The sequence below is a fragment of the Mercurialis annua genome, linkage group LG5 (assembly GCF_937616625.2).
Source record: "Mercurialis annua linkage group LG5, ddMerAnnu1.2, whole genome shotgun sequence".
NCBI classification, from domain to species: domain Eukaryota; kingdom Viridiplantae; phylum Streptophyta; class Magnoliopsida; order Malpighiales; family Euphorbiaceae; genus Mercurialis; species Mercurialis annua.
In genome coordinates this window covers 11653566-11797744 of record NC_065574.1, presented here as the reverse complement: position 1 = coordinate 11797744, position 144179 = coordinate 11653566, and the positions used below count along the sequence as shown (strand labels likewise).

The following is a 144179-nucleotide window of genomic DNA, read 5'->3' as shown; positions in this document are numbered from 1 at the left end:
CGTTTCGTTTTTTTTTTCTCTGAAACTCCGAAACTTTATATTTATAACTCGTTCTCGTAAAAAAGAAGAAGCATTTAGTAAGAATTACTTGAACTTCGACAAACATGAAGTGCAATAACACAATCTCCAGGCTCAGCAACTTTAACAAGAGCCCAGTTCAGAATTTCTCGGCTGTTCCTATCAATTCTTGTATCAACTAACACATTTCTTCTCTCAACTACCATTTTTCGTTTCTTCCGCAATATCAAAGAATCTCTAGAATATTTTGTTCAGTCTTGAACTTGCATAGCCTCTTCAAATGACACAAAACTCAAGAATTTGATTAGAATTTTGGGTACCCACAAGATCTTGATAAAGTATATAAATATTATAATTTTGAAAATGGTGATGCATGAAATGGAAAAAGACAAACAAATAAAAAAATTAATGTACCTAAAACATTTGTATCCATTTGTCATCCAAACACAAAAATAAATTTTAAAAATGAAACTGCCACCAAATATATTTCATCATCCCACCTAATGCAACTATTTTCAAGACTCATGGAACATTATTAAAATGTTTAAAATGTTTAATATTGACAAAAGAGTGCGTTGATGACACTTAAAAAAATTTTAAAAAAAGGTTTAAATTAAAGAAGAAAATGTCGGCAAGGAAATGAAATGATGCATAGAAATGAAATGGTGTATGAAGAAGATGATGTTGATTGGTTAGAGTTGAGGAGGTTGTTAGAAACCCGGCAAATATAGCGGGAAAATCATGATATCCGGTAATTTCAGAGGCTATAAAAGCTGAGTCCAACGTCTATTTCGGTCAACTCACTTGTACTTTACCCTTATTTCAAATCTTTTTTGGTGGTTTTCTATCACACCTAAATTGACTATACACTTTGATCTTAATTTTTTTATTTATTTCATTAAATTTTTTACTAACAATTAATTGACTAAATGAAATCTTACATTACTTTCTGATAGAATCCCAACAAATTTTACAAGGGCAAGAAAATTTATGATCTAAGTGGTATTTATCTGAGCTACTCTGGAACGAGTAACTTATTTATAAAATAAATTTATAACCCAATTTTAATAAGTATTTTTTGATAGGAAAAAATAAATTTGGTTATAATTATTTATCAAAATTAGGTTAGAATTAATATTTCTATAAAATTAGACTATAAATTAAAATTAAAAATATAAAATATAAAATATAAAATAGTTTTAAATGACTAGACTTTTAGACTATCTAGATAATCAAATATTAATACAATACAAATATATCATTAATTTAGTATTTTTAATATTTAGACAAATCAAGTTTTATATAAAATAATGAATTTAAATAGTAATTTGCCCCCTCTTAACTTGTAAACAATGAACAATTAACACATAAATTAATTTTATTGACAAATCAATATATGAACTTGGTGATTATAGGCAATTAGCCTATTTTGGTAAATTAATTTACAAGTTAAGGGTGTAAATTGCCAGTTGAAATAACTATTAACTTATAAATTGAGGGGCAAATTATTAAAATGAAATAAATTATGTATAATCATCAAGTTCATATATTGATTTGCACACAAAGTTAATTTAAATGTTAATTGATCATTGCATACAAGTTGAGAGGACATATTATCATTTAAATATAAAATAAAGAAATCAGGGAGTATTACTAAAGCCCGTTTCTTAGTTGATGGAATTGCAACGGTGGTGAAACGTGTCCCTCAAATATCATCTTAGCATCAAATTATAGAATCTTTAAATTAGATCTGTAATATCATAGAATAGTAAAAGACTAAAGGCCAAATATTATAAAAAGCCAAATCTTTTATAAAAATTTCACAAAAATTTTAAATTTTAAATTTTATCGATTTTAGCTAAAAATATATTATTTGATTTCAATTATGTCCAATTCTTAATTTCATTTTAATTTGTCTATATAGCGCCTACGTATTGAAAGGTCAAAATTTTTGTGAAATCTAATAATTTATTTTTGGCCAAAATCGATAAAATTAAAAGATTAGGAGTTTTGTAAAACTAAATAATCAATTTTTGCTAAAATTAACAAAAGTAAAAGATCAAAAATTTTGTGAATTTTTTTTGAAAAATTCGACTTTTTTTTTTATGATATTCAGCCAAGAACAAATAACGTGAACCGTTAGTATATGCACGTCAGTCATCATTATCATTATCTAATTGATGGTTTCGTGTACATAAATCTTTTTCTGATTTCCCTTCCACTCCCAGGCGGCCACATGGATGGGTAAGGGCGGCTGCCCTCTCTAGCTGTCAACTATCCTCACTATTTTATTTATTTTATTGGCATTTCTTTTCTCGTGAAAATATCAATATTCTAAAATTATTTGTATAATAAATCAATAATATATTAGTTATGTAAATAAATTAATAATAAAAATAATTTAAAAAATTATTGCAAATATTCATTCGTTTATTGTAAATATGATATAGCACAAGCAATGCATAAAATAAATATTCATAATCTAAACACACAGTTGAAATTGTAAATATCTGTTATTTCAAATTTAATAATTAAATAAGACCTTTAAACTAACCTAAACACACACTTGTAGACTCCTAACCTATCTTAAAAATCTTATAACTCTAAGTTAACCTAATTACTATTAAACACACTTAAGCTAATCAATCAAAGGATAACACATAATCAGACACAACCCATAATTTAAAATACAAATCCTAATTTGGACATCTTCATAGCCGAACCAAAACAGCCACAAAAACACATGATTTAACCATTCGATTCCAGGCAATCAAATAAATTTATACGCTTTAATCAGTAAAAAATACGTTGATGTCTATCAATGTTAAATATATGTAAATATATATCAAAAAACGAGACAAGAACTCATAATGCTACTTCTGAAAACCCAAATTTATTTCATATCACTTTTATGCACATATGTCAATTTCCGTTAAATTTTGTTGATTAGGTTGTATGTTTAGCTATAAACTGCACAAAGTTCCATAATCATCGCTCTAGACATGATTTCCATGATTTGATCTTAGAAACATGTTAAGGATTTTTTTACTGTTTTTACATGCATATATAATTATATGCTTTTTCAGAATTTCAAATATGTGTTATTTACTATTTCTGCATTGTTTTTACACGTTTTCTGACCAACCGACGAACTGCCTCAGAACCAGTTTTTGGTGGCGCCTCCACCACCATGCTCTGGCGCCGCCGCCATCGAAAAGTGGCAAATCCGCTATTCAACGTGTTGCAGTGGTTCATTAGCTACAGACTTGCCCAGATCCTTTTGATTCGATACATATCTTGTTTTTGTGTTTCTATGCTCGTTTGAACTCAGATTTGGGTCTCGCTTGAGCCCATGGTTTTTTAATAGTTGTAGGATCATTATTTTGTATTGTAATGGACCTTTCCAAGTCAGAATTGGCCTGCACATCAGATTTGTGGGCTGTCACATCACATGGGTCCTGAAGCCCAAGCCCGTTAGAGACCGGAAATTTCCAGACTGATTCCGGGTTCGTTTGAACTCGAAATTGCCCCGGTTTGAACAAGTGGACTTGTATCGTCTAGACAAAGGACATATCCCGACTGATTCCAAATTCCGACCAAACAGACAGCCAGGCAATATATGATTGTTAGATACTCCTGATTTTTTAAGGTTAAAAGTATCTCTAACCTTACATGTATATAAACTGTAAATGGGTTTGTTTAATTTGTTTATTGATTTCCAAATGCACCATTTAATAGGCTTAATAACTTAACCACAATAATTAGCTTCAAATCCAGTAAATCAGTTAGAAATTTTATGATTGCCATGAAAATATAATTAGTGGTTGTATATGCATTCAAGATGACCAAATTAAAATCAATCTCATATATACATCCGTTTTAGGTTTTGTGCATACAAAATGAAAAAAATCACTTCTGTCTGCTACATGATAGAAACTCCAGGGTTAGATGCTTGTTTATGTTTATTTTCAATATGCTCACATGGTAGTCCAGATCGAGTCATATGCGCGTTTCACATGTTTTCCAACTTTCCATTTAGTAGTTTTTCGAACATGTTTACTTTCTAGCACATTGTGGACTGCATGTATGATTAAAATGAGATATACCGTTAGGGCTGTGCAAAAACCGAACCAAACCGAACCGTTTAACCGAACCGAACCAAAATTTTATATTTGGTTCAGTTATTTGGTAGAAACGGTTTGGTTCGGTTTCAAAGTGTTAAAAATTTCGGTCATCGGTTATCGGTTCGGTTTTGAGTGTTTAAAAACCGAAAAAACCGAAAAACCGAAATTTTAAAACGACATAGTTTTCATATTCAGATATAAAAAGAGGTTTGTAAAATTATAACTCCATCACTCGTATTGCGTCGTTTTATTGGACTATAAAATCATTTCTTATCTAACCCTAAACCTAATTCTTATTCTTACTCTTTGAAACAAAAATTCACCGCCTCTCTTCTTGGCTTCTTCTCATGTCTTCTCCCATTTTCTTTCAAAATTTAACTCCTCACTTCACATATTCTTAATCTTTTATCTATCTATTCAGAAAAAAATGATCTATCTTATTGGTGAAGATAAAATACTAGAAGTCTAGAAGTACAATAAAGGTAATTTATTTATTTATTTTAAATATTTTTGTACAAATGATAATAAATTAGGTTTTCTTAATAAATCATTTACTTTTTGATTTACTCTAACTTGATTTCATATCTTATTTTCTTTTTTGTTACCTGAAAATGGTTTCTTTTGAAAGTAAAATGAAATTATTTACTTTGCAACAAAAGAAATGATTTTAAAATTATCTCATTCTGTTTCCAGTAATCATTTGTAACTCTCTTCTTAAGTTATTATTTTGTTGAATTTTGTTTTTAATTTTTATTATTTTTATAATATTTCTTAAATGGATAATATTATTTTACAGTTATCATTTTTATTAAGTTTATATTTTATAATTTTTAACTAACTTAAATATTTATATGTTTTGTAGATGTCCAACTCTGAGAAAAATAATGCTGGTCAGTTAGAGAAAGATGGTGGTGACAGCTCTGCTTGGCTCTTTCAAACTGCTGCTGGAACTGAAATTGCAAAAACGTTGCAAGGGAAAAAACGGAAGCAAATTGTAAGCAGGATCGGTAGTCTGGGATCACTTTGAGCGTATAACAGACAATGATGGTAAGGTGATTAGCGCTAAGTGTGTACATTGTGCTAAAATTTATCAATCATCGACCAAGTTAAATGGCACATCTACACTTAGAGCTCATATGCTAGCATGCCTTAAGAATCCACAAAGTAGAGATACCAGACAAGCTTTACTTACTTTGTAAACTGCAGTTAATATTCCTGCTATTGGTGAGGGTGAGGGAAAAATAGGAGTTTGGAAATTTTCTCAAGAATTAATCAGGAATGCTTTAGCTTATATGATAATTATTAACGAATTACCAATTAGGTTTGTTGAGGGAATGGGGTTTAAGAAACTGATGGATATTGCTTGCCCTAGGTTTAGAATCCCATCTAGGTGGACTGTTACCAGAAATTGCTTTCAGCTGTACCTTGATGAAAAACTGAAACTTAAATTCTTTTTAAAAAATTATAGTCAAAGGGTAAGCATAACTTCTGATAGTTGGACAAGCATTCAACGCATTAACTATATGTGTGTTACCTGCCATTGGCTAGATGATGAGTGGAAATTGCATAAAAGAATTTTATCATCTATTCCGGTCACTGGACATATGGGTGAGTATATTGCTAAGTCATTAGAGAATTGCTTACTAGAATGGGGTCTTAAAAATATTTTCACTATTACAATGGATAACGCTTCAAGCAATGATGTGTCTGTTTCAACCTTTAAGAAAAAATTAATTTCACGGGGAACATCAGTGTCTAAAGGTTAGTATTTGCATATGAGATGCATAGCTCATATTTTAAACTTGGTTGTTAATGATGGATTGAAAGATATGCATGTGTCTATCAAGAAAGTAAGGGGTTGTGTTAGGTACATTAGGAACAGCCCTGCAAGGCATAAAAAATTTAGGGACCTTGCCACATTTGTTGAAATAGAAACAAAAAAAAAGTCTTTGCCTTGATGTTCCTACCCGATGGAATTCCACATACCTAATGCTTGAAACTGCTTCCTTGTATGAAAAGGCATTTGAAAAATACGAGGAGGAGGAGACATCATTTAGAGCAGATTTGCAAAATAATTTACCCAACTCTCTTGATTGGGAAATGATTAGAAAATTTTCAGAATGTTTATCTCATTTTTATGTGGTGGCTTTGCGCATTTCTGGGTCTTTATATGTGACTTCGAATATGCATCTTCAAGATATTTGTGATCTGCATATGGTGTTAATTGATATGATGGACAGTGAAGATATTGATGTTAAGCACATGGGTCAGAAAATGAAGACTAAATTTGACAAGTATTGGGGTGATCCCGATAAAATGAACAAGCTGATTTTTATTACATATGTATTTGATCCTTCTGCTAAGCTAGATGATATGTTGTACTCATTAACATCCATGTTTGGTGATGAAAAGGGTACAAATCTGTTTTTTAATCTGTTAAGTGTGAGCTTACTTTTCTATTTGATGAGTACAAGTCAATGTATGAAGTTGTTGTTGATGGTAGCAATTTGTGCTCTCAATCGAATTTGAACCTACGTGAGGGAGGCCATTCTACAATAGCCTCTCAAGTTTGCGGTGCTAAAAAACCTGAATCACTTACAAAGGCCAGATTTAAGAAGCAGAAAGGAAAAAGGCACTCTAGTTAACAAGATGAGTGAGCTGAAAATTTATCTTAGTGAATCCCTCATGGAGGATGATGATAATTTTGACGTGTTGAAGTGGTGGAAGCTCAATTTAGAGCGTTTTCCAGTTCTATCCGAAATGGCTCGTGATATTCTTGCTATTCCCATTTCGACCGTTGCTTCCGAATCGGCCTTTAGTATTGGTGGACGGGTACTTGACTGTTTTAGAAGTTCTTTAACTCCTAAATTAGCGGAAGCATTGATATGTGCTCAAGATTGGCTTAGGGCATCAAATCATCCTTTGGTAGTTGAAGAATCAATCGATGAGCTTGAGTTGTTTGAGCAAGGTTGTATATTTTTTTTTCCTGTGCTCCTTTCTATTTCTTTACTGTCATCTATTTTTTTTATTGTTACTTATATTCTGTTTTCTTTTTCAGAGTTACCAAATCATGGGCCTCTTGCTGGCTGAAAATGGAACTTGGACAACATCTTTTGGTGTTGTATTTTGTTTTTTGGGCAAAGAGATGGTGTGTTTTTTTGAGGGAAATTGTGATATGGTCAAATTTTCCAAATTCATGCAGCAAGCATGACACATTTTTGGTTTTGATGGTCTGAATTCATAGAGACTTGGATGGTCTGAATTCATCTTTTGCTGAAACAAATATATTGACCTTAAGGCACGGATATATGCTATCTGATGATAACTCTACTCATTAGTCATATGAACAAGGTATGTGATAAATGATAATTTAATTGAGGTAGGTGGTAATTATTCAAAAGATTTATGCTTTAATAATTGTGTTTATCTATAGAAATAACTCATTTTTTAAACTCAATTGTATCCTTTTATCAGGTTTCTATCTTGATCATTATTTTTGCTTTGGTGCACAAGGATATCATATATGTATTAATCCACTGAAGAGGTGATAATTTATGTTTCATCTTGATTTCTTATTTAGCATATGATTTTATTTGAGTTTCTGTATTCATCTTTTATAGCATTGGCAATGGCATAAATATAGGAGCTTATTATAGATGAGCATAAGAGAGTTTGTTTTAGTCTTAATTCTTTATTTATTCTTGTAATATTGCAGATTAAGAAATCTGGTGCTATAGAAGATAACATTGCAGTGTCCAGTTACAAAATTCAAGCTGCGGATTTGGAGATTGGCCATCCCTTATGCTAGAACATTTTTTTGATGCATATGCATCCACCTCTCTATATGTGATTCATCTTTTATCATTGATAGATGAAGAATGAATTTTTAATTTACAGTATTTGTGGAGTTTTAATTTGCTATTCTATGGATTTCAATTAAACAGGTTTTAAACATCTAATTCAATGATGTATATTCAGTGATAGATGTTTTCTCATTTGTTTATGTATGTTCATTTAAACATGTTTTGAACTTTTGATTTTTTAGGTTCATTTAAATTGCCTCAGGAGCTAATTAAGAGGTTAAAAACCGAATTTAAAAACCGAAACCAAACCGAACCGACTAAAAACTTCGGTGAAAATAAATTTCGGTATTCAATAAAAAAATTACAATTCTGTTTAACCATAGTTTAAATTTCAGTTATTTCAGTTTTGAAATATTACAAACCGAATTGAACCGAACCGACCGATGCACACCCCTATATACCGTATATGCCCAATAAATGAATATAATCAATAAGACAAGTACAAGAGTTTTGTTAGTGTCCATCGAACTCGGTCTTTTGGTCTGTTGCACGATGATCTCACTCATAAGTGTGTGAGATTGTCTAGTCGATATAAAAGGTATTTCCTATTTTAGCTAGGTGGCGACTCCATTTTTTAAAACCTAACTAGATCCGTAGTTAGCCATAAGTCTGGGAGCGGCCCCCAAAACCCGCTCCGCTCATAATGTGTTAAGGAGAGTAAGAGTTTTTGCCAATATAAAGAAGTTGAATTTGCTTTTATTAGTACAATTCATATACAAATTCTCTCAACACAAGCTTATACTTGAAAAAAGCTAAGTATTTTAACTAGAGCTATATGAAAGAGTTGCTAAAGTAAGTTGCTAGTTGTTGAGCGTATTCATTTGAATAATTTCAAATTGGAGTTTTGAGAAAGTTTAAGGTTGCTTGAAGGTGTTCAAGCAACAAGTTCACCAATCAATAAAAATTTGGAAAAGTTTTCAAGCACCCGAGCAAGGAGGTGATCGTAACAAGAGTTGAGCCTTGGGTCTCTCGAAAATAGGAACTTAAGCGGGTCACTTTGGCAAAGGAGTCAATTGATAACATATGTTGAGAATTAACCCAACTCGTAATACTCGGTAAATACGAGATCGAACCCACAAGGAGTGTGTTAGGAGCAATTGATGAGAATGAAATTTGGTTATGATTCAATTCGTCTAGCGAAAACACAAATGGTTGAAGTTTCACGTAAAATAACTTGCAAACAACTATTAATTAAACACGCTACTTAACTAAAACAATTAATCAACAATCAACTAATTAACACGCGATTTAAACAATTAGGGTAAAGCGTTTAGAGGTTGCTAGTCATGCCAAAGTCATATCTAAGTAGTTTGGGTTAAGGTGATGGGAACTTAGGTCGGGTCAAGCTATTCTACGGAACCAATTCCGCTCTCTCGAGCCGGAATTGAAAGAGTCGAAACTTGATTAACAATCCCGAAATCTAATCCACTCTCGTGCTCATAGATTTCAAGAGAGTTAATAAAGCCAACTAGTCAAGCAAACTCCACAACCAAAATAGCCCTAGATCATGCTAATGCATCTAGGTTTAAAGCATGTACTCTGTTGGAAAAAATACGCAAGCGTACGTATGCCAACTTGTAATACAGACTGTGAAGTCCGGATATCGTACCCACAGAGAAAGCTTCTAAAGACAACCAGTTAGGAAACTCAATTTGTATAGCCGAAAAGATATTTTGATTGAGTTATAAGAACTAAATAAAGTAAAATAACAATTATGGATAAAATTAACTAAAGCTATAATGAAAATAAGGTTTTAACAATGATGGGAAGAACAGAGATTATTAACTTTCATTGTGTTGTTTAATCAGATTGGAATATGGATTTGGTTGTTCTACTAAGGTTCAGGCTAATCGTGAGCACCTAAAATTCTCTCTCGAGCAATTGCAGGCAAAAACAGATAACAAACTAGTAACAGGCTAATTACTCACTCTCGCACAATTATTAACCTAAATTACTAATCAATTAATGTTTATGAAGTAAACCCTAAGAACACGTACTCGTCAATTCACTCTCGCGCAATTAACTCCTACGTTCTTAATTATGTTGGTCTATTCCAGTTTTACTCTCTCGAGCTAAAACCAAAACACCGGACAATGAATAAATTGGCCAAATAAATCCAAGCGTTAAGAACAATAATTAAAACATAGTAATAACAACAACCCACAAATCCAATTCGTTTAAACAGACATAAATCCCATTAATAATCCCTAATGAAGGTTTAGCTACACATATTCATAGAGAATTCAACAATAATGTAATAAGAATTCATGGCTGAATAAGAAACAATAATAATTAATCTCTTAATAGTTATCGTACCTTAATCGACAATAATCCCAAAACAATGATGAAGAAAATCCAGAATACAAGCTAAAACGATGAACGGTAATCGAAAGCTAAACTAAACTAATGTAAAACTAATGTCTAATGTGGCGAATTAAGCGAACTAAGCGAACCCTTTGATTTGTTGTTTAGTGCGGTATTTATACGTCTTTCAGCTCAAAGAAGGGTTTTGACTCGTACCCATGTGTATTTTCGAAGTTGCCCTCAAGTTTAAGTGAATTCGGGTGATGTGGCAAGGTCAAAACGACCTTTTTTAACCCAAAAATCGTCGGGTGTGCGTTCGCACACTTGAGTGTGCGTTCGCACACTTTTTTGAGCTTCTAGGGGTGTGCGTTCGCACACTAGAGTGTGCGATCGCACACTCATGTACTTAGCCAAAATTTTGCTTCAAAACTCACTGGAAAGGCTGTTTCGCTCGCACACTGCTTTGCACTTTAGTGTGCGTTCGCACACTTCCACTCTGCTGCACACTGTCAACTTCAAAAGGTCATAACTCGGTGTAGAAATGTCGGAATGAGTCGATTCTTGATTCTATGGAAAGCTTAGGAGGTCTACTTTGTTTCTTATCAAGAACAAAAAGTCAATTGAAGTCTCTAAGTAATCCAAAATCGTCAATCAATGAAGAGGGGTCAATTTCACAAGTAGAAACTTGTGCTCTCGGCGCCTATTTTCATCGGATCTTCGAACAACTTTCCTTTAACCTTCAATTATGATCCAAATGGCTTCCAATTAGCTTGAATATCATGACAAACTCCCAATTATTCCTGAAATGCTCAAACACAAAAATGAGTACAAAGAAGCTCAAAACCAAACGTCAAATGCACATATATGACATATAAAACACATAAAATATAGGAGTATTTCTACTCCTATCAAAATCCTCACACTTACCTTTTGCTTGTCCTCAAGCAAATAAATAACAATTCCCAAATGCCAATCACACACCCATGTCAGAACATAAGAAATTAAAGCACTTTCACCCCCCCTAAGTAATGAATCAATCAAATCATGCTTTAGAGAAGAACAACATAGAGAGAAAAACAACTAATAACAATGGAAAATGCTCACACATGAACCAATAACACCGAGACTACTCAAGTGTTCTCACTCCTACATAACTTATAAATCAATTCAATCTCTAGGGCAGTCTAAACAATCTCAAAACAAAGATGAAAATCATATTCTGAGCGGAAAAACAACATGTGTAGCAACTAAGAAGTATGTCTCTCACAAGGTACTCTCGCACACACAAGTGTTTAAGGGTAAATGTTAAAAACTCTCTTGCCAAGACATGTTATTCTACCATAAGTTTGCCAATAGTCCACAATTCCACTACTAATTACGTTGAATAAAAAGAATCAAAATGGACTTTTCAATTGGTTGTAACGGGGTTTGGGTTAAGGTATGATACGGGTAAGCAAATATGGGTAATATGACTTGACAAACTTAACAAATGTCACAAGGAACAAACATTTAAAGTTTCAAGCTCGAACAAACTTTTAATCTCTTTTTCTTTACTTTTCATGCCTTAAGTTCACAATTATTTTTCTTTTTCTTTTCTCTCTTTTAAGCTCGATTTTTCTACTTTTTATTCGTTTTTTTTCTTCTTCTTTTTCTTACTTTTTTTTTTTTTGAACTTCACAAGGCATACTAATCATATAGCACAAGAGATAATCGTTAAACAACACGAGCTTAGGATGTTTACCATCCTCACACTAGTTCCTTTAATACTTATTCAATTTATCAAGTCAAAGGGTAGAAAGAGGTAAATGAGAATAGGTAAATGTGTAAACGTAGGTGTAACAAAAATAAGGCTAAGGCTCAACTTGGGTTATCTAGGGGAAATCGGGTAGGCTATTTTAAGTGGTCTAAAGAAATGGGTATTCCTATATGCCATTTATCATTTTCAATTTATTTAACTAATCATGCAATTTTACTACGGACACATGGCAAATTCTAGAGAATTAACATGCATTGACTCACACCACAACAAATGAGACATAAAAATAATATGCTCGATATGGCTCAAAACCTCTCACAAATTGGGGTAATACTCTACGATTTGCTATACATCTTGTTCAAAAGCTCAGAAATTCAGTTTTTTTCAACAATGTTCTTGTCAAGTTCATATGCCCTAAAAATGACTTTCAACATAAATTATGCATTTGTGAAGTACAAATTTTCACCTCAGTCCTATTAGATCATGTCGGCTAAAAGACACAGTTATTTGACTATCATTCTAAACATGTTGTTCAATCACAAAAACACAATTTAACTAACTCATTAAATAGGGGGGACATAAACATTAAAATTTCAAAATTCTGACATTGGCAAGAAATACGGCATAGGCATGATATAGAGGACAAACCAAACAAGCAAGGCATGAACATGCTAAGCAAAAGACATATAAAAACATCTATAAAGAGGTTCGCCACAAATCATCCTACATACCGAACATGAACAAAAAAACGAAAACCAAAAACAAAAACTAAACTAAAAACATAAAACATAATGTTTTCCCCACCCTCACACTAGTTCATGCATTGTCCCCAATGCAATGAAATAGAAAAAATAAAGCATAAATGAAACATAAAAGTGTAAAGGGTGAAAGGAAAGATACCCTTGGGATTGCCTCCCAAGCGCGCTTTAGTTAGAGTCCAAAGCTAGACTCTTCGCGTAAGGTTGTTAAAAATACAACCTAACATGAGGAAGCCGTCTTGGTAGCATCTTCTCCCTCTTTTCCTTTGTTGGCTCCTTCAAGTAAAACTCAGGTGATACAGAGTATGCATTGTCTCTATAATAAAGGACAGGAGGAGTGTTAAGGATATTTATATATTTGATATTATTTCCATCATACTTGGAATCAAACCCTTCTAAGAATGGATCCTTGTAATCAAAGGTTTTGTCGATTTCCTCATAGAGTACTGTAATACCAAATTCCTCCCTACTTTCATCATTGAAGCTCATGGAAAAAGTAAGTGGGTCAGGAACTGAAGTTTCAAGATTACTACCCTCACACTGTCCTTTCTCACCCTCTGCAGACACCTTTGTGGAATGGCATTCCACTAATGCCTTGTCGCTTTCCAAATCCAACTCCATGTCCATGGCTTGTTCTTTTGGAGTAGCTTCCATTGTTACTAGTAACCCGTTTTGGTTTTCAACTTGTAAAGCACTAGCAATTTGAGTACATTGTACCTCAATATTGTGAATAGATTCAGACTGAATCTTGGACATCTTTTGGAACTCAGCATCACTCTTTTCCATCATATCAAGGAGCATATCCATCTTGCGAGAAAGTGACTCTTCTAGAGCTCTCTGGTGTTGTTCAGTCTCATATGAATACTCCAGTTCATCGCCAAAGTTGAAATTAGAGTTACATTGGTCTTGATATGTATGGAAGTTCCCCCAATTGTTGTTCCAACAATAATTTTGATGGTTGTCCCACCCCAGATTGTACGTGTTGGAATAGGGATCACTAGATTGACATTGACCACCCACAAAGTTGACATGTTCATTTGAATTTGGATAAAGTATTGGACATTCAGCCTCGGTGTGATAGAAACTCCCACAAACCACGCAATTATGATTCCAATCCATTACGCTTCTTTAAAAAAAGTACACCATGGAAAAGGTACCTGAATATAAATTGACAAATACCCACGGCGTAAAACAAGAAAATAAAAAAAAACTAAATCAAGCCGAGCTATCCCAACTTAGTTGTTAAAGATACGCTTTCCCCGGCAACGGCGCCAAAAACTTGTTGGTAAAAAATACGCAAGCGTACGTATGCCAACTTGTAATACAGACTGTGAAGTCCGGATATCGTACCCACAGAGAAAGCTTCTAAAGACAACCAGTTAGGAAACTCAATTTGTATAGCCGAAAAGATATTTTGATTGAGTTATAAGAACTAAATAAAGTAAAATAACAATTATGGATAAAATTAACTAAAGCTATAATGAAAATAAGGTTTTAACAATGATGGGAAGAACAGAGATTATTAACTTTCATTGTGTTGTTTAATCAGATTGGAATATGGATTTGGTTGTTCTACTAAGGTTCAGGCTAATCGTGAGCACCTAAAATTCTCTCTCGAGCAATTGCAGGCAAAAACAGATAACAAACTAGTAACAGGCTAATTACTCACTCTCGCACAATTATTAACCTAAATTACTAATCAATTAATGTTTATGAAGTAAACCCTAAGAACACGTACTCGTCAATTCACTCTCGCGCAATTAACTCCTACGTTCTTAATTATGTTGGTCTATTCCAGTTTTACTCTCTCGAGCTAAAACCAAAACACCGGACAATGAATAAATTGGCCAAATAAATCCAAGCGTTAAGAACAATAATTAAAACATAGTAATAACAACAACCCACAAATCCAATTCGTTTAAACAGACATAAATCCCATTAATAATCCCTAATGAAGGTTTAGCTACACATATTCATAGAGAATTCAACAATAATGTAATAAGAATTCATGGCTGAATAAGAAACAATAATAATTAATCTCTTAATAGTTATCGTACCTTAATCGACAATAATCCCAAAACAATGATGAAGAAAATCCAGAATACAAGCTAAAACGATGAACGGTAATCGAAAGCTAAACTAAACTAATGTAAAACTAATGTCTAATGTGGCGAATTAAGCGAACTAAGCGAACCCTTTGATTTGTTGTTTAGTGCGGTATTTATACGTCTTTCAGCTCAAAGAAGGGTTTTGACTCGTACCCATGTGTATTTTCGAAGTTGCCCTCAAGTTTAAGTGAATTCGGGTGATGTGGCAAGGTCAAAACGACCTTTTTTAACCCAAAAATCGTCGGGTGTGCGTTCGCACACTTGAGTGTGCGTTCGCACACTTTTTTGAGCTTCTAGGGGTGTGCGTTCGCACACTAGAGTGTGCGATCGCACACTCATGTACTTAGCCAAAATTTTGCTTCAAAACTCACTGGAAAGGCTGTTTCGCTCGCACACTGCTTTGCACTTTAGTGTGCGTTCGCACACTTCCACTCTGCTGCACACTGTCAACTTCAAAAGGTCATAACTCGGTGTAGAAATGTCGGAATGAGTCGATTCTTGATTCTATGGAAAGCTTAGGAGGTCTACTTTGTTTCTTATCAAGAACAAAAAGTCAATTGAAGTCTCTAAGTAATCCAAAATCGTCAATCAATGAAGAGGGGTCAATTTCACAAGTAGAAACTTGTGCTCTCGGCGCCTATTTTCATCGGATCTTCGAACAACTTTCCTTTAACCTTCAATTATGATCCAAATGGCTTCCAATTAGCTTGAATATCATGACAAACTCCCAATTATTCCTGAAATGCTCAAACACAAAAATGAGTACAAAGAAGCTCAAAACCAAACGTCAAATGCACATATATGACATATAAAACACATAAAATATAGGAGTATTTCTACTCCTATCATACTCCCCTAGGTATAGTCTAATTAGTTAACTCTCGTCCTCCTAATTAAACCACATAGCAAAGAATAAGAGGCCAACCCATTCTAAGCATTAAGCTCAAGAAGCACAACAACCAACATCACCCATAAACCCTCACCCTAATCACCTATCTAATCAATCATGGCAATCATAACAACCCCCAAACAAGGGGTTTAGCTACTAATCATCATCATGGCATAACTAATTAAGCAATAGTAAAGATTAGGCATAGAGTAAAGAATAAATACCTTGGAGTAATAAATGAACTTTAAACACATGAACAAGATAATGAAGCTTGAATTAAAAGATCAATACTTGTATTTAATAAGTTTTCCAATATAGCAAAATCTGGAAATAATTGAAGAACACCAAGAAGTATATAGATTCTATCCTAAAATAGAGAGCAAAAGGAATGAATTTGATTGATTCAAAATTGTTGTCTACAAAAGTGAATGATTCTTGACCTAAAAATATAAAGTGTCTTATATAGTCTGGATAAAAAGGGAAATAATAACATCCTAGTACAAGAGTTGTTGGGCTAAAAAGGGAAGTGGGCCACTTAAAGCTCTTTCTTCAAACAAATTTCGTCTTCAGCTTTTTCCCCATGTCTTGGTCGAGAAGCTCATTTAAGTTGAGCTTCTCGATCGAGAAGCTCCTTTGATGACCCTTCGTGCAAAATGGTCCTTCATGTCTTGGTCGAGAAGCACCATGTCTTGGTCGAGACATGTGTTAAATTACACATGTTTCTTTTGCTTCTCAGCTTCTCTTTCGCTCATGAACTTCTCTTCCAAGACATGCTTTAAAAACTTGATTTCTCTTTAACTCTTTGCTTTAGCTTTCGACTTTGATATTTCTTTAATTCTTCACTCTTTTTAGCCCAAATAGTTCCGCAAACACTCCAAATCACCTGAAACGCCAACACACATAATAAGGTATCGAAACACCTAAAAACACATGTCAAAACGTAATAAAGTGATGCAAAAACTATCTAAATACTAGGAGTATTCTACTCCTATCAAACCTCCTCACACTAAACCCTTGCTTGTCCTCAAGCAAGAAATGAATCTTACTACTAACACACAATCAACAACCTTGGCAATTATGAACAAATGTCAACAACGAATTCCCAATCAATGAAGTTACAAATGCAATCGTCTAATATCATCAACCAAAAGCGATGCAAACAAATGATGAATGCAATTATAATGACATATCCCGATGACATTGAGACTACTAATGATATGGCATTATGTCAAACAATCTCGAGCTTACCATCATCTACGGGAAATGCAACACATTGGTTAAACAAAATTAGCAAATCGTGGCACTATGTTCATAAGCATCAAGTAAGGGCATCATTCCTCACAAGGTATCACTCTAACACTCAAGTGTTTCGGGTGCGAAAGTAAAGCTCAATACATATGCAAATTCACCATAGGCTTGCTCTTAGTCCCGGACTCCACTACTTAGTTCGGTAATCAACAACTATCATATGGACTTGTTAAGGGTTGTAACTTGGCTAAGGGTTAGGGGTAGGTAAAAATGGATAAATATGGCTACAACTTGACTTGAAAACTTACTTACAAAACACTACTAACTTTCGATCTAACTCGAAATTTTTCCGCACTTGTGAACTTTTCATTTTTGATTGCCTTTGTTTATTTTCTTTGTTTTCTTTTTCATGCTTTTCTTATTCTCTTTTCTTTTCTTTTCTTTTCTTTTCAAGGCATCTAAGTTTGTTTTCTCTTTTTTTAAGCACTTGTTCACATTTTTCATTCTTTTTCATCAAGCTAGAATCAATTTTTTTCAATTTTTTAAGTTAATCAAGTCAAATTGGGGTGTTTTTAGAGGTAAAATGTTGAAGGGATACAATGTATGAAAGTGTGGTGAAACTAATTAACAATTTGGCTAAGGCTCAAAAGGTGTAATCTAGTGGTAAATGGTAGGCTTTTAAGTGGTTTTAAGAAAATGGGGTAATCCTAATGCCATACTCATCTAGTTATCGACACTCAACCATATAGTCTCGAACGGACACCGAGCAAGTTCTAGGAATTAGGCATGCAAAGGACACTCACAAAAAAAACAAGTAGGCTCAAAATATGCTCAAATAAAAGTGGTGTCATGCCCAAAAACTTAATTCTTATGAAAAAGTGCCAAAGTGTGACAAATAATTCAGTTTTTGAAAGGTTCCTTTTTGCCCCAACAGTGTGCTTCTCGATCGAGAAGCATCACTTAAAAGTGCTTCTCGATCGAGAAGCTATTTTAAAAACGCTTCGTCGAAAAGTGACCTTCATGTCTTGGTCGAGAAGCACCACTTAAAAGTGCTTCTCGATCAAGACATGCCAAAAACTGAATTTCACAACTTAAATTTTCTTTCAACTTTTTGGTACAAATCGTGAATCCGCATTAAGTAACCTCTTGAAAATTCAAAAATCACACAAGCCATTACTCAAATTCACCCTAATCTTATCGAAACATGTCATACAAATTGCATTTCATTAGGCAAGCATCGACATTCGATTGATTAAACTAGAAAATGCAATTGAATAAATTCATTGATCGGGACATAACAATCGTTGACAACTTTCATACGTACACCAAAGTTACTAATCATGCTCTCAACATACTAAGCCAATGATTTAGTGCTAGAGGTGCCACAAAACAACTAATCAAAACTAAACAATCCTAAACACACGACATAAAGTAAAAGACATAAAGCAATAAACAAGATAAAACACGAGATACAATTTCACAACCCTCCTCACACTATTTCTAGCTTAGTCCCTAAAGCATAGAAATAAAATAAAGCACGAAATTGTATGAGAGAGTTAGAAAGTGCAAATCTCGCTAGTCGAACTCCGGGGTAGCGGGGGATTGAGGTGGAGTGTCAATCCACTCAATGATGCCTTGACCATTCACATAATTCCGGAAATCCGCCCTTTGCCGCTCGATTTTATCCTTCAACCGCCCTTGCTTATATTCGATTCCTGCCATTCCCCGCCTTTGGGCCTTCTCCATCCGCTCCAAAATTTCTTTTTGCTCCGCCCAAGCTTGGCGGTTGTAATCCGTCATTTCATTAAATCGATGGTCAAAAGCGGACCATTGGGCCTCGGCCCCCCCATAACTTGCTTCCGCAAAACCTCCTTGTGGCGCCTCTTCTTTTCCTTGAGCGCTAGATTGCTCGACTCCCTTTCCTTTCCTTCGTGGTTGCTCCTTTTGCCTTCTCGGAGCCGGCGGTGGGATTTCCTCGGGCACAAACTCGGCTTCCTCCCCAAATTCCGCTCTACGAGCCGCTTTCGCTCCATGCTCCTTAACCCAAGCCGGACGCTTGTAGTAAGGAAGGACTACACCATTGTGAACATACTTAGCCCGCTCCAAATGCTCCGTGTTAATCATTCTCAGAGCCGTGTAGGTGTAGTCGGAGGTATCGGTTAACCCTTTGCGTTGTGCCAAAAAATACACGAGTGAAGCAAACCCAAGAGGTGTGGTATTGTCCGGGACCGCTTGCAACTTCCGATAAAGCATTTCCGCCGAATCCACTTGATATGCTTCCACCTCGGGGTGCATAATCGCGTTCAACATGAATAACTCACTTTCACCCACCTTGTTGTACTCGGTTCGCCCCCCAAAAGTGTGGCCTAACCACTTGATTACCACCACCAAAGCCGTATCTTTTATGTCGTTTACCTTTGACACCCTTGCCAGGAACACCTCTTTATCGGATAACTCACGCCATGCCGCGTCCCAATCAAACCGTGATGGTGTCGCCTTCAAACCCGAATTCCGCAAGCGGAAATACCTAGTCAAGTCACCCTTAGTGAGACTCCAACTCTCATTTCGCAATCGAAATTTCATGTCTCCCGGGCATTGAGGGAGGGGTTCCAAGGTGGTGAAAAATTCATACACCAATTCTTCAAAGACATCATGAGAGAGTTCCGCCATGAATTGCAACCCCAACACCTCTAAATGACGCTTCACCTCTTCTTCCAATCCTAATTCCCTCATTGAGTTCCAACAAATTCCGAATGGAATTGCCAAACCGCGATCCCTCAAAGCTTCATACTTTTTTCCTTCTTCGGCACTACGGATTTCAAAGGGAGCATTAAATTGGCGAGTTAAAGCCGTGGTGGAATTGGGTCCGGCGGCAGTTGCTTTCCGGTGTGAAGTACGTTGTGGTCGTGGTTCTTGAGCGGAACTTGGGGCTTGGTGAGACCCGCTTGGTTTGGTGGCTTTCTTCATGATTTTTGGTGTGAAAAGTGGTAGGATTTTTGGGTGGATAGGGTGGTGGCCGGATTTCTTGAGAGGGAGGAGAGGCTATGGAGTTAATTTTCTAATTTGAGTAAAAAGTGGGGAAGAAGATAAAGGGTTGGGTGTTCTTAAAAGGCAAGTTTCTTCTTTGAATAATTGGATGGTTGAGATTCCCTTAATTTGGTGATCCATGTGAAATGTGTTTCTTTTGGATGGCTTGTATCCTTGCCACGTCATCAATCCATGTGCCTTTGACCCATTTGAATTTTTGAAATTTGTGAGAAAAAGTTCAGTTTTGGCTCAGCAGTGTGCTTCTCGATTGAGAAGCTCTTTAAGTGGTGCTTCTCGATCGAGAAGCAATGTGTAAATTGCTTCGTCGAAGATTGCCCTTCATGTCTCGATCGAGAAGTTCACTTAAGTTGGGCTTCTCGATCAAGACATGCACAAAACTGACATTTCTCAAAAATTCCAAAAAATGAAATCCTACACAACACAAACAAAGCAAATACCCCGGAGTTATCTCGCACAAAAAGACATAAATACTCAAATAAAAACACTAAAATTAAAATACTAACAAGATAAAAAAAAACAAGAAAGGAAATCGAACCTCTCGGGATTGCCTCCCGAGTGCGCTTGTTTAAAGTCGAAAGCTCGACTATCACATGGCGAACTCAAGTGGGTGGGTCGAGGTAACATTGCTCCCCAATTTGATCCGTCAAAGGCCCCAAGTAAGGTTTGCAACGGTGTCCGTTGACCTTAAACGTTTCACCTCCTTGGTTTTCTAACTCAATGGCTCCGTGACTTGCCACGCTCCGAATTTTGAATGGCCCACTCCATCAGGACTTAAGCTTGCCCGGAAATAGCCTCAACCGTGAATTGTACACTAAAACATAAGCTCCTACCTCAAAGCTTTTGGGGGAAATGTGGGCGTCATGCCAACGCTTGGTCTTCTCCTTATAGAGTTTTGCATTTTCATATGCCGAGAACCGGAATTCTTCCAATTCATTTAATTGCAACAAACGTTTTTCCCCCGCCGCCTTAAGGTCAAAGTTCAACTTTTTAATCGCCCAATAAGCCCGGTGCTCCAATTCCAAAGGCAAATGGCACGCCTTACCATACACAATGCGATAGGGGGTCATCCTTAAAGGCGTTTTGAATGCCGTGCGGTATGCCCATAGTGCATCATCAAGCTTCAAGCTCCAATCCTTACGAGTGCCATTTACCGTCTTCTCGAGTATCCGTTTCAACTCTCGGTTGGAGACCTCAACTTGCCCGCTCGTTTGTGGGTGATAGGGGGTAGCAACCCGATGGTACACATTGTATTTCTTCATCAAAGCATCGAATTGCCGGTTGCAAAAATGTGACCCACCGTCACTAATGATAATCCTTGGGGTGCCAAACCTATTCATCAAACGCTTAAGAAACTTCAAAACCACTTTGGCGTCATTTGTAGGCAAGGCCTCCGCCTCTACCCACTTCGAAACATAACACACGCCGACTAAGATATATAGGTTCCCATGCGACATTGGAAACGGCCCCATGAAGTCAATCCCCCATACATCAAATATCTCTACCTCTTGCACGGAGGTCAATGGCATCTCGTCCCTCTTTGAAATATTGCCAACCCGTTGACACCTATCACAATGGCTCACAAAGTCTTTGGCATCGCGGAATAATGTGGGCCAAAAGAATCCGCTCTCCAAAACCTTAGCGGCGGTTCTTGCCACTCCGTAGTGACCGGCATAATCGGATGTGTGACAAGCCTCCAAAATGGGCATCATCTCCTTCAAAGCGACACATCGCCTCAACATCCCGTCTCCACATTCCTTAAACAAATACGGCTCATCCCAAAGAAACCTCTTGGCATCGGAGAGGAATTTCTTCCTTTGATGGTGTGTCAAATCCGGAGGCATGACTTGGAGGAGAGAAAGTTAGCTATATCGGCATACCACAGTGTTTCTACCTCCCGAATCACCATAAGTGTCTCGTCCGGAAACCACTCATTAATCTCCATGCCAATAGGAATAGGCTCCGGATTTTCAAATCTCGATAGGTGGTCCGCCACCACATTTTCCGTGCCCTTTTTATCCCGAATTTCTATGTCAAACTCTTGCATGAGAAGGATCCATCGGATGAGTCTTGGTTTGGCATCTTGCTTTGTGAATAGGTACTTCAAGGCGGCATGGTCGGTGTAAATAATGCACTTAGAGCCGAGCAAGTATTGCTGAAACTTATCTAGAGCAAAGACTACCGCCAACATCTCCTTCTCGGTAGTGGTATAATTGAGTTGAGCTCCCGCCATGGTTCGGCTAGCATAGTATATCACATGCACCTTCTTGTCCTTTCTTTGACCCAATACGCACCCCAAAGCTTGGTCGCTTGCATCACACATAAGCTCAAAGGGCAAACTCCAATCCGGAGATGAGATAATAGGTGCGGTCACAAGAGCCTATTTCAATTTCTCGAAGGCCTCATGACACTCCTTGGTAAAATCAAAGGGAGCATCCTTTACTAACAAACTCGTTAGGGGCCTTGCAATAGATGAAAAATCCTTAATAAAACGCCGATAAAACCCCGCATGGCCCAAGAATGCCCGGACTCCCTTAACCGTAGCCGGAGCGACTAATTTCTCTATAACCGACGTCTTTGCTCTATCCACTTCGATTCCCGCTTCCGATATCCGATGCCCGAGTACAATGCCCTCATCCACCATAAAATGGCATTTCTCCCAATTGAGTACTAAATTAGTCTCGACACATCGTGCTAACACCCGCCTTAAATTTTCTAAACAACCATCGAACGAATCGCCAAACACGGAGAAATCATCCATGAACACCTCCATTATATCCTCAATCATGTCGTTGAAAATTGAGGTCATACATCTTTGAAATGTGGCGGGTGCGTTGCATAGTCCGAAGGGCATTCGCCGGTATGCAAAGGTACCGTAGGGGCATGTGAAGGTCGTCTTCTCTTGATCTTCCGGGAGGATTAATATTTGATTGTAACCCGAGTACCCATCAAGGAAATAATAAAACTTGTGTCCCGCTACCCTTTCTAACATTTGATCGATAAATGGTAGCGGAAAGTGATCTTTTCGGGTTACCTCGTTGAGCTTCCGATAATCGATGCATACTCGCCAACCGGTTACCGTTCTTGTGGAGATTTGCTCTCCTTTTTCATTCTCCACCATTGTCATACCTCCCTTTTTAGGCACACATTGTATGGGACTAACCCATTCACTATCCGAAATCGGATAAATTATTCCGGCGTCGAGGAGCTTGACGATCTCTTTGTGCACTACCTCCTTCATATTCGGATTCAATCTTCGTTGCCTTTGAGCCGACTTCTTTGACTCGTCTTCGAGATTAATCTTATGCATCACAATTTGAGAACTTATTCCTCGAATGTCGGAGATTTGCCACCCCATGGCTAACACATGTTCTTTTACCACTTGCACAACCCTCCTTTCTTGCTCCTTGGAGAGCTTGTTCGAGATGATTATCGGCAAGGTCTCATTCTCCCCAACAAAAGTATACCGGAGATGAGACGGAAGTGGTTTCATTTCCACATTTGGCGGTAGCTCGGAAGATGGTGGAGTCACACCATTACTCTTGTTCAAATTCTCCGGCTTAGGTTCATCCTCCTCCGTGTATTCATCATCAAGCTCTTTAGAATCGAAAGTGACCTTAGAAACGGTTGAAAAATCAACTTTGGGCTCAACAGAGCATGTCTTGGTCAAGACATGAGCTTCTCGATCAAGACATGGCAAATTTTTGCCTTGTCTTGATCGAGAAGAGGATGTCTTGGTCGAGACATGAAGGTCATTTTTGCACGAAGCAATTTCAAACCTTGCTTCTCGACCAAGACATGCACTGTCTCTTGCTTCTCGACCAAGACATGAGTCTGGGAGCTCAAAATCATCAATTTTTCGCACATTTCCCCTATTCATTGCTTCCACATTTGCTTCAAGTTGATCATTCACAAGATTATCCACGAAATCCACCCTCATACAATCCTCCTCCTCGATGGTATTCCGCATCACTCTCTTCATATCAAACTCCACACTTTCCTCATCAATTCTCAAGGTGAGCTTGCCGGCATGAACATCAATGAGAGCACACCCGGTGTTCATAAAAGGGCGACCAAGAATCATAGGACATTCTTTATCTACCGCATAGTCTAAGATCACAAAATCCACCGGAAAGATGAATTTATCCACTTTAACGAGTACGTCTTCCACTATCCCATATGGCTTTTTGAGAGAGTGATTGACAAGTTGCAATACCATCGAGGTGCGCTTTACCGGTTGATCACCAAACAAAGACCTAAAAAGAAACAATGGCATCAAGTTAATACTTGCCCCAAGATCACACAAGCAATTTATAGCATTCATATTTCCTATAGTGCAAGGTATAGAAAAACTCCCTGGATCCTTAAGCTTTATCGGTAAGTTGCTTTGGATTATGGAACTACAATGCTCCGTGAGCGGTATTGTCCCACCTTGCTCCCAACTACGCTTGTTCATAATTATGTCTTTCAAGAATTTTGCATATTGGGGCATCTCCCGAAGTGCATCCGCCAAGCTTAGATTGATTTGCAATTTCTTGAAAATCTCAAGGAACTTGTGAAATTTTTCGTTCCCTTGAGCTTTCCTTAACCGGCTTGGGAATGGAACCGGTGGTACAAACGGTGGCGGCGGTGGTGCCCTCACATAGGGCTCTTCAACCTCGATAACCACTTCCTCACATTCCGTTGGTAGTTCTTGGCTTGAGCTTGCTACATCCACAATCACTTGAGGCTCATCCTCCTCAACAACATGTTTTTTTCCATTGGCTTTCTCAAGATTTCTCCCGCTTCGTAGCTCTACCGCCTTAACATGCTTTCTAGGGTTGTTCTCCGTAGTAGATGGCAACCCCCCTTGAGGTCTTCCTTGAAGCGAAATGGCCATTTGAGAAATTTGAGTTTCCAAATGATGGATAGTAGAAGCTTGATTCTTCTCCCTTTGCTCCATTTTTTCTAGCTTCTCTAGTACCTTAGAAAGCACATTTCCCTCATCCATATTCTTTTGTGGTTGAAATCCCGGAGGGTGTTGAGGTCTACCACCATAGTTGTTTCCTTGCCCTTGATTATTAGGATAAGGGCCTTGATAAGGACCTTGTTGTTGAGGCCTATTTCCTCCTTGGAAACTAGGACCCGCTTGTTGATTTGCTTGCACATTGCCTTGGCCCTCTTGATTCCTCCATCCGAAGTTAGGATGGTTTCTCCAACCCGGATTATAAGTATTTGAGTAAGGATCATTCCCTTGGCGTTGACCTCCCACGTAATTCACTTGTTCGCTCCACGCTTGACCCGTGGCATAGCACTCACTACTTCCATGATTGAAATCCCCACAATGCTCACAACCTACTTGGACATATGCAACCGGAGCATTCCGTGGACCCACTTGCTTCTTCAAGGCATCAACTTGACTTTGTAAAGAGGCATTCATTGCTTTCATCGCTTCAAACTCCTTGGATTGGTCAAGTGTCATTAATGCCTTTTGAGCCGGTGGTCTTCTCCTTTCCGAGGACCAAGTGCTACTAACCATAGCCAATTTTTCAATCAACTCATTAGCCTCATCAAGCGTCTTTTGCATCAAAGAACCTCCCGCGGCCGAATCAATGGTAGATCTTGTAATCTCACCCAATCCATTATAGAATATTTGAAGCACATGCTCCCTTACAAGTCGATGATGAGGTACGTGCCTTTGGAGATCCTTGAACCTCTCCCAAGTTTCATAGAGAGATTCCCCTTCATATTGGTAATAATCGATGATGTCCTTTGTCAATTTTGCGGTTCTCCCCATCGGAAAGTACTTGTGAAGGAAAGCTTGAGCAAGATCCCGCCAATTGTGGATTGATGCATTAGGTAATGACCGAAGCCACAAGCTTGCCTTATCTCTTAGTGAGAATGGAAACATCCGAAGCTTGATTTGATCGAAGGTGACATTATGGAGCTTGAATGTGTCCAACACTCCCAAGAACTTGGCTATGTGTTCATTCGGATCCTCACTTGCTAACTGATAACGTAGCACATCTAGTAGGGGCGAAGCAACCTCGCCAGGAACGAACATCACTAAGTCAAGCATTTCACCGACCTGGTAACAATGTCCGACCTTCTTGAAATCATAGAACGCATGACTTGGGGGGTCACCGGATCGATGGGAATTCAAACATCATCCGAGACAATCACGCCTGATAAGGTCGGACCAAGAATCCTACCCGAGCTCTGAAGTATGTTCAAACTCAGACCTAAGCCGAGCTCCGAGCTCCTGAGCCCGAAAGACGGGACCATCTGGTCCGAGCTCTGAGCTGCTCTCAGATACAGAAGCCATGATAACTTGACTCCCAAGTTATCCGGGCTCCGAGATCCTGCCCAAGAGCGTTCATTCGTGTACCAGATCCTGGGACCACAGAAGATCTTCTGACAGGTACGTGAGGAATGTTCCCTCTGACACACCTAACAACCCGTGCCTCCCGCAGGGATATTCTACCACGTCAGCATAACTGATTTCTGGGACCACTGGGCTCATAGCCTGCCAGCAAGGCAGGTTTGTCCTTAAACCCTAACTATAAATAGAGGGTTTAAGGACAAACCCTAGGTAATTTTCTTTTTCTCTACTCTAAACACGCTCTTTTCTCTTCTCCTTCTTCCTCTACTTCAAAACCTTACTTGAGCGTCGGAGTGAACGTCCGGTGACCCCCACCGGAGTTCCTTCTGACCTCTGTTTGCTTGTGGTGTGCAGGTCGGTAAAGCTCGGATTTAGTTTGGTGATTCATCACTTGGCGCCGTCTGTGGGAAGTCGTTTTGTATTCCCCTGTTCTACTCTGGTTCTCTGGACGTTGCTGATCAGATCTTGACAAGAAACAATGGCTGATGATCCTGTTTTGGACAGGGTAGATCCTCTGGGAACTACGGTTACCGACACTAACTTGGTTGGTGGAGTTTCTGCTAGTGGTCGGACCTCTGTGATCACTGGCTTAACTCCTCCGGCGAATGCTCAGGTGGGAGGATCCAGGGCCTCCGGCAGTGGAGCTGGATTTGTGCCTTTATATGGATTGGAAAACTATCCTAGGGCGAACCCTTTTGCTTCAGATGCAAGTCACACCCACTTATCAACCCCAGGAACCACCGTGCCTCAGAGTTTCCTCCACAATACCTTGTCTCCCACTCAACTCAGCTTCCCGGTAGACGCCACACTGGTGGCTACGGGAACAGGAACAACTTCTGGGCAGGATATACCTCCGGCGGTCTTACAAGCTCAAGAATATTTAGAATATATGGCTCGCCAACTGCACCAAGCCCAGCAGATGCATTTTGCAGTCATGTCCCAGTATTACCCAAATTACAATCCCTCAGCCACCCCCGTGGCCCCTCCACCCCAAGCTGCTGAGTTTCAGGATGGTCGTCCTCCGAGAGAGGAAGGTCGGAGCGATCACCCACGACCCAGACCTAGGGGTCCCACAGAGTATCAAGCACCAAGAGGCGAAGACCACCGTGACACTAATTTGCCGGGAGACGAAGGTCGGCATGATCGCCCTCTGCCGAGAGACGAAGGTCGGCATGATCGCCCTTTTCCGAGAGACGAAGGTCGGAATGATCCTCCTCCTCCTCGAAGGGAGGGGGTGCAAGACGAGAATCTACCACCGGGGACACAGCGCGGTGACGCTGGTTTGGGGAGGGGAGACCCAGACCCGGAGGCAGATCCTCTGCGGACCGCGAGGGCAGGAGTCCCACCGGTCACGAGAAACGGGGCAGAAAGTGTTCACAGCTCGGGTGCAGCGTCACAGCATCAGAAAACTTTGCATGACGAAGTTACTCGTCTGGTCCAGGCCGAGCTGGATAGGCATAAAGGGCACAAGGCAGAGTCTCGACCTTTTACTACCTGTGGCATTTCTAGCCCTTTGTCAAAGGCCATATGGGATGACCCATTTCCAGATAAGTTTAAATATCCGCCCATTGACAGATATAACGGTAAATCCGACCCGATGACTCATTTAAGTTGCTTTCAGGTTGCCATGGGAGTTCAAAGTGTTTCGGACGCCACGGTGTGCAAAGTGTTCCCTTCAACGTTGAGCGATGCGGCGCAAAAGTGGTACCAGAACCTCAAGGAGGGCTCTATTACTAGTTTCAGGGAGCTCGCTATGGCTTTCAAAACTCATTTTGCCCCGAGCATCGAACGAAAGAAAAGATCCAGTGATTTGAAGAAATGCTTTCAAAAGCAGGGAGAAAGTTTGAAAGCTTACATTGCTCGGTTCAATGCCGAGGCGATCATGATAGAAGATTTGAACGATGATACCGCCATCGATGCTATGAAAGATAACACCAGCATGCAAGTCTTCCGAGACAGCCTGATCACCAACCCGGTTGACACTTATACCGAGTTGATGGACAGGGCCTGGAATTATATCAATCTCGACGAGGAAAGACAGAGGAAGTCTTACGGGACGGCTAGCCCGGTTCCCAGTAAAACGCAGAATACTCAGGGATCTAACCGTAGCCAAGATCGGTACCGGCCTCTGAACGAGACTTCGGCGTACAGGAGTAACAAGCCGTTCAATGCTCAAACCAGTCCGCCAAGTACGGGGCCTGGTACTAAGCCAACTTTCAGTATCGGAGGAGGAACGGAAGGATATGTGGATCGAGCAGGAGTACCGAGACAATACGTACCACTTAACACACCGAGGGAGCAGATTCTATCCTGGATCAAGCACAACAACGAAGAGATTCGTTATCCACCGAGGCTAGTGAAAGATGGAGACCGATCCAAGTTCTGTGATTTTCATGATGGTTATGGCCACGAAACAGAGGAATGTGGATGTTTGCGAAGTGAGATAGACAAGTTAGTCTGCCAGGGGCGATTGCAACATTTCGTTGTGGCCAAGGAGGGCAAAGACCGAGGAAATACGAGAGTCAACTCGGTCAGGTCAGAGCCTGGGGGGAGCAGGGAAGCCCAATCCCCATCAAAAAAGACACAGGTTACGGGGGGTAATTAACACAATCTCGGGAGGAACTTCGGAATCTGAGTACAGTCGAAAACGCAGAAAGAAAAAGCAAAAGATGGTCATGTCGGTATCTACTGGGTCGCCATGGCCTAACATTGTTTTCGGACCAGAGGATGCGAAAGGAGTAGATTTTCCTCATGAAGACGCTTTGATTGTATCAGCCATCATTGGATCGAAATGGGTAAAACGATTGCTGGTGGACGACGGTAGCTCGGTTAACTTGTTGACTCTGTCAGTCTTTTTGACAATGGGAGGATCCAAGACTGACCTCAAACCTGTGAACATTCCCCTTCTGGGGCTGGGGGGAGCCCCGGTCACCCCAGAGGGCATGGTCGAGCTAGACTTGGAGCTCGGCATCGAAACACCTCAGGAGGACGAAACAGAGGGAATCCTGGCGGAACCAACACGGAAGGTACGTTCACTGTTCATGATAGTTGACATGCCTCTTGCGTATAATGGTATTCTTGGTAGACCTATGTTGTATAGCACAGGTGCAGTGACTAGTATTCGTTACTTGATGATGAAAATCCCAGTGGAAAACGAGGTTATAACTATCAGGGGAAACCAAACCCTATCTAGGCAATGTTACATGGCCACTATGGGCAGCACGGTGGAAACGATGAACATCGATACACCGGAGCTGCTCCTCAGAGAGAAGAAAGCTCAGAAACCCAGAGAAAACTTGGAAACAATTGAACTCACAGAGGGATCCGAGATGTGTGTAAAGCTGGGGGTAGATTGGCCAAACGAGCACCGGGAGGCTATCATAGCTCGGATAAAACAGTATGTGGAGGAGTTTACCAACAAGCCAGAGGATATTGAAGGGGTAGACCCTAAGATCATCTCGCACAAGTTAAACGTGGATGCTAAATGCAAGCCTGTCAAGCAAACGAAAAGAACTTTCTCTCTAGAGAAACAGATTGCTATCCGAGATGAAGTGGAGAAGCTCTTGAAAGCCGGGTTCATCAGGAAAGTAGACTACCCTGAATGGCTGGCTAATGTAGTCTTGATCAAGAAGTCCAACGGTAAATGGAGGCTTTGTATAGATTTCACCGATCTAAACAATGCCTGCCCAAAAGACAGTTTCCCTCTGCCGAACATCGATCAACTGGTGGACGCAACGTGTGGGTTTGCGGTTTATGCTTTCTTGGACGCCTCCCAGGGATACCACCAGATCCCAATGAGTAAAGATGACGAAGAAAAAACAGCTTTCACAACGGATCTGGGGACCTATTGCTACAAGAAGATGCCTTTTGGTTTGAAAAATGCTGGGGCAACCTATCAAAGACTCATGAATCACGTTTTTAAAGATCAACTGGGCAAGAATGTCGAGGTTTATGTGGATGACATAGTAGTGAAATCCAAGGGGATCGAGGATCACGCACAGGATTTGGCGGAAACTTTTGAAAAGCTGAAGGGTTTTAACCTCAAGCTGAATCCAGAAAAGTGTGTTTTCGCAGTCCGCTCTGGGAAATTTCTAGGGCACCTCATCTCGGAGAAAGGCATCGAGGCCAACCCGGAGAAAATCGAGGCAGTAATGAACATGAAAGCACCCAGCTCGGTGAAAGAAGTACAAAAGTTGAACGGGAGAGTAACGGCGTTGGGAAGATTCATGAGTTGCTCGGCCAAACGATGTTTGCCATTTTTCAAAATCCTGAAGAATACAAAAAATTTCAAGTGGACAGAGGAGTGTAACACAGCTTTTGAGGAGCTGAAGGTTTACCTAAGCACACCCCCGGTGCTAGGTAGACCTGAGCCCGGGGAAATCTTATATTTGTATCTCTCGGTGAATGACGAGACAGCAGCGACAGTCCTGGTGAAGGAAGATAAGGGTCTGCAAACCCAGTTTACTACCTCAGCAGGGTCTTGAAAGGCCCGGAGGTCAGATACCCGAAAATTGAGAAATTTGCTTTGGCATTGAAAGTGGCGGCAGAAAAGCTAAGGAGATATTTCGAGGCTCACATCATTGTAGTACGTACGAACCAACCTCTGAGAAAGGCGCTGCAGAGGCCAGAGATGTCGGGACGGCTGGTCAGCTGGTCGGTCCAACTGGGAGGATATGACATCCGATATGAGCCCAGACCGGCTCTAAAAGCACAAGTATTGGCAGATTTCATAGCCGAGACCACAGCAAGCGACCAACCTGAGGAACCTGACGAACAACTTCTACGGTGGGTATTAGAAGTCGACGGGGCATCAAATCTGGATGGATCTGGGGCAGGCGTAGTCTTGAAAGGCCCTCACGGAGTCACACTCCGAAGCTCGGTAAAATTTGATTTCCCGGCATCCAACAATGCCGCGGAGTATGAGGCTCTGTTGATCGGATTGAGAATGGTAAACGTGGTCAAGGCCGAGCACGTAACAATAAGGAGTGATTCTCAGTTAGTCGTTTGCCAAATCTTGGGTACTTTTGAAGCTCGGGATTCGGAAATACGTGGACAGAGTCAAGTTCTTCTTGAACAAGATTCAGGAGCTCGGAGGAAAATGGGTGATAGAGCAAGTTCCTCGTTTGGAAAATCAAGAGGCCGATGTACTAGCCAAAGCAGCAACAGTGAACGAAAATATACCGGGGGTCCATTTCTCTGTTCAAAAGCATTCCAGTATCGACAACCATGAAACCATTTTTCTAACTCAGCCTTTGGAAAATTGGATGCAAGGTATAGCCCACTACCTGATGGATGGAACTCTGCCAGAAAACAGAGATAAAGCCTACAAAATCTTGCGACAAGCTCCGTACTACGCGTTCCTCAACGGAGTCTTGTACAGAAAGTCATTCACCCACCCGTGGTCGAGATGCTTGACGGCAGAAGAAGGGGAGTATGTGTTGAGAGAAATACATGAAGGTATTTGTGGGGCACACATAGCTCCTCGCATGTTAGCAAAGAAAGCAGTGTTGCAAGGCTACTACTGGCCCCTAATGGTCAGGCAAGCAGAGGAGATAGTAAAGAAATGTGAAAACTGTCAGAGGCATCAGAACATCCGACATGCTCCCACCACAGAGCAGTGTCCCATTACCAGTCCTTGGCCATTTGCAACGTGGGGAATTGACATCCTGGGGCCTTTCACGCCAACCACGGGGCAGAAAAAGTTCTTGATAGTGGCAGTAGATCACTTTACCAAGTGGCTCGAGGTAGAGGCAGTGAGCACCATCACAGAAGCTCGGATCCGGGATTTCTTCTGGAGGCAAATTGTGTGTCGTTTCGGTATACCCAGAGCGTTGGTAACTGATAACGGAAAGCAGTTCAACTGCCGAGCCTTCAAGGAATTTTGCAACGACTTGCACATTGACCTGCGTTTTACTTCAGTAGTTCACCCGCAGAGCAATGGGATGACCGAAGTAACCAACCGGACGATCCTAAAAGGGCTCAAGGCCAGGCTAGGGGAGTTCGATAGACAGTGGCTGGAAGAGCTACCGAAGGTCATATGGGCTTACAGAACCACGCCAAGGGCAGGCACAGGAGACACCCCGTTTTCTCTGACATATGGGTGCGAGGCAATGATACCGGTGGAGATCGGGATGCCAACTCTAAGGGTCCAGTTCTTCGATGAGGCTAAGAACGAGGAAGAACAGAAATTATGCTTAGACCTGCTGGAAGAGCGAAGAGAGCTGGCAGCGCTAAGAATCGAAGCATACAAGCAAAGAATGGCTAAGTATCATAACAAGAGAGTTAAACCCTTGAGTTTCCAAGTCGGCGATCTGGTCCTGCGACGGGCAGACATTGCTAAGGGAAATGCTGGAGTGGGAAAGCTCGAACCTAACTGGGAAGGTCCCTATCGAGTCACTGAGGTCGGACGAGCAGGAGCTTATAAAATAGCACACATGTCGGGCAGAGTGCTCCCGAGAACTTGGAACTCCCAGGTTCTTCGGAAATATTATCAGTAGTCTCTTGTTTTCATTTTCGAGGTACCTAGGGGTTTTTTCACTTATGTTTGAGTTAGACATTTGTAAAACTCAAACATAAGTTTTTCCCCTCAATGAATAAAAAAGATTAAAAAGAATTCATGTCTTTTTCAAAACCCGAGCAATCTACTCGGTAAAAACCAGCGGGCCATGTGCCATCTACGGGCTATGTGCCACCAGCGGGCTATGTGCCATCTACGGGCTATGTGCCACCAGCAGGCTATGTGCCATCTACGGGCTATGTGCCACCAGCGGGCTATGTGCCATCTACGGGCTATGTGCCACCAGCGGGCTATGTGCCATCTACGGGCTATGTGCCACCAGCGGGCTATGTGCCACCAGCGGGCTAGGTGCCACCATCGGGCTATGTGCCATCTACGGGCAATGTGTCACCTACGGGCTATTAGCCACCTACGTACTACGAGCAATTCTTGACCCCGAGCAACAACAACTCCGGGTTGTCCCAAGGCAATAGGCTATCCACGCCGAGCAACTGGTTTAAACTTGATCTATGAATAACTAAGAACCTATCCTAGCATTTTTTAATCCCAAGTCTAAGTCAAGAGCCAATATATAAAAACAAGAAGCTAGAAAAAGTCCACACTACTGGAGCCAGCTCGGAAACTAGTCTAGGTTAAGTATGCAAACATGTTGTCACATACTTAACCAAAATTTTCAAAGATAGAAAACATAGGCAAGTAAAGATCAAGATATATATATACAAAGGAAAAATTCATTCAAGGAAAAAGAAAATATTCAAACTTACAAAAGAGAGCTCGAGGCTCAATATCCCAAAAATTTACAAAGACAAAGGAAAATTGTTCAAACTATTACAAGTAATTAACTACTACATCAGTTTGGCCCCTGGTCTTGATCATCAGCAAGATAATCTTCGATATCTGCTGGCATGTCATAATCTTCGGGCAGCTCCTTAGCTCGGCGGTGCAGCTCCAGCACATCCAGTTTGAAGTCCGACACATCAACGTCGGCTCCAAACCGGCCTCTCACATACTCCCCGGCCTGGACCTCCCCGATATACAGCATTTTTCGGAAGTCTTCATACAGACCTTCTTCCCGAGCTGCCGACTCGGCAACTTTAGCCTCAGCATCCCCGACCCGCTTGGCGGCCTCCTCCAGCTTTTTCTTCTGGTCATCCACGGTGTCCCGGAGCCCTTTGCTCGCCAACTCATTCCGGCGCGTTATGTCAGCCAGCTGCTTGGAAAAATCCTCTTTCTCAGCAGCCTTCTCGGTCTCCAACCGACCAACATCCTTCCGCAAAGACTCCAGGACTCCCAAGTCCTCGGCACGCCGGTCCTCGGACTCCTTCAGCTGGCTTTCTAAACTTGCCACCAAGGAAGCCCCTTCCGAGGCCCTCCTCTCCGCCTCGACAGCTCGCTTCTCAGCATCCCGGAGATTAGATCTCGCAGACAGCAGAAGGTCCTTGGCCAGAAGAAGGTCAACCTCGTTCTTATTGACGTTTTGGTCGGCCAAGTAAGACATCTGCGCAGCCTGCAATACAAACAAAGCATGACTCATGGCTAGATAAAAGCAAACACTTAGAAAAATTTTAGTCAAACTAAAGAATACCTGAAGGCAGAGAGAGGAGACTGCAGCCAGTAGGTTCTCGGGCTTGTGCGTCTTGTAGTGGGCCAGATCTATGGGCAGCGTGGTCACCCGGGCTACATCCCCCGCAATGGGCAGCTCGGTCAACGTCGGGCGGGCCCCATCGTTATGACGGCTCACCCACTCGGCAAAGCTGGTCCTAGTTATCGTCTGAGGACCAGGGGCGGTGGTGCTTGTATCAGACGAAATCTCCGGCAGATCCGGGATCTCGCGTCTAGGCCTGTGAGCGCTCGGGCCACCTCCCCCAGGAGCTCCTCCCTCGGGAACCTCCTCAGTTCGCCTCGGCCCCATCACGGTCTCAGCCGACCCTAGGTCCACGAACGGAATATCCCCCACGGGTTCTGCAGTAGGGGGAACATCAATCCCTCCGGGCAGCTGAACCCGAAGCGGGATAACATGAATACCAGCCGTCGGGGCCCCTTTATCACCCGCAACCCGCGGAGCCGAGGTCGCATCCGCAGCAGCTTTTGGAACAGACGGGGGCGCCGGAGTGGCAGCTCGGGCTGCCGGTCTCTTGCGTTTCTTACTCGCAAGCTTGGCCACATCAATATTATTCACTGCAGGAAACAACCAACAACAATCAAAATGAAAACAAGCAAGTTCATAAAAAAAAAAAAAACAACAACAACAACACACAAGAAACAACACAAAGAAAACAAGCACCAGGATCCGAGCTCTTCCAGAATTCAAAAAACTTCTTCGGACAAAGATCATCAGCATGAGCTTTGTCCCCCACGGGAGCAGCATCCCGAAGCTTAATAATATCGGCCCGTTCCAGAGGGGCAGGGGTATGGAACCATTTATCTGGTTTATAACACTTGTCCCGCCAAGTAGTCACCATCCCCTCAAAGGCAGTCGGGTGGGTGATCTGGAAGTAATCCTCTTTGAAGTCCCTTAAGGAGTCAGTTATCCCAGTAACTAAACCTCCTACCACCTCTTTCCTCTCTCCTCGAAACCGGATGTACGCGAAATGATTCCGGTCTTTTAACGACAAAAGGTACAAGCAGCAGAAAAGTCGCATAGAATCTACCACCCCGGTCTGCCGACACAACTCCAGGAAGCAAGAATAATGCCGAACTCCGTTCGGATGAATCTGAGATAGCGGCACCTCGAAATAATTGCTTAACCGCTTGTATTGCTCCGAGATAGGGAAGCGGACTCCGGACTGGAGATGCTCCAGGGTCAGCATGATAGTGTCCTTCGGAGGCGCGTCGTTCAGTTTTTTCCCCTCCGGGATCACGGACAGCTGGTACTCCACCGGGATACCGAAAGTAGCCCTCACGGCCTCCAAAAACCCAGTAGTGCACCGAGACACTTTGATATCACAATCATCAGGTCGGCCACTAGCATCCACGGTTGTACTTTTCCCTTTTACTTTCTTCGGGACTTGAGGTCGGGAGGTCCCCACCTCCTCTGCCTCCGAGAAATTAGCTCGACTAGAGCGAACAACGTGAAATTCAACAGACGCCTCAGCCGTCCCTTGATCATTATCATCATAACCCACCCCTTCCTCGCGATCTGATGGGTCACCCGACATACCTAAAGACACAGAAACCAGCTCGGATGAGACAAGCTTCACTAACAAAAATAAACTAGCTAAGACTTAAAAGTACGAATCAAAAGACAATTTTAGAGGGTGACACCATCAGAAACACGAAGACAACGAACATGAATTTCCAGATTTCTGGAAATTCACACCCCAAACAAGAACATGAAAAACACGCATGAACCTCCAGATTTCTGGAAATCCATGTCTCACAACAAAATCACAGAAAAACAAAGGCATGAAACATGAAAATCCTAAACAGATACACTAACGCAGGGAAGAACTCAGTCAAAACATAAGAACATGCATCTAAACCAGGAAAACAGGAAGCAAACAGCAAATCAGAAACACTCACTTGTGCAAAGGAACGAGAAATTCTGGAGAAGACGATCGCAAACACAGAGAGTATCTGGAAAACAGAGGCAAACACAGCAGATGAAGCTTCAGCAACCAGGAAACGAAGAATTGGAGAAGACAAAGAACAGAAATCTGGTGATTCGCAAGAACAGGTATCTTCTTCTTCAAAAACAGAGAGAAAACAGAAATGGGGAAAGGAAGCGAAAAGTCTCTCAGTTTTGAAAAACCAAATTTATAACGGAAGAAAAGAGAGGGAAAACAAAAAGGCACCTCTTAAATTTTCTATCTCTTCCCACTAAGCGTGACTCCTAGAAACCTGCACCAGCAATAACTGCTGGACACGTGGCTCAAACGTAAGAAGAAGTACAACCGCCATCAAGGAAATCCATCCCACCAGCTGTCAGAAGAGACATCTCGACAGTCACGTCCTTTCACATAACCATATCAGCTCACCCATCTTCCTGACAAGAGGCTCGGTGTCAGAGATCACCCAAAAACAAAGCAAGCACGCCCAGACTCACGTGACCTAATAACTCGGATAACACTACCATCTCGGACATAAATATCCGACACACTGGGGGGGGGGGGGACTAGTGATAACGTAGCACATCTAGTAGGGGCGAAGCAACCTCGCCAGGAACGAACATCACTAAGTCAAGCATTTCACCGACCTGGTAACAATGTCCGACCTTCTTGAAATCATAGAACGCATGACTTGGGGGGTCACCGGATCGATGGGAATTCAAACATCATCCGAGACAATCACGCCTGATAAGGTCGGACCAAGAATCCTACCCGAGCTCTGAAGTATGTTCAAACTCAGACCTAAGCCGAGCTCCGAGCTCCTGAGCCCGAAAGACGGGACCATCTGGTCCGAGCTCTGAGCTGCTCTCAGATACAGAAGCCATGATAACTTGACTCCCAAGTTATCCGGGCTCCGAGATCCTGCCCAAGAGCGTTCATTCGTGTACCAGATCCTGGGACCACAGAAGATCTTCTGACAGGTACGTGAGGAATGTTCCCTCTGACACACCTAACAACCCGTGCCTCCCGCAGGGATATTCTACCACGTCAGCATAACTGATTTCTGGGACCACTGGGCTCATAGCCTGCCAGCAAGGCAGGTTTGTCCTTAAACCCTAACTATAAATAGAGGGTTTAAGGACAAACCCTAGGTAATTTTCTTTTTCTCTACTCTAAACACGCTCTTTTCTCTTCTCCTTCTTCCTCTACTTCAAAACCTTACTTGAGCGTCGGAGTGAACGTCCGGTGACCCCCACCGGAGTTCCTTCTGACCTCTGTTTGCTTGTGGTGTGCAGGTCGGTAAAGCTCGGATTTAGTTTGGTGATTCATCACTAACCCAAAGAATTGGCACCGATTCTCTAGGAGTTGAATCGTGCTAGGCTTGATTTCAAAAGTAGCCGCGGTGACCGGTCTTGCAAAGCACCCATAGGTGGCATTATCCACATCCGGGAGAAAAAAATCCCCCAAAGTTTGTTTTTATGCTTGATGGCCTTGAACTTGAGGGTGATTGTCCCCTTGTTGCTCTTGCCGATTTCTCTCATCGAGTGGAGGAGGCGGATGTTGCCTCACTCCATCGTCTTGAGGGTGATATTGCTCCTCCTCATAATTATCTTCCCTATGTTCCATGATAACGGGTCTACGATTCTCCCTTCTCACACTTCTTTCAAATCTCCCGAGGTTGTCTTGGAACGGTTCTAGCGGAAGATTGGCCCTTCGTGTATTGTGCATACACTATAGTCGATCTCCTACACAAACAACAACAAACAAACCACGCGTAAATCCGGAAAGAAGCAAGAACAACAAAAGTGATAAAAACAGAAAATAAAGCTAACTCGACCGAATGACAACTTATTTCAATCAATCAATAAATACTAGACACTCCCCGGCAACGGCGCCAAAAACTTGTTGAGAATTAACCCAACTCGTAATACTCGGTAAATACGAGATCGAACCCACAAGGAGTGTGTTAGGAGCAATTGATGAGAATGAAATTTGGTTATGATTCAATTCGTCTAGCGAAAACACAAATGGTTGAAGTTTCACGTAAAATAACTTGCAAACAACTATTAATTAAACACGCTACTTAACTAAAACAATTAATCAACAATCAACTAATTAACACGCGATTTAAACAATTAGGGTAAAGCGTTTAGAGGTTGCTAGTCATGCCAAAGTCATATCTAAGTAATTTGGGTTAAGGTGATGGGAACTTAGGTCGGGTCAAGCTATTCTACGGAACCAATTCCGCTCTCTCGAGCCGAAATTGAAAGAGTCGAAACTTGATTAACAATCCCGAAATCTAATCCACTCTCGTGCTCATAGATTTCAAGAGAGTTAATAAAGCCAACTAGTCAAGCAAACTCCACAACCAAAATAGCCCTAGATCATGCTAATGCATCTAGGTCTAAAGCATGTACTCCCCTAGGTATAGTCTAATTAGTTAACTCTCGTCCTCCTAATTAAACCACATAGCAAAGAATAAGAGGCCAACCCATTCTAAGCATTAAGCTCAAGAAGCACAACAACCAACATCACCCATAAACCCTCACCCTAATCACCTATCTAATCAATCATGGCAATCATAACAACCCCCAAACAAAGGGTTTAGCTACTAATCATCATCATGGCATAACTAATTAAGCAATAGTAAAGATTAGGCATAGAGTAAAGAATAAATACCTTGGAGTAATAAATGAACTTTAAACACATGAACAAGATAATGAAGCTTGAATTAAAAGATCAATACTTGTATTTAATAAGTTTCCCAATATAGCAAAATCTGGAAAATAATTGAAGAACACCAAGAACTATATAGATTCTATCCTAAAATAGAGAGCAAAAGGAATGAATTTGATTGATTCAAAATTGTTGTCTACAAAAGTGAATGATTCTTGACCTAAAAATATATAGTCTGGATAAAAAGGGAAATAATAACATCCTAGTACAAGAGTTGTTGGGCTAAAAAGGGAAGTGGGCCACTTAAAACTCTTTCTTCAAACAAATTTCGTCTTCAGCTTTTTCCCCATGTCTTAGTCGAGAAGCTCATTTAAGTTGAGCTTCTCGATCGAGAAGCTCCTTTGATGACCCTTCGTGCAAAATGGTCCTTCATGTCTTGGTCGAGAAGCACCATGTCTTGGTCGAGACATGTGTTAAATTACACATGTTTCTTTTGCTTCTCAGCTTCTCTTTCGCTCATGAACTTCTCTTCCAAGACATGCTTTAAAAACTTGATTTCTCTTTAACTCTTTGCTTTAGCTTCCGATTTTGATATTTCTTTAATTCTTCACTCTTTTTAGCCCAAATAGTTCCGCAAACACTCCAAATCACCTGAAACGCCAACACACATAATAAGGTATCGAAACACCTAAAAACACATGTCAAAACGTAATAAAGTGATGCAAAAACTATCTAAATACTAGGAGTATTCTACTCCTATCAGCATACTCGTGTGCACAACCTTGAGAATTATTAGATTGACATAGATATTCTTCTTGATTTCTAGTTGCTAGCTATTAAAACTAGATGATACGCTGATCCTACATGATCGTGTGATCACACTCGGATTGTATTTGATTTTGAATCAAAATATACTTTTTGGATCCTCACCTCTCCGCTACACACTTTCACATTGACATCCCTAGAGTCAAGGATTGTCTAATTAGGGAAGCCTTGCCCCCTCCTCCCCCAACGTTTTTTCTTTATAAAAAAATCTTTAAGTTTTTTAATAACAAAATATTTATTATAAAACTCTTCTAGCTTTTATTTTCTTTAAAATAGAGATAATAAATTTAAATTTTTATATAATCAGTCCCCTCCTAAAGTTTAATTTCGGCTTTGTCACTATACGTAATAGACGTAAAATTTATGTTCCACTATAAGCATCTCAAATATTTTTATTACATTAAATATTTAAAGTTATATAGGTTTAATTATCCAAAAATATTCCACCTTTTTAACTTTTTCCGTTTGTAATCCCACCTTGCAAAATCCTCAAATATTAGCCTATTTCTCAACTTTCAGTTTCAATATAGCCATTTGTTTAAATTAGACTAGAAAAACATTCAAATATAATTTTCATATTGCTTCATTTGAAATTGTTTCTGATAAAAATGAAAATTGAAACAATATGAAGTAATATAAATAACATATTTAAACTTTTTTCCACTCCAATTGGAACAAATAACTATAATTGAAATTGAAAAATGAAAATTGAGTGAAAATTAATATTGAAAAAGTTATTGAATTTAAAAATAAAAAGAAAAGTGCCTTGTCATAAGAAATGAGAAAATGGGAGAGTTTTGTGGTTTTCCCACATTGCTTAGGAGAATTCAATATATTGAGTTTATAATTTTGGTTTTTCTCATATGGAATTGGACCCCAAGGGGTACCCATTTTTGTGAATGGGCTATAAGTTACATCCTTTCGTATTTATCACACATGCGCCGTCAGTTCGGTCGGCCAGTCTGGTCTGTTCTGAGTGGGTGGTTCGGAGTTCGGCTAACACTTTAGTTTTTGGATACAAAAGTATTATTATTTTAATTTAATTCTCTTGTAACTGTTTTGACTTTCTGATTTTACCTCCCCACGTTTTTGACTATTGCTGTTTTCTTTCATTAATCAGAAAATATTTTTTTATATTAATTATTTTCTGAACAACTCTTTTTTCTTGGCCTATAAATACTGGTTTCATCATCATTTGCAAATACACAAAAAGATAAACCAATACAGAAAGTGTTTAGAGCTTATTTTACAATGCAATGAAATCACTAATTTTTGGTTGTTTTTATCTTAAAGACGCCGCGGTTTGTAGTCAGCTTTGCACTACCGAGTTGTACCGTAAAACGTCTAAAAGAGAACGACCTAGTCCGCGACTCAACCTCATCGTGTTCGGTTCTTTTACAACAATTGTTTCAACAATTGAGCATTTTGACAAGTGGAGGCAAAAATAAAAACAAAATCAAAAAGATGCGATATTTTTATATGATCAAGTTAATTAATTAAGGTTATACATCTTAATCGGCTGCTTAAAACAATTATAGTAATTGTCACATGGAATAAAACATTAGGAACTTTTATAAATTTTGTTTTTCTAAAAAATGGGAAATTTACATATTTTTCTAAAATATAAGAATATTTGTATTTTTTTTACCTCAATTCAAATTTTTTGAGAAAATACATTACATGTTTCTTGATTTTATGTTTTTACTCTGTGTTTCGAAAATAATGATTGTAATATACAGATATATTTAACATTCTTTATCATAACATTATCCACCTAATTATAAATTTATATTATTTTCATAGTCTTATCATATTTTTGCATAATTTATTTTATATAATTTAAGTAGAATTATATAACATTTTTATAACAGTGTCATAATATTATCATAATTTTATCTTAATATTATTATTATCTTATTATGAAAAATTAGTTTACATACTTTATCATAATCTTATCATAACCATCAATTAGTGCACCGTAATATTATCATGATCATATAGTGCAAAATTATTTTACGTACTGTATCATAATCTTTATCATAATATTATTATAACTGTATATAAAGCAAAATTATTTTACTTACTTCATCAGTACCTTTATCATAATATTATTATAACCTTATTATAATGATTGCATAACCTTATCATAATGTTATGATATCGTTATGATACCATATATGAATAAAATAAAATAAACACATTTTTTCTAATCAAAACACTAATTTTCCAGAAAATTGTTTAATGCATATTTTTTCATCTAAAACTGAAATAGTCGTTTATAATTAATTTCAAACTGAAACCAACATGAACAATTAATATCAAAAATTAATTTTATTGATCTTTCTTCGAAATCACGATTTAGAAAAAAATATTTTTAGAGAGAGAAAGAGAAAATAAAAATTGTACAAATAAATTATAGAGCAATTTTTTTAGATTTAGAGGAGAAAAAACATCAGGCAAACTATTATTAGGCAAAATCAAAGTTTCGGAGGAGCAAAGGAAGAAGAACGGCATGAAATAGAGAAACAAAGTAAGAAAATAACTATTAGAAAGCCAAAGAGTTTTTGATATGAATTAATGAAGTTAAAAAGTAATTAAAATAGGTCTTAGAGTAAAAATTTAAAAATGCAAAAAAATTGTAGGAATTACAAATATTTTGAAAAAAAATGGAGTGTTTTTCCTTAATTTCTCTAAAACAATCATACAATATTGGTGCACATTCGATTCGAACCGAACTACACCAAATTAAATTGATGTTTTTTTTTCAAACTAAAGCAATTAAATTTATAAAAATCTAAAATATTTCAAATCAAATCAGATAAAGTTTTATAGAAAATGGATTTTAAAAACTATTATATCAAATCGGACTGAATTTGTCGGCTCAAATGGTCAAGTTTGGTTCAATTTCTATCATAACCCTTGTGTCTCATATTAGGTGTGTCAAAATTCAACTTTCATTCAGATAAATTATCATGATTACACTTCTCAAAAAGAAAAAATATATAGTACATAATTTTAACCATTCAATTCCACAAATATAAGTGGAAAAAAATGACTCTTGGCTAGGTACATACGGATCCCTGAATTTTTTGAAGATTCAAAATTGGATCGTGTTTAATAATACAAATCTCAAATAAAGAAGAATAATGATTGAGCTGGTAATCTCATTCCTTAATAAGGTATTAATATATCACAAATTGTTGCAAAACAGCTGAATTAGGGTTTATCCCATGGCGTACTTTTGGGTCCAGCTCCTAGCAGTAGACCCATACTTAACCTTATCAGTCTTGCACATGTGAGCTATTTCGGGAACTAGTGGATCATCCGTATTCGGGTCTGTTAGTAGTGAACATATTGATAGTAATACCTGCATCAAGACCGAAAGCCGATCAAGCTTGTCGGATTTCTATTGTCATCAGTGCCGGAACCAGGTGGGGCAAGGTGGCCCAGATGCCCCACCGTGGTTCTAATATGTTCGAGACTGATGAGTACTGAATAATTATTTTAAAGTAGATTGAATGATAATTTTAAAAAAAATATTAGCCAGACAATATTATCGTTCTTTTTGTGAATAAACAATATTATCGTTCAATCTAAAAATTTACAATAGTCACACATGTCGCTCGGTCTAAAAATTAACCGAAAGGTGTATAATTGGAGAAAACAATTATGTTCCACCACCAACTGTCAGTTTATGTTTCATTTCATTGAAGTGGGCTTAATTTTTCATAAATTAAGTTTTTTTTTTAAAGATCATGAATTAAGATGTTAAGATTATTAATGTTCCAAGAAAAGCACCTTGGAGATGGTGAGGGCAGGACTCCATTGTTCCTTGAGTATGTCCAAGCAGATATTTCCATTGCTATTTATGTTTGGATGCAAAACCTTGGTCCTGAAAGCCACCTGATCACATCAAATAAATTAAGAACTTGATTTAAAATTCTATATATATTACTAATGAATTATTGTACGGAATTCCACCACCCGTTTTTCGACATTTTTTATTTTAACAATTTTCGTTACGGAAACAATTTGCCAAAGAAAAGAAAGGAAAAAAATACCTTAGGAGGCTTGAAAGGATAGTCAGGTGGGAAATGGATAGTTACAAGGAAGACACCACCAGCATATGGACTGTCATTAGGACCAATAATTGTGGCTTGCCAATGAAACATATTCTCAGCAATAGGACCTAAAATACAAATCACATAAACCTTAGAATAAATTTCAAGGAGTTGAAGGGTCTCTTTGCAAAATTATAACAAAAATAACTGCTACTCTACCTGCACTACAAGAAGTTGGAGGATCTCTTTGCAAGTCCTTGAGTTCTTTCAATATTCTCTTTGATGCCATTTAAGCAAACTCAGGCAATTTTCACTATGGAAATGATGAATGATTAAAGGAAGAAGATGGTGGTGTATTTAACGGAGGATTTGGAAAGGGAAAATTGAGTGGGAAATGGCATAGCTAGGGCCACTAATTCTTTTCATATTTCTGAAAGTGGGCACAGTATAAATTCCAGGCAAAAGTAAGAATGAGTGGAATTCTGAAAATAACAACTACAAAACTATGTAGTACGGAAACGAAAACGTTAAAAAGAGGAAACTCCCATACGGAAAATGATAAAATAATATATTTTTTACAAAATATATTATAGATATAAAATTTAAGAATTCTAAAAATATTTTTGAAAACGGAAACGAAACACCAAATATGGTACTCAAAAAAATTTGTGCAACGTAGCTCGACAGATTTGTTAATCTGTACTGCCGTTTAGTTACCTCATCACATGAGCAGTGTATTTATTTTCAGCAACTTTTTATCTTAATCATTCATAAATAAGGTCAATGTGATCACATCAAGAATCTCTTTTCATTCCAGTTTTAGTTAGTCGGCCATTTTCATAAGGTGAGTGCAGGAATCAAATTTTTAAGAGATTGGTTTGTTGAATTGTTTATCATTTAAACTGAAATGAATCTAATTCTATTTGTAAAATGTATCACTTTATTTACTGTATTTTGGACCAACACCTTTACTTCAAGATGCTTCTATCTCATATCTTCAAATCCACAATGGGAAGAATCCTGCGGATTGCAAATCCATGTCAAAAAAAGGCGAAATATTCGTCCTCAGCTTAATCTGACCTTGTTTCGTACAAATTGTCCGAGAAAAATATAGTTTTTTTGATTCTTTTATGAATAATTTAGCGAAAATGACTTTTGAAATAAACTGAATTTTTCTAAGAGCATCATTTCAAAAAAAGTAGAAACACTTGCATTGTTCAAGAACCTGGAAAAGCTAGCTTTGAAGCTGACACGTTTAAAATGAATCGTCACAATTTTATTTACCATATTCTTCCTCTACAGATTTTCTTTTAGACTTAATTTTCTGGTCCTGAGATTATTGTTCTTGTTCTTCATCCTTCAAAAATAAATGCAAAGAACCAAAAATACAGACACTTATCGAAATTAGCTGAAACAAAATAAGCAAACTGAGCATAATTTAATCGAAAACAACAATTATATTTATAATTTTTAAGCACTAAATAATGTTACATGCTGTATATAATTGATAGTACGAGGAAGAACATTTTGGTTATGTTCCTGATAGAATATATTTTGCTCAATCTAGTGGATACATAGAAAGATGTTCCCATGTCAACAAAAAACAATCATTCATATACATACAGAAAAGCAACTGAGTATGTGAGCTCGAATTCACGACTCGTGATGCTTATAATGTGCTTCCTAATTCTGTCAGTTGATACTACAAACTGCGTCCTGTTTGCTTCTTCAAGCTAAGAGAAATGGTGAAGACTGCTCCAATCAGTGACTAATTCTTCATGTTTTCCCCTCGTAACTTGTAACTTCCTTTGTCGACTACAATACGGAGCAGGACTTCTGTCCCCTTCTTTTCTTTTTCTTCTTCTGCTTTGGTGGCTGGAGAACCACTTTAATGGCTGCATCGAAAACAGCTTTGACATTCTGTATCATAAAAGGGAGGGGCCGTTAAGATAAACTGTCAGCATCTATGTAAGCACCAGCTTTTTCAGCGAACGACGAAATTAACGAGAATATTTAATATATACCTGCTGAGTTTTTGAACTGCATTCAATGTAAGATGGAGCCCCAATTAGCTTTCTCAGTTCTTCGCCCTTTTGACAAAAAGACAATATTTACTCGTAAATAAATAAAGTGAAATGACTGTATGACAGTACCAAACCACAGATACAAACACGAAGCTCACAAGCAGGTATTAAATAGGACTGTAATATAATACTTGTTACGGAAGCGACAATTAGTACCTGAGCTGTCGTAATGGACACTGCACCAGGGTGGTCTACAAAGAATTGTTTATCATCTCGGAGATCTGTAAAAAGGCAAATTTATAAGTAAAGATTATTGATTCTCAATGACAAAATGTCGAAACAAGAAACATACTTCGTTCTAAGCTATCGTGTTAGTTATATTAAAAAAATTGGCTTTAAAGCAAGGTAGTGTCATACAAGCAATTTTTTCAACGTTTAGTTACAAAAGAGACTAGAGATTCAATCAAAAGATATAATTGGAACATGATTATGGAACTCCAGCAGAAAAGGAAATAATAGCAGATTGTGACAAATAGGATATATCAGGTGAAGCGACCAGTCCAACTGGAAACTCTCATTGCTTCCCATTAAAATCATATATAAAAGAATGACTTCTGCACATGCCAAGCTCATAAAATATTTGCTTGAAACACCAGAAAGAAAACTTTTGCTTGAAACACCTCAAAGAAACCATTTGCTTGAAACACCTCAAAGGAAGATGCATGAAGGAAATTTCACTGAAAATGAGAAAGCCTTGACAAGATTTAACTCTTAAAAAAAAAAGTTTTCATGAACTCTCACAAGTAGGGGTAAGCAAATGGTCGGTTAACCAAATCTTTTAATTCTTAACGGTAATAAAAACAGAATCTTTTCTTAACCGAACCAACAGAATTAAACAAAAAAAATTAACCAAAGTTAACTGAAATAGATCGGTTTAATCGACCATTTGCGCATCCCTATTCACAAGCAACAAGAAAATAAAAATGTCCTTCCAAGACAATTTTTTTATTCACTCAATTCTTTTGGAAACTACCAACTAACGTTTTTACTTTGATAACATCACAAGACAATTTTGATAACATATCTGTAGACAAATCCACTAAGTTCATTGCCCACTGCTGGTAAATATTAATCCAAGTCTAGTTTTGTACTACTTATCAATCTTATAACTGTGGAGCCTTTAAAAGAATGTTGCTTGCAAGGCATCACTGAGTCGGTCACTAAAACTTGCCGATCAGTCAAACATCAAAAGATTTTGCAAAAAGGAAAAATATAATTTTCAGCTCTCCATATATTTCGTACTCGTTAAGTATCAATAACTAAAAGATCATCTTTTTTTGAACAATACACCTACCTCTAGTTCCAAACCCAAATTAAAATGAACTTCATATTCTCATGCTTACACGTGTTAGTGTTAGGTTAAAAAAGTGTCTACGAGGACCAAGCAAAAGTCGTCAATGAAGAACTTACTTTAACCATCTTAAAAGGGGTGTTAAGCATCAAGTAATAAGACAGAATAGAAGTTCTAAAAGACACTATAACCATCTATTAAAAGGATCGGAAATTATCTCTAACAAACATATGGAACTTATAACAGAATCAAGTTCCTCGCCCATGTAAGGATAATAGATATTTTCAAATACTTAACAGTAAGATTGGATAGCCATAGCATCAGAATTTTGGCATAGTTAGCAACCTTTGAGCAATCACTATCATCATATTTGGACTACAACAGCCAAGCAACAAAAAGAATATCCAAAAAAGGAGAAAATACAAGAGGAGACAGATGAGAGTTTCCAAACACCATAAAACTTGCATTTTAATGAAAGCTCAACCCATTATCCGAAACTTAGGAATGAAAAAGAACACACCAATCCTAGCTGATCCTTAAGAGAAATATAATTGGAGCTTCCTAAATAAACTAGAATTAAATAGTACTCAAACAACAAGTGATTTACAGTTGCCATGTAGTAAAGAGAATTCAACCTCACAAAGATGTAACAAGCTAGAAATACTAATGAAAAAGCAAATACTGGAAAATGAATATATTGTTCAAGCGGTATGTAGAAACATATCAATCAGATGCAGCTCACACAATTATCAATCTAACGGTCAAGAAGATTGCATGTCTTAGAAAGGAGATCAAAGAGTAAAAGTTAAAATGTAGTAGTAGTATCTAACCGAGTTTAGTTCCAACAAGAATTATCGGTACTCCAGGTGCATAATGCCTCAATTCAGGAATCCACTAAAATATATAAAAAAAGGCGGAAAAACATCAGCACACCACATTACAGCCAATGAACACAGGAAATTAAGATAAAAGGATGAATACGCCCATACCTTTTTCGCGACATTTTCATAACTGGCCTTGCTAATGAGAGAGAATGCAAGCAGAAATACATCTGCCCCACGATAGCTCAGAGGTCTTAACCTGTTGTAATCTTCCTGGCCTGTCCAATGATGCAGATATATGAAGCTCATAACCAATCAAATATATTTACACAGAATTTATAATTTACAGACATACCAGCAGTATCCCAGAGCCCTAGGTTAACCATGTTCCCATCCACAACCACATTTGCACTGAAATTGTCAAATACAGTTGGAACGTAATCCTGTTTCATATCAGATCATGAAGAAAAAATTAAAAGCATTTCATGCCAAAAGTATCATGGTTGAAAATATTACTGCAATATTAAAAAAATTCCAATATATAATTAACAGAACTTGTATAACTGCTCATAAAACCTAATCATCAACTACAAATGCCAATCTGTGCAAATAGTTCTTCCAAAAAAGAATGCTCAATATCATTTTCAGTGAAGATAATGCACATCGTGATTTACACAAACATCTATGACGAAGCTTCACATTGTTTGTCCTACAAAAACTATTTGAATAAAACTATAGAAACTTTAAATTTATTCCTCCTTCCACAAAGGTAAACATAACAATATGTTACAAGATAGACCCAAGAATTTAAACATATAAACTTTTTAAGAAACAAAAGATTCAAAAATTCACCTAATGATAGTCACGCTTAGTAATTTCATACAAGAGCATCTTAATGGACCACCAACCAACAAAAGAACCTTGAACATCCATTTAACTATAGTTCTCCCAAATGCAAGACACCTACTTTCATGAACCAATTCACCCTCATAAGGGTAAATAATTACTTTCGATAGGTCCCTAAAGGAAAAGCCTAGTGGTTGTAAAGTATTGTTCAAGCCATGAAATAAAAATCTCAGATTCAAAATCCTCTCTCTCTTTTGTAATAAACATAAAAACACATCTGATCTGAAGCAGCAGAAAATTAAAGATTCCAGAAACCAAATAATACCCAAGAATCTATGCTTCTTATTGAATTCTAAATACTGAACTAATTGTTATAATGCAAACATCCCTCAAAGCCAACTCTTTTGACTCATTTTCTTTCATATCCAAACAATAGCCTATGAACATAAGCAAAGAGAAACAAAATGTTAACTTTTTCTTCATATTCCAATCCATAAAAGGTTATAAAAACAGAGATCACATAATCTAACTAAGCAAATTACTCCAGAGAAATCTCAATAGAATTAACAGTAACATTAAAAAACAGAAAAGAAAATTCAGTTCCCCACATTTTCTAAGAACAAAGAAACATAATAAACACAAAAAGAAACTGAAAAAGAAGCAATCTTTACTTATTTTAACCAATCAAGAAATCCACTCAGTTCAATTGACTTAGAAATTCAACACATTTTCTCAAGAAACAAACAGACCCACAAAGAAAAAGAATCAATCTTTACACTTATTTTGACCAATCAAGAAATCTACTCAGTTGAACACATTTTCTCAAGAAACAAACAGAACCACAAAGAAAAAGTTGAGACATACAGTAGGGAAAGTATTGCTGGTGTAAGAGATAAGCATGCAAGTCTTTCCAACAGCACCATCACCAACAGTAACACACTTTATGAACCTTGAACCACTCATTTTCTTGTTTCTTGATTTAGGTTTCAGTTTTAGAAAAGCCCTAAAACTTTGAAGCCATTAAAGAAATAAACTGTGGAAGACCCTTTTCAAAGTAAGCAAATTGAGAGTTTAACCTTACTTCTATATTCAGTTAGTTACCAAATACATCTGTATATGTTAGTGTTTAAAAGGGACATAAAAGAAAATCCCTAATGGTCAATTCTTAAAAAGACCGGACCAATCATACTGGAAAATCAGTTTTATATGCCTGTGATTTTTGGAGTAATATTAAGATTAATGATTTTTCTCTCTTTTATAAAAAGGATCAATTCACTCCCCTAATTTGGCACGAAATATATATAAAAAAGTATTCATAGCGAAATCGGATTGGATAATTTCGATTATTCATATTTATTTTATCCATATTCACTAGAGAATAAAAATGTAATTATCCGTTTAACGGGAATTATCCATTCCCTCTTCACCTATGAAAATGAACTTTTCATGGTATAAAGATCAAAATCTAACCAATATTTTAATAATAAATAAATATAATATTTATTTAAAAGTAGAAAAAATAAAAATATTGGAATGACCTTAATATTTAGAGCAAATTACTATAAAACCCCTCACATTTGACATAATTCACATTAGTCCATCCTGTTTGAAAATTAAACTATGTGGCCCCTCACTTTTGCTTCCGTTAATATTTTAGTCCTTCCATCCATTTTTAATGTTAGTCAACAAAGACAAAGGACTTATGGGTAAATTAATTATCAAAAGTGAGGGACGAAATCGTTGACAAAAACAAAAATGAGGGGTGAAATCGTTTAGAAAAATAAAAGTGGGGGACCATATAGTTTCGTTGACTTTTGACTAACATCCAAAATGGACAGAATGACTAAATCGGTGACAAAAACAAAAGTGAGAGCTATATAGTTCAATTTTCAAACAAGAGGGACTAAACTGTGAATTATGTCAAATATGAGGGGTGTCATAGTAATTTGCTCTAATATTTATCTCATTTTTCATATTAGCACTTAATAATTTTTATATGAATTAACTCATTTTAAGATTCGTAATTTGTACATTTTTCTATTTATCTAGTCTTTGAATTTCAATTTGATTTTATCTGATTCCTGAACTTTGATATTTGATCTTATCTAGTCCCTGACTTTAATTTTTTGATTCCTCGGTTTCTCAAACAGATGATCGTCCATTCTGTAGTCTCACATAATGGTTTTATTATTTTTTCATACATGGAAATAATGTTAGTATTTTTTTATTAACTTCATGGATCGTGATACAACGAAATAAACGGACATCCATTTGAAGACCTAAGGAAGCAAAAATCAAAATTTAGGGACCATATAAGACCAAACACAAGTTTAGAGACCAAATAAGTAAAAAAAAACTTAAAGTTAAAGGTCGCATAAGACCAAATAGAAGTTCAGGGACCTGATAAGATCAAATAAAAGTTCAGAGACCAAAGAAATAAAAAAACGTAAAATTAAAGAACCAAATAAGACCAAATGAAAATTTTGGGACCAAATAAACAAAAAACGTAAAGTTAAAAGACCAGATAAGACCAAATAGAAATTTAAAAGCCATATAAAAAAAACGTAAAATTAAGAGACCTAGGTTAATTCTTTTTATATTTCAATTATGTTCATTTTATCCTTAATATGTCAACAATATAAAATGTTTATAAATTATATTGAATTAAAAGTAAATATTAGGGAATATTTGCACTTTTTTCATTTCACTTCTTCTTCCTTTCTTCTTCGATGCTATCATCTCCTCACCACCGCCCATATGTCTACCATTGCCATTGCTGTTCCTTTCCACCATCGCCACCATCACTTATCACCTACCTTCAGCGATCGGTAGCAACGATAGAAGCAACATCAGCGCCATCACCACCACGACACCACCACCGCTGACTTCGAAGAAGATAATGTCACGATCCGATTTCCACTCGAAACTTGAGCCGAGACGCAAGCCTAAAATCCTTTGCAAATTTTTTCTCTTTTAAAACATAAAATGGTTTGCAGCCTCGTTGCAGAAACACTTTAAAAGCTTTGTTAAAAATGCGATCGTAAACTGTGATTGTATCTCTAAACATCATGGTGTAATTGTCATTTCACATAACACATTACCCCTGTCCGAACACAATGCCAACAGTACAAAAATTGGGTCGTAAAACCCTGATTGTATTTTAAGAAACCAGAGCGCAAATTATGACGTACCTGCTCTGTTTTCAATACAATCCTAAAATGCTTTTAATACAAAATCAGTGTACCTCTTTGTACATCTGGTACAAGTATTTTAGAAAACACGCAGCTTTTAAAACATATATTTTATATAGTAGTTCAAATCAAAGTTTATCAAAATAGGTTGCACTACTGTAAATAGAAAGACAGACTTTCCGTTATCCAACTACTTGCAGCTCTAGAGGTATGGTTGACATTAACTTTGGAAGTCCGACCTCGTACTTGATAATCTGAAAGGTGAATATTGGGGGAGTGAGAAATATGAATATTTCTGAGTGAGTCTACATATTTACAGTTGAATATTCAAATCGCATATATGTAAAACATGTGTATATATAAAATATTATCAATTACAGGATCCAGATGAAACCCTACAATGCAGACTATTGTATGGGTTTCAACCTACACAACATGGGTCTCAGACCGTGAAATGAATCACTGTCATCTAAGCCGGGTGTCTGGACTGTAACCGTGAAATTGCCATCACAGTGTTACCCGTGACCGTAATCGTTCAGCCGTCTTAGACTGTTAAATCAGGGTTGCTAGCACATCCAACACCCAATACTTAACTGACCTCTATGTCAGACACTCTTACGTATCTAGTGTACTACTGGTGATCACACAGTCATATTGACAAGCAATAGGAAGTTTGTTCAAATGGATCTTTCATGGTTAAGATATACTAGTGCGATTTGTTATTTAGAAACAATTTAAATATAAATATTTAAAAGTAAAAATCAGAAACTAACTCACAAAATCGATATTCCCCAAAAGCGTATGCTCCTGATAGTCCACTAGTCAAACACTCTGGTATTTTGACTTGGCAGATCGATTACTCGTCGTATCTAGTTGGAATTCACATGTTAAAACAATAGTAAACATTGAACTCCTAACTTTAAACCTATCATATAAACGATAGATTTTAAACAAACTCCGTTTATAAACGACTCTTTTATAATATCTAATTCAATTTGGAAATTCCTTTAATTTCTAATCTTTCCTTTCACACAGATCATCATTACACACGCAGTGTATGCTCAATATTCGCTTAAAGTGGTTATTGTCTTTCTCTATAAATTGAGCTTGAAGCTTATAGTTTATAGTGTTAAGTTTCTTTCTTATTTTCTGATAAAGCTTAAACACGATATAGGAAATTTATATAATTAACAAATAATATAAAAAAAAATTGGATTGGATTAAAAAGCCAAATTTGAGAATCAACAGCTTATGAATGAAGAACATCCAAAAATACATAAACATGTAATTTAGTCAAATGAAAGACATAAATAATGCAAGAAATGCTTATGCGTTGATGATTGTGAGGCTTATTAAAATTAGAGTTCTTTTTTGAAATTAGAGTTTTTGAATATAAATAAATTTGTGAATTTTTCAATTAAAATGATAATAGTGATACGATTTTATCCTTTAAGTGTTCAATTCTCATTCACGTTTTTACCATTTTAAACGTATAAACATACGATTTTGATTTACTTATGGCAGAGAACGCAAAACCGTCAACACTCTACATTTTCACTAAGTGAACTCCACTCAACATTAAACCACAAAACGACAAATAAGTATATCATATTATCACTATTATTCAGCATTTTCCCTTATTTATTCACAGGAGTAATGCTTAGTTGTTTCTCTAATTTTAAATAACTCCCACCTAAATCTAAATGTTCTTTAAGTTTTAATTTTCTTGTTTAAACATTAATTTTCTTTTAATTTATTCAACTTAATGTTTCTTTGTTTTGAAAAAAAAAACTTGATTTTTTTAATTAAACCTTTCCTTGATGTCAACGATGCATCAAATGACAAAATAATCCAACTAATTAGTATAATAAACAGCAATTAAATGACCTAAATGAAGAAATTTTGTTACTTCGATGTGTCATGCACGCCAGGATTATTTGGTTTAATTGGTACCTAATTAAGTGGGTAACCAACTTAAAATCTTAATTATTCTAACAATATTATTTAATATACACAAAATTTATAATTTATAATATATAGTTAATAGTTTCATTTATTGTCTGAAGTGAAATTTAGCTGATTAATATAATCAATTTATAATTTGTTATTTAGCCAAGATGGCAACTTAAAACCATGTCAGAAGCAAATTAAATAATATTGTGATTAATCAATGCATCATTTTCAAAAGTACGTAGTGATGAATTGAAATTATTTGACGAAATAATCATCCATGGCCCCTGATTTTTGAGGGTACAGAAAAAGAACTCTCTGATGTTTAAAAACGGACACAAAATTCCCTGATTTTTTTGGCGGCGCTCATAAAAACTCTTAACCCCAAATATAACAAAAATACCCCTAACGCCGTCTTTTCTGATCAACTGACTTTCTTTAAAAAAAAACTAACAGCGCCACGTCAGCTGTCACGTCAGTAAAATACCTTAAAAATTCCACACCCAAAATATCTCTAGTTTAATTTAGAAAAAGACAAAAAAAAATCAACTCAATCTAATCTAAACCATTAGATTAACCCAACAACCAACCCAACCACGACTCCACCAACCACCGAACCACCGCCGAAAATTTTTCCGGTCATCTTCTCCGATTTGAAGATGACTGGAAAATTTTCCGGCAGTGGTCGGATGGTGGCGGTTGTCGGGTCGGTGGTGGATGGTTTGACCGAATGGTTTGAATTAGATTGAGTTGGATTGGAATTTTTTAGTTGGATTTTAGGGGTTTTGGGTGTTTTTATTTTTCAAATTTTTTTGATGACGTGTCAGCTGATGTGGCTCCGTCAGATTATTTTTTAATAAAAAAAAGTCAGTTGACCAAAAAAAACGGTGTCAGGGATATTTTTATCCACAGGGGGTTTTATGAGCGTTGCCACAAAAATTAGAAGATTTTGTGCCCGTTTTTAAACATCAGGAGTTTTGTGCCAGTAATCAAAAATCAGAGGCCATGGATTATTAATAGCCACGAATATAGTATACGGTTCTCGATGATATTGTCCCATTCAGTTTTACCCACCTTAATTAGTCCTTTATACAAAATGTGATTATTTAGGATTGATAATTTATTTTTATTTTTATAAGTAGATTTATAAATCGGATTATATATAAATTATTGAGTTGAGTTTGATTTTTTTTTTATAAGTATAACTGTTTTAGATTTGATTTAATGAAATATGATAACATTAAAAAAACTTCCAATATTTTAAGGTAAAAGATGAATAATGAATATCCATTGTATGCAATAATTAATAATATTAATAATTTTAATTGAGATTATAATATAGTTACACCTAATTTCTGAATTATGTAATATTTATTCATATATTTTAAAACATTAAACTATACTTAATTGGCAGAAGGTACAACAAAACTCTCAAAAAAAATTTAAAAGTACAAACCATTTCTTTTTTCTGGTACAAAAAAGCCCTTGTGATTTTTAAATTGAACAATTATAACTTTTTTTGTTTAAAATCGAACAAATAAACCCTTCTATTAGATATGAAAGTTAACAGAGTTAGATCTATCAGGAAAAAAGTTTAAAAACACCCTTAATATTTTCAATAATTTCCAAACTAAATCTTTTAAAATTTTAAATTATGAACCTAAATGTACTTTTGTTTTTTTTCATAATTTCATTTTTTTTCTTCAAAAACTCGGCGACCAGCTCCAATACTGGCCGTCGGAGGAACATCAGACGAAGCCCTCTTCGTCTCCATCTGTTCTCTGAGAACAAATGTGTCTTTTTTTTTTTGACTATAAAATATTTGGATCACTTCGAGCTATGAGACAAAATCTTTAAAAGTTCCAAGTTCAGACTAATTCTCATAATTATTTGCTGCCAGCTTCATCATGTTGGGTACAAGTGTGCTGGTAAACGGGGCTTTGCGAGTGCAATCAATGGCCTAGCAAGTCCCAAGCCATCTTTCGACTCTATTAGATCAACCTTTGTTTGATTAGGCGGAGCGCTCCAGCTGAAACCTTGAAGAAGCCTAGCGAATAACATTACAGTCATCGATGTCCCCATTGTTATAGCAGGACATCCTCGTTTCCCTGCACTGAACGAAATGTAGCGGAAATCAGACTCCGTGAGCACCATTTGCGAGCCATCATCATTCTTGATGTGGCGCTCTGGTTTAAACAAATACGGTTCATCCCATATCTTATGATTACGACCGAGGCCCATGCGGCTCAGCAAAACATGGCTGCCTTTCGGAATAAAGTAGCCAGAGACCATTGTATCGGATAATGAGACACGAGGAAGATTGAAGGGCGCAATGGGATGGAGTCGAAAGGCTTCTCTAGCGCAGGCTTTGATGTAATTGAGGTTTATGAAATCTGATTCTTGAACTAGCCTTTCTTTTCCTACTACTCTGTCTAGTTCTTCTACTGCCTTGTCAAGTAATTTTGGTTGGGTTATCATTTCTGCAATTGCCCACTCCACTGCATTTGATGGATTATCTATTGCTGCCATAATTAATTCCTGCACAAATTTAACAGTTACATGATTAGCCCTACCATAAAAAGCAGCATTTTAAGGGACAAAATTTTTCTAATGAATTCAAAAGGAAATAAAATTCTTCCAATGCAAACATTCGAATCATCAACTATTTCATCATACACTGGTCCATTTTCTAAAAAATATTATAAAAATTACTAAATTAGTGTCATGTTGACTCTCTTCAGAGTTCTTAGAGCATGTCTCACAATTACACCTTGATTCGTCCAAGCCCATCCCACCTGAATCGAACTTCAACACTTATTTGTTGACATCAAGTATGACTTGAGCCAAGAATAAAGTCTGGTCTGGCCCAACCGAATCCGCTCATATCCGGTCCATGAATTGATATAGTCAATTTTTTATTTTTTTTTAAATGCAAGTCTAAATTTAGTTCCAATTCAGTTCAGTCCAAATACTTGTTACTCAAGGCCTACGCATCTGCAACATTTATGCAGGAATATTCGAGTTATTCCGATTGAGTTAAAGTTTTATGCTATTATTAAACCGTAAGCTTTTTTTATAGTGGTTAACTGGTTATTATAGTCTTTTAATTGTTAAATTTTAATAACTTCATTTTTTTTATAATGAAAGTTACTATAGCAAATTAGCAACGTAAGCACACAAACTTCTGCCGCAACATAAGCACACAAACTTCTGCCGACAACATAAATAATGTTTTCACCTGAATTAATAATATAGAAACGTCCATTGATATGAAAATTAGAGTTCATTTATCAAAATATAACAAATAAAATAATGATGTCCGTTCTATTAAAAATAATTGTAAAAACTTTTAATCATATTTCGAGTATGAATATCTTTAAAAATCCATTTTATATCTTATTTTTTGATCAGACTTTATAGCATTTCTTTCTAGTCGTAACTTTCAGTTTGCCGCTTAGTGTGTGCCACTTTTTATGCGAACGCTAGAAATTTAAAGATTTTTTACCCTTTTATGGCTTTAACATACATTTTATTCCTAAAAAATATATTTTGAGTATATATATATATATATATATATATATATATATATATATATATAAAATTTAAATAAAATCATGAATGTAAATCTAAATCTGCACATAAATTGCCGGATTAAATATTTTAACGTTTCCGAGCTATAGTCTTTTATAAAATGATTATTGAATTTTTTTTATAAAACGGTTACCAAAAATAAAAGTTACAAAACACTTATCGAACTATAGCTTTTTATGAAACTGCTATAGAATTATGATTTATTTATAAAATGATTACCGGCTTGTTGCAAGATTATACATATTTTTCTTACCATATCTATATTTCAGTAATCTTTTTATAAAAAATTATAGTCGTATAATTGTTATGTAAATATAATATAACAACCGTTATATTTTATACTCCCCCTGTCCCGTTTAAAAAGTCTCATATTCCTTTTTAGGATGTCCTATTTAAAAAGTCTCATTATTATTTTTTGGAATATTTTTCCATTGAATACTCTATTTTACTCTTATTTTAGTTATCTTAAAAGACCTCTATGGAAAATCCCACTATCATGAATAGGGGCAAAACATAAAAAAATATGAAAAAATAAGAATAATTAATATTTTCTTAATTTGTCTGTAAAGTCAAATGAGATTTTTAAAATGGGACGGAGTGAGTAATTTTTTACTATTTGGTAACCAATTTATAGAAAGGTTATATTTTGAACCGTAAAATATTTAACCCTAAAAAATCAAACTTAATTTGGTATTAAGGTCGGACCCAACCTGATTAAAAATAGTGAAAGTTTCCAAACTCAATAAATGCTGGCCGAGACTCAGCTTACTCTATCAATGCTGGCCGGGACTCAGCGGTCCTGGTGGGTAACCATCCACACAATCAACAGGTAGTAGAGGAGATAAAATTTATGTAAATGAATGGTGAGATAAGAGAGAGAACGTACAGTAATTTGAGCTTTAATTTCTTGTATTGACAACACGGAGTTGCCGGTGGCATCTTTTAATGTAATGAGAAGGTCCAACAAGTCATCTTCTTCCTTTTTAATGCCATCCCTCCACTGTCGAACCCTATCTTCAATCACTGGATCATGGTATTTGTTTATCATCCTTATAGCATTTCGCATTACTTTTTCATGGCCATCCAAATCAAGCCCTATTAAGCTTGGCAAGTAATCTGACAAACAAAATGCATAGATATGACTAAGAGCGGTGAATATTGCATTAACATGCTCTTCTTCCTCAACACCAGGGCCCCCATTTTTCGTTCCGTTTCCGAAGAATCTCGTATTAAACACTACCTTCCTCATCACGTTTCCGCAGTAGTGTTGTGCAGCGACTCTCACATTCACTAATCCGCCTAATTCGATCGTTTTCTTGCATTGGTTATGAATGTAGCGAACGAGATGATCGCCTTCTTCGAGCCTTTTCCCGTGAAACCACTTATGTTTCGCGGGCGAAAGCAGTTGTGTTTCGACTACTCTTTTCATCTTCTTCCATTGGTCGCCGAAGGGGACAAGAGCCGTAGTCAGGTAACCGCTTGTAATGAGACGGGTTGACATGGTTAAGGGCCTATCAGCAAATATAGCAGCTTGTGATTTCAAGAATTCGCAGCTAATCTCCGGAGAGGTGACAGGGATAACATGAATATCTCCGAGACGAATGCATAAGATTTCAGTGTTCATTTCATGCATGAGATTGTGTATCCATCGAAAGATTGGCTTGTTTGCTAGTATTGTCGGCAGGCATCCGAGGAGAGGCCATGGTTTTGGACCAGGAGGTAGTGAGAGTTGTTTGGAATATTTGTTTCTTAAACTGTTACTGTGAGATCTTATGATGATTGCCAAGACAAAAATCATGAAATGGGCGATGTCTAATTGTATACAACTGTTGTTCTGCATGGTTGTATGGTGCTGAAACTTACAAGCTGTAGAGATTGACATGGCTTCGAGAATTAGATAGAAAAAGAAAAAATAAAACAAATGGCCGTTGTTCCGACTCTAGAGAATCACTTTTTTTTATATATATAAAAAACGAGGGATTCTCTGAGATTAGTCACATGTTTTGAGTGTTTTTTTGGGATTTTTTCTCTGTTTTTATTTTGTACTTTGAAAATCTTCTAAATTTGTAACTTTAAACGGGTGTTATTTTACTTCTAAAACTTTATGTATCTATTCAATAGGGAATAAAGGATCACTTTCACCTCTAAACTTGTGTCAAAATATCAAAAAAGTCAAAAATTGGAAAATAGAATAACTTACACCACTTGCGTATTTCGGCTCAAAAACACCCCTCCCCACTCACAACTAGGAGAGTGAGGTACACTCTCCGTTTTTAGATAGTGGTTTTCTTTCAAAGTGGTTTTTAACAAAAAAAAAGGTTAAAATGGTGTTTAAAATAATCATTTTTTTTCAAATTAACATATAAAACTTTTAAATTAACATATAAATTTTGTAAATTAATGATTTATTTTAAAACTTTATTTATTTCATTAATAATATTTAAAAATATAGGAACCTTTTAGTATTTTTATAATTTTTTTAAAGAAAATCGTTTTCCGGCAAGGAGCAGAGTGATGTGAAGACGCTAGCCGAAGCGGCACTGAGACTTGATGAAGGGCGGCAATCATGAAAAAGAATGGAGAGTAGGGGATGGAAGAAGATGGAGTTCCATAAAATAAGAAATTTTATAGTTGAGGGACGAATAAAAGAGAAAATTAATTATAATTGTGATTATTTATTATTAGGGTTGTATATATATGAACAATATAAGGTAAAGAAACCTTCTGGGTACAATAGTTTTAGAATGTCAAACTTATAATTGTATAAAAGTAAATTGTTACCAAATTTTAGTTATTTGAGTAAAAAAACCCTATATTTATTGAGCCATCAAAATTTACACTTAATATTGTTCCATTCTTTTTAGGCCTAATGGTTTAAAAAAAAAAAAAAACTTTTACAACGTGTTGCAATTTAAACCAAATCTTTGAATTTTTACAATAATAACCAAATTGGTGGTCAAACTTGTTTTTTCAATTAAGATATTAGACTATTATTTTTTTTATGTATAATAATATATTAAAAGTCACAAGAAGTGGTAGAAAAAATCAAAAAAATTCATATAAAAAGTAAAATTTAGCTATTATAGCAACAAAATAATGCAATTTGGCTATTATTGCAAAAAATAAAATGTTTGGTTTATATTATAACAAGTCGTAATGATTGGATTTTTTTTACCATTAAACCTTCTTTTTATATAAATCAATTATTTTGTTCTGCTTTTATTTTAAATTTATATATTAGTTAATTTACGGTGGATTTTAATGTTTTTTTTAAGTCATATGAGGCTATCATTGTATGATACACAAAAACAGAAACGGAAACAAATTTTTTCAGAATATAGAAAACATAAAATTAGGGGAAACGTGCAAATAGTAAAAATATAGTTGTATATTTATAAATACTGAAAATTATAAAATTATATATATATATATATATATATATATATATATATACATACTAATATTAATAAATTATTATAGAAAATAATAAAATAAATTCTTTGAACACATAATAAATGTAATATATTAATAAATCCATAATAATTATGGATATTGATTAGATCCTTTTATCTCTAGGTAACTTTTTTAAAATTTATTAACTATTTAAGATTTTTTTTTGTATCGGAAACGGGTTTCCTTTTAAAAAACGAATTTCAAATTTTTAATATTTACAGAAATGACTTTGAAACGTTTTCGAAGAGTGTTTAAAAGTTTTCGAAACAGAAACGTTTTCGAAATAGAAAAACTTAGCTAAATAAAGTTTCCCTCGTGCATCATAGCTATCATCTAATAAGGCTATCTTCGCATTAAATTGGCACATCTCGAGTGGGGTATTTCGAAGTGATTGTAACCTCTTCTTGTGGATGCTCATCGGCCACAAAACAATCTCCTGTGTTTTTCGTTTACCAATTTGAGAGCGAGAGAAGAATGATAGAATGTTTACGTGGTATTATTTATTCCCACAGTGATTCCTGCCTTCTCTAACTAATGGGTCTATATTAGGTATACATTTACACTAATTTTAAATATTATAATTAAATACTTTCTATCTAACAACTAACTCTATTAAATACACGAAAAATAATATTTTTAGCATAAGTTTTTATTATAATAATAATAAAAAATTTAGCACTATTTTATTACTCTATCTGTACCATTTTAATTGAGAAATTTCTCATGCCATATTATTTAAGAAATTTTAGTAATTTTATTTTTATATCCTCATATTGTATTAAAGGGTTAATGTCATAAAAATTCACCAACTTTACATGTTTTCTCATTTTAATCACGTAGTTTAATTTTTTTTCATTTTCATGCACGAACTACAATTTTTTTCTCAAATTCATACACGTGCTGAGGTGTCAGGCTCCATTGGTGTAATTCGCTGAGGTGGAGGTCATTTTACACCAATGAATGAGTGCCACCTCAGCACCGTGTATAAATTTGAGAAAAAGTGGTAATTCGTGCATGAAAATGAGAAAATTTAAACTACGTGATTAAAATGAGAAAACGTGTAAAATTAGTGAATTTTTATGACATTAACACTATATTAAATGCATCACAATTTTTAAAAAAATATGCTTTCAAATACATTAATTCAAGAGGATAAAAAAAATTGTGTGACAAGTTTCTATAAATAAAAGTTGTCAAATAGATTCGGACATTTAAAATAGAAAATTTGTTCAATTAGAATGGAACAGAAAGTATTATACAAGTTATATCAAAGAAGAAAATTATTAAAAATAAAAGTTAATATTACTGGCAATAGACTATCGTATATCTCCTTAAGTTGTATAGACTCAAAACCCACAAAAATAAGCAAAATTTGATTTTCACAAAGATTAAAAAAAATAAAAGTTAATATTACTTATATTTTTTTAATAAGTTGTTTTTTGAGAATTTTTAAATAAGTTATAAATAAAAATATATTAGTCAAAAAATATAACTGGACTTAAATATAATACATGGCCTACCACACTTTTAGCTACTTAAATAATATTTTTTAATTTTAATAAAATATTAGATTTCAATTTGACCAAAACTTAGTTTTATTTAACAATAGATTATGATATTAAGAAATTAAGAAATTAAATCCGGAATACAACATAACCGTCAAAGTACATCGTAGATACAAATTAAAAAAAAATAAAAACACATTGAAATCCTATAATAGATCTAGGAAAAGAAACGAAATAACAACAGAAATTTAAAAATACAAATTTCAAAGGTGACAATAAATAAGAAGAATTCGATTATTGAAAATTCCCTGACACCAATTGAATCTCTGAACTTCTATTGATCTCTTGTTCCGTTATTAATATACTTCAGACGATAATATCAAAATCTTAAATCTTCAAGAACTTGAAACTAAAGTTTGAAAAAAACACTGAAAAGTCTTGAACGATCCAAATATACACACAAACAAACTACAAATTGGACAAAAACACGCATATCTTCACCAAAATAGAACAATTTATTCATAAAACAAGAAAAACAGTGAAAGAAACGAGCTAAGAGACGATGATTTCTGGCTAAAAGCCGTAAATCACCATCTCATGCACTTGAAAATGATAAAAAAAAATGGCTTTCTCTCTCTAAAAAGTGTTCTCTCTCTAGGCTTAGAGATAAGACTACCGCTATCAAAACTCAATAATACAGTTGACATATGCAATCAGAATTTATAGAATCCTACCTTATTGCCATGGCAAAATTTATTATTTTACTTAATCAGACTAACTGGCGATAGACTATCGTCTATTTGCTTAAATTGTATATTGGAAAATTTACACGGAATACCATAAAAAGATAAAATAATTATAAAAATACTACATATATTTAATCTTTACAACTTATCTTGTTACTTTTATAAAAATACAATAATTTTTTTATATTTCCACAAAAACTACTTTCTCTTTTTTCATTCATTTTCTTCCTCTTTTTATTCTTTGAAACCTTATTTTTTTTCCTTTTACTTCTTCCATTAATCGCCACCACCATCATTAAATTTCATCTTTCAAACCACACCACCCCCATTCTTCTACTACCGCCGCTCGTCCTCTTCATGCCGCTGCCGTTGTTCACATCTCAGTGCTCTCGCCGTCTCCGGTGCCACTGCTCACGCCGTCTCCGATGTCGCTGCTCACACTGCCACCATTGCTCGTCTCCCTCACGCTGTGTTCGATTTTAGTTTTTAATTTCGGATCTAAAATATTATGAAATCAGATTTGTATGTATTGATCTAGAATTTGTATGTATAAATCTATTACTTTTGTTGTTGTATATAAGTATAGATCTAGGAATTATTGTATATGATTTGTAATCTGAATTTTAAAAACCTAACACTTGATTATCAATTGTCTTTTATGTTTATTTTAAAATTTTCAGTTCGCATTTAGATTTTCAGTTTGTCTTTATCTTCATCTTCTCTGTTCTTTAGATCTTAAATTTTTGGCTAATAATCACCCATGGCCCCTGACTTTTGGGGGTTTGATCACAAAACCCCCTGATGTTTAAAAACGATCACAAAACCCCCTGATTTTTGTGGCGGCGCTTGCTAAACCCCCTGAGGACGAAAATACCCTTGACGCCATCTTTTTTGGTCAACTGACATTGTTAAAAAAAATGACGGCGCCATGTCAGCAAAATACCTTAAAATTTTCAAACACCTAAAATACCCCTAGTTTTAATTTAGAAAAAAAAAACCCAACCCAATTTAATATAAATTATTCGATTAACCCAACAACCGACCCAACCACCACCTCCACCCAACCACCGCGGCAACCCAACCACAGCCGGAAATTTTTTTCGATCATCTATGTATCTGTTCCTCAAGAACAGATCCACGTAGAAGATGACCGGAAAATTTGTTGGTCATCATAAAATCGGAGAAGATGACCCACTATTAGAAAACTGCATTTTAGCAACGGATTTTTCTGTCGTTAAAGGATGAAATCTGTCGGTAACTTAAATTTTCTGTTGGTAAAAGGCTAAAATTCGTCGTTAAATCAAAAAAATTCCGTCGTTAATTCTCTGTTTTCTAGTAGTGACCGAAAAATGTTCCGGTGATGGTCGGTGGCGGCGGTGGTTGGATCGGTGGTGGATTGGTTGACCGAATGGTTGGATTGGATTGAGTTGGATTGGATTATTTTTTTATTAAAATTAGGAGTATTTTAGGTGTTTGAAATTTTAAAGGTATTTTGCTGAAGTGGTGCTGCCAGATATTTGTTTTTTTAAAGAATATCAGTTGACCAAAAAAGACGACGTCAGGGGTATTTTCTTTCTCGGGGTTTAGCGAGCGCCGTCACAAAAATTAGGGGGTTTTGTGATCGTTTTTAAAAATCAAGGGTCTTGTGATCAAACCTTCAAAAATCAGGGGCCATGGGTGATTATTAGCTGAAATTTTTATTTTCAGATTTTGAATTTTTTTAATAAAAAATGTATATAATTCATATTATATACGAATTATACATAAAATTAATGAATTGTATACATATGTTATCTGATTTATATTATGAATTTTGTATTGAATGTATAAAAAAATAGTATTTTTGTAAATAACTTTAAAAAGATTGTATTTTATGTAAAGAAAATTATAGGCAGTATTTTTATAATATTTTCTGTTTTTCTGATATTTGTATAAAAAACTTTATATTAATTTATACTTTAATTGTTTATCAATTTTTATTTAATAATTTAGTTACCTTTTCAAAAACTGTTATTTTTTTTTTGCATGGGTCACGTGATTTGATAATCTATGCATCATTAAATTTTATTTTGACATGTCAATTTTATTTAATTGGCATATGTAACTCATTTAATTTTTTCAAAACAAACTCTAACAAAATAATTGGAGAAATCAATAGATACCTCTCTTTTTTAACAGCAAAAAATGATAAGGAATTGGAACGATCAATGGAAATTGTCAAAATAATTAGTTGACGTGACTAGCTATTTGGCCCGTTTTAAAAAATTGAAAGGATTAGATTGACATATAGCAGATTGTTTGAAGGATTGCATCATATTTATCTCAAATAACTCATAAAAATCTAAAGAAAATTGGTAAGCCTGAGAAATTTATGGGTTAATTTAAAAATTTACATGAGTTATATAAGATCATGCGCAAAGATTAAAATTTCATAGTCAAAAAAGCATTTTTTTAACACTTCTTTTACCACTTTTTCAAAACCATATACAGATAAAATCAAATTTCAAATAACAGTTCTAAATAATCATGGATGCCTAACTTTGGGGCAATCTTCGACACACCAAACCCCATACCTATATATCACTTTATTATCATAATTAAAACAGGAAGCATAATTATATTATGAAAATTTAAAAACACAATATTGACTTGAAAAACAAATCTCAATCAAAATTGATCAAAAACATTCAATCAATTAAAGATCTACCAGCTACATAGAGATCTAGCACAAGAATCTTCGTTTAGATCATAAAATAAGAGAGTCAAGAACTCATGACGGTACTTTTGAAAATCTATTCTGATAAAAATGCCATAAGTTGACGTGACTAGCTATTTGGCCCGTTTTAAAAAATTGAAATGATTAGATTGACATATAGCAGATTGTCTGATAAAAATGCCATAAGTCAAATTTTTTATTTATTTCATGAAATTTAAATTACATTTATACTTAAATTTATTATTTTTAAGTGTATTGATGTTCTTTGTTCATATGCCATAAAATTGAGTTTTTAATTAGTAAATATGTTTTTTCGATCTAAAAGTAACATTTTAATATTTATCATTTAAAAATGGTTCGGATCGTTATTTACTCATTTTTTGGTATTTTTGTTACCTGCAAATTGACCCAGAATGATGTTTTTCAAACCCGTCCCACTGCCAAGATGAGATGGCGCTACACTAGCCCAAGATGGTGAAAGCACCATCTCATCAACCGTTAGAAGACAGCGTCAAGTTAGGATGTGGTGCCTGTGAGCGGAGCGGGATTCGGGGCCACTTGCCTAGATTTATAGCTGACTTCTGGAAAAGAGTTTAAAAAATGGAGTCGTCATCTAGTCCAACTAGAAAATATATTCTTTACCGGCTAAATAACTTTACTTGCTTATGCGTAAAATTATTGTGCATCGGATCAAAAGACCGGATTCGTGGACCTCCGTGCTTGACTTATGTTACTGGTTTTATTTAGCGGACATATTCGTTTTATTCTCATCTCAATATACAATTAGCAGTCTACAAGATATAATACTGGAAATATAAACAAGTGTTCGCTCCATTTTATCCAGAAATTGCAGTCTTTCAATTTCCAGTCTGATTGGATTTGATTCGAATTCAAATATGTACCCTTATTCATAGAACGATCCATAACCATTTTTCAAAAGTTCTGGCAGCCATTTTATTTGTATTTTTAGACAACAGTTAAATCAACGAGCCAATCATTTTATTTATTTGAGCATGCTAAACATGTTTATTGCTTTGAACGTATGTTGAGGTCCTTTGTAAAATAGTAAATTACAAGATACATACATAATTCATTCTAATTTAATCAAACGCCTAGAGATCATAAGATTTTCAGTAAAAATATAATAATGGTTGTTGTAGACATTAAAGATGGTAAGATAATAAAGCTAATCTTACATACATATCCACAACTTAGACTTTCTGCATGTAAGTGAAATAAAATCAATCATTGTTGTGTTATTTGCTTGAAACCCAATATATAATTAGATGCTTGTTTAGGATTGCGTGTTTCCGGTTTGCATGATTAATGGAATAAGAGTTATATGCCGCTCATCGTATTGTAATGCGTGTTTATAGTATTTTTCAATAATTTTATTGTGCTTTTACTATTTTCTAGTTTTAGCCAATTATGTATGATTAGAGATTATATATGTTATTTCTTGTATAACCTGATATATTTTATTTGGAGTATACTGTTAAATCGATAAGTTAAATAAGATGGCAAATTTCGAGAGTTGGTTGTGTCCATAAACCTTGATCTTTTGGTTCAATGCATGATATTCATAAATGAGTGAGGTATCTTAGGTATCAAAGATATTTCTAGTACTACTAGGTGGCAACTCCCTTTCAGTGAAAAATCATCACGTCGCCGTAAACCTGAGCGAATTGGGCACTCCCACGAATTTAACGACGTACTTAGAGACGAATTATGAATATGTCGCTAAATTCGTCAAATAATTGGGAGGAGTTATTCTGTCAACTTTAGCGACCAAAATTCTATCGCTAAAGTTGGCAGGATAACTTCTGCCAATTATTTGATGAATTTAGCGACAGATACAAAATTGGTCGCTAAAAAACAATTAATTAAAAAAAATTATTATACAAAAAATTATTATTTATTTTTAAATAATTATTTAAAAATAATTATTTTTAAATAATTATTTTAAAAATAATTATTTTTTGAAATATTCTTTTAATAAAATGATTATTTTGAAAGAAAAAAAATGATTATTTTAGAATGTGGGAGTAAAGCGTGGGAGTAATAATTTATTCTTTTTGTTTTTATATATATATATATATATATATATATATATATATATATATATATATATATATATATATTTCAAGAATTTAAGTTGGTTAAGATGGAGTTAAGTGTTGAAGAACTTCATGATTAGAAAGGTTTGGGTGGGGGCAATGATAGGATGAGCGACCTACTAAGAAATTTGCAAAAATTACGGTTAAATAATAATTTTTACGACTTAATTAAAAAAAATTCTTTTTTAATAAATCCATCGCTAAATAGCAGAAAATTTATCGCTAATTTTTTTGTTCGTTAGTAAATGCTTTACCGATGAAGACTTTGCCGACAGATTGAATATGTCGTCTTAGCAACGGATTTTGGCCATTTATCGACGGAAAAGTTTGTCGCTAAATGGCATAAATTTAGTAGTGGTATGATATTTCATATTAGCACAATTCGACACAACTGTCGCATCAACGAGTTGTAACAAACGTAACCATTACACCTTTTAAAGCTAAATATATTGCAAATTGAAGGAGTAGTTTAATGTGGCTCTAGCTTGGATATGATAGTACAACAACTCGGCCTTCCTGTTGTGATTCCTCTCTTTGTTTTTTTGTTGGTTTCTTATTAAATGTGTTTTTGATTTATATATAATTAATAACGTGTTAGGTCGGATTGGCACATACGACATGACACAATGCAACACATTTTAAATTGTATCATAACAAGTTGAGTAGAATACCACACATTTCAAACGATATAAACAAAATGAACGAATTCACGAGTCAATTTATAACACAATCCATTTTAATTTGTGTGAGTAGAATACCACACATTTCAAACAATATAAACAAAATGAACGAGAGTCAATTTATAACACAATCCATTTTAAATTGTGAGATAAATCGATCGATTCATTTATAACACGAACACATCTAGTCTCCATCTTAATTTGTTATCTTTTAGTGGTAGCACATGAAGGTAGTACCAGTACCATGTGCATGCCAAACATTCTCTCTTGTTATTTTCTGCCTTCAATATCTAACCCACCCTGTCTTCAGATGTCACCTCATTGGCTGATGGATTTTTCTTATTTTTCGAAATAATGATTGATTGAATCCCAGGTACATGGAAAGCAATCTGCAGAATTCTCAAAACCTAGTAACTGAATCTCATTAAATCCTTCATCTGTTACAGATTAGTTACTTTCAAGGACCACCTACACTAGTGAACTGGTCCCCTATATTCCTAGAGAAGCAAAGTCACGGAAAACAAGTTTAACAATTTCTTGCTTCTCACATCACTCACCAAAATGTGAGACTTTTCCATCCACAAGTTTTAACATTTCTGGATTGCTTAGGCTGACCTGGATGCTATGTTGCATGGAAACAGAAAAACAATAAGGTTTCAGTGTTTCAAAAGCGTTTTCAGAAACGGAAATGAAACACCGAAACCTAAGACTCGACAAGTTTCCATGCAAATCTAGTACCTAATGGAACTAAAAAGAAGAGGACCAAAGCAGAGCATAATATTCATATTCATAAGTCTTCATCAGAAGCATAAATATCTAATTCAATCATCTTCCCCATTGACCACGGTTCGGTCTTCTCTGATGAAGCTTGCCCTTGATTTGTTTTAGGTCTTTTTGCCTCTGCTTTATTTCTCAAACCTATAGTTGGATCCAATTTCCTAGCAAATGGTGGACAAATGTTTAATGGCACATAAGGATATAACAGTAAACAAATACGTAGGAAGTGAAAAATAGGGAAGAATTTAATTATTGATTCACCTCTTGTCTAAGTTAGTTGTTCCTTGACTTGCTGTTGCTGACACTTTATTTCCATTCTTTTGTTTCATTTTCCCTGTCAATGCAAGTAATAAGAACTCAGGATTTCAGATAAGATGGTCAGGGTAAGCATTTGGTTCAAACCGAACTATAATTTTGATTCTTTTCAACACCAAACTGAACTGATTTTATAAATAAGAACTAAAATTCCAAACCAACCAGTCAGCTCGAGATTTCCTGCCTCGGTTTGGTTTTTATCAAGAAAAAACTGAATTTTTTTATCTTCAAAACCCAATCAAATTGAAAACAAATTTCTTTTATAATTTCATTCTATTATTCAGTTTAGTTCGGGTTTTGCACACTTAAAGGATGGTAATATAAATGTAATGTGAAGGTTAAAAGATCTTAGACCTGTTATTTCATTGAGAAATCTGATTCCCTGAGAGAAAGTGTTTGTTGTCACTTTGTCTGCGTTGCTGTTAATTCAGGGCAATTATCAAGAACATTTTAAATATAAAACATTCAGTTTTAGATGCTAATCAGAATGGTATGGTCTATGAGCAAACCTCAAGGCATCCTTAAGTGCTTGTACAGATAGTAATTTCACCGGCTGTTTACCCTTTTTAATGCTTGTTCTATCCGCAGGGTCGACTATGTGAATGCCTTGTGCCTTGAGAGGATCCCTAAACGATGACCTAAAGCTCCTGAAAAACAAAAATGACACATGAACCAGAAAGTTATTAACATTATGGAAAATACTAAGCAATAGAAAGAGACAAACAAGCAAAAACTTGGATCACCTACCCTCCCTTGAGCTCAGTTCGTGTTGTAGAAAATATCTCTGATGCTTTCTACAGAAATACAAATATGATGTAAGTATACTTTTGAAAATAGGTCCGAGATAGCAGCACCTGGTTGGAAGGCATACTTACTGATCTATGAAATTTGCAGTATATCCCTTGACGTCTAACAAAACACATTGATTGGTGTCAGAACATAGATGAAATGAATTTACAAATGTTGATATGAAGATATATAAAAGTTCTTATCAGAAATACAGAGCATAATGATTTCATTTATCCAAAAACAAGTCATCAAAAGTCAGTTGCAGATAGCAGATGATATTGGAGATAAATTCTTGATATAAAAGAACACCAGTCAATTACTTCATAATCAATCGGTCCACAGATTTGAAATTTGGATCATCTTCACTTTGAAGTTACAAAGATTTCATCTCTACTAATTTGTTTCTCTTGCTAATATATCACTTGATACTATATCACAAAAGGTTTGCATGTCATAATAAGATTCCGCTACAGTCAAATGTTGTTTTATATATTTGTAACAAACCGCATATCATTAGATAACTAAGCTCTGGAACTGGATAACTCTATCACATGTTTGGTGAGGCAATGACCTCTAGTGTATACAATGAGATGAGACTTCTCAAAAAAAGAAGAGATATTACACTCAAAAAGAAGAAATAAGAAAAAAAACAGCTTATTATTGAAGCTATTTTACAATCCATTCAGGCATATAACAATGTGCTGGAGGTTTGATACATAGTATCTAATGAATATCTGCAAAAAGGCAGTTTAATGCATCCATGATCGACAGCCTATTATTCACACAATTTCTTCAACATTTTTGTTCTATTCGCTTTAATTAACAAACTTGAACATGTTATAGGGCCAGAAAACAATTTGCCAAATTTCGACATTTTCTTATTAGTTTTCTCAGCAGTAGAGTTCCATGTGTATTACTTTCAAATATCAGATAAACCTGCATACTGACCTTTTGACTCAACTTTTTGACTTGATAATTAAAATATTCTTCTACTTGCCTATCTAGATTGAGTACTTTTTCGCAATAGCCATTGTCAAATGTCAAGAATAATAGAAGCATATTTGACAAAATTTGAAGAGAAAAACATCCTAGCTTAAATAAGTTAACTTGTTGATCTATGTTTTTGATTTTCTGATCTATTCTAAGTTTCTAACTTTAACTTCTCAATATATTTCTGCAATGAGAATCAAAATCAAAACTAAATTGCATGAAACATGTTGCTTTGATGCATCATAGTTCACATATAAACACAGGATAGCACAATCTTTAACATCTCCAACAGCTATAGCAAGCAAGTTCAATATAGAAATGGCGTAACATACTTATTTATGACTGCTGGACATGCCATTCCATCCTTCCTCTTTCCTTTGCAAACTCCATAGTCGATAGAAGTACCCATCTTTAAGATTTGATTTGAAGAATATACACTCAAAGAATAACCTCCCTGCAAAAGGGAAAAAAGAACAAAACTTTTACGGATAACAAAAGGGTCATATGGAGCAACAAGTATATGATAACTTCATACCGTATTGTCTTTGCGTACTGTACAATTAAATAGTGCAAAAACTGTTCCTGCCTGCTCGTCACAGTTTTTCTGAAAAGCATCACCAAACAAGAAAAGAGAGATTGTGTTTTCATCTAAACATCCAATTTTCCATATCGAGTAGCTTTTCCCAACAGAACTAGTCCTTGGATTTCCCTTCTCGGTTACTACTCCAACAGTTGCCCAGCATCCAGAAATACTGTCTCCAACCAATGCATTTCTGGGAAGACAGCAATAAATGAAATCTTATGAGGTTCATGAAGTCCTACTTAAATTATTAAAATAACCATATTAGAAGAACGTAATTAACTATTAAAACTATAAGCCTCTAACGATGACCATAAATATAATAAGAAAAGGCAAAAGAAGATTACTTAATAGCTTGTAAGCGGACAAAACGAATATCCGAGAAACGCTCACTGAGCTCTGTGGGACTAACCGACTGATTCCTGAAGAAGTAGTAGCAAAGTGCAATATAAATGTAAGAAGCCTAACATATCATTCTACTTACTACAAGTTCAAACATACTGATTTCTTTCGTAAATAAGACCATTGAGGTGCATAACATTACCACACGAATGCCAAAAAAATCAAACAGTTTGAGATAGATGGCAAACCTTATCCTTAAACCAGAATATTTCTCCACATTCACTTCATTCGAGCTCTTAGACTGTTTAAATTTCTCAGCTTTCACAACAGGTTTTGTGTCTTGAATAAGGCAATCCTTAACGGCATCTTTAAACACAGATAAATCTGCTTGCCCTCTTCTCCTAGTTAACTCCTCATCATCAGACAAAAGTCCTTCAACATTAAAAAAACAAAACAAGAGAACCCAAAATTAGTACTCAACTTCTCATCTACTCTATAATACCCAATAGAGAACTAGAGAACATAGCCATGGTCAGGAGCGGACCTGAGCTAATAGTGGACAGTTGCTCACCTTATTATTTTAAAATTTTAAAAAAACATAGAATTTAATAATATAATTTCTCCGTCTTAAAATTTATAGTATTGTCCACCCTAAAATTATATTTTATAAACAAATACGAAGATTGAACAAACTAAAAGCGAAAAAATTACCGGATGAAGTGGGATGGGGATTAGAAGGAGAACCGGGAGGGGTTTCCAAGACTCGATCTTGGAGAGAAAGAAGTAGGTCTAGGTCGTCTTGATCGCTAGACATTTGCTTGCTTGTTTTTTTTCAATGTGAAAATGGAGTGAGGCAAAAATTGAATCGAAGAATTTGTATTTTTTTTAGTTCTGTAAATTAAAGCTGCAAAAATGGAGTTGTGAATTTTTTGTGTGGAGGGAGAGGTCTGTGTTATGGAGGGAAAATGAAATGAAAGTTGAGAAACGTTGTCGTTTGAGTGTTCATGTCATTAGGGCTAATTTTAACTAAAGATTCTTCAACTTTCTAGTATCTCCTTTTATAGTCCTAATCTTTAATTAGTTAATATATTGATCATGGCCTTCTACTTTCAACTTGACACAAAGTATCAGAAATGTCCAACGCTGAAAAATAAAATTAAAAATACCCTGAACTTGGCCAAACGGGTAAAAAAAACCTATACTGACGTGGCACCTTAATTGATAAGTGAAATTTTAAATTTTAAATAATTAAGTCTAATTAACTTTAATTAACATAATATAACTAAATATTTAACTCTAATTAATCTAACGTAATTAAACATTTAATATAAATTTAAACCGATAAATTCATCGGATTTTTCTTTTACACCACCACTGTCCCAGCCTCTTCCTCCACCGCCCAAAACCCACCAACTACCGCCCAAAACCCATCACCGCCCAAAACCACCAACCACCGATGAGTTTCTGTTGAGAGACAAATCCATCTGAATTCGTCTCCAACGGAGCGAACAGATCGTCTCAGTTCAAGACGAAGCTCATCGTCTCTATAAGAGACGACGATGAGAGTTGTCGAATTCTTCAACGACAGCTACTCATCAGATTATAAAAAAAAAAATTAATTTTTTTATATAATATATATAAATTAATTTTTTTTATAAAATGTACAAATTTAGAGATTAAATTTTGAGTGTTGTCCAACACAATGGATATGTTCATTTTACAACAAGACAATAAACATTTGCAATAGAAATTTTTTATTTATTTTTTATTTTTTTATCATTAAATATTCACACATGACAAACCACTTATTGATTATTGTAAAATGGCGTGGCACATCCGTTATGTGGAATAATTATTCTTAAATCATACATTAAGCCAAATATTTTTTATCAAATCAATAAATTTTAATGATAATATGATAACCTTGGAGTGAACCATAATAGGAATTATAATTTTATGTTAGTACGTTATACAATACATAAGTAAACTACAAATTTTTTGATTCATAAAAACAAAAAACAGTTAAAAAAGAAACCAGTGGTGAAGCAAGTGTATGTAAACGCAGTGACCGGTGCAACAAAACCAAAAAAATCCGACGATAAACGACTCAATAACCAGGGAAAGTGTAGCCAACTTCTGTTGGCCCTAGTTAGAGTTGTATGGCACACAGGCACAGCTCATCCATTACTTGTCCCCAAGAATAGCAAAAATGTAATAATAAAAAGAATATGAATATGAATAGCTCAACAAACAATAATGTCCACAGCACATAATCTCCTATCTTTCCTCTTGCACCCTAAATTTACCGTTCTCTTCTCCTATATCATTCTTTACCCATCAAAACTTCCCTTTTCAGCTGCTGGGTAACTCCTCCTTCATTTTTCTTTTTTACCAACTCAGGAGAGAGAGCCCCTTTTTTTTTGGCTCCTTCTAAATTATTTTTTTTCTTTCTATGCTTTTTCTTGTACAAACATGATCTTGAAAACACATCACTGTTACTGCTACTTCTACCTTTTCGTCGCTTTTTCGTTGTTTGTTTCGTCCGCTGTAGCTGATGATCATAAGAATAAGGAGAAATCTCAAGGTGTAACGTACGATGGAAGGTCCTTGATTGTTAATGGGAAGCGAGAGCTTCTCTTCTCTGGTTCCATTCATTACCCTCGTAGTACTCCTGATGTACGTAATGTGCATGCATGCATGCACATCTAGATAGCACGGACACTTCATTCAATCAATGTGTCTGGTGTTCCATTTGGAACACGTCACTTCATTTATTAGATAGTTTCTGTGTCCGTGCTACCTAGATGCACATTAATTCCATATGTTTTCTAATTTTTTTTTTTGTCAAGTTTTAATTTATTGGTTGATTGCAGATGTGGCCGGAGCTGATTGCGAAGGCTAAGCATGGAGGTTTAAACGTTATTCAAACTTATGTTTTTTGGAATGTTCACGAGACTGAGAAGGGCAAGGTACGTACATAGTGTTTTATCGTCGTCGTCGTCGTCGTATGTGATTATATGATCATCAGCTTGGAAATTGAAAATTTGGACATTGTTTTGCAGTACAATTTTGAAGGAAGATTTGACTTGGTAAAATTCCTTAAGATGATCCAAGAGCAGGGTATGTATGCAACTCTCAGGCTCGGACCATTTATCCAAGCTGAATGGAACCACGGGTACAATTTTCTTCTACCTTAATACAATTTCAAATGTTACATTTTGTGTCAGTTTATACTGTTATTTGGTGTTTATAATCTCTTATGGTTTGAGCTTGCAGTGGACTTCCATACTGGTTAAGAGAGGTTCCGGACATCATATTCCGTTCTTACAATGAACAATTCATGGTAAAAACGAAACAAAATGTTTAATTTTCTGTATTTATGTAAGAGTTGCAGCAGATTATTAAGTGATAAAAACTTGTACAGGATCACATGGAGAAATTCATCAATATGATTATTGATAAGATGAAAGAAGAGAAACTATTTGCACCACAAGGAGGACCTATTATCTTGGCTCAGGTTAATTTGGTTCTACTATAATTATTATAAATTTAAACCAATTATAATGAATAAATGAAATTTAATAACTAAAATATGGATGCAGATTGAAAATGAGTACAACACAGTCCAACTTGCATACAGAGACTTGGGGCATAAATATGTACAGTGGGCAGGAAATATGGCAGTGGGTCTCAATATTGGTGTGCCATGGGTTATGTGCAAGCAGAAGGATGCTCCTGATCCAGTGGTAAGCAACTCTATAATGTACAATTATATTGTTTTATTGGTCTATGGCTATGATGCTCGAGGCGTAATCTATGCTACTTTCTGCAGATCAATACTTGCAACGGAAGGCACTGTGGAGACACATTCACTGGCCCCAATAAGCCTAACAAACCTTCTCTCTGGACTGAGAATTGGACTGCTCAATTTAGAGTATTTGGAGATCCACCATCTCAAAGAGCAGCAGAGGATACCGCGTTTTCAGTTGCGCGGTGGTTCTCTAAGAATGGATCTCTTGTCAATTACTATATGGTATGAAACAAACGCACAACCCTCTTCTTCTAATGTTTTTAGTGATATGATGTGCTAACCATATATATGTATACTGTAATTGCAGTATCATGGTGGAACCAACTTTGATAGAACTGCTGCCTCCTTTGTAACTACAAGATATTATGATGAAGCTCCTCTTGATGAATATGGTACCAACATTTATATCTTATTCTCCGTAACTATTACCGGCCCTTTTTAACGCTTGAATAAGCTTCGTTCCATTAAATTTCAGGTCTGCAGAGGCAGCCAAAGTATGGACATCTCAAGGACTTACACAGAGCACTAAGATTATCCAAGAAGGCTTTGCTTTGGGGAACTCCCGGTGTTCAAAGATTGGGTGAAGCTCAAGAGGTAATTATTACAACTTGAGAACTAATATCATTATTTTAGTTCAATTGAAATTGATCTTTGACTACTAGAAAAACAGTTCTACAAAAACTGTCTTTAAATGCTATTGCAACAGTTTTGAAACTGCTATTAAACGGACATTTGTTAAAGTGGGAAATCCCACATTGGTTGTGTGTGTGAGTGGATATGTGTTTAAATATTGGTTGGGCACCTCCACTTGATACCAATTTGTTTTAAGATGGAATCTAACAACATTGTCATTGCCACATTGTGTGAGATAAGTTACTTGAGTTCTCAAGCAGTTTCCAACCTTGCAGGCACGTTTCTTCGATCAAAACGGATCGAAAATCTGTGCTGCTTTCTTGACAAACAATGACACTAGAAGTGGACATACCGTTCAGTTCAGAGGTCGGGATTACTACTTGCCTCCACGTTCCATTAGTGTCCTCCCTGATTGCAAGACTGTAGTCTACAATACCATGACGGTAAATTCTAATCGATCACTCATTCTCATTATCCATGGATAACGTAGATTTGATTCCAGTCAAGACAGTAAAGGTTATCTGTATACAGATTGTGTCGCAACATAACGCAAGGAATTTCGTAAAATCAAAGAAAGCAAATAAGAAACTGAAATGGGAGATGGCATCAGAAGTCATTCCAAGCCAACTTAAAGTAACATCTAAGATTCCTAGCGAGCTATATGGCTTGACTAAAGACATTACCGACTACGCGTGGTACACCACAGTGTAAGTGCAGTATTTCGTTCATATGATTTGATTTCATATACTTTTATCATCATCTGCAGAAATCCCTTATGCTAGAGATGTGATTATTGCAGCATAGTATTGAATCCCCGAGACTTGCCTATGCGAAAAGACATTCTCCCTGTTTTACGAGTTGCTAGTCTTGGACATGCAATGCTTGCTTTTGTCAATGGCGAATTTGTAGGTAGGCATATCCATATACTTTTATATATATAACAGACTGCAATGTGTAGAACATACTATATACAGTTAGCTAATGATGGAAACTTTTATCAGGATCTAAACATGGCAGCCAAATTGAGAAGAGTTTTGTCCTCCAAAAAGCTATAACATTGAAGCCAGGGGTTAATACTATTACATTCCTGGGCTCTTTAGCTGGACTCCCTGTAAGATAGCTACCATAACAACTGTAACCTATGTTGCACGGAAACAGAAATGCTAAAAAATTGATTATGAACATAAAGTTTTGGACTTTCATAACTAGATTCCGTGCAGCACAGACAGTAACTCAATTTCAGGTTCTTGACTATGAATTTTACGGTGTACACTTGACATTGACATTGTATTTCGGTTTATGGATGAAGGATAGCGGAGCCTACATGGAGCATAGATATGCTGGGCCTAGAGGGGTAACCATCCTAGGTATGAACACTGGAACACTGGATTTGACATCAAATGGTTGGGGACATGAGGTATCAATGAACTTATACAATATATGTTATACATTATTGATCATTTTTCGTTGCATGAATTATCGTAAACAAGTTTCCGGTTTTCACTTTGTAGGTTGGTTTGTCTGGAGAGAAGGGTAAATGGTTTAGTGAGGAAGGAGCACAAAAGGTGACATGGCAAGATGTACCAAAAGGAGATGGCCCTCCTCTAACATGGTACAAGGTAAGTAATTTGTATGTGCTAATATTGTTATCTTACATCTATTGAAAGGGTTCTGAATCTGCTACATTTTACATTTTTCTGCTCTATATATTATCGCAACAGTTTTGAAACTGTTAAGAAACTTGCATAACTGAAACAGACCTTGTGATTCCTGATTTGCAGGCTTATTTCAACGAACCTGAAGGACACAAGCCGGTTGTAGTACGAATGAACGGTATGAAAAAGGGTATCATTTGGATCAATGGCCAAAGTATTGGTCGGTACTGGATGTCGTACATTTCTCCTCTAGGACAGCCTACTCAATCTGAGTAAGTAAAATCAAATACTTAATCAATTCATACATGTAAAGAATTAGTGCGTTCGTCCTGGTCGGAATTGACCAGATATGTAAATTTCTTTAAAACAAAGTTTTGATTCTGAGCTCCGCCCTGATTGATATGAAGACATTATCGATTAGGATCCTTTACAGTTCGTCCCCTGGTATCATTTCCTGGCTACGCCAAATATTAATACGAATGCTGCGAAAACACGCAGGTACCATATACCAAGATCATATCTGAAGCCAAAGGATAACTTGATAGTGGTGCTAGAGGAGGAACCAACAAACCCTGAACATATAGAGATTATGCTTGTGGATAGAGATACAATCTGCAGTTACATTACAGAGTATCATCCACCAAATGTAAAATCATGGGCAAGGAAGAATAACAATTTTAGACCTGTAGTGGATGATGTGCGCCCAGCAGCTCATCTCAAGTGTCCGAACCATGAGAAGATTATCGCAGTCGAATTCGCTAGCTGGGGTGATCCTTATGGTTCTTGTGGAGCTTTTGCCCTTGGAAGCTGCACTTCTCCTCTTTCCAAGAAGGTTGTTGAACAGGTAATATCCTTGTCGAATTTTACATTTCAACATTTCGTTTCCATTTACGAGAACTCTTTTAAAGATCCGAAAGCTGTCATTTCGTCGTTTTCTGTTCCAATGTTTATGTTTTCATGCAAACAGGAGTTTTCAAACTCGAAAACATACATATTAGAACACAATATCCATACCACCAGGCTAAACAAGCATGAACTGCAGATTTTCGGGTTAGAACCTGACACGGACAAGAGCCATAATAACTGACTATTGTTCTGTTTCTATGTGAAAATGTGGCAGTATTGCTTGGGAAAAGCTGCTTGTGACATTCCGATAGAGCGAGAGCTCTTCGACAAGGACAAAGATGGATGCGCAGACATAAAGAAGTCACTCGCCGTTCAGGTGAAGTGTGGCTAGAAGAATTCAGAGGGCCATCTGAAAGATTTGAAAAGGTGTTTGTGATGATCATGGGTTTGAAGAATCAAGCTAGCTAGCTAGTAGTATACTATATACAATTGCTTACATTTTTATCTCTTACAAAGATATTCAAACACATGATTTTGTATTCACCTTTTTTTTCCTTATGCTAAGAGTCTCTTATTAAAGTAAGATATTTCAGATTTTTTTTTCTCCCTTTTCTTCATCAGGTAGTTAGCTTATAATTCACATAGAACTGTTTTTATGTTTTGTTTTATGTTTATGGTTGTAATTCTAGTGACAGTTTCAGCTTTACATTCATCTCTCTATAGCATTTGTGGTGCTGCCTATGACCGGGGCTGTAAATGAATCTCACGACGAGCAGCTCAGCGTTCGGCTCGTAAGAGCTGGGTTTGTGTTTGTTCGTATTATAAATGAATTGAGCTCGACCTTGATTTTATACTCATTTATTTAAACGAGTTAAACTTAACATAGCGGTTTCGACTCGTTTACATTCACGAACAGCTCGTTTAATTGTTCGTGAACAAGCTCGTGTATGAACTTGATAAAGAGTCCATGAACCGACTCATATTAAACTTGATAAAAAGTTCACGATTTAGCTAATCATTTTAAAATCAAATATAAAATTTTATTTTAATATGTTAAAATTGTATTGTCTAAAACAAACTTATGTAATTTTGATAAAAGATATTACATAGTTTTGATTAATGTTCGTGTTCATTAATTTAGTTGCTAAACGAACAAGTTTCAACGAGCTTGTTTGCAAGTTCGATCCTTTACTAGCTAAACGAACGAACACGAAATGAACATATGAACCGAACATGAACATTAAATTTTAAATGACCGAACATGAACACCTCATTCATGTAACGAGCCGAACATAAACACATCAATCTTTATTTGAGAATATGGGAAAAGGTTTAGGGCCAAAATGACTTTTTTTAGAATTATTCTTTCTTTTTAATATTTTTTTATTGTGACATATGATGAGCTTTGATTGAATTTTTAAAATAAATTTAATGATACATCCTATTACTAATATAAAGCTGAAAATAATAATAAATTTTAGAGCAAATTACTCAGACGCTCCTCACATATAATATAATTAACAATTGAATAAATGATGCTATCTTTCATTTTTGTTTATGTTAATATTTTAGTTCTTCGATTCATTGTTGTTGTTTGCCAAAATTACTTATTAATATAATTGAATTTTAATTTAATCCTTATAGTTATTTTAGCATAATTATAATTAAAGATTATATTTTTATGAGATTTAAAAATTTAATGAATCTAACTTAAATATTTTTAATTTAATAATGTTAATTTTTAAAAAAAATTGACAAACATATTTTAATATTTTATATTTTTTTAGTTTTAAAAAGTAAGAGAAATGTGAAAATTAAAAAAATATAAATTTTAAAATTATTTAAAGTAAGAAAAAAATTAAATTACATTATTAAGTCATTAAATGTCATAAAAGTATAATGCAGTAGACCCTCTAATAACTAATACTCAATAAATTAATAATTCTAATAATTAATAAAATTTCAGGGAATCAATTTCAATATTACGTCTTATAAAGTATTCAATAAATTAATAATTGTAATAATAAATATATTTTAATCCACCATGTATATTAATTATTATAGGGTCAACTGTACTTATTTAGAATTAAGCAGCAATTTTCTGTTTCCGTGTTTTAGATGGAGATTCTTCAATAGAATTGTTTTGTTTATCACCTCTGGTTTTTTATGAAAAATAAGAAATAATCTTTAATTCAATCACCAGCCAGACGTCTACAGTCTCAGAGGTAATTTCTTTTACTATTGCAGCTTGTGCTGAATTTCAACTCTCACGGCATGTTCACTCGTCTACTTCGGGTCCTCCATCACCTCTGCCTAGCTCTTCTAATATGGATCAGAATCACTTTTGGCGGTTGACTGGAGATTTTTGTACGTTGCAATATGATGTTGCCTTAAATATTTCTAAAACATTTGGGGTCCTTGGAGTTATAAGGAAAAATGATCCACATGCGGAGCCCTCTAAGTTTTCAATTGTATTCCGGCATGTTTGGGATCCCGGAATATTAGAACTATTAGCTTTACGGGAAGCTATGAATTGGGCTCGATCCAATAGGTGGAAGAAAGTTTGTTTTAAAGGTGATGCTCTCCAAGTGTCTGCAACAATTAATTCACACAACTGTACTACTTCTTTGTGGCAGGATATTTATTACGATATTTGACATCTTCAACAATCCTTTGAAGCAGCGGAAGTCCAATATATTCCACGCAAATTCAACATGGAAGCACACAATTAGGCGCAACAAGTTAAATAATCTATGTCTAGTTTTCCATAATTGCTGCAGACTAATTTTATTAGTTCGTTGTTGTCGTTTTTTCTCTTTGTATATCTATGAATAAAAAAAACCTACAAACTTAATTTATATGCTAATGGTCTGTTATTTACAAATTGGAGGAAAAAATTGTTATTTTTGGCACTTGTAATTAAATATGAACCCACAATATCTTTTGATTTATGGAAGGAATTGATTTCACCATCTTTATTTAAGTTGTCACCACTTTAATTATTTTTTTAGAAATCACTTTAATAAGTTTTTGCTAAGAGTTTTATACCTAATAGATTTACCCGCCAGTGATGATGGCTCAAAACTAACGGAGTGAAGCGGGTCAATTGGTGATCGATTCATCCCTTTTTTTAACTAAATTCTCTCCCTCTTTCCCAGCAATACTTACCATATCAAAATATTCAAAATCACATTTTTACAGCCAAATTTACTTTTCCATTTTCAGTAAATTTAATATTACCTAAATTCGATTCACTAAAATCTAAAAAAGAAAAAATATCTTCACTCACTCCTCTATTTTATTCCTTTTTTTCTGAAATTACTCACAGGAAACAAAAGATGAACATTTTGATTTTAATTTTCTCTGCGTTTTTCTCCGTTTTAGCTGCTTCTGAAACCGCAAATCATCACCACTCCGGCGTTCGTTTCGATCAAAAATCACTGATCATCAATGGAAAACGAGAGCTACTCATTTCAGGATCAGTTCACTACACTCGCAGTACTCCTGACGTAATAATAATAATAATAACACTCGATTTTAATTTTATTTTATGTTTTTTCAATTTTTGTTTATGATTGTGTTGAATTGTCGGTTCAGATGTGGTCAGGTATTCTGATGAAGGCTCGACGTGGCGGTCTTAATGTGATTCAGACGTACGTTTTCTGGAATGTGCATGAACCGGTGCAAGGCCGGGTAATTTATTCGATTTGATTGTTTGGTTGATTGATTCGGTTGAGTGTGATTTGGTGTTTGGATTTTGAATTTTGTTTTTGGATTTGCAGTATAATTTTGAAGGGCAATATGATGTGGTGAAGTTTGTTAAGATGATCGGGGCTCATGGCATGTATGCAACGCTTAGGATCGGACCGTTCATTGAGGCTGAATGGAACCATGGGTACGTTTCTGACTCGAACCTATGCTCATAAGTGAAAACGGAGTCTTTAACTTTTTTTTTTTGACAGAATTTGAATTTTTTTTTTTGAGAGGAATTTGAAATTTATTAATATGGGGGAAAATACACTATAAATTTATAAACCTAACTAAAAATAATACAAGGATATGTAAAAAAAATAGAAAAACAAACAATTATATTAGTGGTGTCAAATTAAAAAAAATAGTTTTTCGGATTTAATGTTGTAACTTTAAAAATATACTTTGTCCTTTTTTTAATCATAAAATTAATAAAAACTTATTCATGGTTATATTAGGAAAAAAAAACTTAATAGTAGTTTATACAAATAGTGTATATATTTCTATGTGGAATCAAAAAGACAAATATAATATCAAATTTGAAATTTATTTTAATAATAACAATTTAGTGATCAGAAAATGGTTGAAAGTACTCGTTTAATATATTATTACAAGGAAAAAATAATTTAAATAAGAAAAAAGTTCATAAGCTAAAATAACAAAGTCATAAAAGTTCATGAACTTTTAGGAACAATGGACTGGATTAAATTCTATATCTTGAACAAAATCTTCTCGAATTTCATTTTCATTTTGAGAAGAACTCTTAAAATTCTGAAACTCTACAATTACAATTTTTTCTTATAATATCTTTCTTTTTCTTATCTTTTATTAGGCTTAATGTCTTAAAACCGCCCAACATTTTAGCCCAATTTCAATCTTACCTTGATGTTGAAAACTGGTCAATTTTATTTTATTTCACGTATTTTCGTTTCAATTGTAACTTTAAACATTAAATTGACTTTTTTGATTTAGAAAATATACAAAAAAAGGTCAATTTAATGCAAAAAAGTACATTTAATACAAAAAAATTCGATTTGAAGAGCTTTTTTGAATTTTTTTCCAATAAAAAAAGATCGATTTAATGTTTAAGTGTACAATTGAAACGAAAAAAATACAAAATAGGATAAAATTGACCAGTTTTCAACGTTAGATTAAAATTGAAAAGGAGCTAAAAAGTCGGGTAATTTTAAGACATTATAGGCCTTTATTTTATTATTTTCTATGTGAGTATTTTGTTTTTCACATTCAATATTTTCTATTTCATTTTACTTTAGTTTCCTCTTTAATTTGAAATGTTTAATTTACAGAGGATTTCCATATTGGTTAAGAGAGATTTCAAACATCACATTCCGTACCGATAATCCCCCATTCAAGGTGATAAAAAATACATAACAATATTTTTCTTTCCTATAAACATAATGCACTAATTCTGAAACTAAATCCCGTTATTTGTTATTGCAGCACTACATGGAAAAATTTGTGACAATGATAGTTAAAAAGATGAAAGAAGAGAAGTTATTTGCATCACAAGGAGGGCCAATCATCTTGTCACAGGTTAATTAACAAATTAGAGAAACTATCAAATTTTGAACATATCATATGTATGTATAATATTATATATATGATCATTAATTTGGTATAACTTCAGATTGAAAATGAGTACAAGTCTGTGGAACTTTCATTTAGAGAATCGGGACGTAGATATGTTGAGTGGGCAGGAAATATGGCTGTGGGGCTGAACACCGGAGTCCCATGGATTATGTGCAAGCAGAATGATGCTCCTGATTCTGTGGTAAGTCTTGATATGTCTTTACCAGTATTAGTCTTTGGTAAAAAGAGCAGATACACCCTTAAATATTTTGTGTATTTATATGTATACCCTTAAACTCTAATTTGGTACAATCCGGTTATTAAATTTTATAAAATCGGTGCAAGTCAACTCTTCGGAAATATGATCGGAGTTCGTCTATTTTGCATCAATAATAAGTTTAAGGACCTATATTTTTCGAGTTAGAATTTACGAGCATGAACATCATTCCCTATAGAGTTGTCTACTTTCTCATTATGGCACACCTTAGGATAACACAGTTAATACTATAAATTCTAAAAGAAAATTCTATTTTTTTTACTATACCCTTATTCGATAATAATCATGAAGTCTCATTTCCTTACATATTTCAATAGATAACAATCAATACTAGCTTATTAGTGAAATTTTAACAAGGGAAATATAATAAAATTAGTTTTAAATTTTTTTACTTATTAGAAATTGGCAAGAGTTTTAAAACAAACAAAATAAAATGAGTGGACATCTCTATTGAGATGAAGAGAATATTTTATCAAAGGTTTAGAGTATATCTGCATATTTTGCCATTTATCGTTGGCATCATTCCAAGTCCAAGTGTAGTCATTCTAATCCTATTTGAAAATACTAGAAATTAAAGTCTCCTAGTCTTAAAATATCAACAGGATTATCAATGAATTTGAACTTAAATAGTATGAATACTGACTACTAAGATCGTGAAATCAATTCCTCCCACAAGCGTCCAAAAATCTCTCATCCCCAGTGATCCAACTTAACGAAAACATAATCACAAGTTAATCTAAGTCGATTAAATAGCATTTTACCTTTCATTTTTGTTTCACATCTTTAAACTTCTAAATTAACTTGAATCACTCTCCAAAAATAAAGAAAAAAAAAACCATGTAACTTGAGCTTATTATATCTTACAGATCAGTACTTGCAATGGAAGGCATTGTGGCGATACCTTTACCGGCCCGAATGCAACAAACAAGCCTTCTCTATGGACTGAGAATTGGACAGCTAAGTGAGTATTTATCACATACCAAATTATTATTCAGCAGCTTCCTACACATATTGAAATAATCCAACAGTAATTTACTAGTGTTTAAGTAAATTTTAACAGCATTCTATGGCTTATTATATGATTTTAGGTACAGAGTATTTGGAAACCCACCATCTGAAAGATCAGTAGAGGACCTTGCATACTCGGTGGCTCGTTGGTTCTCAAAAAATGGAAGCCTTGTCAACTATTATATGGTAAGAACTTACATGATTGTTTCTAAGAGAATGCAATTGCTATCTTAGGATTGTTACAAAAATAGAATTAAAATTGTTCATGTGGTTAATTTGTAGTATCATGGTGGGACGAATTTTGGAAGAACAAGCTCGTCGTTTGTTACGACTAGTTACTATGATGAAGCTCCTCTTGACGAATACGGTTAGGAATCTCTCATAAATTTTCTACAAAAAGAATACATGTATGATCTCTTATGTAGTAGGAAAGAAATGTTGAAAAGGTAATGAAGAATATTGTATAAAAATATGTTAGAAATACAAAATTTTAGTGTTTAAAAAGCGTTTTTAGAAATAAAAATAAAACATCGAAAAATGGAATTCGAGAAATTTCCGTGCAACAAAGATAATTTTGATTGATCAAATTTTGCAGGGTTGCGCAGGGAACCAAAATGGGGACATCTCAAAGACTTGCATTCTGCTCTGAGAATGTGCAAGAAAGCTTTATTTTGGGGTATTCCTAGAATTGAACAATTAAGTGAGGACATAGAGGTAAGCATCTAGATCAAGGTGACCACATTTTTTAACTAAAGGAAATTTACTTTGGATTAAAATTATGTCGCACGAAATTGAAAATGCTGCAAGGAGAAAGGCGAAAGAACATCTTTGTATAAGAGTAGATTATAAATATAATGTTTCACAAGTTTTTCATAATCTGAAACATAGAACTCGATAAATTTCTGGGACGTGCAATATGTAACTAAAACCCGTTTTAGCATGGAAATAATCAAATAAACTCAAGTTCCTTTGATATGCAGGCTAGAATATTTGAGAAAGCAGGAACAGAAATTTGTGTTGCTTTCTTGACCAACAACAACACTAGACATCCCACCTCTATCAATTTCAGAGGCCGTCACTATTACCTGCCATCACATTCCATCAGTATCCTTCCTGATTGCAAAACTGTGGTCTACAATACAAAGAAGGTCAATCCATAACACTTGCATATACAATCTATACAGACATTAGTTTATTAACGAACAGCTTTCGATTCTTATTTTTGTTTTTTGTTTTGTCATTTATGTATATCAGATTGTATCCCAACATAATGCGAGGAGCTATATAAGATCCGAAGTTGCAAACAAGAACCTAACATGGAAGATGTACAAGGAAAGAATTCCAGAACAACTAAAGCTGAAATCCAAGAAACCATTGGAGCTTTATGAACTAACTAAAGATACATCTGATTACGCATGGTACTCTACGGTGTAAGTATATCCAGTAATTGGTAGAACGCTGACTCCTGCAAAATTAGAATGTTTGCTTGACTGCAATTCTGATTGCAGTGTAGAGTTGAACAGACGAGATTTGCAAATGCGGAAAGATATTGGTCATGTGTTACGAGTTGCAAGTCTTGGACATGCAATGTTAGCTTTTGTTAATGGTAAATTTGTAGGAGCTGCACATGGGAATAATATTGAGAAGAGCTTTGTTCTTCAGAAGTCGGTGAACTTGAAGCCTGGGAATAACACCATAACTCTTTTGGGTTCTCTAATGGGATTTCCAGTAAGAAAGATTACAACTTAGTTTAATTTTATTTCAGGCAAAGGTAGTACATAACTTTGTTTTAATACGAATTAGAACTTAAAAATCCAATTGAAAGATAGGTTAAGAATTTGGTACCACTCAGGTTTTAACTAACTTATTTTTGTTTTTCTTCCATAGATTATAGAATACGCATTACTGATTGATTTCCTACTTACTATTGAAGGATAGTGGAGCATATATGGAGCACAAGAGAGCAGGACCGCACGGAGTTTCTCTGCTTGGTTTGAACAAAGGAACGCTTGATCTAAGCTCAAATGGATGGGGCCATCAGGTATTTTTTCATGAGCATAACTCCAGTCAGGTCGGTAATAAAATGATGAGATAAAACAAAAGTTAAGTTTGTTGGTGGTGACATTGAAAGGTTGGGTTGGAAGGGGAGAAGCAGAGACTGTACAGTGTCAATGGATCAAGGAAACTAACATGGACAAACGTGAATACAGAAGGTCCTGCTCTTATGTGGTACAAGGTAATACATCAACCTTATCCAATTGTGTTTCAGATTCTCTATGGAGATGACATATAGGATATTTAAAAATGGTAAAAATAATAAGTTTAAAACTTAAAATTCTAGAATTTGAGAAGCAGAAACCGAAAACGAAACGTTAAAGTGTACTAGCACCCAATAGTTTCAGAGTAACATTGCATATAGGCCTTGGAAGGGAATTGAACAAGCATTATAGAGGCTTCGTGCAGCCATTATAGCCTGTTGGACTTGTAATTGCTAATCTAAGTTCGTATTGCAGACGTACTTTGATGCTCCCGAAGGACGCGATCCAGTCGCTGTGAGGATGAATGGCATGGGGAAAGGCATGATTTGGATCAATGGAAAAAGCATCGGACGCTACTGGATGTCCTTCCTCTCCCCTCTCGGACACCCTACTCAATCCGAGTAAGTTCACTTCTATGTTAATCTGCCAGAAGGATATTGTATTGGAACCAAATTATAATTATAAAGTTGGATTTTTGTTCAGGTACCACATCCCAAGATCATACCTGAATTCAACTAAAAACCTTATGGTAATACTCGAAGAGGAAGAAGCGAACCTGGAAAAGATCGAGATTCTTACGGTTAACAGAGACACGGTTTGTAGCTATACAGAAGAGAATGGAGCAGGCGGTGTCAAATCATGGGCAAGAAAAAACAGAAAAATCTTACCAGTGGTGGATAATGTGAAACCAGCAGCAGCTAGTTTAAAGTGTCCGAACAAAAAGAAGATTGTGGCAGTGGAATTTGCAAGTTTTGGCAATCCTTATGGTGTTTGTGGAGGATTTGTCGCAGGAAATTGCAGTGTTCCTGCTTCCAAGCAGGTTATTGAGCAGGTAAAATTGTCTAATTTTGTCCTAAATATTTTCTCATGCTCATTTGGTTTTATTATATTAAAAAAAAAAAATTATTTACTACCTACAATATTCTTCATTTTATATTAAAATTATCAAAAATCATTAATTATTATTACTATTAAAATCAAAATTTATTTAAGGTATAATAACTTAGAAAAATATCAAATGTTTCCCGCTCTTATCTATTCTAGAGAAATTAGTATTTAAACCCTTTAAATTTATTAATTATAGCCGTATTTGATGAATTTTATTTTAATTATAATCAAGTCCGCCCAACTGAATCAATTTGATTTTAATCACGTGGCAACCATTGAATGATTGCTTCTTTGATGAATTTGACTTCCAATGACAATCATTGAATGACTATCATGTGAATAAAATTATGCTTAATTTATTCAATTAGCATAGAACTTACTATAATTGAAACAAAATCCTTTAAATCAAGCCATAATTGATAAAACAAATAAAAGTTTTAATTAATTTTTGTTGAATTTTTATATCACTGTACCTTAATTTATTTTAGTTTTATTAATTCAAATATAATAGTACATATATTTAGTTAGCTAAAAATAGATATATCTAAAATGAAAATCAATTTGAAACGAAAGAAGTACGGATTTTAGATATTAATACCTAATAGAGAAATGCTATTCAACACGAAATTGTAATTACACAAAATACATTAATTCTTCAATAGTGATTGCAATTAATGCTAATTGGTTAAAAACACATCTAGACTCAAGTATGTATTCAGTTCAAAAGCAAACTCTTTTTTTCCTTTTTATTTTTTACTTATTTTACAACTTTTTGTTTTATTTTTCTTTTATTTTTCTATGTTCATAATTTTCCTTACGCTTTTACTAAAACTAATGTCACTTTAATTTCTTAAACTTTATATTTAAACTAATTTTAAAAACATATACTTTATAAAATTATATAATTGGTTAACTAAGTGAAATATTTTCTTAAAAAAAATTCAACATCTTTAAATAGGAATTCATAGAAACAAAAAAATTTAAACTATAATAGATATTAAAAAAAATCACAGTACAAAAATGATGAATTGCACCTAAAAAGATCTGACCATAACACATTTAAAAAATGACATTATGGGGTATCAACAAAAATTTATATCAATATGGTGTCTGAACTTGTTAAATAATTACAAGTTAGTTGTTCCAGCCGGTTTCTTTTCGGTAGCGGGTAAAAATGTCGGTTAGTCACCTGTATATTCAGCCACGTCATACGCCATGTCATTTTTTTATATAAACCGGCTGAAACAACTAAGTTGTAATTATTTAACAATTTCACTTACCGGTTTGATATAAATTTTTGTTGAAACACCATATTGTTATTTTTTAAAAAGTTCATACACCAAAAGTCTATTTATCCCTTCATCAATTGAACACAATAAAAGAATATTTTTTTAATTGAATACAATACCAACTTTTACACATAAAATAAATGAAGAATTTTATGTAAATAAAATAATAACAATAAAAAAAATAAAACAACTGAAGAGTTTGCTTTTTAATTGAACACAATACCAAATTTACACTTATACCTAAATGAGAGAGTTTTAACCAATTGTCATTAACTGCAACCACTATTTAGTGTATTTCGTGTAGTGATAATTTCGTGCTAAATAGCATTTCTCTACCTGATAACATATTTGACTGCTAAATCTGAGCAGAATTGTTTGGGAAGGAGAAGCTGTAATATTCCGATTAGCAGACACATTTTTGAGAAGAGGAGAGATATTTGCTCTGATTTACACAACAAAATATTGGCCGTTCAAGTGAAGTGTGGCAATTATTAGATCTTTTAAAAGGTAGACTTGTACAGTTAGAAATAATACTGAAATATATTTTTTCTATTTCAATTAGAAATTTTGCACTTCATATATTGAAATTTACTCCTTATATCTATTTTTTTATTTTTTTTATTTTTGGATATTAAGTTCTTGCATATTTATTTTTGTGAAAATGAAGTCCATGCACATTTATTAACATTAAGTTCCTAAAAACATTAAAATTTAATAGTTGTAAATTTCTTTACAAAGTACGTAAATTATTTATTCAATAATATACAATGATAGATTATATTTATGTTTTTATGATTCATATATTAGTAATTTAAAATAACTAGTTTTTGCTAAGATTATGTGTATTTTAATGAAAAAAATAATTAAATTAATCATAATTTTATTTAAAAAGTAAGTATCACTGTCACTTTAATAGTTGAAGTATTAATGTATTATACACGTAAATCATAATGTCATTTCAATCATTTATAATATAGAGAAGAAATTCATTCTAAAAAGATGGACTTATCTGGTTCAATAGATCGCAAATGTGGAGAATCTTTGGGGGGAAAATGGATACACAAAGGAGCCAAAGAAGAAAAGACACTAAGCTTTTATCTCTAATGAAGAAATGACAAGAATGCATCATTGCATAAGTGTAAAAAAATAAGAAAAATTCTTGATAACTACCATCAAAGAACCAAAACTATTTATTAACTAAACAATCAAATTAATCAAAACCTTTAATTTTTTATTTTTTTTGAAAATAAAACCTTTAATCTAATTAACCAAAATATATAGTTTCAAAAAACACAAAACCAAAATAGACCGACTAATTCGGTTAACTTTACTCACCCCTAATAATTATTCAGAGCTCAACTATAGGATTTAAACTGTGAACGAGTTTACTTCAAATTTGTAAATCGTCTTTTTTGAGAAGATATGGACTTGTTTAAACAGTAATCAAATATATGAAGAAAAAAAATCATATTATTAGAAGAAAACAAAACTTTAAATGAGGCAGTCATCTCTAACATATTTAATATATTTTGAATATACCTGAAGTTGAGTTGAATTAAGGCTTAATTACTTAAAAACCACCCACCTTGTAATTTTTTTCATTTATACCATGACCTAGGAAAATTTTCAATTGTACCCTATTTTTGATTTTTATGTTTCATCTCTACCCTAATGACTTGAATTGACCTATTTTCTTTTAAAAAAAAGTTTAAATTAGCCCTTTATTTTTAACCTATATTCTAATAAAACGTTAATATTAATCATTTATGTATCTTATTTTTAATATTTTCATCTTTAAATTAATTAAATTATCAAAAATATTACTCTTGGGGTACAAACGGAACATAAAAATGGAAAATAGGGTACAAATGAAAATTTTCCTAAGTCGTGGTATAAATGAAAAAAAATTACAAGGTGAGTGGTTTTTAAGTAATTAGGCCTTGAATTAACTATATTTATTTCAGCAATATGTAAAGTAAATTGTGACCATTTCTAATTGAATTTGAACTTAACTTATTTATTTATATTGTCAAGATATTAACAACTTACATTCAATAACAAATTACAAATTAAGTTTGAATTCTAACCTCCATATTCAAACTCGAATCAAACTTATTAAATTTATAAAACTAAACAGATACATAACAAATTAAGTTTGACTTCTTACAATATAACTCGTCAAATTCTTCACATTCAAACTCAAATAAACACTTACTAAAATGTATAAACATTACAAAATCAAGTTTGGTTTTACACTTTTAACCTCAAAACTTATTAAATTCGTCATAATTAAACTCCAACCAAACTAAGAACTAAAGTTTATAAACTGGATTAGTTTAAATTTAAACGAGCCATTAAAGTATTAGACTCAACTTAGGTGTTCGATTCAGTAGACTGCACCCCTAGATAGAACACATCCAAATTATCATGTAAACATATATGCAAAGAAGATAAAATAAACAATAAAAAAATTAAAGAAACGAAAATAATAAGGTATTAGCATTTGAATGTTTTATTTTCCCATTCCATGTTTCATGGCAGACATCATTTATATCCTACTGAATATGGGGTTGGAAAAACAAAAACAAAAAATTAAATTTCTATTTATTTACAGGCATTAGCAGCTGAACAAGCCCTCCGCATGTCCCTCTTTACAGCATGAAAATGCGGCAGTCCAACCTGGCCAAAGATTCCATCCACATTTTAAGGTTAAGGATTCATAACTTACAGTTAAAACATGGATTCAATTTTATCAAAATGCCAAACAAAATTATATACAAACTCTAAAGTAAAAAAATTCTCCAAGGGCATCGCACCGCCAACGAAATTCGAGCTGAGAAAATTCCGTTTAAATTTAGGCACTGACCTTAATGACACCCACTAGTTTCTAGGACCACCAAAAAGAAGAAGGCATTATTGAGCTGAACATCTGCTACTTCCTATATCAAATTAAATCCAGGAAAAAGAGCAACCTTCCAAGTCTTGTAATAAAATATACAGTCATCAACCCGTTAGTCAAAATTCAGGACAAATCAAAAGATCCCTGTCCTTCACTGACTGCATATAGTAGTTTCTTGAGCATAATTTCCTGTTTAAAATAAAAGAATTATCAGCAAAGAACAGTTCAACAACAAAATAAGAAATCACTTTTGCTATTCAAAATCACCCAACATGATACCTTGGTCGAGTATGGCGGAAGTTTCAGATAATTAGCACAGGTCATGACACTAGGTAGGTCATCATCTGCCAATTCTGAGGCTGCAGTTCCATTTGTTGCCGCCTGCACCCAAATAGTTATAAATAAATAAAAGTTCAAGTGGGTTAGACAAATTCCGGATGAGAAACAATAAACAGTCTAGCTAAAATTTGCCGGAGACCACAAGATAACTATATAGCGTCAATTATTTTACAAATGAATCATCAGAGCTGCAATACAAAAATAAAAATGAGCAAGAGAAACTAATTAAACACTGCCGCCCTCCCAAATAAAGCCAACACGGGCAAACATGTCTGTTAGCCGTGAGCATCCTACAATCCAAATTTACAGGCGATATTTAAGTAACAGAGCATTAGCTACTGATATAAAAGGCTACCCTCAGCAAGGATCAGGGAAGAGTTGGCTTCTACAAACAACCTTATCCTTTTTATCGCAGGGAGGATGTGCTAGTGAAAAAAAAACATAACTTTCCCGAGAAGAGACCTATTTGGTCACCCTCAAAGATTACCCCAACAAAAAGTTATTAATCAAAGACCTACTCCACATTACATAAGAGTTGGGGTCAGAATAATAGCAATAGTCTGAAGGACAAAGCAGGAACTGAAATAATAATTTCGGACATTGTAGTCTACGTATGTCAAATCCAACATGAGTAGCTTTTTACACAGCTTTTCTGAGTAAAAATGAAGCATGAACTCATAACACCAAAATACATGAATAAATTTGAATCTCGATCATTGCAATTTACCTTCCTCACAATTGTTAATTTTGGATTTAAAACTGCTAGACCACCATGTGGTAACCTTGGTGCACCAGTAATAAATTGGCAGAAGGCACGCTGTTGCTCCGGGGTGAAGTCTCCCATAATCTCAAGTAACTAGAAACAACATAGAAGGTCATAAAACATATCAAGCAAGCTCATGAAATTTATATCAATAAATCCCTTCCGTAGTGAAGGTGAGGATTCGTACATTAATGATTGCAGGACTCTTTGCAGTGTATCCGTGGTCAAATTTGATGTGATCAACAAGGGTGTCAGGCTGCATAATTCACAAATACATCATAAAAAACTCTATGGTATTGGATGCATACAAGCAATTGAGAGGAACGGACAAAAAAAAGCCAGTTACCTCCCATAATTCTCGACGTCCACAAAGCAGATGGTCCAATTCTAGCGGAGAAAATATTTGTAATGACGAGATGTCAAAAACCTAGTTCGTATACAAAAATGAAATAAATGTAAGCAAATAAGAACATGACAAGGAATCAAACAGCAATAACATGCTGAAGCATATATTACACGACATCAGCACAAAAGCAAATAATGGTGTACTCAATGAAATTAATAAAAAGAACATCAAAATCCTTATATGTTCAATAAAACCTTGTACAACTTATTTTACCTGATTAAATCCAGCTTTAAATGCTTCTATCTGTCGTGTAATGCCAGTCTTCACAGTTGCATCAACCACCAAAGATATGTACTCCTCCAAGTTATTTATATCAACCTGAATATTATGTAACAATTTAACAAAATCAAATAAATAAAAATAACAAAACCAGTAAAATATCTTAAATAGAAGACAAAATTAATATGTCAAGTACAGTTGCATCCCCAGGCTTCAAAATGTAGTCAGGATAACCAGGAAGGGTGAAATCCAAGCACAGATCTTCAATTGTTGTCCCGCGGAAACGCAAATCCGAAATTGCATACTGATTATCAGTTCCTGAAGATTCTAAGAAACGTTTCCGACAGACAAGGGTATGAAGTTCTTGCAAAACCTTCCCGAATTCCACATCAAAAGAGAGAATATCATATAGATCAAGCTCCTGAAATAGGATTAGAGGAATAAAAATACCGACCAATAGAAAATGAATAATACTATTAAAACTGAGGAATTATTATGTCAGCAGAAGATTGCATACTTGATTAAGCAAAAGCTTATAGAATGATGTGGAAAGTGGCAAGTCCAAAAGGCGTCCATCTTGAAGAGCTTTTGCCATCACACGACCAGCCAGCCGGAAATAGTCAACAACCTTACCTAACTGGCTACCCTCAGAAGCATCAGTACTTGGAGGCCAAGGGCGAGGAAATAGACCAAGTGGAGCTTGGACAACATCAACATTGCCCACAGCATCAGAAGAATTATCGAATTTTCCATTTGTTTTTCCATCTTCATCAATTTCCATTGATGGATTTTCAGATGATGGATTTTCAGATGATGGATTTGACCTCCACATTCCAAGCGAAGCTTTCTGTAGATCATGACTCAAAAGTGTGTAGAACTCTAAGGTAGGGCCCAAACCCGTGCCAACTTCACCAAAATATTCTACTTCAAGCACAGCCTTCTGACTAGAATACATGTCCATTACTTTTGCAGCAGAATCCAAAATACGGGTTCGAGAAACACGTACTTTCTGGCGTTGTAACCTCCCGACTCGCACCTCTCTTTCATTTGCTGATCCATGACCATCAGCACCCTGCTGCTGCTGAAGACGATACAATGCCCGGGACAATCCAAAAGCAGTAGAATAGAAGTACTGTCTACGAGTCTCAAAAGGAAACAAGAACGGACATGCTTTCGTCAACTGGTAACACCATGATGGAAGACTACCACTGCATAATGCAAGAGCATCCTGAATCTGGCGAGCTAATTTAGGAGTGAGCTTGCTGTTAACAAATTCTTCAGCTGAAACCTTACCACCACAAGCACTAAGCTCATCCAGATTTGAAATTCTACCCTCAGCAAAATTATCTGACAATAACTGGGCTCTTAGACGTGGTGCCAGCTGGTTCAAACCCTCTATTACACGAAGCAGTGCCAATATATTGTAAGTAGGATTGGATTTCTCCAAATCACAAGGAAGCTCTCCTTGCAAGATGCTATCTAGAAGTGACATCCGATGCAACTGGCCATCAGAATTCGAATTTGAAGAACCAGTTTTTGTGGACTTTGGTAGAGTGGCGGAACTTGAGCCCCCAACAGAAAGCCTATCAGGTTGGCCATCTGCCCTCTGGTAAGTAATGGTATATATATCACTCCAGAGTCTGCTTCCATCACTAGATACGAAATCACTGCCAGTATACCTGTCATCATCCTCCTCATCCAGCACAAGCTGCCGTTGAATCGCCTGGTAGATTGTCAAATGCCTATTTAACTGCTTCCCTCCTGCAATAAATATTAATTTTGGAGGGTCATTGCAACTACCAGACAGAGGTCGCCCTTGCCGGTCTCTGCCTCCTCTGATACCTCTACCATTGGCAGTTCCAAGACCGGCCATTGCAGCTGCAGCAAATGACATAGCACCCCTCGAACCATAAGAGCTACCACCCCTGACATCTGTAGAATCTGATCCCCTAACATTAGCTGCTCTACTGCTAGAACCAGAAGCAGGATTACTTTGGCTCTCACTTGTTGCTGGTGCACCAGTGCTATCATCAGGAGCATCGCTCAGCTTAACATCATGTACTTTGTCCGGCATGCAAACAGGTAGAGAATCGTCTCTCAATACCTGGGAAGGGGAACAAGTACACAAATCAAACTAGTCAGGGTATCAGTCCTAGCAATACATACGTTACACTATCGCTGTCAAAAAAATTAACATGAAGAGGAACTAAATAATATGAAATTGGATGGAAGTTCAAGTGTTACAAAAAAAAAGTGCACGGACTATATTGGTAACATTACTATGCAAGAATCTTCTTTTCTTTGTGCTTCTTTACAGGGTTGTTAATTGATGATATATATCATCATAAAGTTGCATCTGTTGAGCAATGATCAAATAAGATGACATTCATTAAAACCCACCCACATACAGTCCATGTTTGTTTTACAGCTAGTCAGCTGCAGTATCTTTCCAAACAAAACTTTTGATCCATTTTCCCATCTACGAGTTCATAATCACATATTTGCAAGTGACTAAAAAAATTAAAAGCCAATCTATTTTCTCATCCTGGCCAAACTTTCTGAGAATTTTCTGATGTGACCAATTAACCCAAAAAAATCCAAATTTCTACCCCATATTCTCAATTTCAACAAATTCTTTGAACTTCATCAAATAGCAACAGAAACTTTTACATTGGTGCCAGCTTTTAGCAATGTTCTTCAATTTTAAATCAGTCAAAACAAATGAGAACACGGTTTTCTAGTCAAAACATATGAGAACATGGTTTTCTTGTCGACAATGTCCAAAAGTTGACATTTCAACAACAATCTAGACACTAAAAGGCAGACAGCACGGGTAGCGACTTAGATCTTTCAAATGCACAAAACATACAATTTCTTCATCTGTCCTCTTCAAAATTCATCCCAAATGTCATTTCAGAAAAACAGAAAACACCTACGAATGCTTACTTGATCTTGGTTGGACAATTCCATAACATACAAGTTAAATAGCAGGGGGAGAGCACAACACATTAATAAAGAAGATAAATAATAGAAAAGGCAGAAGAACGATAAAAAAAATCAAACATAAAGGGATGAAAGGATTACGTCTTCATGATCATCATCTTCATCATCAGAGATATCATCATCTTCCATCACCAATGCATCATCAATCTCCACAGGAGATATGTCCAAGTCCTCATCCTGCCAAAATGCAATAATAACAAAATCATTGGAAGAATTAACACCTTAATACCTGCATTCTGCGATAGTGGTATTCTTAAATGTAGTGATGCCTTTATGAGGGACTATTATAGCCCCCCACAAATAATCATTTTTAGATCACTATTATTAGGCTACAATCTAGGAAAAACAACTCTGCCCAAATAAATTTGAAGGGGGCGAATTACTAAATCAACAATCACAAATGAAAACTACCAAGAACAAAATTTTGACGCTTGTAGATTTTTTAAAATTTTAACTCATCTCTTGCTGAGTATTTCACATACGTATTTTATTTGCTTAGATCAAAATGAACCATCCAGTAATTTAATGTCTAAAAGAATAAGGGAAATCTCACAGAAAGAAAAGATCATACTTCCAACACCATACACACCTACACCATCCCACTCTAGAATAGTTACGAGTATATTTCCAACAAAACGAGATAAATCCCAAGTGAACTGTCACTATGCACCCTGGGCCTGAACATCTATATCAGTGGCTATGTATCACAAGCAGGACTAAATCCGTGGCCAGGAGCATTAGACTTCCGAGGTTCAAAAATAACCTAAAAGACTTGGGATCACAAAAGTAAGAGAACTCCTTTTATAGAAATAAATTGCAGTCTAAGAGACAATGAAATTAATTTATACAGCTTATATGAAATACAAACCCATAACAGCACAAATCTATGAAGCTTAAATAAGCTTAACTAACCCTGTATTAGGCATCTTGGACATGAAGGCACTTAACTCACCATATTCATAAGCAACAACAAATTGAATCAGTATCCCCTCAAAAGAAAATTATGTTACAGTAAAACAAAGACCCAGATATCATGCAGATCAAAAAAATTATACGAAACCATAAAGTTGGCAACTTCACACAAGGTTTGAGCATATTATCAAAATTACGTCATCTTATAATAAAGGGTATCAAGTCATACCTCAGAGCTAGTATCCCCATTCACTGATTTCATCTGTGCATCTTTATCAAGGGCTGCTCTTCTACGAGACACATTTCTAGTTTGAGGTCCTTTTGCCTCCTCCAGAGCAGGCTTGAGAACAGCTTTTCCCTTACCCTTAGATGAACTTGCATTTTTCTCCAGCAATGACTCCTTTTTAGCTGCATCGACATTAACAGATGATCTGGATCTTGAAGAGTGACGACGAGTGGTTGGAGTTAAAGGGGATGGAGATGATGCACCAGCTCCAGTAGTAGTCCCTGATTCAGAATTTCCCACAGATGCTGATGGCTTTTGACCAGATTCACTTCGCTGAACTCTGGGCCAAAGGAACTCCTCAACAGCTGCTAAACTAGCCAATGGATCAATAAGAACTACATTGGAAGAATAATCGCGGAGAGATTTTTCACCCTGGGCTCGACAGAGCCGTAGCTTAAAAGGCTGAGATAGTGCACTTAATCCAGATGAGAGACGTGCCCCTCCAGTGGAAGACCTAGATGAATGACTAAGAACTACAGGAAAACGTTCTAAGGACGACAGGGCGTTTTGAAGCTTCTGAACTAAGACAGTCAAGGGTGCTTCACTCTCCCCATTGACAATAGAAGGAAGAGAAAGATCAACAAATAACTTAAACCTTCTAAGTGCATGTTGACGAAGCTTGGACAGATTAGCTTCTGAAATTCTCTCCTTTGAGAAGTAGCCACAAGAAAAATAGTTCAGCAAGGCTGCTACCACACCACTTCCAATGAACTCAAAAGTGGATACACCATCCCCTTTCCTTAATTCTGCCAGCATCTCAGATATTATACCAATCAAATAATCTTCTTTATTAGAAGAACCGTCAACACCGTGAGACTCAGAAGCTTTAGATTTTCCTTTTGCTTTAGTCTTTTGGTCATCGACACTAACATTAAGCTTCAAGCAAAGATTTTTTAGATGTAAGAGATCATCAGTAACCCCAACTTCAGATGCCCCAGGGTCTGAAGGAAAATACTTGTCTTTGAAAGACTTGGCACATGTACTGACGGCCGTCCGAATGCTGGAATTCACAGTTGGGATTTCAATTGAAGTTGGAGGTGACCCAACCATGGTGGAAACAGGATTTTTGGATTCTTGGAATGAATTTCCTTCAGTATTTGAACTACCACTGCGACGTTTAGAACGCCTCGTGCGAGATGATATTCCACATACATTATCAATATCCTTCTCAGCAGATGCTTGGGCAGGAGTGCTACTTGGATTTCCTGCCAAGACAAGTTGATCAATGGCATGAACCACACCCTCTCTAACAAACATCTTGGAGAACATTCCAGGAAGCTTTTCCATAAGAATTTCAGCAATTTGGAGGGCAGGAATCAAAACATGGGGATCTTTCCATGCTAGTACACCAGCTAAGAAACTATAGAAGAAACAAAAATAAATACATTAAATAAATCATACTCGTATAATATGGACATGACAAGCAACCATGCATGCAAATTACATACCTGGATATGTTTGTGACGCTCAATAAAGACTGAATCATCTCTGCACTACTGAAATGCATCAACTTTCCAATAACTGAAAGACATTTGTGGCGAACAGGACTGTTGACACTTGAGCCATATATCTGCTTGTCAAGCAAACTGTTTAATATCCAACAGAAAAAACAATGACGAAGTACCAATTAGCACACCAAAAACTAACCTGTAATAGAACAGGAAGAAGATCCATTCCGAATTGCTGCAACAGCTCTGGCTGATCTCTTAACAATTTTTCCCTAGCTGAAACCTCAACAAGATTTCCATTTACCTCGTCTTGTTTGGCAGAACTGCTTGAAGGTGACTTCTTCACCACAGGCCCTTTCACAAAAACACTGGAGCTGGCAGGGAGAGATATTGTTCCTTGTGGGAGTGGAGGGAGAAGCTCATTTGCAAGGTTGACAATCTCAAAAATCTAGCAGTGGATAAAAAGGCAGAATAAAAGAAAAATTGACTAAATCTGCTAAATTTCCAACATAATGATTTCTGACAACACAAACAGTATTGCAAATCATGGTGGACAATTTCATGGAAGACAATATTCGAAACATTAAAATCCCATGAGTCATCATGTTTGAAAAGGGCCTAGGGCAATTGGAAGAGAGAGGAAACGAAAGATGAAATTTCCATTTCTCCATAAACAACTCCTACACTATGTGAAAGAAAATCAGGGTTGATTAAAAAAAACGGCATTGCACATAATTCAAGATTGCCAATTAAATCCCTGACTTCAAGAATAAATTAACAATCTTTGAACTTCCATAAAATCAGTGTGGATCAGAAAACACAGGCATTGTACATAATCAAAAGTGAATGCTTAATTCATAAATAAATTAACAGTCTGTTAACTTCTATAAAATACAATTTAGTCATCTTGTCATACTTCAGTTTCTCAGGTTTCAAGTAGAATAAAATTTGAATCCCCCACGATCTCCAAATAAAGCAACATTCTAACCAATCATCTTTTAAATCAGTGTTGGCTAAAGATTGTAAGTGTGGAAAACAAATAAACAGCACGCACCTGGGCAAATCCTATGGGTAAATCTTATGGGCAAATCCTATGGGTAAATCTTATGGGCAAATCTTAACAAATAATAGAGAACCAGGCAACTCTAGAAAATATTCCGCCCCATATTTAAACTGATATCATGCAATAATCATAACTTTCAGCTAAATCCTAGTATAAGAAACAGCACGCACCTGGTCTGCCGGTCTACTTAAAGCTGGAGGAACAGATGAATTGACAGAAACACCAGAACCTGATAGTATATCTTTGAGAATGCCACTGATTCCAAGCAGAAGTAGAGTTTTGGCTCCAAGGGGGGATCCACTTGCAAATGTGGCCAGCAGTCGGATTAAGCCCTACATTGTTAAAGTCAGACGAAAGGCGTTGCAATACATTAGCATTCATATCAAAAGATTACAATTTCTTACCGTATATGTAGGTGAGCTTAGAGATGCCTGCCCACCTCCAGAATTACTGGTAGAAATTAGAGAGGCAGCCTGTGTAACCAATCCATGATTACATAGCTCATCCAATTGTTCTGGTGATGAAGCAAAAGCTTCAGCAATTCGGGTCAAACAAACAGAAGCATGCTCCAACACCTACAAATCATTATAGAATCACAATAAATGGATGTATGGCAGATATCTTGTTGGCTCTAGAGGGACGAAACTGTGAAGTGCAACTCTTACCTTTGCATCATGATACTGAAGAAGATTGGTCAACAGAGGAACTGCTTCCATTACAAAATCAGCTGCATCTGAAGGGAGTTTCTTGCACATGTTTGCAGCAGTGGATAATGCCACCCGCTAAAACCATGATATGAAATAAAAGGGAACTTGATAAGAAAACAAAATCCTCACAATGTTTATGTCAATCAGCATAAACTACCAATCAGCTCAAAATCAGAAAATGAATCACTAAACAACTACCTGTACACCAGTGGAGAAAAAATCAAGATAAGAAAGTACAGCCATAAGAGAACCAGCTCGCAAACACGCAGTAGGATGCTCCTGGGATATCTTTTTAAGAGCTTGCAGGGACTGGTATACAATGAAACCACAAATTTCAATAACCCAATAAATAACTACTTACTGACTGCTATTATATCAACATTAAAACAACTATGTATGAAAAGCAGAAAGTAAACGAACCTGTTCAGCTAAGTCCATATATTCAATAGTAAGCAACCTAGCAGCAAAACATTTAACAGCACCATAATGGACAACAGCAGCACAAGATGAAGGCAAAACTTCACACAAGTGGGTAATAGCCCGAGCAGCTAACAACATAATATCAGGATTGTCCTCATAATTCAAGAACCCAACAAGCACAGGAACAAACGAATCAACCGAGAAAGTACTCAAGGACTCCTCAGTGCCAAACGAAAGAATCTCACACAGCTGAGTCAAAGCCTCAACCTGCTTCCCTTCCCCGGCATCAGCACGCAAACCCGATAAAATCTTTTTGAACTTCCCGGACAGCTGCGAAGACGAAGCAGACGGCATTCCAGACGGCAATAGATCATCAAGTCCGGCGCCAAGCTTACGCAATAAGCCTTGAAGAGCAATGTTAGCTGAAGATAAATTGTGGGGGAAAGCACTCATCCCACCCCCTTCGCTATCATTATCATCCTCATCATGAGCGTTGTTATTATTACTATTATTATTATTCCCAGAATCCATATTTAACGCTAAGCTGCTATTATTATTATTATTACTATTTTCCCTATTACTGCTATTATCTCGAATCCTAACCTCGTGTTCTTTTTCCTTGCCTTTATCAGACGAAGATGACTCAGTAACATTTTTGTTCCGACGGGAGCGAGACGACGATGACTCAATCGGTGTGGTGGGGTCCATTTGAGGTGCGGCGGCGGAGCAGTTAGCTCGAGTGCGTGTACCGGAAGAGAAAGCAGTAGTTGCGGCGGCGTTGGATGAGGAAGAAAGACGGGAGCGTTTCTGAGAGCGAGTGGTGGGACCGGAGGAAGTGGTTTTCGAGGAGGCCTCCGCCCGCTTCCGGCTCCGAGTTTCCATACAATATCTAAACTGCCCCGATTGTTTTCAATCCGTCTGTCCGCGATCACGCGGCACCAGATCGGAAATTAACAATTCTCCGATACATCAAACCCTCGAAATTAAAATTCAAACTCGTAATCGAAATCAAAGGACGGAGAATTAAAGATATAACAATCAACAGGTAGAGAGTTCGATTAATTTTGGAAAAAGCGATAGAATTTAAGAATTAAGAGCAAAAATTAGGGATTTTTATTTTGGAGAAACCCTAACGAGGAGGTAGAGAGAAGAAGAAGAATATAAAAAGGAAATGAAGAGAGTGAGTGTGGACTTTTTATATGTGTTGTTGGTGATGATAGTGAGGAGAGAGAGGGGGAGAGTTAAATTCTGTTATTAAAGTATGATTTTCATTTTTTTTAAAATATTTTTGTTGGTTGAATTAATATGTATACGTGTGTCATTTTGGTGCTTTTGTAGTTTTTTTTTTTTTAAAGTTTGATAAAATTGTCCATAAGGTGAAAAAACTTCAAATAAATTAATCATATTTAAAATTTATATATAAAAATTTATAAAATTGAAGTGTTTGTTAGATTAAAATTAAAAGATTTACTCTTTATATTTAAAATATTCTTACATTATCAAAAATACTTTTTTATAAAGAGAATTATTGGAGATGTTGCATCTCTAATAGTAACTTTTTATTTTAAAGAGTTTAATTGTTATATAGAAATTTAATAGTTTTTTTTTAAAAGAAAAAATAATTAATAGATTACTGAAAAAATAATTAATAGAACACAATCAAGTGTCTGACTCTTACAACAGGTTCAAAATAGCCAGGCATGAAAAGAGAAAAATCATACTAACAACAAATTGTACAAGTTGAACTTTTTAAGAATATTTGTTAGAACACAATTTGAACAATACAAACTGGATTTATTAAGAAAAATGCACCTAATTTTTTTAATATTGTAGTAGGAATAGAATTCTCCTTTAAGAATATCATCTTATTCCTAGCATTTCACATATATTAAGTTGTTGCAATAAAAATGACTCTGCTGAAGTTAGAAAGAATGTTTCTACCACAAGCTTTTCTAATTTCAACTCATCATTCTTCTCTAGGTTTTAATACTAGAAGCAATTTTGCATATAGGTAAAATATTTGTCAATACTTTTTTAGCAAAATCACAATCAAATGGGCACATTATCAACATACATAACACATGAATCATCACTCCCCATTTTTCAATTTGTTCTTGGTCTTCAACTTCCTTCTAATGGCCATCCAAAGAATAAAATTATACCAATGAATAGAGTTCTTTCCCCAAACAATTCTGAACCAAGGCTAACAATAAAAATGACTTTTGAAGGCTTTTCAAGTTATGTCTATGTAAAAAAATTTATGATTCATAACCTTCCGAAAAATACTCCCTCCGTCCGCAATTGATAGGCTGATTTCCATTTTTAGCTGTCCCAAATTGTAGGCTGATTTTCTTATTTAGAAGTTAGTTTATTAGGTAATTGTCCAAAATACCCTCGGTTAGATTTATAATAGTCAACTGAATTAATTTTGCTTATACTTTTGATAGTATAATTGATAATAGTTGATAATCTCAATACCTTTTCTTCTAACGAGACTATACTTATCTTATCATACATATATAACCCATCATTAAATAGATTTTGCAAGTATAACATCGGTATTGGCTAGAAATGCCTTGAAGAAATGCAAGGGACGTTGCATTAATTAAAACACTTATACTTGCTTATTTCAATAACTGAGTGTGTGAATACAGTAAAACATTATATTGAACATAAATTAATCATTAAACAAGGGTATTATAGGTAATTAGTAAATTTATAATTAAATTAACTAAATTTCTTAATATGTGTGAAACTCAAATCAGCCTATCAATTGTGGACGGTGGGAGTATAATCTTCGTGCTCCATGTTGATTTCAATATTATTCTTTAAGTACTCCAAACCTTCCTTAGTTGCATTAATTAGGTGAGAAGGGTCCCAATTGACATTTCTCAAAAGTATAACTATTGAGGTATTTTTTAGAATGTCAAACTTTCTCATCTTCACTCGTGGAAATCGTTCCATTATAGATCATCCATGGATCCAAGGATCCTTCTATAAATCAGTTTTATCACCATCACCCAATTTAAAAATGACATCATTTTTTATATTGAGAACGCGTTTTGAAATCCAACTAGCCTTACTATTACTTTTGATACCCCATAATCGACTATTTTTGTTTTGTTAGCCTTGATCCATTTAACCTTTAAAGAGTTAGGGTTGTTGTAAATATGTTAAATATGCTTTATTACTACAACTTTACTCTAGGTATAGATGTCTTTAACACCAAGACATCCTTCCTGTTTCATCTTGGATAGCTCGCTCAAATACATCATGGCACAGCATTTACCTTCTTCTTTACCATATCAAATAAATGTAGTGCAAATCCTTTGAATTTCTTTAATAACACTTTTAGGGAGGATCAAAATAGAGGCCAAAAAATGTGCATACTCATCGACACAGAATTGATTAGCTGAATTATACCAGCATAGGAGAGAAATTTATTAGTCTAGTTATAAATCCTGATGGATCTAGGAAAGGAGGTGACAGTTTTGGGGTGTGTTTGTATGTTTTGTGGTACCTGAAATGTGGTTAAGAAGAGGGATCTTGAGTCTGGGCCCCAATCCACTATAATACCAAAGTTAGTAAGGGTATAATAGGTAAATTTGACAAAATGAACATAATATACCTTTTTAAGTAGCCACTGCTCTGCTTTTACAGGCAAATGTGTAAATCTTAACTTTCCTTAGCGATGTGGATTTTTATAGTGTTCCATCATTGATCCCCCGCCCCCCAATCTGTTTTCTTTAAATTTTTATATCAACATTTAATGATACGAATTAGTCACTACATCAGTTTTAGCTTATAGAGGCGGGTTTTTTTTACTGTAGAGACGGTTTTAACCATCTCTACAAATTTTAGAGACGGTTTTAAAAATCGTCTCACGTGCGCCATTGTTGTAGCCGTAGCTATATTGTAGCGACGGTTATAGCATGCGCCGGGATATGTAAGGCGGTTCTATAGAGTTGGTCATAACTGCCTCTACAAGCTATAATGGAGACGGTCATAACCGCCTTTGCAAGCTAAAAGATAGAGACGATCATAACCGCCTCTACAAGCTAAATATGCAACTCCATTACCCATGTTTGTAGGGACGGTTATAACCGCCTCTATGAGGTAAAATGATATAATTCCTAATATACCCTTCAAAGTATAATTTTTTTTTTTTGATATAATGGTCATAACAAATCCTACAATATTAATAGAAAAATAAGGTAAAAATCATCCACTAAACAACGACAATATTCATATAACGTAACTTGTTTAACTTCCTTAGGCCAAGTCAAAATATGAAAAATATAACAATAAATCTAGGTTACCTAGCCAATATCAATATCTAACCTAATTAAAGAAAGTAAGAGCTGAAACAAATAAATCAGAAATCCAGCACTCGTGATGTTTACGTAAAATCTTTATCTTTTTATCTGCTTTTCTTGTTTCGGGCTCTATCTTTACGGTATCCAAATACTTGCAGCTTTTTATACTATGCCTGCAAAAGGAAACATAAACAATCAATCTACTTGTAGTGTTTTTTTAACCAATAATAAATAATCTACCAGATGCAAGAAAATCGATCATTTCTAAGCGACAGTTAGTTTTTGTAAAATTATATTATCAGCAGAGTGATAATCAGCAAGAAGCTGAAACATAAAAGAGGGGTTTTATCTTCCTCAATAAAGGAATTTGGATATGGTAAGAATTAACTAAACCATAGCCAAGCTTAAGAATTTAAGTATAACTGGAACACAAAAATTGATACTTGATGGATAAAAAAAGGAAAAACAAGTCAAATGTACGACTTTTTGCCAGTTTGTTTCGTATTGGCTTCAGATTTTCATTAAATAAAAAAGAAAAAAATCCACAAAATCCACAAAAATAGAATAACCTTACATGTTTGTGACGAAGGGACTGACTAGCTCTGGATGAACATAATCAAATCCAAGATTGCTTTGGAGAAGGCATTTAAGATTCCCTAGGATCTTGACGATATAGACTTAACTGTATAAACAAAAAAGTAGCATAGTCAACAATAGCATTTGAAAGCCGAAACTAATTTAAAGACAACATTACGCTCAAAAAGGACTTGACCGAGTTTGTTATATGCTCGTACATGGTAAGTATAATAACTGCAAGTAACTCACATTGTGGCTATACAAAAAAAAATCATAAGAGGGAAAGAAGAAGATGCACATAAATATGATACCTAATTGTTCGTAGATCTCAAAACTGCATTGGCAATTCACAAGTTACTGTAAGACAGAAAGAGCATTCACGCATGCAAGCATTACTTAGAGCACATGTACGAGAAAGATAAATCCAATCTAACAAGGCATAATAGCTCAAGACGTTATTGGTATGAGACAATTTTATCAATTCTTTGACAATAGTGGTGTTGTGAATGTGCCACCCTTCAATGGAATCAGATGAGTTACTCCATACTATTATAGTACATATATGAGTTAGATAAATTTTTACTTTCATCCAATTAGAAATAGGATCTCCAAGTCATAGACTTATAAAAGAAGTTTAAATTAACATACCAATTAATGATACTGTAATTATAACCTCAATAGAGACACATGTGTCCCAAGCATCCGTGTACTGATCATAGCGACGAGAGACAGCCATGATACGGTGTCCTCTTGCCTGGACAACAATCAATCACACAGCGAAACATAATCACAAATAGAGTAGAAAGGAACATAATAAGAATTTTAACTCACATCCAGTGAAGGAGGAAGTCCACCAACAAAATCACCAAGTCTACCATTTTTACTCCATGGAGCAACTTCAGTAAACAATAAGTGAGAGAGATTTGAAAAAGTTTAAGTTGAGAAAAATAAATGATGGATATATGTTGAGGATTATTTAACGAGGAGGTGTAAACAAACAATTGAAACTAAAGGAGAGATTCTCAGATAGAAATCTCCGAGTAGAAAATACAAAGACTTGTAAGGCTGAACAACCAATGTGGAATTGCAAAATTGAAAGAATTATCCGACTCAAAACAACAGTAATATACCTACTACATCAAAGCTTTACATACAGAAAACTTCAATAACTAAACCTTAACTTTAAAAATAAAAGTTATAATTTGTGCAGCTTAAACTACTCCTGAAGTAATCGCATCACAGAGTTCCAAAATATACATAGATTAATAGCAACAGGAATAAACTCAACTGAAAAAAATATGCATTAAAATTAAAGACAAATTGGTAATAAAAAAATTACTTGACATGTATAGGAGCAAGGTACAATAGAGAAGGAGGGAAAAGCTGACCAACAATGTGACCGGCGACAAATACAACTAAACCCTTGCATAGTCTCGTGAATCCAATAAATAAGTTTATCGTTCCTTACAAATGAATCATTACTATTATTACAAGCAATCTAGAAATCACACATCAATGCAATTTAAATTAAATTAAATGAAAACTTCAAGTTAATCAGTTTAAGCTAAGATCCGAAGTATTAATAAGAAACTTTACAAAAGTGGGGACAGCTCCATGCTCAATAATAACCCCACTATTCTCAGAAGTCATGCTCAATAACATCAGCTTGTATGACTTCCTTCTGAGTTGGATGAAACATGCAAAATTATTTCAGAAGTAAATATTCATAGTTGCTAACATTCAGTCCAAAAGTTCAACAACCATTGTTTATAATCAAAGGCCATGCATATTTGTTTTATGCTCAGTTCAGTATCTGCAGGTTATGTAACATCTTCAAGTTTATGAGCATCACCCTTGGCTTTTCTTATTTAAAACAAGGACAATAAACCACACATTATAAAAAGCAAAAGAACATCCCCAATAATAAAGTATGCTCGCACATAAACAAAGCACAATAAACCATTTTGGCACTTAAAACACATCAATTAAATAAACAAAATGTAAGAACCTGATCAGATGTACAACTTCATGCTCAACAATACCAGCTTGTATGACTTTCTCTATTGGAGGGCTGCTCTCTGGTATGACCAGAAAATTAACATGGAACAAATGTTATACAAACAAAATGAAATCCTTAAATTCATGATGAATATAATGGAGCATAGCTCCTCACAAATTGAGAGTAGTTTCCTGAATTGAGTGGTGGCCTCAAGCTGCAAATTACTATCAGTGAACCAAACACTAGGAACAATAATTGGCAGATGTTCCAACTGTGGTTAAGCAATTTATGAAAGTGTCCCAACTCGAGCTGCAGTTTATGAAAGTATTTTTTTTCTCTATACATCAATGAATACGAATCAACGCGCACATACATCGAAGTTGTTTCTATTTTTAATAACCAATAATAAAAAACATTAACCAAAATATGAACTAATCAAAACCAATAGAAAACTCCACTTTTTTCATTTGCAGCTAACGAAAGAAGCTCACTAAAAACAGGCTGAACAATTATAATTGTTCTCACTTGTTTATTTTACTAGATTTCTTTTTACCACATTTAATAAACTTTTAGTTTTTTTTAGTTACAGCAAGACGAAGAATATGGTTAGAAACAGCTTGAAAAATACATAACCTATCAAATATTCAATTCAATTTTTCAATGTATGATTTCATTACAATATAAATTAAATTTTTTGATTCACTTCAAATTTTCAAATTTAATGAAATGATGTTTGATGAACACAGTGCTAAAAGGAAAACCGAGCAAATCAAATAACTAAACCCTAATTTAAATTAAAAGAGCACAATTACAATCATATAAAATCAATAATCAATAATACGAATAAATACGCACATAGAAACAATCCAGAGCTACTAGATCAAAACAATATTTTAATTAGGTAAATAAAATCAATGATGATTATGAAAACGACGATTAACAAAAATTGGATAAAAATAGAAATACAGAGACCTCAAAAGAGTTGTTGCATCTTGCTCGGATCGAAAGCGGTGCCATTGGCGTCGATGCAAAAGTGTTGGGCTCAAGCTTGATTTTGTGAACATCGATCACCGTATCTACACAATACTAGAGTGCCGTTAATTTTCTTCTTTTTAAATGAAGTTATCGTTTGATATAGATATAAATAAGGAGAGGAAAAAATGTTGTCTCTGAAGATGATTTATTGTTTTTGTTGAAAATAGTTTTCTGAAATCTATTTAATTAGTTCTTACTCTTAGACGGTTTAGCGGCGAAATTAATAGCCACCACTATAAAACTGTTGTTTTACTAATAAAAATTGCCTCTACAATTTCGCTGGTATATGTAGTATTTCGTGTCGTGAGTAGAAACCGGTTGGATTCTATGCTTACTTTGCTGACAACTTATCATGTTTCAGTTAATGCATTTAACACTCTTCCGGATGCTACAATCGTTTCGTTTCCAAATTCAAAATATTGCCTTAAAAACTTTTAGTTTTCTGGGTTTGTCATCATTGCTTAATTGACTTATTTATTTTTTCTAATTTTGCTCCTTATTTTCTCGTCTTTCTTCATTTTTTTTCTCCAATTTTGCTCTCTCCTTTTTTTTTGAATTGTGGATGTAGGTTTTGTTGGTTTTTCTAGGTTCATAATGCAACAGAATTTTAATTTTTTTTATCAAAACCTGAAACAAGATCCATGTAATTGATAGGTAGACATAATTGTTTAAATAAAACTAACTGAATGTCGAACATGGTCAAGGGGATTCTCTTCTTCTATTTCTAATGGAATTATTTTTAAATACTTGATTTTGAAATTCATTTACACCTTTTTCATCCATCTTTTCAATATTTCCTTCGTTATCCTTTTACAAACATATTTACAAAAATACCCTACTATTTATAAGAGGCTTCACTCAGTTTAGGTTATATTTTACCCACAGACGCACTTCTCTCTTTATTTCTCTTCCTCTCAATTTTTTTTCTTCTTTTCTTCTTCTGTTTCGTCCGTCTACTTCTCTCAACTTTCTCTTCCGTTTGTCTACTTCCGCTGCACATCGATCTCTTCCATTTCGTCATTGCTAGGGGTGTGCAAAACCGAACCGAAACTGAAAAACTGAACCGACAAATTCGGTTCGGTTCGATTTGAGATTTTAAAGAAATTTCGGTTGATCGGTTCAGTTCGGTTTTGAGTTAAAAAAAGTTTCAGACAAATTTCTATGTAAACCGAACCGAAATAACCGAATCAAACCAAAATAACCGACTGAACCAACTGGTTTGGTTCGGTTCGGTTTGAAATTTTTTCTTTTTCTAAAATTTCGGTTCGGTTTTTAAAAAGGGCCAAAATTCGGTTCGGTTCGGTTTGGTTTGAACCGAATGCAGACCCCTAGTCATTGCGCGTCTTCCGGGTAGATTTCTCGTTGTCGCATTTTTTGTCTGATCTCATCACCGCAATTCTTATATCGATTTTTTCGTCACCGTGTTGTTTCCGATGGATTCCTCAATATCATTTTTAGATTTTTTTGTGATAATTTAGATTTTTTGTAAAGGGATTATTGTATATCTATTTTTTTATATAATTATTTTGTCTTTCTCTTATTTATAGATTTATTTTTTTATTTTGATGCTACTGATTTTGTAAAAATGAATTGATTTATGGTGTATTTGCACTGTTTTTGGTGTATTTATGTTATAGTGTATTTCTGGGGTTCTATTCCGTCACTCGGCTACACCATTCATGTTTGGACTACCTGGCATGGTGTATTGAGGGATAATCCCACACTCATCGAGGAAACGAGCAAATGGGCTTAGACATTGTTCACCTGATCCATCATTTCGACCATAGTATTCGTCACCACGATCAGATCTAATGGCCCTAATAGTGTCACCAAGTTGATTTTCAATTTCAGCCTTAAAAGACTAAAAAACGTCCAGTGCCTGTGACTTCTCATGAATTAAGTATAGGTAACCATATCGAGAGTAGTCATCAAAGAATGTGATAAAGTATCGTTGACCATTCCATGAAGCTATAGGAAATGACCCATAAATATCCGTATGTATCAGTTCTAAGACATCTTTAATTCTCTCAGCTCCTATTTTTTTTTTCTTGCTTGTAATTTTCCCTTTTATACACTCAACACAAAATTTATTATTTGATTCACCAAGTTATCAAGAATTCCTTCTGACACAAGCCTATCAATTCTCTTTTTAGAGATATGACCCAAACGCTTATGTCATAATGTGAAAGAGTTCTCATTTGAGAATTTGCGTTTAATGCCTTTGGTTTCAACATTATGAAACTCCTTATATGAATTTATCGTATCAAGTAAATAAAGTTGTCGGGATTAGATAAAGTACTAGTTCCAACAAGCATAGAATTAAAATAAACATCACACATTCCATTTCCAGATGAACAAAAAAATCCTTCTTTGTCCAAAATAATAACTGAAATCAAATTACGTCTAAATGACGGTATGATAAATGTATTATTTAATTCTAAGTAAAAATCAGTAGTTAACAACATCCGAAAAGTCCCCATGCCTAAAACTTCAACCGGATTTCCAGTGCTCGTATAGATGTATTTCTCATCATCATTAGGTCTTCAGTAGTTCAGGCAACCCTGCATATATATAATTATGTAAGTTGTAGCACTAGAATCCAACCACCAAATATATCTTGGTACTAAAACCAAATTATCCTTAGTGCAAACAAGAGCGAAAGACGTGCCTTTCTTCACACGCTAAGTGTGGTATTTAGCACAATCTTTCTTCATATGAGAAGGGTCTTTACAAAAGAAGCACTTCTTTTCTTGATGTCCAATGGACGGTCTCTTTTGCTTCTTTTATGGTCCAGACACCGTAATCTCTTTTCCTTTTCTCTTTTTATCACGACTTGAGGAGGTTGATACAAAATGAGCACTTTTAGTCTTATATTGTTTCATCCTCTCTTCCTCTTGCACCAAGTGAGAGATGAGCTCATTAAATGTCCGTTTATTCTTTTGACAATTATACCTCATCTCAAACTGTCCAAATTGGGGAGAAAGTGATATCAACACTAAATGAATGAGCAAGTCTTTCGAAAGCTCTATTTTTAGTGTCTTTAATTTTCCCGAAAGATGAAACATTTCCAAAATATACTCTCTTATGCTTCCATTACCCTTATACCTCATAAATACAAGCTTTCTTAAAGATACACTTGTATCTGTCTTATCGCTTTTAGAAAACGCTCTTCAAGGGTATAAAAAATCTTTTTAGCATCAATTTCCTCAGACATAGTGTCCAGAAAAGTCTCCGGGATGGTATTTTTCATAGCGGTTAGAACGATCCCACCTTTCAAATTTCTCCAGTTCATCAGAAGAACTTAGATCCATAAGAAGTGTAGGACATGACTCTCTCAATGCGAAGTCTAAATCCATGCATCCTAATACCATAGTCACTTTATTTTTTCAAGTTTTAAAATTACTACCAATAAGCATCGGAATGCTATTAATTGTGGCAGTAACCGAAGAAGCATTAACAAAATCAGCTGTAAAGAGAACAATGCATAAACAAAATAATGAGCTCACAAAAAAAATGAATCCAAATTGTGATTAATTATATCAATAATAATAATAACCTATTTCAAGATAACCATGGTGACATCAAATCTAATCTTTGGATAGAGAGTTGATTTATAGTTGATTCTCTTGGTGTAGTAATTAGTCTTCCTTTGAACCGATTAACTATTTACAACAGACACCTAATAATTATATTACTCATTACTACATGTATGTGTAAATTGCTGCCAAATAATAATTGTTCTTTGGAAAAATATATTATTCGCACAAAAAATACATATACCACCACTTAACAATTGATTATAGAAAATAATTGAACATCGGAAATCACTTTGGTGACTAAACCGTTAAAATAAATTCAAGTAAAATATTAAGTATATATAATTTAATGTTATTATATAATCACTAATTTTTTAAAAGATGGTACTATAGTCCATAATATTACTAATATAGTAATATATAAATGTACCATAAATAAAAGATGGGTTTGGATTAAATTAAAATAAATTAATTAATTTGGACTAAATTGTCACTATTTTTGATTTGATTGAAAATAATAATTTAATAGTAAATCTGGTAAAGTAATAAAACTCTATGGGCAATAATAGGTCTTTAACCACAAAACCAGTTTCTGGTAACTGTATGCGTGACTTTTTTGCGCGAAACGGTGTGCACTCCAAACTGCAAATAACTTTCAGGGTTTCTCTCTCTCCTCTCTCTCAATTAAAAAACCTAGCCGTTACGAGTTTTTTGTTTTGTTTTTCGCTTCGACTGTTGTCAATAGTTTATTTTTACCGTTGGCGGTAGCCAGTTTTTTTTATTACTTTAGAATAAAATAACTGCCGACTCCTTTTCATCTTTTTCATTTTTGTTGGTAAATCTATCGACGAGGCGCATCAATTTCAGTATATATACAAATCAAGAATCAGAGATAGATCAACTTTCAAGATTGTAGATGAAATCGTTATAGGCTGTATTAATTTTTTTGATAACTATTTTACAGCGATTGTCTTTCTTTACGAAAATTTTGATGTTCTTTCTCTATAAAATATTTGTTTGTTTTTATGGAGAGTTTGTGAGTTTTCTGTTAGACAGAGAGAATGATTGAATCTTATTGTAGTAGAGCAGTTATGTAATTTTGATTTTATTTTATAAGGCGATTTGCGAATTAATGTTTACATCTTATTTCATGTCAGGTCATTAGAAACGGCTATACCCTTTTTAAATATTTATACCTGTAACTGCTCATTAGTATTAATGAAAGTTTATTCGATTTGTAAAAAAAAAAATCTGCACTCCAAACTTAAGGAACTAAACAGACTTTTTAACTAAAAATCACATATCTATTCGCATGGGTCACGCCTTTCCAAAATTAAGTAGTGCAACTTTTGTTCAAAATTAATTAAAATTACAGAATCTAATTTAGTCTATATTATTCATAACTAATCCAACATTTTTGCAAATAATATGAAAATTTCAGTTAAAGATAAAGTTACTGAAACATGCATATTAATTTAGTTTCAATCAAATCACGTAAAACAGTTCCAAATAAACAAAAAAAATAATTCCAAGTCATGCTTAATTAATCTTAAGTATACAAAAAAAATTACTTACATATTCAAAAACAATAAAGTTTAATGAATTTAAATAAAAATAAATTTAATTTTCTCAATCCTATGAAAATTAAATTGTTGGATCATTCATAAAATCATGAATTCATAAAATGATTATATAAATATAAATTATCAACAAAATTCATATATATATATAAGGGTTAATTTCATAAAACAATCACGACCTTTACATGAAATTTCATTTTAATCATGACTTTTAAAAGTTGTCATATAAAACCATGACCTTTCATTTTTTTTTTCAAATCTATTATTCTAGTGTATTTTTTTGACTAAATTCTTCACTTTACCATTAATTAAGACTCAAATTATAAATCGACACCAAATATTATTATCTTTCGGCTAGAGTATGTAGGATTAGTAATTTTTCGTCAGAAAAAAATACACCGAATTTTACTTTGGCGATAGATTTGAAATAAAATGAAAGGTTTTACCTTTAAATGCTAACTTTAAAGGTTATGATTAAAATGAAATTTCGTGTAAAAATCGTGATTTTTTATGAAATTAATCCTATATATAATCATTAATCAAGAATTCAAACAATTCTCTCCAAAAAATAAATTCAAACAATTATAAACAAAATTGACTCTGATACCAATTGAAAGAAAAAATTAATTTATTTAGTAGATTAAGGTCTTGTTTAGAAGATTGTTTGAGAAAACTAAATGTGGGACATACGTGAATCCATGATTGATAACTTGAAGAAGAAGAAGAAGAAGAAGAAAAGTAGGGAGAATGATCTTCTAATTGAATGTGTTGTGTGTTATTGTATACATGTTTAAATGGCAAATGGCAAATGGGAAGCCTATTTAAACAAACCCTATAGACACAGCAATTAGGAACCACACCCTTTCGTAAATAACTAATCGTATAAATTATTAATATGTCCATTATTAATTAGTAATTTAAATCTCATGAATTCTACACATATAAATTAATCCCCGTACTTTATTTTAGATGACTTTGACTCTAAATTAGATTATAACATCTCAATTGAGTCCTCTAAACTTTATAACAACAATAAATATATGATTATTAACTGTAATACATGTACGTCTACATGTTTATATGTTTCTATAAATATGTATGCATATTATTACAATCCAAAATCTAACATCTCATCCATTTGAAATCTACTGCATGTGCATGTCCTTTCCTTTAGCTTGACTGTGTATGTGTTAGTTCCATCTTGGACACTGTATAAAGCTGTCATTGATGGTGTAAACTATAAAAACAAACAAATGAAATGTGAGATAAACCTTTAGTAACCAGTTAGTAAACCAATAAAAATATATAAAGGTAAAAATTTTGTTTACCTTCATTCTTAAAGAATATGAGTAGTTTTCTCTGAGCTGCTCTTCTGCTCTATTTATCAGCTTTGTAAATGTAGATGCTGCAACAGTCCTATTTCTGTAACTCCAATCTTGAATCAAACTCCTCAAATATTCTAGAAGTGTCGTTACCGATAAATCTCTAGCCGCTCTATTAGCTGCATTTATAGACTCGGCAATATTTGATGTCATTGTCGAGTACCTTGGGAATTTTGAATGCACCCTTGCCCATTTTTCTTGTCTGACTTTCATTAGGTAGTGTCGAATTTGTACACTTTTGTTATCAAGCTCTTTCATGTGGTAGTCAAACTTCTTAACTTGTATGACTTTGCAGCAACATATAAACATTCTTTGACCTTATTGTTTTTATTCTTGAATTTAGATTTCAGATTATTCAGAAGTTGAACATACATATCCCGTGAGTTGCTTGAGGAAACAGCTTGTTTTTTTTTTGCCTTAGAAATGCTTTCACATCTATCTGATACGATACAAAGTTCATCCTTTTCACCAAAAGCTTCTTTAAACTCTCGAAAGAAGTATTCCCATGAAGCGTCATTCTCAGAGTCGATAATAGCAAATGCTGGAGGAAATTTTTTACTGTTTCCATCTTGTGTGCATGTTGTCAATAGAGTTCTACCATAATTTGATTTTAAAAAAGTACCATCTGTTACAACCACCGGTCTGCAATATTTCCAGCCCTTTATAGAAGCATCAAGAGCCATAAAAGCATATAGAAATATATTGTCTTTTGAAGTTGGAATGTTAACTACTAATCCGGGATTTGTTTCCAAAATCATGTGAAAATAACTAGGCAAAACATCATAAGAGTCACCCGGATTACCTCTAATCAGTCCAAGCGCCTTTTCCTTCTCTCTCCAAGCTTTATTATAATTCAAAATTACACCATATTCCTTTTCAAAGTCTAAAATTATGTTTGTCGGTGTGTAAATTGTTTTGACATTCAAAAACTTGGATTTTGTCACCTCTGCTACAATGGAAGTTGTTGCCTCCCTTTTTTCTTCCATTCTAATATCTACTGAGCATGTGTGCATGTTGTTGAGTCTTCTAATAAGAAACATGCTTGTCCTTCCATCTCTTGAAGCCCTTGAACTCCATTTGCAATTTTTGTCCAAATAATTGAGTACATACTTAATCGTGCAAGATTTACTCACTGTAAACTGAAAGTTGTTAGCAATTGCATATAAACTCAAACGTGTCTTCATGATCGTTTTATCTTAAAGATTTTCCCAAAATAGACTTCTTTTTTATTTGGATCAATTATAATTTGGTAGTCATCTAGTTTACTTTCAGCTTCTTCCACTTCTTTACTGATCTATATTCTGAAAAAAAATCTGCATATTCTACAAAATCCATGGCTGAGTCTTTGGATACTGCATTTTCTGTTTGCTCTTCATTCACTGCCATGGAAGAGTTGCTCTTAATCATCGGTAACTGAGGCTGTTCTTCATATTGTTTGGTTGAAATACACAGTGGAAACTTTGTTATCCTAAAGTCACTCCTTCTCATTTCAAGGTAAAATATGAGGTTGTTGTCATCTTCAACTTCTAAAGTTTGACAGTTGTTCTCTAACTGATATATTGATCTCCATGTTGGTTTCCCAGTAGTTAACTTGGAGTATATTTGCTATCATTGACTGGAGGTTTTCAAAATTTGTGTCGTCTGGTATTAAAATTTCTTTCATTCTGTAATCTGAGTAATTAAAATCTACATCCCATTTTCCATTATAGTATATAAGAGCCTTCATGTGTTATTTCCTACAAAACAGCATTTTAAAATCAATACTAATATATTAGCAAACTGATATAAAACTATTAGTAAACCTAAAACATGACAAATTCAATCAAATTGTTCAATTATCAGTTATATTAACACATCAACTGATTTTGAGTCTCAATACATGTTAAATCACAATTAAACATATATAAAACATATAGTAAACTACAAACATAACTAAATTTGATATACTACATAAAATTAATTTAAGTACCAATTCACATTATCTAAAACTTTTTATTAAGTATAACAAATTTATCTAGACATTTAAAATTATGTAAATCATTAGTAAACTTAAAACACAATAAATAGTTGAAATTTTGTAAATCTCAAACACAAAAAACGTTTAATTATCAGGTATTCAATCTCTGAAACAATAATAAATACATATAAACACAATAAAACAGATCTACCATATAAAAAACCAATAGCAAACTTAAAATCACAGTTTGTTTTAATTATCATCAAATATTTGCCCTATCATTCAATTTTTAAGAGATAATTGATATTCTACTATGATTACTTCAAACGATTGTAAGAAAACTGAGCTTAAAGTAATCTACTCACCAAAATTAGTGATTAAGCTCGTGCTTTCACGAATCTTAAATTTTTGATAGAATTTCAATATTCTTGAGTATTTGCTTCTTCGGTTTTTACTTCAATTTTTGCAGTTAATTATGATCTAAACTCGATTTAATGCTTTTTATTTTTTGTTAATGAATTTTTAGAGAGTCGAAGAGATGAGAATGGAAGAGATAAGAATCAAATATATATTTTTTCTTCTTTCAAAATTTTTGAATTTGGAAGAAATCTGTTTGGAAGAATCAGTTTCCATGTAATAGTATATCTCTAATTAAGAAGTTTAGTTATTAAACGGGAAAAGGATCAGATACACCCCTAACGTTTGCCCTATGGGTCACGTAGGCCCCCAACGTTTGGAAAGGTGCAAGCAGGCCCCTGACGTTTTGAAAACGTATCACTTTTCCCCTTCACGCTAACTCCGTTTCGTTTACCGTCTCTTTTTGCCAGCGTGTTCACCTCGCTGCAGACATGGACTAACCCCTTTGGCCAAACGTCTGCTGACGTGGATCATACCCCTTAAATCATCCCCAAAATAAATCACTTAACCCTAATTCCCAAATCTAATACAACGTAAATCGCAAAATAAAAAAACGAAGTCAGAACTTGAAAAATCAAATTGGGGTTATCCATTGCAGGAGAGATTAATCGAAGACTCTATACTTTCAAATCTGAGGGTGGCGGTAGCTCTTCTCCACATTCGCAGGAAAACCTAAATCAAAGACTCATAACTCTAAAAATCGAAGGCTGATTTAATTACGAGGGAAGCGCTTCGTAATCTACATGTTTTTCTTTTCCCCTCGTATTTTGTAAGATTTAGTGGATGGGTTCTCGAAAAATGGTTAAGCATGGTGTAGATGTAAGATTTGTTAACTGCAATTTGTTTTTGAAAACTGTTTGCTTTAAGTAGAATTGTTTATAGTTTGTTACTGTTTGTGGTCCAGACACGACAATGTGTAAAATTGTTTTGTATATGTTTATTGCTTTTTGCTTGGTTATTAAGACATTAAAGTTGGTTGCTGTGCTTATACTTGTTTTTTTATGTTGTTTGTATATGTTTGTGGCAGACATGGGTGAATCAATTGATGTTTATTTTAACTATGGTGGGACCTGGGTTGCTGAACCTTATTTGGATTATGTGGATGGAGAAGTAGATATGAAATTTAATTTTGACTCAGACTACCTAAGTGTGGACCAAATTAGGAGAAAGTACATTACTGAATTGGACTACCCTAGTGTTTTTAAAATATTTTTTTTACAGCCTGGGAGAACTTTAAGTAATGGCTTGATGATAGTGGAAAATGATGAGTCCATTAGAACAATACTGAACCACATACATAGGGTTTCATGGAAGACTGACATTATCATCTATGCTAGTAAGGATGAGAATGATCCTGTAATTGCAAATAGTCCATTGCCTATAGCTGTACAAGGAACTGCTAGACTTGGTGATAGGTTTATTGAAAATGTGAGTGGGCAAGAGGATGAGGTCCTACCTGATCCTGTGAGTGAGCCCTCTGAGGTTGGCTGTGTTGGGGAGGAGGATGAGGTCTTACCTGATCCTGTGATTGACCCCTCTGAGGGTGGCTGTGTTAGGGAGGAGGATGAGGTCCTGGGTGATCTTGTGAGTAGAACTGAGGGTGTGAGTGTTGGAGAGCAGGATGAGGTAGTGGGTGAGGTTGTGAGTGGGACTGAGGGTGTGAGTGTTGGGCAGCATGATGAGGTTGTACCTGATAATGGAAGTAGTAGCAGCTCTAGTGGTGATGAAGAAGAAGGTGTTGATGAGGAGGATGAAGACAATGATAGTGATTTTGCAGAGGTGCCTACTGAGAGGGTTAATTATAATGAGTCAGATGGCAGTACACACTTCATCTTAGGGATGGCATTTGCAGATGCAAAAGAAGCCAGACAAGCTATAGCTAATTATGCAGTTGCTGTGGGTAGGAAGTTAAAAATCCATCCTAATGAACCAGGACGTGTCAGGGCCAAATGTGTGACAAACAAAGGATGTAAATTTCTTGTGTTCATGTCCAAAGATTCAGACCATCCAGGATTGACTCTGAGAACCTTACACTTAGAACACAAATGCTATAGGACCTTTAAGAACCCTATTGTCTCAGCTAAATATTTAGCAAACCACTTCAGACCTCTAATTTGTAAAAACCCTGAAACTAAGGTTAAGGAACTGAGGAACATTGTTGAGATGCAGCTTAAGGTTAGTGTTTCAGAAATAATGTGTAAGAGGGCCAAGAGGATGATAAAGCAGGAGTTAGAGGGCAGTTTTGTGAAGGAGTTTCAGTACTTGGAAGCTTATGCAACTGCCTTGAAAAGATCAAATCCTGGGACAGCAGCAGAAATACAAGTATGCAGGAGGAGTTTGAAGGCTGGAAAGAGAGTTTTTAAACGCATGTTTATATGCTTTGATGCATGCAAACAGGGGTGGAATCATGGGTGTAGGCCCATTATTCGGTTAGATGGCTGTTTTTTAAAGAGTAATTGCAAGGGTCAATTACTGGCAGCCATTGGAAAAGATGCTGATGAACAGATGTACCCAATTGCATGGGAAGTTATAGACACTGAAAACACAAGCAACTGGAGGTGGTTTTTGCAAATGCTGGCTAAGGAATTTCAACTAAGAGATGGGTCATCAATTACCCTTATTTCTGATATGCAGAAGGTTGGTTTTTTCTAACTATTTTAGTACTATTATGTGAAACTGTCAATGAGTTATGATGTGTGATTGTTGTGTCTTATGCATGGATTGATTAAAGCTGTTAAAGAAATTCTTCCAGGTGCTGAACATAGATGGTGTGCTAGGCACATTTGGGCTAACTGGTCTAAGAAATGGGGTGAAGGACACTTGCAAAAACAGTTTTGGATATGTGCATAGAGTACTTATGAAGAAGAATTCATTGATAATTTGAAGAAGATTGGGGAAACAAGCAAGAAAGCTGCAGAAGATCTGGTTTGGTACCCCCCACACAACTGGAGCAGAGCATTCTTTAGCAATAGATCCAAATCAATGATGGTAGACAACAACATCACTGAGTGTTTCAACTCATGGATAAAGGAGGCAAGGTACAAACCTATAGTGGCATGCTTGAGGATATCAGAATTAAGGTTATGGAGAGAATAGCTAGTAAGAAGAGTCAGAGCAGTACATGGTTCAATGACTGGAGTCCTGCAAGTATGTAGAAGTTCCATGACTATAAAGACATGTCTTTAGGATGCAAGGCAGTCTGGAATGGTGATCATGGGTTTGAGATTGGGGAAGGTGATGACAAGCATACAGTCTTCATAGATAAGAAGTTGTGCACTTGTAGGGTTTGGGATGTGTCTGGCATTCCATGCCCACATGCAATTTGTGCAATCAAACATCTAGGCATGGAGCCTCTGGATCACATCTCAGGGTACTACCATAGGGCCCAATATGATGCTACCTACAGTTTCACCATTCAACCAGTGCCTGGGAAAAAGTTCATGAAATGTGATCAATACCTGCCTATGGATGCACCAGAAGTGAAAAAACAGCCTGGCAGACCAAGGAAGAAGCGCATCATAAATGTTAATGAGCCAAATCCAACATCTGGGAGTGGGAAACTGGCAAGAAAGGGGCAGAAGCAGAGATGCAGACATTGTCAAGAAGCAGGACATAACAAAGCCTCATGCAAAAAAAAGGTACTACTAAGTAGTTTTTGTAATAAGTTCTTTAGTGGTGGTTCAATAATGAATGATCATAACATATTGCTTATTTTATTGTAGGGGAAACAAGGACAAACATCACAGGCAGGATTGCAGTAGTCTCAAACAGCAAGTTCCTATACTGAACCTCTGTCTCCTGAAGCCGACAATGCCGAGCCTATGTCTCCTGAAGCCCAATCTCCTGAACCATTGTCTCAAGCTTCACAACTCACTCAAGCATCTCATCCTACTCAATCCAGTCAACCTACCCAATCAAGTCAACCTAGCAGGAGAAGTTATAATTTCAGAAGGCCTAAGGTTGGAGCTGGAATCAGTTATGATCCAGTGTCAAGGGACACCATTTTACATGTAAGTTATTTGATATTTGTACTTTGTTCTATGTTTGATATTCTATATGGTGTGACAATGTTGTAATGCATAATGTTTAACTTTCTTAACAGCCTGGTATGTTAGGGGAACAACATATTGCTGCTGGGAGTTCAATGGCTGCTGATCCAAATGTCAGATTCTCCATACCAAATGAGACTGACATAATAAAGGATAGAGTGTCAAGGTTAAAGTCCAGTAGCAATGACAGTGAAGCTTCAAGAAAAATTGGTTTCAAGGGAAGTGGATCTGTTAAGTATCCAGAGAATCTCCCTTTCAAGCCAAGAGGGGGGTTAAAGTGGAAAGGACTTGCTGCAGTCACTAGATCACAGTTAGAAAGACAAAAGAATGATGCTGTTGCAATGAATACAAGGAAGAGGGGAAAACAAGACTACTTTGTTTATGCTTGTACATTTAGTGCATAATTTTGTTTTTGAAATTTCCTTAGGAGTTGTTTTAGTATTCATGGCTTTAAACAATGCCTGGTTTGGTTGCCTAGCAGTTCCTTAGGAATTTTTTTTTCCAGCACAGCTTTAAACATTGCCTAAGTTGGTGCTTAGATCATGTTACTGATTTTTGAATGTTCATGATGAACTTGTAATGGCTTTAAACAGTGCCATAAGTTATATTTTGTTAATGCAAGTTTTAGTTGTTGGAAGTTTTAGTTATATTTTGTTATAGACAGTTTTTGTTATTTACAGTAGTTTAGTTTTTATGCAAGTTTTTGTTATTTACAGTTTTGAATGGAATGAGTTTGACTTAGTGCATCATAAATTGCACTAAAACAATGTATCATAAACTATTAATTGGATCATAAATTGCTCATATTGCTCATAAACTGATAATAACATTACAGCCATTGTCTCAAACTTACAAATTATTCATAAACTTACTAATCCTAAACTTAGAGAAATATGTTATATTGCCATCATTACATAACCATACATACAACAACCAACCATGAGATAGCAGCAATAGTGTATGCAATCTTCATTTTCTTCCTTGCAGAAATCACCTCAGCATTTCTTCTTTCATCTGCAATCTTCAAACTCCTGATTTCATTCGCCAGTGAGTCAACTTCATCACTCCAAGTATAAAAATTATTATTCATGATAGCTTCTTCAGACCTTCGGGGAATGAGACCGTTGATTACAGTTTTGGCTCTATCACTCATAGGCTCTTCGAACCACTCGAAAAAATCACAGCCGCCACCTCTCTAACAAAAATTAAAAGCCCTAAATTCAGTAGCTGCAATTCAAGTATAAACAAACAAACCCAAAACAAAGTGGAAATACCCATACCTTATAATTTCGACATCCATAGAACCTTCGCCCAAGATTTTTTTCAGTCCACGAAGTATAAATTCGAGCAATTGGGTTTGAATAGCATCTACAGTACCTGTCACCATCATCGTATTCGTACACCTCTTCGTCAGTTCTTTGCCGATTCCTGATGGACGATGATGAAGTTGAGTAAACCATTTTTTCTGTTTGTGAAATAAGAAGAAAAACTGAATTTAGGTTTAGATTTGGGGGAAAATGAAGAAGAAGAAGTTAAGTGATTTATTTTGGGGATGATTTAAGGGGTACGATCCACGTCAGCAGACGTTTGGCCAGAGGGGTTAGTCCATGTCAGCAGCGAGGTTAACACACTGGCAAAAAGAGATGGTAAACGAAACGGAGTTAGCGTGAAGGGGAAAAGTGATACGTTTTCAAAACGTCAGGGGCCTGCTTGCACCTTTTCAAACGTTGGGGGCCTACTTGATCCATAGGGCAAACGTTAGGGGTGTATCTGACCCTTTTCCCGTTATTAAACAAAGTAATGTCAGCGCAGTAATGACTCAACACGGAATGGTCAACCGGTAATTTTAGGATTATTTAGCTTCCGTATGGGCAATTCTAATTTTTTGTCTAAAAAACTAGCAAATTTAATTTGGTTTGGTTTTGTTATTTATTTTCTAAAATCAATTTAAACCATCATTCGAATAATTAATCGATAAAATATACAAATATGAAAAATTATCAAAAAAGATAACAAATATATTCAATATATATTATTTTTCAAATTCTCTTCAATTATTCCAACACTTAAATATTACTTTAGTGTTATTTAATTAAAATTTGCTTTAATTAATTTTTTGGTTAACATAATATTTAATAAATTTGGTTTATTTCGTTATTTTTTATAATATTATTTCTGCGTGTTATTTTATTTTTAATTTGTTTTTTTTGAACTGTCCGCAACCCAGAACCGAAAACAGAATCGGCCAGTTCCGAACATGTATGGAACCGTCATTTAGATGGGTTCGGACCGGTTTCATATTTTCTTAAACCGCGACCCGGCGGTTCCGAACTGAAACCACCAGATTATGAACCGTGACCACCTCTAGAGTAGGGTGGACAATGGTAGGGTAGAAAGCAGTTTTAATAAAATTTTGATTTTTAATTTTTTTAATTATTTATCAAATTAATTTTTCATTTAAGGCTTTTCGAACGTTTTTAAAGATGAAGAACTTGTTTGTATTTTTTCATATATGAAAAATGATATTATCCTTCTATTTAGTTGCTTTGAATGTTTTCATCTTTAAAGTAATAAAATCGTCTAGAATTTTCAATTTGGGGTACAATTTAAACTCAAGCTTGCAAAATAGGGTATAATTGGCTGTTTTACAACGTTATGGTGCAATTGAAAAATAATATTTAAAGGTCGATAATTTTTTAGTAATTAAAGGTTAATGTTTTGTACCTTTTTTTGTCATTCAGAGTCATAATCTTAAGTGACGTAAATTTTGATTTGAGTGGTTTTGCCACTTTTTATGGCGTTTTATAATATTTTATTCATAAAAAAAAGTTTAATGTTTTGATAATGTAGTATCCTATTAATTTGTAGTTAACGTATATCCTATCGATTTTGTATAACGTAACAGAAAAATAAAAATTACCTAATTAAGTATATAACTTCAATATAACAAATGACATTCCAGGAAGGACTTGGGATTGATAATAATGTATGTTAAGAATTCATGTCCAACTCTGAATCAATCTCTTTTAAGACAACATTATGTTTTTCTTGTAGTTATAAATTGAAGCTCTTTTATAGCTTTTTTTTTTCAAAACAATTTGTGTACGTAAAAGACTAATTCATTATAAATTAAAATATTATATTTAATAATGTGTGTGTATATATATAACGGATCATATAAATAGAGAGAATGGACAAATAAAATTACAATATTAGTTTTCAATAATTTAAAAATCACGAAATTAAATACAAAATAAGAGTTGTCTCATCAAATAATTTATATAATACTTATTTATTGAATTTAAAAATCAACTAAATAATTTAGAGAATATCACAAAAATACCACAAAAATGGCTCAACATTTCATACATTGTCACCTAACTCCATTATTTATCATTCCTACCACAAAAACACAAAAGTTTACAACAAACACCATTTCATTAAAAAGGTGACACATGGCAAACATGACATTATCTTGATAAAAAGGAATAAAAACAGCTAGCACATGTGATTGGCGTGTCATAGCGCGTCAGTGCGCGTCATAGCGCGTCAGAGCGTCAGCCAATAGCACGCAAGTATTAACAAATTATAGACACAGTTTCTCCGAGATATCATTGATACATTCTCCAAAAAGATAAAATTGACAGTTTTTTATTTATCTTTTAAAAATATATTTTGATTATATATCGTATTTTATTATTCCTGTATATTTATAAATATAAAAAAATTCACAAAATTATTCAAAGTAATATTTACAAAAATTAGAAAGTTAGTTTAATTAACTACAATAAATAATTATGTATCAATGATGTATCAAACAAATATATGTAAAAAATATATAGTGTGTAAATTTAATAAAAATGTATAAATTTAGTAAAAATGTATCTATCATGTATCTATTTAAATACATTTAACAAATAAATCTATCGTGTATAAATTATGTATCAGCGATGTATCTATTAAATACATTTAAAAAAATGTGTCTATCATGTTTATATATATATTTTTTTATAGAATTTGACGATGATTTATTTGAATATATCAGATATGTATCCACGCTATAAAAAATTATCCAACGATGGCAGTCCTTGAAACTATAGAACTTGACAAATCAGAAATGTATCAGCGATGTATTAAATATGTATCATATATGTATCGGCAATATATTAAATTATATGTTTGATAATTTTTCAATTTTTAACGTAATTTGACAATAGTCTTTTAAATATGTATAAATTATGTATCAGATATGTATCACATATGTATCCGATATGTACCAAATATTTATCGAATATTTTGTATTTCTAGTCATTTTTTTCCTTTCTTCCACCTTGGACTTCCGGTCAAACCATGAAATCAAACCGATCGAATATAAACAAAACAATAAATATAATAATACTAATTAAAATGAAATAATTATTTCATTTTAATTAGTATTATTACATATATGTTTATAAGCTTTTTAAAATATAAAAACGAACCAATCGAATTATGTATCATGTTTAATATTTTTTTATAAATATCATGTATTATTATGTATCAAAAATGTATCACGTATGTATTCGAGATGCATTAAATATATATCGGAGATGTATCAAATATTTATCGAATATTTTGCACTTATACTCTTTTTTTCCTTTCTTCCACCTTGGACTTCCAATCAAATCATGAAAACAAACCGATCAAATATATAAAAAAACAATAAATATAATAATACTAATTATGTAATATCCCGTATTTTTTTTAAAATTATTTTTTTAAAATTTTAATTATAATTTTTGCATTCCGTCAAGTTTTAAGTAATTTATTATTATTATTATTATTATTATTATTATTATTTTATAATTTTATTTAATTTTATTTTAGTCGCTCGTTGATTCGATCGTGGTTCGATTCGTGATTAGTGTGTATTATTAAATGAAAAAAAGAAAAAGAAAAAAAAAGGGAAATTTTATGAAATGAAAATCATGCCATGCATGCAACGTAGGAACTTCTTTCAATTTATGTTAAGCAACGTTGGCTTTTCTTTCAATTCATGTTAAGCCCAATTAATTACAAACAATTAAGCCCATCATTTGTTATGCTTCAATACAGAAGCAGAAACCTTATTGTGCAGTTAAAGCATCTGCGTACTATTTTTCCATCCTTTCGTTCCTTTTATTCGAACCCTAACTTCACTTCTCTATTTTATAAACAAAATCTAGCCGCCATTCTATAAGTTTTCTGAGATCATAATCTTCATCCCAACTCCCTTTGAATCCAAGCTTCGGTAAGCATTCTCACGTTTTTGTATGATTTTCTGTTTTGATTATAAAAATCGACAGTTTAGTATTTTGATCTGTTCTTCTTTGTTGTAGCGTCAAAATTGGATCCGTCTCGTCGTAATTGTAGTAGACACACGCCTCTACAATTCTCATCTTGATTTTTGCCAAAACGCTATGTAATTCTATACGATATAGTCGCCGCCGTTTCATCGTAATTGTACGTGGTATTATTCTGTTCTAAAATTAAGTTGCTGCCATCTTCTTCTATACCCTTGATTATGAGATATTGTGTTAAAGTGATATTCAACTCATGATTCTCGATTGTTATTGGTATAATCATGGCTGAAGTTGCGTTTGATCCGTTTCACGCCAATGTTCATGCTTGATAGAGTGAAATCTTTCTTGCCACTGCCGTATAAATGTTTGCTTGGTTGATTAGTGTATTTTCATGGTGATAGGGTGTTTAGCTCGTGATTAAAGATTGCTAATGGTTTTTGTTAAAGATTATGATTCTATTGCTTGATAGTTTAGATTCATTCAAACTTATGGGTTTAGGCGGGTGACTCTGTTCATGGCAGTAGCAACATGGAATTGTTCTTTTGAATTAAAGAGATGGTTAAATGACATTAGCAATCACAAAAATTGTTTGGTTAAATCAATTGAACCCTTTTAAGATAGTTTTACCTATTGAACTTGAACTCGTTTGATTTTAGATAGACAAAATTTATATGTTAAATATTTTATAACTTAGATTAATATAATTACTCGGTAATTATATTTAGTTTTAATTGAAATGTCAATTTGGCTAATTTGCAATTTAGCCCCAAAAGTTTCTAAAAACTTATTTAAGTTAAGTTTTATCTTTGGATCCTTATTCTGATTTATAATTTAGTAAATTGAGAATAAATAATTAATTTGATTTCGAATATCAAATTGGCTAAATTACAGTTTAGTCCCTAAACATTTTGAACCTAAATTGGCTAAATTACAGTTTAGTCCCTAAACTTTTATAAACTTAAAGTGGTTAAGTTTTGGATTGTAACTTGGGTTACTTAAATTGCAAAACATTTAATTTTATTTTTTTAAAATAGATATTATTTTATCAAGTATTTAAATTATAAACTCGGGTTTATCAATTTAATTAAATTTTAGTTTGGGTTAGACTGTGGTCGCCCAACCAGTGGGAAGAAGCTTGGTAGTTTTTAATAACTCGGCTGACTCACTAATATGGATTTTAACTTGGGTTAAATTAAATTGTTTAATAAATTACTTGAAATGCAATTTAATATATATGATATATATGGTTTGATTTCTATAACTTGGGTTATAGTTTTAATACGTTTTAATCTTATGTGTTTGATTATACGTTGGCGTGTTGTTGTGTGTGCTAGTCCTATGTGGTGTCTAGTACTCTTTAGAGTTAGGGTCTGATTTTAATTATGATTTCAATATTTTATTTAGACCCGTCGACTGTTCGTACTTCAGAGGCGAACCAGAGTTAGATTGCTTGTCAAGTTTCACGTGGAATAGCAAGCAGTGAGTTTATATCTCTATTTACCTCTTTATTAAGCAAATGTATTATTTTGTATATATATATGTATAAGCAGCTTTTGAACTGTTTTCGGCATTGTGGATTTGATTTGGAACGTGCTACTCGATGGGCATCATCGGGACTGCGTGCGCACCGGTAATGATTATGGTATTGAGGTAGGTTTGAGATACGTCTCACCTTAGTGAGGGCACCGGTGGAAGATACGTCTCCTGGGCTCACTATTTATTAAGTGATAGTCGGGGATCGGTTATTGAGATACGTCTCACCGACACGACAATGGATTTAGAATTATGGTTTAGGGTTTCATTGATAATCCATAATGAAAATGTTTTATTAAACGTTTTAAAGGTTTTTAACTTAATAAATGTAAATGGTTATATAAACTCTACTCAGTAAATCTGACCCCGTTGTTTTCCCAAATTTTTCCAGGTTTATGATTTGAGCTTTGGTCGATCTCCGTTTCTTCATTCTCGGAGGTTTTTATTTTATTTTCAGAATAAAAGAGTCGAACTGTGTTAAACTCTTAGACCGCAGTAGTAGTATTAGATTATTTATGATTAGTCTTTTATTATATTTTAGACTGCTGATTGTTGGTGATTACTTTATCGCTTTTGGCATGATTACAGTAATTATGGTATTTATATTATATTGCCATACCGTTGGAGTTATAATTTCAGATAAGTATACTTTGAATATATGTTGCTTATTGTACTGCTAGACTAGGCTGAAGTATCGGTTGCCCCCGAGCATGTGGTTTTCTGCAGGTACATTGTTTTAAATGATATAAGTTGGTTATCCGCAAGGCTAGCTACGGGTTTTGGTACAACCATACCCATACCCTAGCGCCGGTCACGATTCATGAAAATGGGTCGTGACAAACTTGGTATCAGAGCTTTGGTTTCAAACCAAGGCCTTTTATGTGTTAAATGTTTAATTGTTTTGGCATGTAAAGTGGTTAACTTGTCCTAGGAACTACTGCGGAATTAGGATTCAAGTCTTGTCTTTTGAAACGTCATCTTTTGATTTTTAAAAACTTTCTACCTTCACCAATAAGAATGTTGTGTGTCAGTCTACATTAATATTGATGATGTGTTTGGATTATTGTATCACTTCGGTGATTACTTCGGGTGCCATGATTGGATATTTGAGTTATTTCAGTGTTGAATTGTTGTCTTGCTATATTTGAGCATTGATTATAAAAAAATGATGTTTCATTAGACTTTAGTCTTGTTTCTTTGATCGTAAAATCTTGTATCATATTTTATGACTTTACATTGCTGACCACGTATTGGTTTTGTAATTTTTTAAGAAAAATCTTTTTTTGGTCTAACTGGTGTTTTGACATAAAAGTCGGATGAGTAGTCTGAGTATGATACCTTAAAAGGTGATTTTCATTACGTTGCCAGTAAAATAATTTTTCTCATATTCAAACTTTCTTTGACTAATGATTCGAAAACAGTAATTTTTATAATAAAATTATTTTGAAAGGTGATACTGTTTTGAAGAATTAATATTACTTTTGTATTTTTTTACCAGGCTGTGGTTTGTTTACATTTTGGTGTCGTTGGTTTCATACTCGATTTGCTAGTATGTGTTTTCTAAAAGTTTGTTAAAGATTAATTGTTTTCTCACTTAAGTGATGAGTCCTATGTTGCTATTTGGGTGACGTCGAGCTTCCTATTTTAAAAAAATTGAGATTTTGTTTTCAGTGCATTTTCCGGATTTACAAATATTTAGAATACGTTTTATAAATGGTTGTTTTTTTTGTTTGACTTGGGTCACCCAAATTTAGGAGTTGAGCTTGGAAGTTGTAATGACTCGGCTAACTCGATGGTTTCACGAATTAAGATAATTGGGTACTTTTAAAGCAATTAACTTGTAAAGGAGGTTTTTCCGAAAAATGAATTTAAAAAAAAAAAAGAACCATGAGGCTCAACCTTGGACATGAAAAGTTTTATGATTGACTTTTAATTTCAAAAATGAATTTTGAAGTGCACTCTTATAAAATGATATAATTACAAGTTGATTTTGATAAGAAAATTCAAGCTTGTTATAGCATGTCTTGATTTTGGTCTTTTAAGTAGGCTGGGCTGAATTTTGCTGAATGTCATATTCGTTGAACTATTTTGATTATTTTTATTGTGTCTCTTCGTTTGGAGTAACACGTGAGATGAATTAATTCACGTGGTCATGGATGTCTTACCTTGTTGTATGGTCTTAATTTGTGAGTAAGATCTTTGTTTAGCCCCCAGTTGGCTTTGTCTTCATTTTTAGTTTCGATGGATTTGGTGTTTTATTTGTGAGTCTGAATCCTTGGGCTTCGATATCGAGGAAGTGTAGGATTTTTTTCTTGGAACGGTTGGTGGTTTCTGTTTATACTGGAAAAGGATATTGGAAATCCTGACCCGAGATGATAAATCAGTGTATTGAATACGCTGGTGTTTTCATTAAGTTGATTCGGTGTGATGTGGGAACTGGTGGTAAGTTTTGTAGAAATGTATGTGATATGTTGTTCTCTCTGAATTAAGTTTCAGTTTATTTGGAGTTTTATTGGATATTACTTTATGCTTATAAGCTTTAGTAGAGATATTGTTTTGATTTATTTTGGTGGTATCGTATGATTTGGTAGATTGTAAGTATGGAATTGAAGGAATATTTTAAGGTTGCGTGCGAGAATTTAGTTGTGCTAAGTGCAGTATATAATTGTATGTAGATTAGAAAGCTTTCGTGGAAATTTCCGATATTTAATTTAATTTCTATGGATTGAAGGATTTTGTTATGCTCAACTTATGTAATTATGCAGTTATTTTAAAATAAAATTTGTTATATTAATTTGATTTTTATTCAAATGTTTTGGTTTATTGATATAAAGGTATTTTTATAAATAAAGAGATTTGCATTGCTAAATTTTACGTCTTGAAGGGAAGAAAGGATTTTTAATCAAATTTGATTCAAATGGAATAATTAATTTTTCGGTTGAACAAGTTTTTCAAATCGTGTTTTTGTTTGAGAGTAAGATTTAAAAGCGACTTACAATTTTGGATGTTTTACAACATCAATGTGTATTTTGAATACGGAAATTTTTCCACAGTTGATTATTTACGAGAAAAGGATAAATGATTTAGCAAGTTTGATTTACATATAACATAATTTTTGTCAGTTGAACAGTTTCACAAATTTGCAACTTATTTAAAAGTAAAGGAAATCTGCGGATTTATAATGTAAATATTTTGAATTTTCAGAGATTTACAAAACTGATGGTTTTCCAACTGCAAAGGTACTCGGTTTTTGAATATATATATATATATATATATATATATATATATATAAAGGAGGTCTAAGATGTAAAGTCTTTTAAAAGAGAGGTGGAAAATTTTGAATATAAAGTGTTCTACGTATTTGAAAATTTTATACTTTCATAGGTTGATTTTGAGCATAATTAACGATCTGGTGGGGTAAATTGGTCGTAGTGATTTCTTGTTGTATACGAGGTTATAGTCAATCGATGGAATAATTTTGAGAATTTAGATTTGATTTGGGTATATGAACTAGCTGATTGAAAAACAAATCTGAGGATTGTGTTTGGTGATTTTCAACAACAAGTTGGTTGGCCGACACTGTAGATTGAGGTTTTAATTGTAGAGAGTTTTGATATCGTTTTGTTCGAATATTAAAATCTTTTGCATATAATAAAGTTAAGTTTGTGAGACATAGTTAGGATGTTAGTTGATGATTAGATACTTAGATTATTATGACCTATTTTATTTTTGAATGATTGGAGGAATAACTAGGATTGAGATTTTATTGCAAATCTGGAGATTCTGTTATCATGAGTTAAGTTTACTTATTCTTTTGAATGACGGTAAGAGTTTTGTGTGATTCACGAAGTTAATAGTATTATCGAAATTGGTGTTAATCGTTGGACCAAATGATTCAAATAGTGGGTATTTGGCTAAAATATTATTTAGTTGTTGTGGAGTATTGTTATCGATTGCTTTGGGTGTCGAGCTCGTTATAAGTGGATATATGAGTAGGTGTTTTAGAACGCAAGATTTTACCAGCTCGTGTTTTCAATACCCCGTATGAAACGATAGAGTTTGGAATTGTAAGAATTATAGTTGAGCTTGCGGCTTATTCTCGCACTTTAATAATGTGGAGTTAGCAATCATATAGATTTAAGTTAGTTTTGGAAGCCAACTTTTTAAAGAGTATTTCTGGCTCTCAATTGGATAACTGTTGATTATTCACATTATGTTGATTGAGTGATCGTTGGGGCACTAAGTTGTTAGAATCAGAATTTTGCGCATAAGTGTGTTGTGACCGTTTGCGAGTTAGTTTCAGATTTAAAAATTTGAGGTCGAGTTTTTCATAGGTTAGGGAGAATGTAATACCCCATATGTTTTCGGCGTGTTTCGTCTTGTGTTGACCTTCCCGAGTGGAAAATTTTGTTTGGAGTTATCATTGTGAGAGATTCGAGGTTTCGTTCTAGATTATTTTGAGTTTTTCAGCCAAAGCTTTAGTGGGAGAGTTTGTTTTCCCTCGTTGTTGTCACCTAAATATGGTGTTATCATTTATGTCAAGTGAAAGTTAGTGTTATTACTTTTTATGGCCATTTGAGATTGTTTAGTGTATGAGTTGTAGTATTGAGTTATTGTTCAAGAAACAACCTGTTGAGTTTTGCTTACGCAAGCGTTTAAGTCGTTAAGCACAGAATTACTATGTGGCTTGTGGTGCCATTTTTAGCATGTTTGTTATTCTAGATTTTATCGAACACTCTGGGTGCGTATTGCTAATTGTTGACTAGTTAAGTAATGTTGAGTTCTGTTGCTTTTCAAATTTCATGCTGTTATCAAATGAATTTTCAGATTTTAAACATTGGTTTATATTGGGATTTCTTTGGTTCGGATTTGACTTGGGTCGCCCGACACGTGATCTAAGCTTGGAAGTCTTGGTTGACTCGGTTAAGTACCATTTCATTTTCTTTTAAGTTGTTTTACCAAATGGCTTGAAAAGGTTTCCAGATTATATTTTCAAATGGAACTCGATAGAGCTTAACTGTTGTATGGTTTTGGTTTTATTGGTTACTTGGTTGAGAAATGTTCTTAAGAGACGGAGTTCGTTACGTAGAATTATTATTATTGTTGTACTTAATTACCTTGGGTATCTAGTTCGTGAATTTTACGATGGTTATATGCATTTTGTATGTAATTTTATGTTGTGTATTACGTTGGTCGTTTTTGCGTTCTAAATTCGAGGACGAATTTTTTTTATAAGTTGGGGAGAATGTAATATCCCGTATTTTTTTTTAAAATTATTTTTTTAAAATTTTAATTATAATTTTTGCATTCCGTCAAGTTTTAAGTAATTTATTATTATTATTATTATTATTATTATTATTATTTTATAATTTTATTTAATTTTATTTTAGTCGCTCGTTGATTCGATCGTGGTTCGATTCGTGATTAGTGTGTATTATTAAATGAAAAAAAGAAAAAGAAAAAAAAAGGGAAATTTTATGAAATGAAAATCATGCCATGCATGCAACGTAGGAACTTCTTTCAATTTATGTTAAGCAACGTTGGCTTTTCTTTCAATTCATGTTAAGCCCAATTAATTACAAACAATTAAGCCCATCATTTGTTATGCTTCAATACAGAAGCAGAAACCTTATTGTGCAGTTAAAGCATCTGCGTACTATTTTTCCATCCTTTCGTTCCTTTTATTCGAACCCTAACTTCACTTCTCTATTTTATAAACAAAATCTAGCCGCCATTCTATAAGTTTTCTGAGATCATAATCTTCATCCCAACTCCCTTTGAATCCAAGCTTCGGTAAGCATTCTCACGTTTTTGTATGATTTTCTGTTTTGATTATAAAAATCGACAGTTTAGTATTTTGATCTGTTCTTCTTTGTTGTAGCGTCAAAATTGGATCCGTCTCGTCGTAATTGTAGTAGACACACGCCTCTACAATTCTCATCTTGATTTTTGCCAAAACGCTATGTAATTCTATACGATATAGTCGCCGCCGTTTCATCGTAATTGTACGTGGTATTATTCTGTTCTAAAATTAAGTTGCTGCCATCTTCTTCTATACCCTTGATTATGAGATATTGTGTTAAAGTGATATTCAACTCATGATTCTCGATTGTTATTGGTATAATCATGGCTGAAGTTGCGTTTGATCCGTTTCACGCCAATGTTCATGCTTGATAGAGTGAAATCTTTCTTGCCACTGCCGTATAAATGTTTGCTTGGTTGATTAGTGTATTTTCATGGTGATAGGGTGTTTAGCTCGTGATTAAAGATTGCTAATGGTTTTTGTTAAAGATTATGATTCTATTGCTTGATAGTTTAGATTCATTCAAACTTATGGGTTTAGGCGGGTGACTCTGTTCATGGCAGTAGCAACATGGAATTGTTCTTTTGAATTAAAGAGATGGTTAAATGACATTAGCAATCACAAAAATTGTTTGGTTAAATCAATTGAACCCTTTTAAGATAGTTTTACCTATTGAACTTGAACTCGTTTGATTTTAGATAGACAAAATTTATATGTTAAATATTTTATAACTTAGATTAATATAATTACTCGGTAATTATATTTAGTTTTAATTGAAATGTCAATTTGGCTAATTTGCAATTTAGCCCCAAAAGTTTCTAAAAACTTATTTAAGTTAAGTTTTATCTTTGGATCCTTATTCTGATTTATAATTTAGTAAATTGAGAATAAATAATTAATTTGATTTCGAATATCAAATTGGCTAAATTACAGTTTAGTCCCTAAACATTTTGAACCTAAATTGGCTAAATTACAGTTTAGTCCCTAAACTTTTATAAACTTAAAGTGGTTAAGTTTTGGATTGTAACTTGGGTTACTTAAATTGCAAAACATTTAATTTTATTTTTTTAAAATAGATATTATTTTATCAAGTATTTAAATTATAAACTCGGGTTTATCAATTTAATTAAATTTTAGTTTGGGTTAGACTGTGGTCGCCCAACCAGTAGGAAGAAGCTTGGTAGTTTTTAATAACTCGGCTGACTCACTAATATGGATTTTAACTTGGGTTAAATTAAATTGTTTAATAAATTACTTGAAATGCAATTTAATATATATAATTTATATGGTTTGATTTCTATAACTTGGGTTATAGTTTTAATACGTTTTAATCTTATGTGTTTGATTATACGTTGGCGTGTTGTTGTGTGTGCTAGTCCTATGTGGTGTCTAGTACTCTTTAGAGTTAGGGTCTGATTTTAATTATGATTTCAATATTTTATTTAGACCCGTCGACTGTTCGTACTTCAGAGGCGAACCAGAGTTAGATTGCTTGTCAAGTTTCACGTGGAATAGCAAGCAGTGAGTTTATATCTCTATTTACCTCTTTATTAAGCAAATGTATTATTTTGTATATATATATGTATAAGCAGCTTTTGAACTGTTTTCGGCATTGTGGATTTGATTTGGAACGTGCTACTCGATGGGCATCATCGGGACTGCGTGCGCACCGGTAATGATTATGGTATTGAGGTAGGTTTGAGATACGTCTCACCTTAGTGAGGGCACCGGTGGAAGATACGTCTCCTGGGCTCACTATTTATTAAGTGATAGTCGGGGATCGGTTATTGAGATACGTCTCACCGACACGACAATGGATTTAGAATTATGGTTTAGGGTTTCATTGATAATCCATAATGAAAATGTTTTATTAAACGTTTTAAAGGTTTTTAACTTAATAAATGTAAATGGTTATATAAACTCTACTCAGTAAATCTGACCCCGTTGTTTTCCCAAATTTTTCCAGGTTTATGATTTGAGCTTTGGTCGATCTCCGTTTCTTCATTCTCGGAGGTTTTTATTTTATTTTCAGAATAAAAGAGTCGAACTGTGTTAAACTCTTAGACCGCAGTAGTAGTATTAGATTATTTATGATTAGTCTTTTATTATATTTTAGACTGCTGATTGTTGGTGATTACTTTATCGCTTTTGGCATGATTACAGTAATTATGGTATTTATATTATATTGCCATACTGTTGGAGTTATAATTTCAGATAAGTATACTTTGAATATATGTTGCTTATTGTACTGCTAGACTAGGCTGAAGTCTCGGTTGCCCCCGAGCATGTGGTTTTCTGCAGGTACATTGTTTTAAATGATATAAGTTGGTTATCCGCAAGGCTAGCTACGGGTTTTGGTACAACCATACCCATACCCTAGCGCCGGTCACGATTCATGAAAATGGGTCGTGACAAATTATAAGCTTTTTTATATATAAAAACGAATCAATCGAATTAGTCAGTTAATTCAATTAATATATTAAATATGTATCTATCATGTATAAATTGTGTATTAGAGATGTATTAAAATATATTCAAATTGCAATTAAATGTATATAAAACAATAAATATTTGTCTTATCGAATATTTTGCACTTCTACTCGTCTTTTCCCTTCCTTCCACCTAGGGCTTCCGGTCAAATCATAAAAACAAACCAGTCAAATATATATAAAACAATAAATATTTGGTTCATTTTAATTAGTATTATTGCATATATGTTTATAAACTTTTCTAAACATAAAAACGAACCAATAGTCAGTTAATTCAATTAATGTATCAAATATGTATATCTCATGTATAAATTATGTACCAGAGATGTATTGAAAATATATTTGAATTACAATTAAATGTATCAGAGATGTATCTATTAAATGAATTTTGAAAATGTATCAATCATGTATCGGAGATTTATCAAATATGTATAAAAGATATACATGTAATATATATAAAAAAAATTCGACACATGTCAAAAATGTATCAAATAAGTATTAAAAAAATATGTGTAATAAAATGTATAAAAAAATAAGAAAAAAAGTTCGAACAATCGATTTTTTTATCAAGAATATATATATCGACAAAATATATTATACAGTATATGAGAGACATATCAAAAATATATTAGAGATATAAAAGAAAAAGAGTAATATATTTATATTTTTAAAATTTAAATTAAATTAATATTTTTAAAATTTAAATATAATAAATAAATTTATTGTACAATTTAAATGAATATATAAATATCTAATTTATATTAAAAAAAATAAAAAAAAGTGTGTCAGGTGCACCAAAAGGTGCACCTGAATTTTGTTAAGAATGACCCGCGCGTGATGCGCGGGTTATTCATTATAGCAGATGGCACACTTTAAATTTGCAAGGTAGTGGACATGTGTAATGGAGGGCTTTTTTAGTCCTTTTTTATGTAGGGATCTTTTTGTATGCATGGATCTTTTTGATCCTTTTTTATGATTTCTCTTTATTATATAGGACATATGTAGTGGACACGTGTTTGTTTGGGAGAAAGGTGGTGTTGGTTGAAAAGTACAATAAAAGTTGGTATTTTGTGAAAGGAAAATTATACTAAAGTAAATAAATTAATTAATATTACATTATGTGTAATAGTGAGTCATTAATATGGGTTTTTTGTTATTTTCTCAATAATTTATAATAACTAATTAGCAACTAATATTATTTTACAATTCAATTAATATTTAAACTATATATAATGGGTTATATATATAAATATAGTTCACATACTATATATAAAAATACGGACGAATGGGGAGGGGGAGGGGGACAATCACAATTACGTTAATATTTTTTTTACTTTATAAAATATAATTATTAATTAAAAAAAATTGAGATAATTATTAGAGTTAGAGTATTAATTAAAATAAGGGTTAATTCCATAAAAAAATCCTGAATAAGTACTATAAACTGAGTCGTGTAAGTTTCACTCATCCGAGTGAATCCAAGGACTCGTCCAAGGTGAAAGTCCAAAGATAACAGCACACGAGTCCTATAGATGTCGTCGTGATTGAAGACTAATCAAGGGAATTCATCCGAATCCCCAAAAAGACCGAATCTCATAGAATTTAGTAAGGTCCGTAATTGAGTCAAAGCGCGTCGTCAAAGACCTGATTACACAGAAACAGGATAATATCTAGAAGATCAAATCTCACAGAATCACTTTCCCACTTGGAAATATATTCCTATCTGAAAGATAAATCTATTTAGAAAGACACTCCTAGATAAAATTCTTATTGAATTAAGAATCATTTTTCTGTTCAAACATATACAACTAAATAGGAATCATTTTTCTATTTCAACTCTTACAAGATATCTATCATACACTATATAAAGACATGGGATATACCTACGATTACAACTGAATTCAATACACAAATTCGCTGCTTGAGTCTAAACTGACTTAAATATTAAAGCGTTAATCAGACAACTATTGTCCGATTGACCATCTACTATGTTATTGCATGTTAATTTTCAATTTTAACCGATGATTACACAATTGCCTAACAAAATAAGTTGAGCAAACAAAAGGCAGGTTTTGGGCTTATTTACCAATAAATAATTGTCAAAAGGACAAATTGTCTCAAATCAAAAAGATTAGGGGGTAAACTGGATCTTTAATAAAAATTTAATTTTGAGATCATGTTACGCTATGATGAACAAGAATCCTATTACAGTTTGACGTTCTAGACATATAGTTATTCACGTTCTTTTTGATTTTAGTAGTCTCCACGTTCTATAAGTTATATGAAAAATTAGAGCATAATCGTTGTACTTGTTCCTAAATATTATTCTTATAGCTAATATTATTCTTATAGTAAAAAAAAATAGAGACCATAGTCAGTTTCATTAATTGAAGGGGAAGAAAAAGATAGCCTGCAAAATATAATATGATCATTTAGGCTAATATGACTAATAAAATAAGCAAATAATTTATATGAAAATTATATTCTTTAATTTAGTTTCAAATTTAAATGAACAATAGATATTTATGAAATATTAATTTCTTAAATTTGTGCAATAATAATTCTTGAAAAATTGAAGAATTGTGATTATTCACTTGATAACTTTCATGGATTAATTTATTAATTCGAATTTTATTACATTTTATGGACTATGACTAGAGATTTTGAACCTTCAACTCCTAACCATCGACTCTCGACCTTAAATCTCAACCTCATATCCTAGACTCTTGCCCTAGTTTTGACCCTCAACTTGGGTCTCGGATTTCAGGTTCTAACCCCAATACAAAACCTCGGACCTTAGACCCCTACTCCAAATAATAATTTTTAAATTTTGGAGCTCGATTTCTGAACAGACTTCAAACTCTAAATTTCTATCTAAGACTTAGATCACAGACCTCAACCTGAAATTTAGATACAAATTTATACATTTAAATATAGAATTTATACTATCATATAATTCAAAATTAAAAAATTAAAATTATCATAAATCTATGGAATATGAATAACTATTCTATCATATATATTCTTTTTCAATTCATAAGAATTCCTATTTCAATTTTTTAACTATTCAATTTGATGGAAACAATACATAACCTTAATCTTTCAATTGGGATTTTACTAAAAAATTCTTCACAAGTTATAAACATAATCACAAATAATACAATGGTGAGAGATTAATTGAGCCATGACACTTCCTTGTTCAATACCTATTCTTCTACTTAGCTTATTCCATAAGTGCACCCCATAACTATTTCCTTTTGTAAGCTCAAGAACCGTCTCTTGTACCCATCTTGACTCAGTCTGGCTTTCCGGTTTCTTGAAAAACCCTCCTATTCCATTCCAATCTACCGGGTAGAAAGCCGCCGGTGGCATGATAGTGACGTTAAACTCGGGTTTTCCGGCCACTTTCTCCGCCACTCTCGAGACCAAGTACGGTCCATTATGTCCCCATATATTTCCATTAAAAGTCTCAGCAAATTCTTGAATAAACTCGTACACAAGTGTATGATTTCTATCAAATATCAGAACCGCATTATTCAATCTTCTCCACTTTTTAGAAACTGGATGAATACTTTGTGCTCCAATAGAATTCCTCAACCCCATTAAACTTTTCAAGATAATCAAATCCGTATCCAAGTAAACACCTCCGTATTTATATATAACCGCAAGTCGAATCAGATTCGAAAGATTCTGCGCAATCGGAATCCTACCGGAACCCTTCTCCCCATTCATCATATCCCGAATCCATTTTTCGGCCGGAGTATTATCGAACAGAAACTGCAAATGTGGTTTAATTGCACCAACTTTAAAACCACGTTCTGTTAAAGGTTTCAAGATTTTACTTCCTTCTAATGAATCCATAGTTGCTGATAAAATGATTAAGCAGCCATTAGGATGAGCTTTGAATAAAGACTCCATAGCCAAGAATTCTCTTCTGCTGAACGATGACAAGGGTGAAATCCATATCATGAAGAACTGAACCTCGCACTTGTGATCAAGAAACTCTAGAATTCGGCCGTGAAATCGTTGAGCGCCATTTTCTGACGTGCTAAGCTCCAATTCCTGCAATTTTTTCTGAAAAAACTTTCTTCTTCTCTCTTCTTTTACATTGATGGAACGTAATTTAGTACTCTCGTTATCTTTTATGGAGTGAAGCGGTTTGCTGCTGATGGTTAGCTTTAGTTTGTAATCCTTACGGACGAATGAATTTGCAGAGAAAACGAAGATTATGGCTATGAGAATCGTAACGGAGAAGATGATTGCTTTGGCCTCCGATAATAGCCTAAGAAGCTTTACCATCCTAATGTCTATGGAAGTTGGCGGAAGCAATGACTCTTATCATATGAGTCTTATGCATTTTATATTATCTATACATGAGAAATTTACGAAAAATAAAACTCTGATTTTTATGATAATGGAGTATTTATAAAAGTACAAGTTACTATTTTTAATAACAAAGGATTAATACACACACCCTCTCAACTTGGCACCAAATATCAAATGAGTCAATTTTAATGATTTTAAAAAGAACAAAAAACTAATCCGCAACTCGCATTTTTATATTAAAAAAGCCCCTTCTAACGCAAAAAAGAGAGTTGTCTAATTATAAATTGTAATTCTAATTAATTCTAATTTAATACTACTAATTAAATATAATTACAATTCTAATTAATTATAATTGATAGAATGAGATTACAAAGCCCGCAAAGAATACAAATTCCACGCACACTCGCTTATAAATAAATTATTCTCAAGCCAACAAAAGAGATCCGAATTCGATCAGGACATCTAACTATAACCACATAACTGGGTCTAAAGCTCATATTTTCGA

The 144179-nt window shown here is 34.5% G+C and overlaps 11 protein-coding genes and 1 non-coding gene across 12 annotated transcripts in view; 4 read left to right on the top strand and 8 right to left on the bottom strand.

Moving 5' to 3' along the window:
- The window catches only part of LOC126683360 (protein kinase STUNTED-like), a 3504-nt gene extending 2902 nt beyond the window's left edge, over positions 1-602 (bottom strand). Inside the window, exon 1 of the mRNA XM_050379228.2 lies at positions 89-602. Coding sequence (XP_050235185.1) covers positions 89-224 — 136 coding nt within the window. The 5' untranslated portion in view covers positions 225-602. The remainder of the gene's footprint in view (positions 1-88) is intronic.
- A 25165-nt stretch (positions 603-25767) lies between these two features.
- LOC126685207 (small nucleolar RNA R71) lies at positions 25768-25874 on the top strand. The gene has a single exon (XR_007643319.1). It is a non-coding gene; the product is annotated as a small nucleolar RNA R71 (small nucleolar RNA).
- Positions 25875-42978: 17104 nt separating this feature from the next.
- LOC126680047 (ubiquitin-conjugating enzyme E2 28-like) lies at positions 42979-44466 on the bottom strand. Its single transcript, XM_050375082.2, has 4 exons — positions 44321-44466; positions 44102-44229; positions 43839-43943; positions 42979-43407 (listed from the first exon to the last, which is right to left on the bottom strand). The coding sequence occupies exons 1-4, from the start codon at positions 44388-44390 to the stop codon at positions 43264-43266; spliced, it is 447 nt and encodes a 148-aa protein (XP_050231039.1). The 5' UTR covers positions 44391-44466; the 3' UTR covers positions 42979-43263.
- Positions 44467-45538: 1072 nt separating this feature from the next.
- Positions 45539-50140, bottom strand: LOC126682649 (rac-like GTP-binding protein 5). Its single transcript, XM_050378388.2, has 7 exons — positions 50008-50140; positions 48653-48740; positions 48466-48575; positions 48307-48370; positions 46342-46406; positions 46126-46191; positions 45539-46021 (listed from the first exon to the last, which is right to left on the bottom strand). The coding sequence occupies exons 1-7, from the start codon at positions 50104-50106 to the stop codon at positions 45917-45919; spliced, it is 597 nt and encodes a 198-aa protein (XP_050234345.1). The 5' UTR covers positions 50107-50140; the 3' UTR covers positions 45539-45916.
- Positions 50141-55812: 5672 nt separating this feature from the next.
- Positions 55813-59931, bottom strand: LOC126680281 (phenylalanine N-monooxygenase CYP79D16-like). The gene is made up of 2 exons (XM_050375380.2): positions 58762-59931; positions 55813-56822 (listed from the first exon to the last, which is right to left on the bottom strand). The coding sequence occupies exons 1-2, from the start codon at positions 59755-59757 to the stop codon at positions 56190-56192; spliced, it is 1629 nt and encodes a 542-aa protein (XP_050231337.1). The 5' UTR covers positions 59758-59931; the 3' UTR covers positions 55813-56189.
- A 9558-nt stretch (positions 59932-69489) lies between these two features.
- LOC126683496 (uncharacterized) lies at positions 69490-73852 on the bottom strand. Its single transcript, XM_050379409.2, has 11 exons — positions 73597-73852; positions 73134-73317; positions 72891-72965; positions 72499-72736; positions 72296-72417; positions 71060-71093; positions 70932-70978; positions 70694-70831; positions 70539-70603; positions 70131-70203; positions 69490-70030 (listed from the first exon to the last, which is right to left on the bottom strand). The coding sequence occupies exons 1-11, from the start codon at positions 73697-73699 to the stop codon at positions 69880-69882; spliced, it is 1230 nt and encodes a 409-aa protein (XP_050235366.1). The 5' UTR covers positions 73700-73852; the 3' UTR covers positions 69490-69879.
- A 1379-nt stretch (positions 73853-75231) lies between these two features.
- Positions 75232-80433, top strand: LOC126683380 (beta-galactosidase 13-like). Its single transcript, XM_050379252.2, has 18 exons — positions 75232-75561; positions 75759-75854; positions 75948-76060; positions 76162-76228; positions 76310-76402; positions 76488-76631; positions 76718-76918; positions 77004-77088; positions 77172-77290; positions 77605-77772; positions 77861-78036; positions 78129-78238; positions 78331-78440; positions 78639-78746; positions 78841-78948; positions 79111-79256; positions 79483-79828; positions 80105-80433. Exons 1-18 carry the CDS (start codon positions 75358-75360, stop codon positions 80219-80221), a joined length of 2511 nt encoding a protein of 836 aa, XP_050235209.1. The 5' UTR covers positions 75232-75357; the 3' UTR covers positions 80222-80433.
- A 2709-nt stretch (positions 80434-83142) lies between these two features.
- LOC126680183 (beta-galactosidase 13-like) lies at positions 83143-91490 on the top strand. Its single transcript, XM_050375239.1, has 18 exons — positions 83143-83339; positions 83428-83523; positions 83613-83725; positions 84888-84954; positions 85042-85134; positions 85229-85372; positions 86314-86408; positions 86536-86641; positions 86738-86822; positions 87051-87169; positions 87436-87603; positions 87710-87885; positions 87964-88183; positions 88389-88496; positions 88587-88691; positions 88969-89114; positions 89197-89545; positions 91260-91490. The coding sequence occupies exons 1-18, from the start codon at positions 83169-83171 to the stop codon at positions 91383-91385; spliced, it is 2487 nt and encodes an 828-aa protein (XP_050231196.1). The 5' UTR covers positions 83143-83168; the 3' UTR covers positions 91386-91490.
- A 1871-nt stretch (positions 91491-93361) lies between these two features.
- Positions 93362-104575, bottom strand: LOC126682208 (E3 ubiquitin-protein ligase UPL3). Its single transcript, XM_050377805.2, has 18 exons — positions 103356-104575; positions 103134-103244; positions 102894-103010; positions 102633-102803; positions 102399-102560; positions 101365-101613; positions 101166-101287; positions 99661-101077; positions 98601-98696; positions 96034-97620; positions 95713-95937; positions 95511-95615; positions 95238-95318; positions 95079-95147; positions 94856-94984; positions 94069-94170; positions 93757-93978; positions 93362-93569 (listed from the first exon to the last, which is right to left on the bottom strand). The coding sequence occupies exons 1-17, from the start codon at positions 104235-104237 to the stop codon at positions 93913-93915; spliced, it is 5691 nt and encodes a 1896-aa protein (XP_050233762.1). The 5' UTR covers positions 104238-104575; the 3' UTR covers positions 93362-93569; positions 93757-93912.
- Positions 104576-118033: 13458 nt separating this feature from the next.
- Positions 118034-118963, bottom strand: LOC126681471 (uncharacterized). The gene has a single exon (XM_050377009.1). It carries the CDS (start codon positions 118961-118963, stop codon positions 118034-118036), a length of 930 nt encoding a protein of 309 aa, XP_050232966.1.
- Positions 118964-123329: 4366 nt separating this feature from the next.
- Positions 123330-123914, top strand: LOC126681470 (uncharacterized). Its single transcript, XM_050377008.1, has 2 exons — positions 123330-123791; positions 123876-123914. Exons 1-2 carry the CDS (start codon positions 123330-123332, stop codon positions 123912-123914), a joined length of 501 nt encoding a protein of 166 aa, XP_050232965.1.
- An 18517-nt stretch (positions 123915-142431) lies between these two features.
- On the bottom strand, positions 142432-143713 carry LOC126682999 (uncharacterized). The gene has a single exon (XM_050378808.1). It carries the CDS (start codon positions 143645-143647, stop codon positions 142478-142480), a length of 1170 nt encoding a protein of 389 aa, XP_050234765.1. The 5' UTR covers positions 143648-143713; the 3' UTR covers positions 142432-142477.
- Positions 143714-144179: the final 466 nt, after the last annotated feature.

Coding starts and splice junctions, on each gene's coding strand:
- LOC126680047 (XM_050375082.2), bottom strand. CDS start 44,390: ATGGCATCAAAGAGAATATTGAAAGAACTCAAGGACTTGCAAAGAGAT. Junction 43,944..44,101: donor ATCCTTTCAAGCCTCCTAAG/GTATTTTTTTCC, acceptor TGATGTGATCAG/GTGGCTTTCAGGACCAAGGT. Junction 43,408..43,838: donor CTGCCCTCACCATCTCCAAG/GTGCTTTTCTTG, acceptor GTCTTGATGCAG/GTATTACTATCAATATGTTC.
- LOC126680183 (XM_050375239.1), top strand. CDS start 83,169: ATGAACATTTTGATTTTAATTTTCTCTGCGTTTTTCTCCGTTTTAGCT. Junction 84,955..85,041: donor CCGATAATCCCCCATTCAAG/GTGATAAAAAAT, acceptor TTGTTATTGCAG/CACTACATGGAAAAATTTGT. Junction 87,604..87,709: donor TGGTCTACAATACAAAGAAG/GTCAATCCATAA, acceptor TATGTATATCAG/ATTGTATCCCAACATAATGC.
- LOC126681470 (XM_050377008.1), top strand. CDS start 123,330: ATGTCTTTAGGATGCAAGGCAGTCTGGAATGGTGATCATGGGTTTGAG. Junction 123,792..123,875: donor AAGCCTCATGCAAAAAAAAG/GTACTACTAAGT, acceptor ATTTTATTGTAG/GGGAAACAAGGACAAACATC.
- LOC126680281 (XM_050375380.2), bottom strand. CDS start 59,757: ATGTCAATCTCTACAGCTTGTAAGTTTCAGCACCATACAACCATGCAG. Junction 56,823..58,761: donor AAATTAAAGCTCAAATTACT/GTACGTTCTCTC, acceptor AAATTTGTGCAG/GAATTAATTATGGCAGCAAT.
- LOC126683380 (XM_050379252.2), top strand. CDS start 75,358: ATGATCTTGAAAACACATCACTGTTACTGCTACTTCTACCTTTTCGTC. Junction 76,061..76,161: donor CAAGCTGAATGGAACCACGG/GTACAATTTTCT, acceptor TTGAGCTTGCAG/TGGACTTCCATACTGGTTAA. Junction 78,747..78,840: donor CAAATGGTTGGGGACATGAG/GTATCAATGAAC, acceptor TTCACTTTGTAG/GTTGGTTTGTCTGGAGAGAA.
- LOC126682208 (XM_050377805.2), bottom strand. CDS start 104,237: ATGGAAACTCGGAGCCGGAAGCGGGCGGAGGCCTCCTCGAAAACCACT. Junction 101,078..101,165: donor AGCGTCACAAACATATCCAG/GTATGTAATTTG, acceptor TTTCTTCTATAG/TTTCTTAGCTGGTGTACTAG. Junction 95,616..95,712: donor TGAAGCCTGGGGATGCAACT/GTACTTGACATA, acceptor CATAATATTCAG/GTTGATATAAATAACTTGGA.
- LOC126681471 (XM_050377009.1), bottom strand. CDS start 118,963: ATGAAGACACGTTTGAGTTTATATGCAATTGCTAACAACTTTCAGTTT.
- LOC126682649 (XM_050378388.2), bottom strand. CDS start 50,106: ATGAGTGGTTCAAGGTTCATAAAGTGTGTTACTGTTGGTGATGGTGCT. Junction 48,371..48,465: donor ATGAAAATGTCGCGAAAAAG/GTATGGGCGTAT, acceptor TATATATTTTAG/TGGATTCCTGAATTGAGGCA. Junction 46,192..46,341: donor TGTCCATTACGACAGCTCAG/GTACTAATTGTC, acceptor TTTTGTCAAAAG/GGCGAAGAACTGAGAAAGCT.
- LOC126682999 (XM_050378808.1), bottom strand. CDS start 143,647: ATGGTAAAGCTTCTTAGGCTATTATCGGAGGCCAAAGCAATCATCTTC.
- LOC126683496 (XM_050379409.2), bottom strand. CDS start 73,699: ATGTCTAGCGATCAAGACGACCTAGACCTACTTCTTTCTCTCCAAGAT. Junction 70,832..70,931: donor CGAACTGAGCTCAAGGGAGG/GTAGGTGATCCA, acceptor TTTGTTTTTCAG/GAGCTTTAGGTCATCGTTTA. Junction 70,204..70,538: donor ATTTCTCAATGAAATAACAG/GTCTAAGATCTT, acceptor TTGCATTGACAG/GGAAAATGAAACAAAAGAAT.